We start from the raw sequence: 144,179 nt of genomic DNA on the forward strand, positions 1-144,179 counted from the left end.
GACAATTTATGGGGAGAACATCAGGAAGCTTGAAGAAATGAAGAACCAGTTTTTGATTTATTGCCTCTCAGCTCTAAATTCAACCTTCATTATCTGCTCTGCAGTTATTGAGCTAGACCCTGTTAAGCATTTCTTTGGCAATGACCATGATGTTAGTTTTGTCAGTAAAGTGTGCTAGAGGGACACTGCAGGAGGAAGGGGTTCCTCTCCCTGAGTCCGGTGTTTCTATTTGCTTCTTGCATCTACAGGTGGCTGTTGGCAGCAATTGTGGGCACATCCAGTAAATGCTTTTCCCCAGCTGTTGTAGGCCAAATTCACATACTGAAGTCCTAATCCCCAGTAACTTAGAATGTGATTGTATTTGGATATATGTTCTTTAAAGGGATAATTAAGGTTAAATAAGGTCATTAGGATGGGTCCTAACCCAATATGACAGGTGTCCTTATAAGAAAAAGAAATGACACAGAGGAAGACCTTGAGAACACACCGGGAGGTGGCCATTTATAAACCAAGGTGAAAGGTCTCAGAAATAATCAACCCTGACACCTTTTCCTTGTACTTCTAGCCTCCAGGATTGAGGAAAGACATTTCTGGTTTATAAGCCAACCAATCTACAGCACTTTTGTTACAGGGTGCAGCCAAGAGGGGGACCCCAAATAGGCATTTGAAATGGGGTCCAGAACTTAAGGTGTCCAGGAGATTTTGGGATGTCTCCATCCCCCCCGCCCAGGGTGTGGGTTGGGGGAAGGGACAAATGGAGCAGGGCCATTGAGAGCTGTTTTGCATAGCAACAGCCTTGCAGCTAACCTCTGGGTTGGTCATTTAACATATCTATAGCCTTTGGCTGGTTGCATAGATAGGTTAAGTAGCTGTGATCAGCTCTAAGCCAGGGGAATGGAAGTAACTTCCCCACCCAGAAGTAACTTCCCCACCCAGATGTAACTGGGGGGGGCGGGTCCCCTGAGTTACAGTGCCTGTGTGGGAGCTCAGAGAGGATTGGCTCCAGGACATGGGGCCACGCCTGCCCAGACTCATGATGGCAGCCCAGTAAAGCTGGAAGGATACGAGTCCTGGCATGCGAAGCCGAGTGTGGGAGGAGTCGGAAATGAGGCTGCAGAGGAAGATTGGCCGCGGGGATTTAAAACCCAGATTTGGCGGCCATTGAGGAGAGAACCACGCAGCAGCCCTGAGAATGTGAGCCATGCGCAGCCTGGAGGAGGGAGAACCATGCTGCCTTGAGGAAGAGAACCATGCTGCTTCAGGAGGGAGAAACCACGCGGCCTTGACGGAGTGGAGACTCCTGCAGCCCTGAGAGAGGGAGAACCACGCGGCAGCCTTGGAGGAGAGAACCATGCAGTTTTGGCAGAGTGGGGACTCTCCCTTCCTGCAGCCCTGAGAGAGAGAGGACCACATGCCTGGCAGAGTGGGGACCCCCACAGCTTTAGAAGGGGGAACCACCACCTGGTTTTAGCAGAGATCCTGGTGACTCAGCCGAGGGTGCCAGGAATCCAGGGAGGTGTCCCAGTCGAGATCAAGTACTAACTGGGAAGAACCAGAAGACTACCTAAGCCATGGACTTCTATTTCCTTTCCTGAGATACGGTACTCTGGACTGGGCAAAGGGGGAAGGAAGGAAGGACTGTGTGTTTGTGGGTGTGTTTAAGGGACTTTGGGATTTTGGTGAAGACATTAGGTCACTACTTTAAGCTTGTATAGCATTAAATAAACATTTCCTTTCCTTTTCACAAATCTCTGGCATTGAGAGACGTCTTTCCTCTGGCGGCGGACATAACGGACCCGGGGCCTTCTTTCAATAATAGTATATCATCCCAGACCCCCCTTGTTGTGTTCTGTAACACTTTGTTATGACAGCCCTAATAAACTAATATGCCACCTGTGCACATAAAGGCAAGCTCTCAGTGACCACCTTGATGCAACCCTCCTGACATCAGGCCTCATGGTCCCAGCTGGAAAACAGATTCTTGATTCCCTAAATTCCAGTGTGGGCCCATCACCAGCCTTCGGCCTGCTGTACCCTAGAGTTGTTTGCTAACTTTGCCCACATCCCACTTGCTAGTCTTGACTATGGTTTACTGATGAGGCTCAGTCTTCCTGCCCACAAGAAGAATATTAGCTGTTTGTCTAATAACTATAGACCAGCTCTGGCCAGGGGCCACCCAGCAACTTGGCCATCAACCAGTGGGTTGTAACCACTCGTACTCTAATAAGGATTGATTCCCAGCTTGGGGAGAGAGACCTCTTCCAAATTTGTTTCTTCTTTGGGTACTTTTCTTAGCCCTAGGGTATTCTTTAAAAAAAAAAATTTAATTTAATCTTTGTTGCATTTTTCCTCATTATCCTTGAGTTCCCTTATACCACCTCACCGCCAGCAATCACCACCTTATTGTCCATTTCCACAAGTCCTTTTTCCTTTTTTCTACATCCCTCCACCTCCTAACAGCCCCCCCACCCCCACTAGCTGTCATCTACTCTCCATCTATGAGTTTGTCTCTGTTTTGCTTATTTTCAGTTTGTTCATTAGAGTCCACATATGAATGAAATCATATGGTATTTGTCTTTCTCTGACTGGCTTATTTCACTCAGCATAATGCTCTCCAGGTCCACTCAGCCCTAGGGTATTCTTTAGAGTTCTCTTTGTCCCTATTATGCAGTCATAGTTAATAATTCTTTATATTAAACTTTCCCAGTTCAACTACGCTTGGGCTTTCTCTAGTACAGTCAGACTGATACAGAATTGGTAGTGGGAGCAACCCTAGGAGGTAGACCTGTAAAGATGAAATTTGGGGGTTGGTTTGGTCACACCCTTGGATTTGAGCTCAATTGCTGAGCAACTTGGCAATGGGAAATAGGAAGCTAATCATCACTGGCATGCTAGGATGTGGGCGGGCTCCGCCCACAGGGCACCCCTATGCCACGGATAAGAATAAGTCTACCAAGACATGATCTGCTTGGGGAGGAAAGTTGGCCAATCTCTCACAGGAGAAGGACCAAGAGCCTTTTCCTCAACAGCTTTTATTGGGTTCATTTGCATAAGAATTCAGGTAAAGCTCATTACTCATTGCCCAGAAGTATGGATCAAACAACAGAGAACAAGGAACTCTGAGGGTCTATTTTGAGTCAGGGTCAGATAGCTAAAGAGCTGTAAAACTTTAAGGAACAAACTTGCTTCTTTCTTGGACCCTTATCATTTAATTCAGAGCATTCTAAACAAAGCAGGTTTCACAGGACTTTACATATTCTTTCTTAGGCCTGATCACCCAGGGAACCCGCCCTTTCCAGCACAGGGCTGCACCACCCTCTGTCATTGTTTCAGGCTTAGGTGGAGCAAGGGAAGTAAGGCAGCTAAGAGATTAGGAGATTTTCTCGCAGACAATGAGGACTCAGGCTATGTCAAAGCTGAGGGGCGAGGGTCCATCACCCCCTTTTGCTGTAGCCCCCAAAGTCCTTCCTTGGGGGCCTCCCACGTGGTTGTTCCTGTCTTAGGTCATTCCCCCCTTGGGGAATCTTACCCATCATTGGCTAACCAACCAAGCATTGGGGGCCAGTTATGGATGAAGTAGCAAAAGCTGTGTTCCTGCCAAGGAGATAAGCTTTTGTCTCCTTGCTGGCTTACTGTCCAAGGTCATTCCCTCAGCCTTAGCTTTGGCAGGGGTTACAGCTTCTGATACCAGGCAGGGAAGTTCCCAACACTGGGACATTACACACAATCACCTGTGTTTGAGTATAATAAAGTGCAAACTTAAGCAATTGCCTTAGTTGCCCAGGTAGTTGTAATAGACTATTATGGAATCAATGGTGAATATAAAGAATGAGGTATAACCCTGGCTGGCGTAGCTCAGTGGATTGAGCTCGGGCTGCGAACCAAAGTGTCACAGGTTTGATTCCCAGTCAGGGTACATGCCTGGGTTGCAGGCCTTGACCCCCAGCAGCCGCACATTGATGTTTCTCTCCCTCTCTCTCTCTCTCTCCCCCCCCTTTCTCTCTCTCTCTCCCTTCCCTCTCTAAAAATAAATAAACACAATCTTTAAAAAAAAAGAATGAGGTATAAGATTGATTTTTCTGAGTGTATTTCAAGTACTTCTAGAAAGAAAATGACTACCACAAATCTTTTGACCCTCAGCTCAAGTCACAGTTGGAGAAATGGAAAGCTTCATGATAGCCCTAAAAGAATCTTTTTTTTTTTTTACCCAGAGAGCTGATGATATTGCTGAAAATTAAACATAAATTTTAACTGTATGGGTTACTGAATGAAAACAATGGTTGGATTTAGTTTCTGGTCCTCTCTTTCCTGTGGAAACAGCTTGCAAACTAATTTCAAGAAAACTAGCCTTCCTTTACTTATTATATTTTTTTAATTACTTTTTAGTCCCCTTATACCCTTTTCCCCCTAGCAATCATCACACTGTTGTCCATGTCCACGAGTCCTTTTACCTTTTTGCTCAATCCCTCCTTTACTTAAATACACATGAAAACTATATCTGGGGCAGATGTCTGAAAAGGGGTCTTTCATTCTCCTTAAGACCCAGCCCTATATGACTACACACATAACCAAAGTTAAATCTCAGCATATTCCAACAGGCAGGCACACACTGTGACCCAGGAAGGCATAGTTTACACACCAAAAAAACTGCCACAGTCTTCTAACACATGTCATCAGAAACCTAAGGAACATGTGTGGGAGTTCATTCTAAAGATGTTAGAACAAGAAGAATGGATATAACACTAGGTCAGGCCAAAGTCATCAACATGGATGCTCTTACTGGAGAGCTTTCCTGGCTGGCATCATGTGCAGGAGGAAACCCAAGGCTTAGGGAGGCAGGAACATTGGCCTGGATATCACACATGTAACCTGTGTGCCCACCTCCCAGCTAGATTCCAGGAAAAGATCAGAAAGCAACTCCTGTCATGAAGAGACCCACCTCCTTGGAAAGCTCTGTGTTTGCTCTCTTTTATAGGGTAGGTGAGACTATGAGGCTAGGTAGGGGATGTTACCATTGAGAGTAGCCTGCTGATTCCCATGGGATTACAGAATCCCAGAGCAGCAGAGGCCAAGTGATGGCATTTAACTGCCAAAGACAAGGTGTACGGGCACACCTGCCATAAAGGGCCTCAGGGACATCAATAAGCAGAATGCTTTGGCTCACAAAGCCCTTTGGCCGTAGTGAAATGACAAAAATAGGTAGGTAGTCTCCCATATGGCTTGATCTATATAACGGAAAATTTCAGGTCTGGTAGACAAAAACCTAGCTTGCGTTGTTCAAGTCACTGCCTTTAACTAAGTTTTTCTACCTAAGTAAATTTACAGACTGAGGGGTCCTTGGATGGAAGTGTGTCTTGTGGCCCACCCTAACCAGAGCCTCACAGAGAGAAGAATTCTAGCCCACCACACCTACCAAGGGGCAGAACAGGGATTTGAATTCCAGCCCCTACTCTGAATCATTATTTATCCTTTCTCTCCCTGCAGGGCACAAAGTGAGAAAACCCTGAACCCTGATCTGAAAGACATGAGTCCAACTGAAGCTCACCAGGATGTGGGTGTTGAAGAATGTATATTGCATTCTAGGTGACAAAACAACCTGTGTAACCAGGACTGAGACATTTCCTGGGTATCGGGACTTCCTGTGCTACAACTAGAAAAACCTGGGAAAGCCAGACCCGCTTCACCCAGGAACCCAGCCTCTAGCCCAGCAGCCACATTGCCTAAGGGTGCAAGAAAACAGAAAGCTGCACTGCTCAGATCATATGTGATTTTCTTTCACTTGCAGGACAGAATCAAGTGTGTTAATCTATGTGTCATTTTTTAAATAAAGTACATACTCAACTTTATATGTCTTTTAGCCATTAGTACAGATTCCAGTCTGAGGATGGTAAAATATTTACCATAATCTCAATGAATGGTTAACATAAACAGCCTCACAGCCCAAAGTTACATAAAGTCTGTCATAAAAAAAAAATTTACTTCAAAGTAGTTTCCTTAGAACTTTCAGAATATCTTAACACCAAGCAAAATATACAGCTATTAAGGGGTACAAATTGTATGTAGAGAAATTTAATGCACCAGCAATGTGGAAACTCTTTTAGACTTTCTTTCAACAGCTGCTCTCTAAGCTTTTTTCTTTAAAAATTTTATTTCAGCTCTCTTTTTTACCTCTTAATTCCTCCATATAGAAAGGCTAGTCATCAGTTAAATGTCTAAAAGGCAGGCAACAGATAAAGGACAAAAGAAAGTAATTTCTTTAAATCCCAGAATCACAGGGTTAAACATCTTAAATTTCAAACTAACCCAGCAGCTTTTCTCCCCTTACCTGAAGTTACATAAGGGAAAGGTGGTACATGTGACATGTTAAGGATAATAATTAAAGTATACAGGTATCTGTTACTTGTTTACTTCTTAAATAAAATAAAATGGAGACTTCCAGCCAAGATGGAGGCATAGGTAGATATGCTGTGCCTCCTCACACAACCAAAAGAAGGAAAACAACAAGTTGAAAAAAAAAAAAAAACAAGAACTGCCAGAAAATCAATTTGTAAGGAAGTCTGACAACCAAGGAGTTAAAGAAGAAATATTTATCCAGACCAGAAGGAGGAACAGATATGAACAGCTGGGTGGAGAGGATTCACAGCAAGGTGGTGGCTGGTGGACTGGGTGGTCTCACATTTGCATGCGGATATACCAGGAAGAATAACTGGGGAATGAGATAGACTGTGCAACCCAGGGTTACAATGCAGGGAAACAAAGCCTCAAAACCTCTGACTGAAAAAAAACCTGTGGGGGTTGAGGCAGTGGGAGAAACTCCCAGCCTCACAGGAGAGTTCCTTGGAGAGACCCACAGGGTCCTAGAACGTACACAAACTCACCCACCCTGGAATCAGCACCAGAAGGGCCCAATTTGTTTGTGGGTAGCAGTGGAAGTGACTGAAAGCCAGGAGAGAACTGAGCAAGCAGCATTGTTCCCTCTTGGACCCCTCCCCCACATACAGCACCACAATGCAGCAATGTGGGTTGCCCAGTCCTGGCAAATACCTAAAGCTCCACCCCTTACTACAAAACAGGTATTCCCAGACCAAAAAAAAAAAAAAAAAGAAGGCCCAAATGAAAGAACAGATGGAAGCTCCAGAAAAAATACAACTAAGTGACAAAGAGATAGCCCACCTATCAGAGGCACAGTTCAAAACACTGGTAATCAGGATGCTCACAGAAATGATTGAGTATGGTTGCAAAATAGAAGAAAAAGTAAAGGCTATGAAAAGTGAAATAAAGGAAAATGTGCAGGGAACCAACAGTGACAGGAAGGAAACCAGGACTCAACTCAACAATTTGGACCACAAGGAAGAAATAAACATTCAACCAAAACAGAATGAAGAAACAAGAATTCAAAAAAATGAGAAGAGGCTTAGGAACCTCCAGGACTTTGAACATTACAACATCCAAATCATAGGGGTGCCAGAAGGAGAAGAGGATGAGCAAGGAATTGAAAACTTATTTGAACAAATAAGGAAGGAGAACTCCCCCAATCTGGCAAAGTAAATAGAGTTCCAGGAAGTCCAAGAAGCCCAGAGAGTCCCAAAGAAGTTGGACCCAAGGAAGCATACACCAAGGCACATCATAATTAAAATGTCAAAGATTAGAAATAAAGAGAGAATCTTAAAAGCAGCAAGAGAAAAGGAGACAGTTACCTACAAAGGAGTTCCTATAAGACCATCAGCTGATTTCTCAAAAGAAACCTTGCAGGCAAGAAGAGGCCTGGAAGAAGTATTCCAAGTCATGAAAGGCAAGGACCTACATCCAAGATTACTCTATCCAGCAAAGCTATCATTTAGAATGGAAGGGCAGATAAAGTGCTTCTCATATAAGGTCAAGTTAAAGGAGTTCATCATCACCAAGCCCTTAATATATAAAATGTTAAAGGGACTTATCTAAGAAAAAGATGAAAAACTATAAACACTAAAATGACAACAAACTCACAGCTATCAACAACTGAACCAAAAAAACAAAAACAAAAACAAACTAAGCAAACAACCAGAACAGGTACAGAACCACAGAAATGGAGATCACAGGGAGGGTCATCAGCAGGGAAGGGGAAGAGGTAATGGGGGAAATGGTACAGGGAATAAGTAGCATAGATGGTAGGTAGGAAATAGACAGGGGGTATTAAGAATAGTATAGGAAATGTAGAAGCCAAAGAACTTGTGTGTACAACCCATGGACATGAGCTAAGGTGGGGTGGGGGGATGCAGGTGGGAGGGGTATGCAGGGTGCAGGGGAATTAAGGGGGGGATGGGAAAACTGTAATAGCATAATCGATAAAATATTTTTTAATAAACTAAAATGGAGAAGATTCAAAATCTCATATCTACAGGTCTGTCAAGAGAAAGTAATGATAATAGCTAATAATTAATAATAGCTAATAATTAGCTAATAGCTAATGTTGATAGATTGGTACTGTAGGCCAGGTACTGTTCCAGGCACTTTGAACCCATTTGCTCATTTCACAGATAAGAAATAGAGGAAGAGGGAGGTTGGGTAATGGGTCACGGTTAATCAAGGTAATGCTGAGATCCAGCCCCCAGGGATTGGAATCTAGTCTTTGTTTTAACCATCAGTTACATTGCCCCTTCCAGGCAATAATGCAATTACAGGCAAAGCAATTGAGGACTCAGTGGTTGAAAACTATATTTTGAGCCAGGGCTGAAGCAAAAAAGTTAGAACCACTTTCATTTACCGTAAGGACTCAGAAACAGGAAGTTGGTGTCCCCAAATGATATGGGGAGCAGTGTATGACACCGAAAAGAGGATCCAGGCTACCCTACAAATATTCCCCTGACCACAGAGTTTCCTTAGAGGTCAGGAACTGAAGTCTACATCAGGACTTTTAGAACTGTGTAAAGTGCATAAAGAGTTTAGTCATTCTTAAATCCCTTTGTTTTCTTCATGAAATCCTGAATGATAGAATCTCTCTGGTAATATTTGATGTTCATAACTGGATGGAATAAACCTTACCTGATAATTATCATACCTATTGTGACACCTAGTCTTCTGTATTCTGTGTGTGTGTAAATGTTTTCAGTATGTGTTAACATAAGCAATGTAATATACAGGAGTGGGCAAAAGTAGGTTTAGAGTTGTGAGTACACAAAACAGTTTATTCTTCTATTGTTATTTATTAATTATTGTATTATTTATTTGTGTTACAACTGTAAGCCTACTTTTGCTCACATCTGTATATGTGTTAGTTTTAATCTAAAGATAGTAATTTAGCATTTGAAGTCCTCTAATCAGGAATTTAGTCTCCAGGATATAGTTGAAAATCCTTTATCATATTCAGAAGACCTCCTACAAGTTGTTTAACTACTCTCTATCAACTTACTAATTGTTAATAAATTTAAGAAATGAACTAACTTTCTTAGTTGTTTTCTTGACTCAGGCTCTGGGCTGGACCTGAAGATTCTGTTACCTGATCTGACTAATGAGCTGACTTGCCTGATAATACTTTTTGCAAGGTATTTGGCATTGTGCTAGTGGTGAAAATAATTATTTGTCTACCAAAAAATCCATCCTGCCCATCTTCTTAAGTTCATGGCTATATCACACTTACAGCTTCTCTAACAGAAAGGTGTGGTCACATGGCTGTGTTTTGTCTGAGGCAATGCAAGTAAGCGAATGCGGGCCTAAATTTCTGGCCTAAACCTTAAGACCACGAGTACACCTCCTCCATGTTCTCTTTCCCTTCTTGCCATTTGGGTGCCTAGGGGCTTGGCCATGCAGAAAACAAAGGCCCTGGAGATGGTGGGACATCATATTAGAAGGTATCTGAGTCCCTGAATAAATGCATGGAGCAGTGCTTAGACTCTTGTTTTAAACAACTGTATTACTGTTGAGTCTCTTCGTTATGCCAGCTTTTCCTTTCCTCAAATAATATGGAACCAACTGAGCTGAGCTTCAAGGAACAGGATTCTTGCTGGCTAATGATGATAAGAGTAGAATTCAGTCTGTGGCTTGCTGTTAGAGTAACATGTCAACTCTTAGTGAATTTTGAGTACAACAACATGAAGCCTTCACCTACCTCTAACTATCAAAGGCCTTTAACATCTCCAAACAAAAATCTAACAATTGTCAACACACAATTAGACTTAGATCAGTTTGCAATATGCCCTTCCTGAACTCATGAGAGATAGGGAGATAGTAAGAATTAACTCCGTTATCTGGCTTGGGCAGCTGGGGGACAGGTTAACATTTTCTAGGTGAAAGGGAAAGAAGTTCAGTTTTAGATATGTTGTTAGCTTTAAGGTGATTGAAATATTTCCAGGTGAATCCAGAGTGGGATATTCAGTCCTAGAAATTAGAAGAAAGCCTGGTTTGGAAATAAAAGTTTGGAAATCATACACTTATGGAGATAACCCTAACAAAGAGTAAGTAAGAAGTAAGTAGATCAGCCCTGGCTGGTGTAGCTCGGTGGATTGTGCACTGGTCTGCAAACCAAAGGGTTGCTGGTTCAATTCCCAGTCTGGGAACATGCCTGGGCTTTGGACCAGGTCCCCAGTAGGGGATGTGTGAGAGGCAACCACCCACTGATATTTCTTTCCCTCTCTTTCTCCCTCCCATTCTCTAAAAATAAATAAATAAAATATTTTTAAAAATTAATAATTGAAACAAAAAGTAATTAAAAAGAAATTATCTAGGTAAACAACAACTATCAATTAATTTAATTTAATGTTAACTCAAGATTTTAAGTTGCCTGAGGATGTCGGAAATTGAGTCTAAGCTGACATACTGCAAAACATAAATACTGCTATGAAAACAGTTTTCAGAATCATCACTCAACTGAGTTAAGCAAAATTTACATTTTCCATAATTTTAAATGCTGCCTAGCAGTAATATTAGTTTATTTGATCTGTAAGCCAATATGAAAGGGTTAGAAAATTCATGAGAAAAAAATTCCAAAATTTTCATACCAATAAAATCAAGGGAAAGACATATAGTTATTACTTATTTTTAAACCAAAATTAATGAGCCAGTCCAATTTTTGTAAGGATTTTTATCTTGACTCTGTAAACTTGGATTTTTATATTAAAGTGTTTATGAGAAAAAAGCAAGCAAACAAACAAACAAACAGAAAGCAAGCACTTCATGAATGAGGGAAGAAGAGGAGCCTGCAGAGAAGATGGAAGGTGGTAAAGTAGTAGAAAGTAAGCAGAACAATATTTCCTGGAAGCCAAAGAGGGGACATGTCAAGAATGAGAGCACTTAATAGTTCCAGATGCCAGAATGTGGTCATACAAATTAAGGGCTGGCAGGTGTCCTCTGAGTTTTCATAGTATGGTGGCAACAAGTGCCAGAGTTTGGTAGATTTAAGGTCAGAGTTAAGGAAAGAAATAGAGGCAACTTTTTAAGAATTTTGGCTCTGAATGAGGAAAAGAAATAGGACAAAATTTGACAGTGGAGGTCCAATCTAAAGAAGTTTTTATTTTTTGCTGATCTTGAATGAGAGAGATTTTAATATATGTAAATACTGATGGGAAGAATCCAACAGAAAATTAAGGGGAGAAGATGGTTGGTGGACTGAGGTCCCTGAGACATCAGGGATGGAAGCACAGGTGGAGGAATTAATTTTTTCAACTCAAAATGGAAGCCAACTCTCAGATGGATCCTCATGCTCATTTTGTCCACATGAATGACCTATAATTTCATTTTGCATCAACCAAGGACTCAGAGCTCACTCCTTTTACAGTTTCTAGGAGAAAAAAAAATCTAGTAACTCAGGCATTTTATAATTGTGGAATTTACTTAGAATTTGGAGGATCCATAGAAAGTGGTCCATTGTGCAATGACCTGCACAACACCATCCTCGCATCTCCTTAATTAACCCGGAGAGGAAGAGTAACTGCACTAGGCTCTGTGCTTCAGAGGGCATGCTCTGACTGACCCCTCAGTTGATGACACCCTTCACATGAGGAGACACAGGGAGATAAGGACTCTACATCCCCTGATCTCAGAACAGGAGTAAAAAGGTTATAAAAACAGGAGTGACACTTCTTTCAATTCCTATTTGGTTCCTGTTTATTTTTCTCTTCTAGGAAAGTTCTCTCATGTGAAATTCTAATGCTTTGTATAGATTATTCAGAATTTCATGAACCTCATCCTTGAAATTTCCTAGACCTCATCCTTGAAGATTTGTTTGGCATTTTCAATGGCAAATTCTATGGAAGGCCTATGTGTAGTAAAATCAGAGCTAGGTCTCACAGGGGCCCTCCACTCCACCACACTGGACACTAGCAGCTGTTCTTGCCAAATCCCACATTGGTGATCTTTAAAATCCATTAAGTGAGGTCCCAGATCCTTTGCTACTCAAGCCATAATCCCCAGGGAAGGTTATACCTTGGATTTCTCAACTCTAAGTGTCTTTGCATTCAGGGCAGGGGCAGAATCAGAGGTTTCTTTCTAAATTCTTAGGAAATTCTCATAGCAAAACATTCAATTACTATCGATTTGGCCAAATAGTGCAAACAGAACAAGTCAGCTCTTCTTGAAATCTAGTAGATTTGAGGCAGCCATCTTCCTTGTATGATGTCTATAGATAAAGCTCTGAAACCAACCCTCAACCACAGGCCTTGCTATGTCCACATGGTTGTTGTTGTTGTTTAATAATTTATGTTTAGTGGGGAAATGGTGGAAGTTTGTGGTGCAGAGACTATAGGCTGATGAAGTTTTATGAAGCTGAACACACTGATTTGAAGGTCTATGGGCTTTACACACACTGTCTCAAAAGCCATCCTCCTTCATCTGAGAGCATGCTGGCTTGTCATAGAGGAATTCCACATTTACTCATTAATGATTAACTCAGGATCCTTGGCTCTAAGGGGCAAAGTCTACTCTTTCCTTGCTCTTAGTTCTTTTTATATTATGCTGGGAAACAAAAGGAGGCATGCAGATTGAATGATTCTATGTATGTGAAGTTCTAGAATCTGCAAAACTGATCAATAGTAATAGAAATCAGGTCAGTGGTCCCCTGGGACAGGTTTTCGGAGGACTAACTACAATGAGGTACAAGGGAACTTTTGAGGTTGTTGAAAATGTTCTGTGTCTTGGCAGCTGTATATATTTGTCAAAGTTCATCTGTTTATTTAAACATATGGGTTTAGTGGTATATAAATTTTATCTCAATAAATTTTTAGTCTTTTTAAGTGATGGACATTTTTCACAAGAATCACATCCTTCTAAAGACTGAGCTTCCTGACAATTGCCTTTCAATTCAGGGCCACACTTAAATTTGATCCTATTCCATCTTTTGTGCACGTCCTTTAATAGGTGAAGTTACTAGAGAATTTACTAGGCTGACAAATGTGTCTCTTTAGATAACTTCCTTTTCTTCCTATCCAACATCAGCTGTGGTTACAAGATCCAGAATTTATTTTGAAGCATTTCTCCCAAACACTTCTCATCTTTGGGATCTCTGTCCAGAGAATCCTACCATTAATCAAACATTTTTGATCTGTCTTACCAAAGACTAGGATATCCAACTCTCCCTAACTATCATAAACCCTAGAAACCTGATCATATTTTTCTCATGAGTTCATGTCATTTCCACTTGTCTGACCAGTTCCTTCTTGTGGCAGCACTGGAACTTACTTCTTCTACCATCCGAGAAAATGTCCACTTAAAAAAATTGCTGGCCTCTAGAGCATGGAAATCTTAGACAAAAAAGAATCTTAGAGGTCGGTAATGACCTCTTCACTTGTTATATGAGACATTTAAGGTCTTAAGGGTAAAGGTATTTAGAATCAATATTGAGGCCATGGTGGCCAAAGTGCACAGAAGAGGTCAGATCTTACAGGATCAATATTGATTCCAATTACCTCTGCCCTTAAGGCCTTAAATATATATATTTATATTATATTTTTAACATTTATATAATATAAAATATATGTATATATACAGCCACAGATACATAACATATATATATACATATATATACATACATACATACATATAGGTAGATAATTCCTAAAAGAATTTTTTAAAGATTTTATTTATTTATTTTTGAGAGGGGGGAAGGGAGGGAGAAAGAGAGGGAGAGAAACATCAATGTGTGGTTGCCTCTCACATGCCCCCTACTGGAGACTTGGCCTGTAAACCAGACATGTGCCCTGACTGGGAACTGAGCCAGCAACCCTTTGGTTTGCAGGCCAGCACTCAATACACTGAGCCACACCAGCCAGGGCAAAGAATTTTTATTTTTTATAAATAACAATTTATTGAGAACTTCTAAATATATGCATCTCCATTTTATTGTACATAATTTAAAGCCCTGCTTCTCAAATTAGGGTAACTACAGCCCCAGGGATATGCAGTGGAAGACTATGGTGGGCAAAGTGCACAGGAGAAGTCAGATCTTATAGGAATGATTTAAAGTGGTGGGATGCAATATAAAATCATTTTTTGTATTGAAACAACTACAAACATCTTAGCACAATAAAATAGAAAATAAATCCACACATTTTTAAAATCAAATATGTGGCTTCAAAGAAATTCTGAACTTACATGTATCTTTATCTTCACCAACCTTAAAATAAAATTTACCATTTCTACTGATGATCATTGTAGGCAATAAACCCCAGTAATTTTAACAGAACCCATAACATTTTCACAGGTAGGAATCATAAATATTTCCAAACCCAATTCAGTTTTTAGAAGTGTCTGGAATTATCACTTCATTTACCATTACTTCAGAATTACTGAAAGTCTTCTTGCATATAAATGCTCTAGAGCAACTATGAGCTTAAATGTCTCGTATTCTACATGGTTACTCATGGTTGCTTCTCTGCTACTTCATATCTACAAAATCCTCTCTCTACTTCTTAAAGAGAAGGCTGAGAACATGTGAAAACACTTAGAATTCTTTCAAAACTCATTTTTATCACATTGGCATCCAAGTTGAACATGAATTAGCAATCATTTTCTTTTTTTATATAAGCTGTATTAAAAATGTTGATCTATTGATCTTTGGACAAAATACTTATCTCAAATAAAATTGCATTTAAAAATCTTGGATAATTCTGGTGCTCCTTGCAATAAGAGTCCTGTATTTGTTCTGTAAAATGAAATATGCAAGCTGTCATTTCATTTGCAATAAGATATTTTTGTGAAACAGTATTCTTAACCCTTGTAATAATCAAAACAATCAGGCCTCGCCAGTGTGCCTCCGTTGGCTGGAGCATCATCCTGTAAACCAAAGGGTCAAGGGTTCGATTCCCAGTCAGGGCACATGCCTGGGTTGCAGGTTTGACCCCCCAGTTGGGACGCATACAAGAAGCAACTGATGAATATTTCTCTCTCACACCCATGCTTCTCTCCCTCTTGATCTCCCTCCCTTCCCTTCTCTCTAGAATCAGTAAGCATGTCCTTGGGTGAGGATAAAAAAAAATCAGAATGGACTGTGTGTCTATTATGACATGCATATTGCCTTGTTTGAAAGTGTGGATTTTATTATTATTTAGGTATGGCCAAGACAATGGATGAGGAGACGATTGTCATTGACAAGATATTTAGCTACTATATTCATCTGCTCAGGTTGCTGTAACAAAACACCACAGACTATGTGGTATAAGCAGTAGAAAATTTATTTCTCAGAGTTCTGGAGGCTTGAAGTCCATGTTGGAGGTACCAGTGGGACTGGTGTCTGGTGAGAGCTCTCCCCTTGGGGTGTAGACAGTCACCTCCTCACTGTGTGCTCTCACGGCCTTACCACCTTAGTTCCTTAGAGGCCTGATCTCCAAATATAGGCACACTATGGTTAGGGCTTCAACATATGAATTTGGGGGGTACAAACATTCAGTCCATAACAGTTATGCTCACTGGGTAGGGTGACAAGGGAAGTGTGGGTAGTGGGGTGTGGGTAGGGTGACAAGGGAAGCACTGGAGTCAGTCAGGAGGCAGAGAGGGTGAGGGGAACACTTGGACAAAGCCTTCTGTGATGTCCTAAGGTACAGCAAGTTTAGGATTGGCCAGTTTGAATAAATACAGTGAGCTCTGGGGTAGGGACTGACCCTCTTTGTCTGGGGGCTGGTCCTGTGGTGATTAGAGCTGGTGGACTGTGGCCTTGATCATCCCAGTCCAATAGAGGAAGTGATTGGGTATGAGCTGTGGACAATTGGTTTGCTATGAAAGGTATATAATTTATTATCTCTAGGAATGGGCTAGCCTCTCCAGGGTCAGCACGGCCCCAGATGTCAAAGCATTAAATACAGAAATCAGAAAATAAAAAATGAATATAGAAACCAGTGGTCATTACACTTGTCAAAGTTTGTTTTACTTTTTAATGTTTTTATTCAAGCTAAGGAACAATGGCCTTCACACTAATGTGCCTTAAAATGCACAAGCTAACTTTAACTTGTATGTATTTTCAACATACTTTCTCATTTCAATATATCACATATCTATCCCAAATTATTTATTAACGTATAACAAGTTTCCCCCAAACTAGTGACTGAAAACAACAGATACTTATTATTTTATAGTATCTTTGGTCAGGAATTCAGGCAGCTTAGCCACATGGTTCTGGATCAGGTTCTCTCAGGGAGCCCTAGTTAAGGTATCAGCCAGGGTATCAGTCCCCTCCAGGATGACAGAGAAGAATCAGCTTCCAAGCTCACTTACCTGGTTGTCGGCAGGCCTCAGTTTCTGGCCACATGGGCCTCTCTACAGAGCTGCTACAGCACAAAGCAGCTGGCTTCCTGTGGCATGAGTAATGACAGAGAGAAAGACAGAGAGAGCCCAAGCAGCCAGTATTTTTTAACCTAATCTCTAAAGTGACATTCCATAATTTCTGCCATAATCCATTCATTAGAAGTGAGTGACTAGGTCCAGGCCAAACCCAAGCAGAAGGAATTACACAAGTGTGTGAATACCAGGATCATTGGGGATCTGGAGGTTGTCACATTCAACACTGCCTATCACAACTGATAACTCTGTTTCTTTTTTTTTAAGATTTTATTTATTTATTTTTATAGAGAGGAGAAGGGAGGGAGAAAGAGAGGGAGAGAAACATTGATGCATGAGAGAAACATCAATTAGTTGTCTCTCACAGGCACCCCAATCGGGAAGAGGCCCACAACCCAGGCATATGCCTGACCAGGAATGGAGCCTGCAACTTTTTACTTTGTAGGACAATGCTCAACCAACCAACTGAGCCACACCAGTCAGGGCTGATAACTATATTTCAATACAATTGCTTTCCTTTATATTCTATGTTTCTGTTTTTGTTTTTTCATTTAAACCATTATTCTACAAAGGGGTCTGATGCAGACACCAGTGCACAGTGTCTGAGTCATTATGGATGAAATGAGACGTTCACACAGCCTAGTAAGTCCAGTGGAGGAAAAGGGACAGCATGGCTTTTCTCTCAAGGAGAACAAAAGTCTTGGCCCTTGCCGTTATTGGGTTTCTCGGCACATTACATGATGGGCCTCATTTACTATGCACAGATTCGCTTTAGGTGGTTACCTTTTACAGAAAACAAAGGAGCCAATGCTGCTAATCAAATCACAGAAGAGGGATATTTGCAAATGAAAAGGAAAAAGTGGTTGAACTGGTTACACTCATCCTTGGAAGGTTTAGCATGGATTTTAGGAAGTTACTTTGCAGTAAATGTTTGTTGCTTCAATTCAGGATGAGCAAGAGCAAGAGCTTTTTTAGCAAGAGCAAGACTCAAAGCTGCCTAGGCATATTGCAGGCCTGATTCCCCACAGGAGAACCTATCCGTGGGCATGGGTGCTGTGCATCTCCAAGTGGGAGCTGGGCCCACGCCATGCAGAACAGTATCCTACAGGGTCTGAAGGCTTCTCCAGCTAAAGAGAGCACAGACAGGTTAAGAATCCCAGTTCTAGTGCTAGACAGATCTGAATTCAAACCCTGCCTCACCTAGCAGCCATGCAGGCCTTGGGCAATGACTTCACCTTTGCAAGCATTGGTTAGTATGTCTCACAGAAGTGTTGCAGAGATTAAAGGAGATCATGCATATAAAACATTAACATTCTGAGTAATAGTTTATTGGGCACAAAAATCAGAGCAGTGGTTTTTGCTGGGATAGAAGGGAGATTGACTGGAAAGTGACATGAAAGAATTTTCTGTGGCAATGGAAATGTTCTGCATCTTAACTGGTGTACACTTTGCATACGTTTATATATTTGATAACATGTAAGATTTGTGCATTTGACTATACTTACATAATTATATTTCAATAAAATTTAAACTTGACCTAAAGGGAAAAGAAACATTAACATTCTTCCAGGTTATTTTAAGCACCCAATAAATGGTAGCTAATACCAATATAGAAGAGAATATGCCTGAATTTCACACATATGCATAGTTGCAAAGCCCAGGAATGGTTGGGTGTTATATTCTTTTCCCCTGCTGAATACCTTAAATACCTTAAGGAAAGTACCTACATGGTGATGCCCAATGTGTTTGTACCTGCTCCCTCACCAAAAAGCACCATATAAAGTAGCAAGTATTATTGTACCCAGAAGTACTGACACAAATGAAATCAGCATAAGGACCAAATGCTGGGTTCATATGGGAGAGGACACATAACTCAAAATGTCTCACACTGACAGACCCTCAAGCCTGACAATCAGCAGAACACCTGTCACCAGGACATACGTAAATAGTGAAAGCTTAACTAGAGGAAGAGCAAAACCCCTTTTAATCTTTCTAACTAGGTGTTCCTTTCTGCCAATGCATTTCAAAACGTAAGAGGCAGGGAAGAGACCAAAGTTACCCTATTTTTGTGTGATCTGTTTGTGAAATTTTTAACAGAGGGATGCAGTTTTCAGGAATCCAGTAACAAATCAGAGACAAGGTGGAGTCAGGAATGGTTTGCTGCCTCTATTTGTTTGTTCCTGTGAGTCTGAAGAATAGGAAGATGGGATATGGAAGAGATGGGCCAGCATCTTGCATGCTCTGACCTGGAGCCTGGACACAGATAGAAATGGCCAGTTCAGCTTCATCAGAAAAAGCATCTGTCCCAGCTGGTGTCCCTTGCCTAGTGCAGCCACAACTCCCCAGCACATACACAGCACATGTTACAGAGAGAGGCAACATCTGTCGCCAGCCACAGAGATATAAACACATGAGCACATTAATTTCATTTCCCTGATACCATGACAGAAAACCAAAACCACTTTGTTCCTTTCCACTCCACCCCCCTCCCCTGCAAGTTCATTGTCCATTCCCAGACAAATTTTTCTAAAACCATACCAGAGAATTTGATTTGAAGTATCTTGATTAGCACTGGAGTTAAAATTAAGCCATTGAGGCAAAGGGTTTATGGGATTTCTCTGTATTATTTTGTGCAATGGCACATGAATTTACAATTATCTCAATTTTTTAAAAGTGTACTGTGACAAGAAGAAAGAAAGAAACTTCACTTCTCCACAAAAAAAAAGCCCCAACTGAAAATCAACTTTTTGGTTAGACAAACTTCCTCATTCAATCACTACCTATATATAGATGTCATTTGGCACTTAGTGGATAGTCATGAAACAGAAAATGACAGCTGTTTCTGTCTTCTCCTTATCCTTTACCAAAATCAGCAAGTTCCTTAACAGCACCTGTAAGCATATATATGTTGGCTGTATAAACAGGAACTAGTGAAAATCCTTTGCTCCAGAGAGGAGAGCTGGAAAAGTACCCAGGAGAAAGAGGAAGATGCACCATTTATGACAGATCCTTTTGGACTTTTGGATTTTATACAGTGTGTGTGTATTACTTAGTCCAAAAATATAATTCCCCAAATCTTACACATTCTTTAAAGGTCTGACACAGACATAACCTTCTCTATGAGCTTTTCCCATCCTACCAGTTGGAATTCATCCCTTCCTGTGTGTTCCATTGAGCAGTGGTTCTCTGTTGAAAAACTTGACAGCTGTCTTAAAAAACACCAATGCTCAGCCCCCTTCCTGACCCCAGAACAACTAATTGAGAATCTCAGAGGGAAGGTGGACAATATGAGTGCTTTTAAAAAACTCCTCTGGTAATGATAATGTGTACTCAGGATTCAGAACTTCTGCACTGGCACTTTATCAAGCCACAATTCAAGCCATCACCTTAAAAGTAAACACTGAATAACTACCTTTTCTAAAACACATTCACACCTTTTATATCATTTTGTCTTCAGAACAATTCTGTGAGCTGGGCGTCACTACCCAGAAGAGGAAAGGCAGTTGAAGTTCTAGGACTTACCAAAGGTCCCTTGAGCTTTGCAGTTCTGTTTCTCTTTGTGTTTGGCCATCCCCCACAAGAAGAAAACCAATTTTATATCACCCACCCATATCTTAGCACAGCCCTTTACACATAGGTGGGGTTCAACCACAATTTATCAGCAAAGTGAAAAATGAGTAATCCAGCAGGGCATCAGGAAGTGCTTCCCAGTCATCTAGAGATCCTGGGTGGCTTACCCTCCAAGAGGGTTTCTACATTATGACTAAGAGTTTATTTCCCTTATCTCTAACCACTTGTTTACCCCTATCAAAATCATTTCAGTTGCATATTCAAAATACACATACCCAGGCCCCATGTTTAGAAGACCAGGATCTCTGGAATGACATTCAGGGTAACCTATTTTTGTTTTTTGTATTTTGTCTGTGAGTGGTAATAAAACATACACTACATGAAGTTCACCATCCTAAGCATTTTTAAATGTATAGTTGCACTAAAATGCACTAAATGCACTAAATACATTCACATTGTTCTGCAGTCATCATCACCATCGTCTTCAGAACTTTTCATCTTCTAAAATTGAAAGCCTGTATCAATTAAACAGTAACTCCCCATTACCTTCTTTCCAAGTCCCTGGCAACCTGCATTTTACTTTCTTGTCTCCAGATTTGACCACATTAGACACCTCACATGAGTGGAATCATGCAGTATTTGCTTTTTTCTGATTGGCTTACTTAGCATAATGTCTTCCAGGTTCATCCACACTGTACCATATAACAGGATTTCTTTTTTTAAGACTGAATAATATTTTATTTTATGCATATGCATATGCCACCTTTTGCTTACACATTCACACATTGAAGTCCATCTAGGTTGCTTCCACTTCTTGGCTATTGTGAATAATCTGCAATAAATACGCATATACAAATATCTCTTTGAGATTCTGTTTTCAATTTTTAAAAATATGTATACCCAGATTTGCAACCAATATGGACACATAGGTAGATGCACTTTACCTCTTCACACAACCAAAAGAAGGAAAACAACAAATTTAAAAACAAAAATAACCAGAACTTCCAGAAAATCAAAGTGTGTGGAAGTCTGACAACCAAGGAGTTAAAGAAGAAACATTCGTTCAGAAGGGCAGGAAGAGTGGAGATGGGCAGCCAGAGCAGAGAGGACACACCATAAGGCAGTGGCTGGCAGAGTGGGCAGTCACACATTTGCGTGCAGACAAATTGGGAGGAACAACTGGGGAGTGAGAAAGACAACACACCCAAGGGTTCCAACGCAGGGAAATAAAGCCTCAAAACCTCTGACTGTAAAAATATGTAGAGGAGAGAGGAAGATGGCGGCTTTGCTCTAGGCAGCGTGTTTCTCGGCTTCTGTGAAGAGGAGGGAAACTCGTGGTTCGGTGGAGAAGTGGAGCAAGTGGACTAGGTTACGGAATCACTTTTGAAAGGAGGACATCAAAAATTATTGCGATCATTGAAAAACCAGATGGTAAGGAGACTGCTTCAGGACAAAAGGGATCTAGGGATCAACGCAGGGACTAGGGGTATGCAGTCCCCAGGCCCGGTGCTCCCGGGTCTGCATCTGGGCTCCCGGGAGAGGGGAGTTGCTGCTCCCTCCCCTGGATATGGGGGTTCAGCAACTCCAGGGGAGAGCTTGTTGCTTGAATGCACAGATTGGCCAGTTGGACTGGGAGGGAATCGCCCAGGGACTATGAACACCCACCCAGAGACCTGGGAGAAGTGAGGGCCTCCAGCCGGCATGACCAGGGGCAGCCTGGAAGAGCGCCCGCACCCCTAGCCCAGTGGAAGTGCGGATTGGTGGAGGACCCAGAGCCAGGATGGACTCGGGGGTTCTCAGGTCTCGGGAGCCAGCAGTTCTGATCTGGGGAAGTGCGCGCCCCATCAGAAATCTTGACTGCACGCTGTGATCCCAGAAAGGACGGGCGCTTAGTACCTTCCTATAGCCCAAATCTCAAAGGTTTGGTGGAGGCGTGCGCCCTTTTATGACTACCAGGGAGGGCGCAGTGAATCCCAAAATGTCGCAGGTGCCTCCTGAGATCATAGAACTGGAACCCTGCAGGAACCGCAGAGTCTGGAAGAATGTGGCAGTGAGCTCTGGAGAGCGAGAGCGCTCAGGAGTGCCCAGGGTTCCTGAGAGACTTGCTGAGATCTGGCTGGGAAGAGAGAGAAGCATTTCAAAGGTCCCTCAGTCAGCTGAAGCCAGCAAGATCAGATAAACCAGTCTGGCCAGTTAGAAACCAACAGGAGGGTTTTTTTTTTTTTTTTTATTTTGTTTCATTTGGTTTGGTTTGGTTTGGTTTGGTATTTGTGGCTGTTGTTGGTTGATTGATTTTATCTTGTGTTTTAAGTGACATTTTATTTTTCAATTCTTCCTATTTTTATATCTCGTAATCCCTTATGTGTCTCTTCCATTCACCCTAAGAATATTCTTTCCAATCCAAATTTATCTCTCCTGCACTTCATCTTCTGCTTTTCTTTCCTTTTTTTTTTATCTTGCAAGTTACTGTAAATTTGTATTATCTTTTTCTTACCTTTCTGACATTTTTTGTTTTAATAATATTTTGGTATTCCTTTTCTTTTTGTATAATCTTCTTTGCTTGGCTGGTTATACTGTCATTTGATAGGTACCCCCTGGTATCTCAGTCACAGTGTGTTGATAATTTACTATCCTTCATCTGTGTTCCATTAATACACCTCTCAAGGTTCTATACTCTTTATTCTTGTTATCTAGACCTCATCGATTCTGCCACAAGACTGTCACTTTACTATTACTGTTAATAAGGCCTAGTCCATACAATTGTAAATACTACTCAATACCCCTACCTGATCTCAGCCCACTTTGCAATTTCCTGAACTATACTATTGTGGGGGTTCTCTCTATTCTTTTATACACTACTCCTATATACTAATATTTAATCCAACCCTACCTTAGAATCTGACCTCCCACAGCCTCACAGCTTTCTAGATCCAACTATCAATCCTCTCATCCCCAATAAGAGTCTTACCCTCTTTCCATCCTTTCTAAAATGTGGATAGTGGGGTGGAGGATCACGGTTAACACTATAAGGAGCCAAAGGATAAACCCTCTCTTCTCTACTGGCTGCTAATGTAAATACCATAGTACACTGTCTTGCTGTCTTAAACCATTTCACCTTACTCTTCCAACTGATCACAAAAAGAGAGTAGGGGGAAGCTGTGAACACCAGGATACACGAAGGAGATTGCACCACTGAATCTCACAAGTATTCTACCACAAAAGTTTACACCATAATTGCAGGGAACCAGAACAGATCAATTTAAGAAACAGAGGCGAACAAGAAGACACCCACAAACAATGAGAAAACAAAGAAACAACCCCAATTGAAGGGAAATGAGGAAGCCTCAGGAAAAATGCTAAATGAAATAGACGCAACTCAACTATCAGATAGTGAGTTCAAAACAATGATTATCAGGAACTTCAATGAACTCACAATGAGCTATCAGAAATTGGAGGGAAACTACATCAGTCTCACTGAAAACTATATAAACATGAAAAAGGAAATAGAAACTCACAACAAAGGCCAAGAGGAAATGAAGAATACAATTTCTGAACTGAAGAACAGGGTAGAAGGAATGAAAAGCAGGATCGATGAAGCAGAAGATCGGATTAGCGAGCTACAGGACAAAGTAGAAAACAACATCCAGAAAGAGCAAGAAAAGGAAAAGAGGCTCAGAAAAAATGAAGAGGGATTAAGAGAAATGCAAGACAATATGAAACATAATAATATCCGCATAATAGGGATACCAGAAGGAAAAGAAGAAGAACAAGGGATCAAAACCTAGTAGAAAAAGTACTAAAGGAGAACTTCCCTAATTTGATGAGAGAAAAAGTCACACAAATACAGGAAACACAGAGAGTCCCAATCAAGAGGAACCCAAAGAGGCCCACCTCAAGACACATCATAATTAAAATGGCAAAATTTCAAGACGAAGAGAGAATATTAAAGACAGCAAGGGAAAACAGGAAGTAACATACAAGGGAGCCCCAATAAGGCTAACAGCTGCCTTCTCAATGGAAACACTTCAAGCCAGAAGAGAATGGCAATACTCCAGGTAATGAGAACCAGAGGTCTCCAACCAAGGCTACTTTATCCAGCAAGGCTCTCAATCAAGATAGAGGGCCAAATAAGAAGCTTCCCAGAAAAAAGAAGTCTAAAAGAATACACATCCACCAAACCAGCTCTGCAAGAGATTCTAAAGGGACTGCTTTAAGGAAGGGAAGGAAAAGAGAAAGAGAGAGAGGAACACATGTACATAAAAGACAATGAATAAGTACCTATCAATAATAACCTTAAACGTAAATGGATTAAATGCTCCAATCAAAAGACATAGAATACCTGAATGGATAAGAAAAAATGACCCACATATATGCTGTCCTCAAGAGACCCACCTCAGAATAAAAGACCTACACAGGGTGAAAGTGAAGGGCTGGAAACAAATCTTCCAAACAAATGGACAGGAAAAAAAAGCCAGGGTAGCAATACTCACATCAGACAAAATAGACTTCCAAAAAAGGTTCATAAACAGAGACCCAGAAGGTCACTTCATAATACTCAAGGCAAGAATTCACCAAGAAAACATAAATATTGTTAAATATATATGCACCCAACATAGGAGCACCCAAATACATAAAGAAAATCTTAGAGGACTTCAAGAAAGATATGGACAGCAACACAATTATTGTGGGAGATTTTAACACCCCACTATCAAAACTTGACAGATCTTCCAAACAAAATATCAACAAAGATATTGTGGCATTGAACAATACCCTTGATGAAATGGACTTTACTGATATATCCAGAGCCCTCCATCCCAAAGAAGCTAAATATACATTCTTTTCAAATGTACATGGAACATTTTCAAAGACTGACAACATGATAGGACACAAAACAAGCCTCAACAATTTCAAGAAAATTGAAATCATACCAAGCATCTTCTCGGACTACAAGGGACTGAAGCTAGAAACCAAACCGAAGGGAAAAAAACTCAAAACACTCAAAATCATGGAGATTAAATAGCATGCTATTAAACAATGAATGGGTCAAGAATGATATTAGGGAAAAAATCAAAAGGTTTCTGGAAACAAGTGAAAACGAACTCACAACAACCCAAAACTTATGGGACACAGCCAAGGCAGTCCTGAGAGGGAAGTTCATAGCGATACAGGACCACCTAAAAAAGTTAGAAACATTCCAAACAAACAACCTAACCCTATGTCTACAAGAACTCGAGGAACAACAACAAAGGCAGCCCAGAGCAAGCAGAAGGAAGGAAATAACCAAGATCAGAGCAGAATTAAATGACATAGAGACTAAAAGCACAATTCCAAGAATCAATGAATCCAAGAGCTGGTTCTTTGAAAAGATAAACAAAATCAACAAGCCTTTAAGCAGACTCATCAAGAAAAAAAAGAGACAAGACCCAAATAAACAGAATCAGAAATGAAAGAGGAGAGATCACAACAGATACCACAGAAATACAAAGCATTGTAAGAAATTACTACAAAGAACTGTATGCCAAGAAATGTGAAAGCCTAGGTGAAATGGACAAATTTCTAGAAAAATATAATCTTCCAAGACTCAGTGAAAAAGAAGCAGAAAGCCTGAACAGACCAATAACAACAAAAGAAATTGAAGCAGTAATCAAAAACTCCCAACACACAAAAGCCCGGGACCAGATGGTTTCACAGGAGAATTCTACAAAGCATTTAAGGAAGAGCTAACCCCTATCCTTCACAAACTATTCCAAAAAATCCAAAAAGATGGGAGTCCCCCAAACTCTTTTTATGAGGCCAACATCATCCTAATTCCAAAACCAGATAAAGACACAACAAAGAAAGAAAACTTCAGGCCAATATCACTGATGAACATTGATGCTAAAATCCTCAACAAAATACTGGCAAACTGCTTCCAACAGTACATTAAAAAGATCATACACGATGACCAAGTGGGATTCATTCCAGGGATGCAAGGATGGTTCAATATTCGCAAATCAGTAAATGTACTACATCACATAAACATAAGCAAAGACAAAAACCACATGATCATATCAATTGATAGAAAAAGCATTTGATAAGGTACAGCACCTATTTATGATAAAAACACTCGGCAAAGTGGGAATAGAGGGAGGATTCCTCAACACAATAAAGGCCATATATGAGAGACCTATAGCCAACATCATACTCAATGGGCAAAAATTAAAATCTTTTCCACTAAGATCAGGAACAAGACAAGGCTGTCCACTTTCACCACTTCTATTCAATATAGTACTGGAAGTTTTAGCCACAGTGATCAGACAAGAAAAAGAAATAAAAGGCATCCAAATCAGAAAGGAGGAAACAAAACTGTCACTGTTTGCAGATGACATGATAGTGTACAGAGAAAATCCTATAGACTCCACCAAAAAACTGCTTGACCTAATAAATGAATTTGGCAAAACAGCGGGATACAATGTCAATATCCAGAAATCAAAGGCATTTCTGTACACCAACAATGAAACAGCAGAAGCAGAGATCAAAGAAAAAAATCCCATTTGAAATAGCAAAAAGAAAAATAAAATATCTAGGAATAAACCTAACCAAAGAGGTAAAAGACCTGTATTCAGAAAACTACATAACACTCAGGAAAGAAATCAAGGAAGACACAAACAAATGGAAACATATATTGTGTTCATGGATTGGAAGAATTAATATCATCAAAATGTCCATACTACCCAAAGCCATTTACACATTCAATGCAATACCTATTAAAGTACCAATGGCTTATTTCACAGACATAGAACAAACACTTCAAAAATTTATATGGAATCATAAATGACCCCGAATAGCTGCTGCAATTTTGAGAAAGAAGAGTAAAGTAGGAGGGATCACAATACCTGACACTAAACTATACTACAAGGCCACTGTAATCAAAACAGCCTGGTACTGGCATAAAACAGGCACATAGACCAATGGAACAGAACAGAGAGCCCAGAAATAAACCCAAGTCTCTATGGTCAATTAATATTTGACAAAGGAGGCAACAACATAAAATGGAGTAAAAATAGCCTCTTCAACAAATGGTGTTGGGAGAACTGGACAGCTACGTGCAAAAAAATGAAACTTGAACACCAACTTACACCATATACAAAAGTAAATTCAAGGTGGATAAAAGACTTAAATATAAAACGTGGCATCATTAAAGTCCTAGAAGAGAATGTAGGTAGGAAAATCTCAGATATTTCACGAAGAAATTTTTTACTGACATGTCCCCTAGAGCAAGGGACATAAAGGAAAGAATAAACAAATGGGACCTCATCAAAATTAAGCTGAAGAAAACAGTATCAAAATTAAAAGAGAACCAACTGTATGGGAAAACACATTTGCCAATGATATCTCAGACAAGGGTTTAATCTCCAAAATATATAAAGAACTTACACAACTTCACCCTAAGACAAGGAATCCAATTAAAGAGTGGGCAAAGGACTTGAACAGACACTTCTCCAAGGAGGACATACAGAAGATCCAAAGACATATGAAACGATGTTCAATATTGCTAGCTATCAGAGAGATGCAAATTAAAACCACAATGAGATACCACTTCACACCAGTCAGAATGGCCATCATAAACAAAGCAACAAACAACAAGTGTTGGAGAGGTTGTGGAGAAAAGGGGTCCCTAGTGCACTGCTGGTGGGACTGCAGACTGGTACAACCACTGTGGAAAGCAGTATGGAACTTCCTCAGAAAACTAAAAATCGCAGGGCCTTTTGACCCTGCAATTCCACTGCTGGGACTATATCCTAAGAACACTAAAACACCAGTACACAAGAACCTCTGCATCCCAATGTTCATAGCAGCACAATTTACAATAGCTAGATGCTGGAAGCAACCAAGATGCCCATCAGTAAATGAATGGATCAAAAAACTATGGTACATTTACACAATGGAATTCTATGCAGCAGAAAGAAAGAAGGACTCTTTGCAACAATGTGGGTGGAGCTGGAGAACATTATGCTAAGCGAAACAAGCCAGGCAGTGAAAGACAAATACCATATGATCTCACCTTTAACAGGAACCTAAACAACAAAACAAAGAAACAAGCAAAATATAACCAAAGACACTGAAATAGAGGACAGGGTGACAGTGACCCCAGGGGAGAGTAGAGGGAATTTCAGGGGACATTGGGAAGGGTTCACGGGAACAAACTTAAAGGACACATGGTCAAAAACTAGGGGGAGGGTGGTAATGGGAGAGAAGTGGGGAGGGTTGAGAGGGGGGCTGGACTGGGAGTAAAAAGGAGAAAACTGTATTTCAACAATGATTAAAATAAAATTAAAAAAAAAAAGAAAAAGAAAAAAATATGTGGGGGTTGCAGCAGCAGGAGAAACAAACTCCCAGCCTCACAGGACAGTTTGTTGGAGAAATCTGCAGAGTTCTACAATGTACCAAACCCACCCACTTTGGGATCAGCACCAGAAGGGCCCAACTTGCTTGTTGGCAGTGGGGGAAGTGACTGAAAGCAGAGCAAGCACTGAACAAGCAGCATTATTCCCTCTCAGACCCCTCCCCCAGATACAGTTTGACAAAAAAGCCACATGTGTACCCTGCCCTAATAGAGTACCTAAGGCTCTCTGCCCCTTACAACATAACAGGAGCACCAGACAAAAAATATGAACCAAATGTAAGAACAGATCCAAGCTCTAAATATAGAACAAAGCCGTGAAGAGATAGCCAATCTATCAGAGGCATAGTTCAAAACACTGGTAATCAGGATTCTCACAGAAGTGGTTGAGTATGGTCACAAAATAGAGGAAAAAGTGAAGGCTATGCAAGTGAAATAAAGGAAAATGTACAAGGAATCAACAGTGATGAAAAGGAAACCAGGACTCAAATAAATGATTTGGAATAAAAGGAAGAAATAAACATCCAACTGAAACAGAAAGAAGAAGCAAGAATTCAAAAAAAAAAAAAAATGAAGAGAGTCTTAGGAACCTCCGGGACAACTTTAAATGGTCCAATATCCTAATTATAGGGGTGCCAGAAAGAGAAGAACAAAAGCAAGAAATTGAAAATTTATTTGAACAAATAATAAAGGAACAGGCCCCCAATCTGGCAAAGGAAATAGACTTCTAGGAAGTCCAGCAAGCCCAGAGAGTCCCAAAGAAGTTGGACCCAAGAAAGCACACACAAAGGCACATCATCATTAAGTTACCCAAGATTAAAGATAGAGAATCTTAAAAGCAGCAAGAGAAAAGGAGAGAGTTACCTACAAAAAAGTTCCCGTAAGACTACCAAATGATTTCTCAAAAGAAACCTTGCAGGCAATAAGAGGCTGAGAAGAAGTATTCAAAATCATGAAAGGCAAGAACCTGTATCCAAGATTACTGTTACCTAGCAAAACTATCATTTAGAATGGAGGGGCAGATAAAGTGCTGCCCAGATAAGGTCAAGTTAAAGGAGGTCATCATCTCCAAGCCCTTATTATATTAAATGTTAGAGGGATTTATCAAAGAAAAAGAAAATAAAAAACTATAAACAGTAAAATGACAACAAACTCACAGCTATCAACAACTGAACCTAAAAACACAAAGGCAAAATCAAAACAAACTAAGCAAACAACCAGAACAGGAACAGAATCACAGAAGTGGAGATCCCATGGAGGGTTATGACCAGGGAGGGGGTGGGGAGAGAATAAGGGAAAAGTTGAAAGGAATAAGAAGCATATGTGGTAGGCATAAAAATAGACAGGGAGAGGTTAAGAATAGTATAGGAAATGGAGAAGCCAAAGAACTTATATGTACAACCCATGGACATGAACTAAGGTGGGAGGAATGCTGGTTGGGGGGGGATGCTGTGAGGAGGGCAATAAATAGGAGAGAAAAATGGGACAACTGTAATAGCATAATCAATAAAATATATTTTTAAAAAATATGTATACCCAAAAGTAGGATTGCTGGATGATATGGTAACTCTATTTGTAATTTTTGGAGGAAACTCCATACTGTTTTTCATAGAGACTGAACCATTCCTCTTACATTCTCGTCAACAACATGCAAGTGTTCCAGTTTCTCCACAACCCTGTCAGCACCAGTTATTCCTTCCTTCCTTCCTTCCTTCCTTCCTTCCTTCCTTCCTTCCTTCCTTCCTTCCTTCCTTCCTTCCTTCCTTCTTCCCTCCCTCCCGCCCTCCCTCCTTTCCTTCCTTCCTTCTGTTCTTTTTTTCTTTCTCTTTTTTTGATAGCAGCCACCCTAGTAGATGTAAAATAATATCTCATTTGGCTTATATTTGCATTTCCCTAATGATTAGTGATGTAAAGCACCTTTTCATATGCCTGTTGACTAGTTTTACATCTTTTTTGGAGAAATGTCTATTCAAGTCCTTTGCCCATTTTTTGAATCAGGTTGTTTGGGGTTTTGTTGTTGAGTTGTAGGAGTTCTTTATATACTCTAGATATTAACCCCTTATCAGATTACGATTTCCAAATATTTTCTCCAAATTTCATGTTTTCTTTTTATTCTGTTGTTTTGTCTGCTGCACAGAAGTTTTAAAGTTTTATGTATTCACAATTATCTATTTTTTTCTTTTGTTGCCTATGCTTTTGGCATCATATCAAGAAATCATTACCAAATACAATATCATAATGTTTGACATTGTGTTTTCTTCTAAAAGTTTTATAGCTTCAGGTTTCACTTTTAGGTCTTTAATCCATTTTGAGTTAATTTTTGTATATATTGTAAGTTGAGGGCTTAAACTTCATTCTTTTGCATGTGGATATTCAATTTTTCCAGCAGCATTTATTGAAGAGACTAACCTTTTCCCACTGTGGTGTCTTGGAACCCATATTGCTGATAATTTGACCATACATGTGAGAGTTTATTTTTGGTTTCTGTAATCTGTTACAGTAACCAGTAACATATTGTTTTGATTACTGTAGCTTATTAGTATGTTTTTTAAATCAGAAAGTGTAAGACCTACAGCTTTGTTTTTCTTTGTCAAGATTTTTTTGGCTAGTTGGGGTGCTTTGAGATTCCATATGAATTTTAGGATGGATTTTTGATGTCTGCAAAATTGCCACTGGCTTTTTGATAGGTCCTTCAGATCTAGTTAGTTTGTTGATTTGAGATCTTTCTTCTTTTTTAATATAGATGTTTTCCATTTTAAAACTTCTGTCTGGAATGTTTTGCTGCATCCCATAAACACAAAATCCCATTTTGGTATATTTGTGTTTTATTTTCTTTTGTCTCAGGATATTTTCTAACTTCCCTTGTGATTTACTTTGTGACTCATTGGTTCAAGAGCTAACTTTCTAGTTTTGGTAGGAAAAGTTTTTATCTAAAGAGGCTGAAGGCCAGATGCAAAGTAGGCAGGGCTCTCATGTACAGCATGGACTTGGAAGGCCCAGATTATGAGATGCCCACAGTCTGGAGAAGAATCATCATGGACCACCAGCTGTGGAAACGATGAGGCTTGTTGCGTGTCTTGATTACTCTCTCTACTTGAGGCTGTGGCTGTATTTTTGGTTCTGTCCAGACAGAACTTTGGTTTGTGGTACAGTGACTATCCCCAGAGCATAACACAACTATGTCTTATTCTCATGCTCAGAGAGAACCAGCCACAGGCAGAGAGACAGACTAACTGCCACTGTTGTACAAAAGCAAACACAGACAAAACATGAACTAATGAGTTTGACTGTGTTCCAATAAAACTTAATTTACAAAAACAAGAAGGCAGCTGGATTTTTACCTGGAGACCAGAGTTTACAGACCCCTACAAAATTAAAGGAGGTTACTAAAGCAGGAAATTGATCATATTTTTGTTCTAGAAAGACTACTCTGAGCAATGTAGAGAAAAGAGTCTGTGTCTTCATATCCTTTTCCTTAGAGTAGCTGAAAGAGATTTGCACCATGGTAAGCCAATGGGCCTTGGATTTTGAAGATGAGAATAGTGAGTCTGGGAACTTCCACACAATCTCTCACTCTTTTCCTGCCCCTAATTCTACTCACCTTTCTGATGCTATTTGTCCTTTGTATTCTATCTGCCCCCATTTTGACTATAGAGTTGCCAGATTTGGCAAATAAAAATACGGGACACTCAGTTAAATTTAAATTTCAGAAAAACAATACATTTTAGTTTAAGTATGTCTGATGTAATATTTGGGACATGCTTGTACTAAAAATGTATTTATTGTTTACCTGAAATTCAAATTTAACTATATTTTATCTGGCAATGCTACTAAGGAGCCCCTTTAGTCTGAGTTCCTCGGAATCCTAAGGAAACACAATACAAGAGAGATCCGGGTGGCCTGATGTCTAGATTGGGTTGTAATTGATGGGCATGTAGGAATGGGGAGACAGTAGAGTGAGGCCTAGTAAAGCTGAATAGCAAGGTATATTCTCACAAGGCTAGAGGCAGAAAGAAAGGGGATGTTGGTAAGAGGTTGCTGAGAGGCCTGAGGAACAGGGCTAGGCCAGGAAGTGAAGCAAGGGTAGGTGTGGTGGCTTTTATAATCCCTTGCATTTGAATAGAGCTTTACAACTTAACAAAAGTTGTTTTCATTGACTCACAGGAACCTGGCAGGGAGGGAACAAGAGTATTAGTAGTCACTGATCTCATTTAAAAGTGGAAAGACCAAAGTCTCACTATAGGTCAGTGAGATAACCAAAGTTATCCCTTAGATAACCAAAGTTAGTGGTCCTTAGATAACCAAAGTTAATGGTCCTTCTGAGACTCAAATAAGGCCTTTTGAACAAATTTCACTTCCCCTGTCTTCTGAAAATCTGTTCTATGGCTAAAGAAGTTAATGATAGTAAGAGGAAGCAATGCCAGCATCAGCAGCCAGGTCCTATTCTAAGTGCTTTGTATATTTAACTCACTTTTTTCTCACAGTATTCTGTTGAGGTAAATACTGTTATGACTCCTCTTTAGCCCGCACAGAGAAACTGAGCAACTAGTTCAAGATGAGAATGAGAATCCACATCTAGTCATTCAAGTTCAAGAGCTGAACTGCCTGATAAAGACTTGCTCCTTCACCAAACTTTAGTCAGGCTCTTGAGTCCTCTTCCCAACTAAGCCTTAACCTTGCTTCCTCCTCATCCTTGCTGAGTCCAGTTGTGAGAAGAATCTTGCTGAGTCAATTTAGAGGGAATCACCTACTTTTGATGATGATCGAACTTCTCACCCCCAACCCTTGTTATCTCATCATCCTGGCCTGTCTTAAATAATAATCCTGTTAAGTCACTTTAGCAAAAATTCCCCTACCCTTAACTTTTTCTCTTAGCACATTTCCATTCACTGACCTCTTCAGAGTACTCACTGGTTGTAAATTCCCAACTGTCTTTGCTGTGTTGGGAGTTGAGTCCCATCTCTCATCCTTATTGTTATAGCACTGACACCTTTTGCAACAGTCCTGAATTAAGTTCTCTTTACCATTTTAACAAGCATCAGAAGAAATTTTTCATTAACATGCCCAGCCACTGGGATATGCTGCTTCTTCAGGACAGAGGGTGGAAGGTGTGAGAAATTAGAGGTGTGAGGAAGGAAACCATGAGTGAGCACAAACTGAGATGAAATGAGATAAGCTGAGTGATAGACTATGTCCTTCTTCCCAGACTCCTCTCCCCTTTCATGCCTTTGCACAAGCTGTCACCAAAATGGCCCTACTGCTATTCCCCACACCTTCTCACCTCAAACTCCTATTCACCCTTCATCACCTATTCAGATGTCACTAGGTATAGGTGACCTACACTTTCCTAGATAGTGTTTAGACTCCTTTCCCTGAGTGGCAGGGAAATGTGGCAGACTTCTCTCTTAATGCCTGTGTTAAAGGACTGCATTGCCATCATTTACAAGTCTGTCTTCATTAACAGATTGTGTACTCTCCCTGGCTGATGTGACTCAGTGGATTCAGTGATGGCCTGTAAACCAAAGGGTCTCAGGATCCATTCCCAGTCAAGGCACATGCCTGGGTTGTAGACCAGGGCCCCAGTAGGGGGCACTCAGGAGGCAACCACACATTGCTGTTTCTCTCCCTCTCTTTTCCTCTCTCTAAAAACAAATAAATAAAATTGATTATGCATTCTTCTGCATGAGTGCCATGCCACCTTCAGCCCTAAATTCAAGACTTTTAAATCAACATCTAATTCTCAGTGGCTTATACAATAGAAGCTTATTGTGAACTTCGGAGGACAGTTCCTGACCTGCAGGAGGGTTTCCATGTGGTCATTTAAACACCTTAGCTCCTTTTATCTTATAGTTCCACCTTCCCTTGGACCTTGAAGTTCTCTACATTCAGCGGGAAAAGGGGGATGAAGGGACTACCTGTGGAAGCTTTTGATGAACCAGGTTGGAAGTAGCACTCTTCACTTCTGCTCATGTTCCGTTGGCCACAACTCAGGGAAACTGGGAACTGTTGTCTCATTGTGTGGCCTAGAAAAAAGGAAATGGACCACAAACTGCCTGGTTTGAATTACAGTTCTATCACTTACTAGTTGTATGGCCTTGGACAAGACTCTGGATTTTTAAAAGCCACAGTTTCTCATCTGTATAAATGAGAATAATACCTATCTCATGGGCTTGATATAGGGAATAAATGAGTTAATATATGTAAAATACATCTAGCATCTAATAGAAACCCTTATACACACTGTCCCCACTTATCTCCTGCTTCTCTCACTACTCAAGCCACCAGAACTCTTTGCTCTTTCTGGAAAGTACTCAACGTGCTCAGGACCTTTGATTTGCAGTCTCTCTACCCTGAAGGCTCTTTTCCAGGTTTCTGCAGGAATCCCTTCAAAACTCTTTCAGATGTCATCTGCCCTGACTACGCAATCAAAAATTACAAACAGCCCAACTCCAATAGTTCCTGTTCTTCTTCCTTACTTTATTTTTTCCATATCTTCTATTACCATCCAATTTGCCGTATTTTTAACTTAGTTTTCATCTATCTTCCCCAAGGGGCCTTAAGCTCCACAAGGATGGGAATTTTGCCTATTTCCTTCACTTATGTATTTCCAAAATCTACAATAGTGTGTGACACAAACTAGGTGCTCAATAACTTTAGGCAGCACATCAGCATATTAACAAATGAATGAATGGTGATTCTACAGAGGTGAGACTGTTTGATGATGTGACTGCTGTCCACCCTGCAAGCTGTACCTGAGCCCAAACAGAGACAGCTTACTGTAAACCCTCTTACAGTCTGTCTGATCATGAATCAATTTTCATTCTAACAACAAAAAAATCAGCACTGCTCCCCTGACTCCTGGTAGTAGCTGTATCTGGAAAATGTTTCATTTGTCCTGTTCTGGTCAAGCATGTTAAAGTAATTTTCCATATCTGGTAGCATTCAGATACTACTACCTGTGACTCTTCCCCCTCCCACTTTACCCTGTATAATTCTTTGGCACCTGCTATATAGCATCAGAACCTGTTTCATCTTGCAGCTGCCCAAATTATGTCTTGTATGTAAATATCCCCTCATAAACTCTATTGGTTACCACCAGACTGGAGTGGTCGGACTTTTTCTTTGGTCTTTCCCTGCCCTGTACTTGTGGATGGAGAATTTCAGTCTTAGGGCTTTTTCCCTGGGCCTGCATGTACAAACAATTCTCCAATGACACTCTGATATCTCTGGCCTTACTAAATGCCTTTCAGAATTGTGGTGGCTATTATTTCTGTATTGTCAGACATAAAATTCATCCATTAAGTATGTGCAACGTGCAAACACTCTGTTGGAGACATACAGCACACTACAAAACAAGAGAACCCCTTGTCTCAGCTGTGGTTTGACCAGAATTATATGAAGTTGGAACAGTCTCAGAAAGTCCAGAAAGTGTGAATTTGCAGAAGAGCAACAAATATAAAGTCCCATTGCATCTTGATAACCAGGGACCAATACAATGATCTATTCAGAATGTTAAGTTTGGCATATTCAGAGTCTGGAAACATCCTGAGATGATAGTTAGAGTTCACACTGTGTTAAAATGAACATCAGTTAATTTAACAACAAGGTATTAAAAAAACTGAAAAAACTTGTTGCCTTTTTTCTTTTTTAACAGCAGTGAATTCCTTCCAGTGTCAGTGTGAATTTTTGCAACTGTGTCTTGTTAGCACTTTCCTGTCAACTTTTTCTATGATTGTGTCAGTCTGAGGGAAGAAAGCAATGAGGAAGTCAGTTTTTCATGTGTTGCATCAACTTCAACAGCACTTTTTTCCTCAAAGAGATATGTACTTCTCTTGCTTAAAGTGGCATTAACAGAATAGGTGATGTGTCACATATTACTTCCCCACCCAGGGGCTAATTCTATTTTTTACTCCAAATTGAGTGTATTTTAATAGACACTTTACAGAGTGTGTTTTCACAGGCTGTGAAAATACTGAAGCTGGTTTAGTTGGTCTGGGTGGAGATTGAACTTTCTACCCATTATTTGGTTGAACTCATTTGTGCAATAACTGAACCCTTCCACAAAATAAAACAAGCATTTAAGTGTCTCACTACAGCTCACAGTGATTAAGGACAGGGTCCTGAAGATTTATTTTCAAAAGAAAAATTCTTGTCAGTAACCCTCCACCCACCACTCAACCCCACCCTTCACAGCCTAGGTGGGGTTCCTGTGTTTTATTCTGTGAAAACAATCCTTTACAATGTTCAGCATTTGTGATTGTATCTTTCAGCTCAAGAAGGAACTGGATCTCATTCAGTACAGTATCCCAAATGCCTGTCACAGTTCAGTGATCCATAAATATATGTATTGACAACCAACTAACTGACAACCTTCTACCTGTGATTAACCTATGGGGAAGTGAAAAAGAGCATCGAATTTAATTGATCACTTGAATCTCCTCTTAACTCTACCTTTCCTACTTTTGTGACTCTGGGAAAGTTCATCAGACTTTCTGAGTTTCTACTTCCTCATCTGCAAAATAAGGATGATAATAATATCCTCCTCCTTCAGAGGAGCAAATGTGATTATGGACTTGGAAGTGCTTAGTGAATATTCAAAGCACATTAGCCAGAGTCAGTTAAGTGATGAAACATTGATGGATGCAAGAATAAAAGAATTTTATGGTGTCAGAAAACTAAAAACAAAACTACCTTTTGACCCAGCAATTCCACTACTGGGATTATATCCTAAGAACCCTGAAACACCAATCCTAAAGAACCTATGCACCTCAATGTTCATAGCAGCACAACTTGCACTAGCCAAGTGCTAGAAGCAACCTAAGTGCCCATCAGTAAATGAATGGATCAAAAAACTATGGTACATTTATACAATGGAATACTATGCAGCAGCAAGAAAGAAGGAGCCCCTACCCTTAGCGACAGCATGGGTGGAACTGAAGAGTATTATGCTAGTTGAAATAAACCAGGTGGCAAAAGATAAACACCATATGATCTCACCTATAAGCAGAACCTAATCAACCAAACAAACAAGCAAGCAAAATACAACCAGAGACATTGAAATAGAGAACAATCTGACAGTAATCAGAGAGGAAGAGGGAGAGGGATAATAGGGGATAATGGGGAAAGGCCATCAAGGAACATATATGAAGGACACACAGACAAAGCCAAAGGGCATGGGTTTGAGGGTGGAAGGTAGAGATGGTTGGGGAAACAGGGTGTGGTGGGGTGGAAATGGAGACAATTGTACTTAAACAACAATAAAAAAAAAAGAACTTTATGGTGGAAAATAAGATGAGTAATGTAATCATGGAGGATGTGGTCACAAATATCTTTGTTACCTGTAGTCAGTTTATTTGAGGCAAAAAAGATATATAAGCATGGGGGAACTTGTGGAAGTGGCAGCAAATGAATACATTTACCATCTGCCTTACCTTGTCCATACTATGTGACTGCAAGGTCCCTGAGATCAGGGATCCCGGATTATTCATCATTGAATGCCAAATCCTAGGTCAGGGTTGGGGCAGGGCATATTCAAAACATATTACCTGACCTAACTTATCTACATTTCCTCCAGGTGTTGAACCCACCCCTTCCTTTATGCATAGGCCTGTGACTAATGCCTGGGAATTAAATTGCTTTACCTGTATTCAAATTCTGCCTACCTTTTAGTGTTTATGAATCCACCCCTAAGTTTTGTTTCCTCCTGGCATAGGATCATATCTAATCACTAATTCTGTGGATTAGCCAAATGACACCCTGTTCTGACTTCTCAGGGTTGTGTCAAGGACACCCACCCAGACAGAACTTCTAGAAACTGACCCAACAATAATACTTACCTGGCAGGGAAGATACCATGATCATGAAACTGACCCAATAAAGAAAGTTACCATAGAATGGGGATTGCTAAGGGTGCAGAGAGGGAGAGGAAGGGAGAGGGGAGAGAAATGGTGATTGAAGGACTTGACTTTGGATGGTGAATACACAATACAGTACACAGATGATGTGTTTTGGAATTGTATACCTTAAACCCATATAATTTTATTAACCAGTGTCACCTCAATAAATTCAATAAAAAGGGATAAAATAAGAAATACCGAGCACTTCCGGCCAAGATGGAGGCGTACGCAGGCACATTGTGCCTCCTCACACAACCAAAATAAGGACAACAAAAATTTTGAAACACAAAAACAACCAGAACTGGCAGAAAATTGAACTGTACAGAAGTCCAACAACCAAGGAGTTAAAATAGACACATTCATCCAGACCAGTAGGATGGGCGGAGTCAGGCAGCTGGGTGGAGAGGGGTTGTGTCAAAAAAAAAAAAAGTGGTGGCTTGCAGACTCCGGGCCCGCAAGGCAGCAGCTGATGGACTCTGGGTGCACAAGACAGCAGCAGGCAGACCCTGGGCACACAGGTAGTGGCTGGCAGACCCCAGGCACAGGGTGGCAACAGGCAGACCCAGCAAGGCATGCTAGGCGGGTGGCTGACCAGGTAGCCACACATTCATGTGCAGATAAACCAGGCAAAACGGACCGCTGGGAGTGAAACAGACCGCACAACCCAGGGCTTCAGCTCAGGGAAAATAAAGCCTCAAAACACTGATTGAAAATACCTGTGGGGGTTGAGGTCCCAGCCTCACAGGAGAGTTCATTGGAGAGACCTACAGGGTCCCAGAACATACACAAGCCCACCCACACAGAAATCAGCACCATAAGGGCCCAGTTTGCTTAGGGGAAGGGGCAGAAGGGACTAAAATCTGACAGAGTGGAGCAAGCACCATTGCTCCCTTTCTGACCCCTGTCCCATGTACAGTGTCAAAACCCAGCCACACGGGTTACCCCACCCTGGTGGACACCTAAGGCTCCACCCCTCACTACGTAACAGGCATAACCAGACCAAAAAACAAACAAACAAAAAAAACAAAACACCACCAAAAACCCAGAATAACAGGTCAAAGCTCCAGGACAAATACAACTAAGCAATGAAGAGATCGCCAACCTATCAGATGCACAGTTCAAAGCACTGGTAATCAGGGTGCTCACAGCATTGGTTGAATTTGGTCACAAATTAGATGAAAATGAAGGCTATGCTAAGTGAAATGAAGGAAAATGCACAGGGGACCAATTGTGATGGGAACAAAACTGGGACTCAGATCAATGGAGTAGAGCAGAAGGAAGAAACAAACAACCAAACAGAAAAGAATGAAGAAACAAGAATTCAAAAAAATGAGGAGAGCCTTAGGAACCTCCAGGACATCTTTAAACATTCCAACATCCGAATTATAGGGGTACCAGAAGGGGAAGAGGAAGAGCAACAAGTGGAAATGTTATTTGAACAAATAATAAAGGAGAACTTCCCCAGTCTGACAAAGGAAATAGACTTCCAGGAAGTCTGGGAAGCTCAGAGAGTCCCAAAGAAGTTGAACCCAAGGAGGAACACACCAAGGCACATCATAATTACATTAGCCAAGGTAAAAATGAAGGAGAGAATCCTAGAAGCAGCAAGAGAAAAGGAGGCAGTTACCTACAAAGGAGTTCCCATCAGACTGTCAGCTGATTTCTCAAAAGGGATCTTGCAGGCAAGAAGGGGCTGGAAAGAAGTATCCCAAGTCATGAAAGGCAAGGACCCACATCCAAGACTGCTCTATCCAGCAAAGCTTTCATTTAGAATGGAAGGGCAGATAAAGTGCTTCTCAGATAAGGTCAAGTTAAAGGAGTTCATCATCGCCAAGCCCTTATTATATGAAATGTTAAAGGGACTTATCTAAGAAAAAGAAGATAAAAAACATGTATAGTAAAATGACAGCAAACTTACAATTATTAACACCCACACCTAAAACAAAAACAAAAACAAACTAAGGAAACAACTAGAACAGGAACAGAACCACAGAAATAGAGATCACATGAAAGGTTAGCAAGAGGGGAGTGGGAGGAGGTGAGACGGGAGAAAGGTACAGAGAATAAGTAGAATAAATGGTAGGTAGAAAATAGATGGAGGGAGGGTAAGAATAGTATGGGAAATGTCGAAGCTAAAGAACTTATGACACATGGAGATGAACTAAAGTTGGGGAATGTGAGTGGGAGAGGGTGGGTTTGGGGATTGTGGGGTGGAGGGGACTGAAGGGGGGGAAATGCGACAACTGTAATAGCATAATCAATAAAATATATTTAAAAATACCGATAAAACCCACTGCTGTTCACCAGGAGCTACTGGCTAGACACTCTTGCCCTTGTGTCTCCCTGACAGAGCAGGTGTATGTTGTTGGCCCCAGGCACTCACCACCTGCCATGGTACCTGGCTCAAACCTTACTCCTGGTGCTCAAATCCTCGCCACTTTCAGAAAGGCTGAGACAACAGAGAGGGAGCATGGGAACACTGTGTAACCCAGAGTCATGTAAGCAGTTCTTCCACTCTTTGTCACCCAGCTCAAGTGTGTTAACCTACCACTCTCTGTCCCCTGATTTCTTTCCCCTTGATTGAATAAAATGTTTATGTCATGACCGAAAAAAAAGAAGTTACTATGAGGGTGGTGGCCAGGGTCTGGGGGGAAGAAAACATTGGGAGTTGTTGTTTAATGGGTATAAAGTTTTAGTTTTGCAAGATGAAAAAGTTCTGGAGATTGCACAAAATGTGAATATATTTAACACTACTGTACTGTGCCCTTAAAAATAGGTAAGAAAGCCCAGGCCTGGTGGCTCAGTTCATTGGAACATCATCCCATGGGTGACTCAGGTGGTTAGTGTCATTCCATACACCAAAATGTTATGGGTTCAATTCCAGTCATGTTACATACCTAGGTTTCGGGTCTAATCCCCAGTGGGGGCACCCATGGGAGGCAACCCATCAATGTCTGTCTCTCTCTCTTTCCACCCTCCACTCATCTCTCTCTTTAAAATCAATAAAATCATAATCCTCAGGTGAGGATTTAAAAAAAAATCCGTGCTTTTCCACCTGCTCCTCCCTCCCCCAAATGCCTCTCTGGCTGCATCTGCACCAAGCTCACTCTGAGCTCCAGGCTCCTGCTAACCAGTGCCTCTGTCATCTCCTTCCAGCTGCTGTCAGGATCATCTACCAGGACCTTATCAGCCATGACAATATGATCTCCTATATCTCAAGATACCGATGATTACAGTCAGTCTGTGCCTGGAGGGGAGGGGAAGAGGGTCAGTGGACAGAGAATAACATTAATGACTTGGTCATTGGTGGCAATGTCTCCACTGAAGGTCCTGAGGGCAAAGTTTCCAAAAGCACAGCCATCACTGGTGTCAATATTGTCATGAACCATCATTTTCAGGAAACAAGCTTCACAAGAAAAGCCTATGAGAAGTACATCAAAGATGACATGAATTAGTCAAAGGGAAACTTGAAGAAGAGAGACCCCCAAGAGCAAAGTCTTTTTTGACAGGGGCTACAGAACAAACTGAGCGTATCCTTGCTAATTTCAAAACTCCCAGTTCTTGATTGATGAAAACCTGAATCCAGATGGAATGCTTGCTCTGTGGGAGTACTGTGAGGATGGCAACCTCACATATGATTCTCTTTAAGGATGGTTTAAAGAGGGAAAAGAGTTAAGAATCTGGAATTTGGGTCTGTCACCTGTCATCGTAACTGGCTGCTGCTTTTCAGCCACACACCAGGACTAGGACAAATGGGACTGATGTTATCTTAAGCTCTTCATTTATTTTGACCTTGATTTATTTGGGGTGGAGGCATTGTTTTTAACAAAAAGATGTCATGTATGCTGTCTAAAATTAAAATGCATTTAAACTAAAAAAATGGGTAAGAGTAAATTTTATGTGTGTGCTCTTTATAATAATTTAAACACTGTAACCATCAGACATCTCTACCATAAAACTGAAGAAAGAAAGTAAGAATCCCCATGGGATAAAAACATTGCATTTCATTTTATGACAGATTATATAAAAGCTTGGAGGTGTTCTTAGCAACTCCAGAATTCTTAAGCACTGATCTGTAGGAAATAGGAATGAAGTGTCATCTAAATATTTCATATTGCCTGATTGAAAAATGAACTTAGAGAATGGCTGTCTGCACTATGAAATAGTATGTGAAAGTTATTAAATCCACAAAATACATGGACCCAAATAAATTCTGACACTTTCTACAGAGGAAAATTAAAGTAATTGAAGTGAGATTTGCTCCAGCACTTGAAGGGTTTTTTCCCCAGCTTTACTGAGATATAATAGACATATAACATTGCCTAGGTTTAAGGTGTACAACCTATTGATTTGATACACTTAATGTTGTATTGATAAATTGATTACCACCTCCATCACTGTTTTGTTGTCGCTATTGTTGTTAGAATATTTAGGATCTACTGTATTAGCAACTTCCAAGGATATGCTGCAGTATTATTAACAGTGCTTTGGTTTGAACAAAAGTTTAGTAATTAGAGATTTCTCTAGCAACAACTACAGACCCATGGGGGAGGATATACCCCTTTGATTTTTGGCTCCTAGGTTCTGAAGCTCCAAGTTATTTTGCTGAATTCACATGCCCTTTGTCTTTTTGCTTAACAGGGCAAGGTTGCCTAGAGTTACATGCCTAACAGAAATAGAGAGGTTTTCAATATTCACATTTACCTTCTTTAGAAACCCAGATACTAATTTTTTCCAACAGTTTGTCACTTGTCATATTTAAATCACTGCTTAAATGACAGCAACATTCTAATCACAGCAAAGTACAGTTAATCTGTACTTACTCAATCTGTTCATTTATTCAATGAACATTTCCGGAGACACAGAAATGTGCCTGTTACTGCACTCCCAGCAGGAAGTAAAATGGATGTGGAGCCCATTCCCTTGAAGTGCTCTGAAAGTGGAGACATGGTATGGATCAAATCATCAGAGTAGCACATGTGGACCTGCAGTGACAGTCTGTGACAGGGGCACTGGGCCATGGGGAAATCAGGGAAGGCCAGCTGGGCCTGAGATCTGAAGGCTGAGTAGATGCTTATGGACTAAGTGAAGAGGTGAGGCCAAAACCCCAACGTTCAGTCTCAGACAGCTTCATCTTCTCCAGCATCCTTGATCTGCAGAGTGCTTATTGGTTTACAACCACTTCCTTTATACCTCACATTATGGTGATGCTCTGTAGGGGGAGAAACAGGCATTACTAGCCCTCTGTGTAATTGAGGGACAAGGTTCAGAGTCATTAAATGGCAAACCCACTGGACTGACTTCAGGCCTCCAATTTTAAGTCTTTAAAATATCATTCCCTTTTCCTTAGTGACTCATTTCCTTGCTCATGACCCCAACAGAAAACTCTTAGACTCACCTCTCAGGGCCCACCTTCAATTCATAGTCATGTTTCACATTAGCTGCTGGATACATCCCAATAATGTCACCTTAATAAAATAGCTCTTCTGCAAACACCGTTTTTGCTTTTAAAGTTTCTTGCATTAATTCTAATAATACTGTTCTGCCAAAATCTCAGATTACTGTAGTTTTAGTTTCCAATTATCTGAGAAGGCAAGTCTCCTCTTGTTTGTATTTCTCATAGTTTTCTTAACCTAATATTGGACATTTATTTTCCCCAATGAACTGTATGATTATTTTGTCTAATTGAAAGTGGGGTGGGAATCTTCTTTTCATTCTAATGGAAACTATATGAAATCAGAAGGAGGAGGAAGATGGTGTCAGAGTAGGAAAGAGCAGATTCAGCTTCCCTCTGCTCAGGGGAGAAAATTCTAACCGATCTATGGAGTAGAGAAGCAAGCAACCAACATACTTCAGCATATGTGAAAATAAGGGACCAAGGATTGTGGCGGAACAAAAAAACCAGACCCTAAAAAGAGTGCTGCAACCAGACAAAAAAGAATAGGTGGAGGCGGTGAACACCAGGATACGTACTGGAAGAGGAAACGCAACAAAGGAACCACTAGCAGATAACAACAGAAGAAGGTGAAGGAGGGAGTGGTAACCACACAAACCTCAATCCAGGACCTATCTGGAAATACAACTAAACAGTAGAGACAGTACCCAATACAAACAACTGAACAAGAGCAAGAGAGAATTCTTTAAACCTTATACACACAGAAGAACCAGGTTCAACACAACCTGCCCTCACCAGCAAAACAAAATACAAGAGGTGGTGGACAGAATGACCATCATTTAACCAGCTGGTGGGAAGGAGCCACCAAAGAAAGACCCAACAACAATCAAAACCCAAAGGCAAACACAAAGCCAACTGAAATGACAGCCCAAGACCGGTGAGCTTGGCAGATCAAGAAAACTGCACCACTGAATCTCATTGCTATTCTACTAAGGAAGTTCACACCACAAACCCAGGGAGCCAGAACAGATGAATTTAAGAAGCTGAGGCTAACAAGAAGAGTCTCACAAATAATGGGAAGACAAAGAAACAATCCCCAAATGAAAGGAAAGGAGGAAGCCTTAGAAAGAATGCTAAATGAAATAGAGGCAATTCAACTATCAGATATTGAGTTCAAAGCAATGATCATCAGGAAGCTCAATGAGCTCACAATGAGCTACCAGAAACTACAGGGAAGCTACAATGAACTCACTGAACACTACATCAGCATGAAAAAGGAAACAGAAACTCTCAACAAGGGCAAAGAGGAAACGAAGAATATAATTTCTGAACTGAAGAACAGGGTAGAAGGAATGAAAAGCAGGATCGATGAAGCAGAAGATCGGATTAGCGAGCTACAGGACAAAGTAGAAAACAACATCCAGAAAGAGCAAGAAAAGGAAAAGAGGATCAGAAAGAATGAAGAGGGATTAAGAGAAATGCAAGACAATATGAAACGTAATAATATCCATATAATAGGGATACCAGAAGAAGAAGAAGAAGAGCAAGAGATAGAAAACCTATTTGAAAAAGTAATGATGGAAAACTTCCCTAATTTGATGAGAGAAAAAGTCACACAAATCCAGGAAACACAGAGAGTCCCAATCAAGAGGACCCCAAAGAGGCCCACCACAAGACACATATTAATTAAAATGGCAAAATTGCAAGACAAAGAGAGAATATTAAATACAGCAAGGGAAAAAAGGAAGTGACATACAAGGGAGCCCCAATAAGGCTAACAGCTGACTTCTCAATGGAAACACTCCAAGCTAGAAGAGGATGGCAAGAAATATTCCAAGTAATGAGAACCAGAGGTCTGCAACCAAGGCTACTTTACACAGCAAGGCTCTCAATCCAGGTAGAAGGCCAAATAAGAAGCTTCTAAAAAAAAAAAAGAAGAAGAAGAAGAAGAAGCTTCTCAGACAAAAGAAGTCTAAAAGAATACTCCTCCACCAAACCAGCTCTGCAACAGATGCTAAAGGGATGGCTTTAAGAAAAGAAAGGAAAAGAGAGAGAGAGAGAGAAACACATGTACATAAAAGACAATGAATAAGTACCTATCAATAATAACCTTAAACGTAAATGGATTAAATGCTCCAATCAAAAGACATAGAATAGCTGATTGGATAAGAAAACATGACCCACATATATGCTGCCTGCAAGAGACCCACCTCAGGATAAAAGACCTGCACAGGCTGACAGTGAAGGGCTGGAAACAAATTTTCCAAGCAAATGGACAGGAAAAAAAAGCTGAGGTAGCAATACTCATATCAGACAAAATAGACTTCCAAAGAAGGTCCATAAAGAGAGACCCAGAAGGTCCTTTCATAATACTCAAGGGAAGAATCCTCCAAGAAGACATAAACATTGTAAATATATATGCACTCAACATAGGAGCACCCAAATACATAAAGAAAATCTTAGAAGACTTCAAGAAAGATATGGACAGCAACACAATTATTGTGGGGGATTTTAACACCCCACTATCAAAACTGGACAGATCTTCTAAACAAAATATCAACAAAGCTATTGTGGCATTGAACAATATCCTAGATGAAATGGGCTTTACTGATATATAGAGAGCACTCCATCCCAAAGAAACTAAATACACATTCTTTTCAAATGTACACGGAACATTTTCAAAGACTGACCACATGATAGGACACAAAACAAGCCTCAACAATTTCAAGAAAATTGAAATCATACCAAGCATTTTTCTCGGATCACAAGAGACTGAAGCTAGAAACCAAACCAAAGGGAAAAAAAACCCAAAACACTCAAAATCATGGAGATTAAATAGCATGCTATTAAACAATGAATGGGTCTAGAATGATATTGGGGAAGAAATCAAAAGGTTTCTGGAAACAAATGAAAATGAACTCACAACAACCCAAAACTTATGGGACACAGCCAAGGCAGTCCTGAGAGGGAAGTTCATAGCGATACAGGACCACCTAAAAAAGTTAGAAACATTCCAAACAAACAACCTAACCCTATGTCTACAAGAACTCGAGGAACAACAACAAAGGCAGCCCAGAGCAAGCAGAAGGAAGGAAATAACCAAGATCAGAGCAGAATTAAATGACATAGAGACTAAAAGCACAATTCCAAGAATCAATGAATCCAAGAGCTGGTTCTTTGAAAAGATAAACAAAATCGACAAGCCTTTAAGCAGACTCATCAGGAAAAAAGAGAGAAGACCCAAATAAACACAATCAGAAATGAAAGAGGAGAGATCACAACAGATACCACAGAAATACAAAGCATTGTAAGAAATTACTACAAAGAACTGTATGCCAAGAAATGTGAAAGCCTAGGTGAAATGGACAAATTTCTAGAAAAATATAATCTTCCAAAACTCAGTGAAAAAGAAGCAGAAAGCCTGAACAAATCAATAACAGCAAAAGAAACTGAAGCAGTAATCAAAAAACTCCCAACACACAAAAGCCCGGGACCAGATGGTTTCACAGGAGAATTCTACAAAGCATTTAAGGAAGACCTAAACCCTATCCTTCACAAACTATTCCAAAAAATCCAAAAAGATGGAAGACTCCCAAACTCTTTTTATGAGGCTAACATCATCCTAATTCCAAAACCAGATAAAGACACAACAAAGAAAGAAAACTTCAGGCCAATATCACTGATGAACATTGACGCTAAAATCCTCAACAAAATACTGGCAAACTGCTTCCAACAGTACATTAAAAAGATCATACACGATGACCAAGTGGGATTCATTCCAGGGATGCAAGGATGGTACAATGTTCGCAAATTAGTAAATGTACTACATCACATAAACAAAAGCAAAGACAAAAACCACATGATCATATCAATTGATGCAGAAAAAGCATTTGATAAGGTACAGCACCCATTTATGATAAAAACACTCGGCAAAGTGGGAACAGAGGGAGCATTCCTCAACACAATAAAGGCCATATATGAGAGACCTATAGCCAACATCATACTCAATGGGCAAAAATTAAAATCTTTTCCACTAAGAACAGGAACAAGACAAGGCTGTCCACTTTCACCACTTCTATTCAATATAGTACTGGAAGTTTTAGCCACAGCGATCAGACAAGAAAAAGAAATAAAAGGCATCCAAATCAGAAAGGAGGAAACAAAACTGTCACTGTTTGCAGATGACATGATAGTGTACAGAGAAAATCCTATAGACTCCACCAAAAAACTGCTTGACCTAATAAATGAATTTGGCAAAACAGCGGGATACAATGTCAATATCCAGAAATCAAAGGCATTTCTGTACACCAACAATGAAACAACAGAAGTAGAAATCAAGAAAAAAACTCCCATTTGAAATAGCAAAAAGAAAAATAAAATACCTAGGAATAAACCTAACCAAAGAGGTAAAAGACCTGTATTCAGAAAACTACATAACACTCAGGAAAGAAATCAAGGAAGACACAAACAAATGGAAACATATACCGTGTTCATGGATTGGAAGAATTAATATCATCAAAATGTCCATAATACCCAAAGCCATTTACACATTCAATGCAATACCTATTAAAGTACCAATGGCTTATTTCACAGACATAGAACAAACACTTCAAAAATTTATATGGAACCATGAAAGACCCCGAATAGCTGCTGCAATTTTGAGAAAGAAGAGTAAAATAGGAGGGATCACAATACCTGACACTAAACTATACTACAAGGCCACTGTAATCAAAACTGCCTGGTACTGGCATAAAAACAGGCACATAGACCAATGGAACAGAACAGAGAGCCCAGGAATAAACCCAAGTCTCTATGGTCAATTAATATTTGACAAAGGAGGCAGCAACATAAAATGGAGTAAAAATAGCCTCTTCAACAAATGGTGTTGGGAGAACCGGACAGCCACGTGCAAAAAAATGAAACTTGAACACCAACTTACACCATATACAAAAGTAAATTCAAGGTGGATAAAAGACTTAAATATAAAACGTGGCATCATTAAAGTCCTAGAAGAGAATGTAGGTAGGAAAATCTCAGATATTCCAAGCAGAAACTTTTTTACTGACATGTCTCCTAGAGCAAGGGACATAAAGGAAAGAATAAACAAATGGGACCTCATCAAAATTAAAAGCTTTTGCACAGCTAAAGAAAACAGTATCAAAATTAAAAGAGAACCAACTGTATGGGAAAGCATATTTGCCAGTGATACCTCAGACAAGGGTTTAATCTCCAAAATATATAAAAAACTTACACAACTCCACTCTAAGAAGACAAGGAATCCAATTAAAAAGTGGGCAAAGGACTTGAACAGACACTTCTCCAAGGAGGACATACAGAAAATCCAAAGACATATGAAACAATGTTCAATATCGCTAACTATCAGAGAGATGCAAATTAATACCACAATGAGATACCACTTCACACCAGTCAGAATGGCCATCATAAACAAAGCAACAAACAACAAGTGTTGGAGAGGTTATGGAGAAAAGGGAACCCTAGTGCACTGTTGGTGGGACTGCAGACTGGTACAACCAGTATGGAAAGCAGTATGGAACTTTCTTAGAAAACTAAAAATGGATCTACCTTTTGACCCTGCAATTCCACTGCTGGGACTATATCCTAAGAACACTAAAACACCAATACAAAAGAACCTCTGCACCCCGATGTTCATAGCAGCACAATTTACAATAGCTAGATGCTGGAAGCAACCAAGATGCCCATCAGTAAATGAACGGATCAAAAAACTATGGTTCATTTACACAATGGAATTCTATGCAGCAGAAAGAAAGAAGGAGCTCCTACCCTTTGCAACAGCATGGATGAAACTGGAGAATATTATGCTAAGTGAAATAAGCCAGTCAGTGAAAGGCAAATACCATATGATCTGACCTATAAGAAGAACCTAACGAACAAAATAAACTAGCAAACAAAATAGAACCAGAGGCATGGAAACAAAAAACAGACTGACAAAGACCAGAAGGGGAGAGTGGGGAGGGGGATATGGTGAAAAGAAGGGGAAGGGACTAGGCAAGGAACACGTCTGAATGACCCATGGAGATGGGCCACAGTATGGGGAATGACTAGGAGTGGGAAGGGGGCTGGAGAGAGGAGGGCAAAGGGAGAAAAATTGAGACAACTGTAAAAAAATAACAGTAAAATATTTAATAAAAAATTAAGTTTTAAAAAAGATTATTTATTTTTAGATAGAGGGGAATGGAGGGAGAAAGAAAAGGAGAGGAACATCAATGTGCAAGAGATACATCAATCAGTTGCCTCTTGCACGCCCTCAACTGGGGACCTGGCTTGCAACCCAGATACATGCTCTGACCAAGAATCGAACAAGCAACCTTTCAGTTTGCACGCCAGCACTCAATGCACTGCATCTCACCAGCAAGGACACAAAATAAAAGCTATTGATTTCTGTATATTTATATAGAATCATTCCACCTTATTGAAATCAAGCAAAATAGGTTCAGCTGCCTGTGGTGGCCAAAGCCAAAATCATGAGACAGGTGCTGATGCACAAGGAAAGAGGCTTTTTTATTCAAGTGCTGGGACCTGTGAGAATGGTGGGCCCCAGTCCCAAAGACCATCTTGCCTTCCTGCTCAAGCCGTGGTCCTTACAGGGATAGGTAGGGGAGGACTTTCTTTTTCTACCCAATCATCCTACTAACTTTTGGTGTGCTTGGGGCCAATCCATTTACCTTTCTAACCTTCGGCATGCTCAATGTAAGAACCTCCCCCTGCACCACTATGTCCAGTGGGGGACATTCCCTGACCATCTACAATATCAATTCCATCCCCCTTGTAAACTCTGGACCCTTGTAATCTTACAAGGGTGAAAGGATGCAGGACACATCTTCTGTTCATCCTTCTTGCTGTCGAAGGAAGTAGTCTTACCTATCTATCCCAGGGTCCAGAGACTCCTGCTATCTATATGAAGGGAATCAAGAACAGAGGGAATCCTTTATGCTACGGAGAAGGATTCTGTCTTCAAAAGACAGCATATGTGGTGTCTCAAGTATGGCACTGCTGAACAAGTGAAGGTAGTAGACAGCTTCATGTTTCAAGAGATGGTGTTGCAGGTGGACTTCCAAAGTGAGACCTTTGGGAGGCACTGTCCCTTTCCTAAAGAAGAATTTTAAAGACTGACCAGTGTGGTTCAGCTGATTGGGCATCAGCCCACAAAGTGAAAATTCACCACTTCAATGCCCAGTTAGGACACATGCCTGGGTTGTGGGTTCTTTCCCCAGTCAGGGCACATACAAGAAGCAACGGATTTATGTTTCTCTCTCACATCGATGTTACTCTCCTTTTCTTTCTACCTCCTTTCCTGTCTCTAAAAATAAATAAATTAAATATTTTTCTTTTAAGAGGAATTTAAATTTCTTTCAGGACCGCAGGTTTGGCTTTCCCTTGCAAGATCTGCATCCTGCTCAGGTGGTGCTCACTTTATCCATGTGTGGTGGATCCAAGACTCAATTTCTGTGAGCTTCAGGGAAGAGTGTACCATCAACAGGGCATCATAGGTACTGGTCCACTGCTCAGCTAACTGGTGTTCAGGACCTTGATTCTTCTAGGTCCTTATTAAGACTGGAATGAGTATAAGGGCTGGAACAGGTATAAAGGCTCATCAGATGGGGAGACAGACCTACAATGAGCAAAGTTGTTAGCATTTACCCTAAAAGTTGTACATATTGTTTGATTTTTGATTCATGTTCTAAATCTACCTAAAATGGAAACTTGGAGGGGTCACCCACAAACTATTTTAAAAGGGCTTAATGTAAGCCCACTTCAGGGGCATTACCAGAGTAGAAGAAGAGAGAGTACCTAGTCCCACTTCAAATGTGTTCCCTGGCATATTTTTTTGCCAGGATCCTCTTTATTTTGTGGTTCACTTTCTCAGTCTTCCCCATAGGCTAAGGTCTCCAAGATGCATGTAGTTTCCATTGAATCTGTAATGCCTGTTCTATATTCTAGAAAATTTCAGAAGTGAAATTCTGGCAAGTCCAGGTGGGGAATTAAAGCCCAGAGAAGTGGCAGCCCACAGGTGGCCCATCCCATCACATCCTCAGCAGTTCAGTCATCGTGGGAACTGCTTCTCCAATGTACAGGTAAGCGTACCATAGCAATCCAGTTCAGTAGATTCACTGCACCCAGCAACCCCAAAATTTCCTTTGCATGCTCAACACCCTCACTCCCTAAGGCCAACAGCCCTTCCTCCCTGCCATACTCCATGGGTATGGACTCCATGGGTATGAAAGCACACCTGAAGTCAGTGTAGATGCCAACACTCTCTCCTTGGGGCAATTCTAAGTCTCCAATGAGGACCAGCAATCCAGCCCCTTGTGCCAAGGATCCCACTGCAAGGGCCATCACCCCATCCATGGTGACTGCTGTGTACTGGCCCTCCACTGACCACCCCCCATGAAGCTGCCCACATCTGCATACAATTCCCAGCCAGGCTCTGCCAAACACTGACACAACAGATCTGGTCCACTGGAACAAACCCCATCACTGATTTCCAAGTAATCATGCCAAAGGTCCAAGCCTCAACCTGAGTCCAGGAGTAGAGTGGCTGTGTTCAAGGCAATGATGGCCTGCAAGGCAACACTTAGGCTATGCAAAAAGGTGGCCTTACATTTTCCCATGTGCCTTGCCACCAGCCAACACCCTCCTCCCTGTTTCAACAAGACCAGGATCTGGAGTGGTACAAACACTACAGAATGAACCTCCGCACTCCCAGCAAGATGTCCCAGGCAGCTGCCACTGCCCAGAGACATGGCAGCCATTCTTCTGTCATGCAATCCAGTTTAATTTTTATGGGTTGGATGTCAACCACCCACCTGGGGTTCTGTCAGCCCAAATGGCCTGATCAACCGGCTCACAGATCTTCGGTGGGAAGAGTCCACCCAGGTCCCTTCAGGCAATCCAGGAGCATCTGGAGCTGAAGAGCATGATCCAGCAGAACCTCCAAATGTGATTCATGCTTCTCAGGTGAAAAGGTTATCCATACAAAGTAAATTAACACAGTAAATCTCAGAGCAATGGTGGGGCAATCCCCACTGGGAGAAAAAAAAACATATATAAGGCCTTGATCCCCAAGCTAGCATTCCAAAGATCCAAGGAAGGCCTGTTCCTTCAACTGTCAAGACACTCCAGTAACTGATGCTGCAGTTTATCCCCTGGCTAGCTATGTATTGCTACCCAGTTTGGACGGTAAATCATCCCACTTTGGATAGGGATGCTCCCTGGCCAAACTGGGTACCCTCTTGGGTCTTTGGTGGGGAATAGCATTCCTTCATCACACAGGAGTGTGGCTGTTGCCTTTGTGTGACCTATTTCAGGGGTATCTAGAAGCAGGGGTGTTGAGGGATGGGAAACTTCCAGCTGCTAATCCTGGGATTCCCAGGTTCAAGGCATTAAAGAGACTCATCTCCTCATTTTCCTTTGCTTCCTGTGTCTTACTATCAGGGAGGGGTTTTGAAGCCAATTCCCTTCTCTGCACCATTAACTTATTCCCTTTCTTTGCCAAATCCTTATTATATAAAGACATAAATGCCTGTACATAAGGGATTTTGTCCCATATCCCTGACCATTGGCAAAACACTTCCAGTGATGGTGTAGTAACTTAGAGAACCATTTAGGGACGATGTTCCCCCCACAGTCTGAAGTGTACATAGGCCAAGCAGTGTCACAATAGAAAATCAATTCCTTTTTAGTCATTGGATTATGGCTGTATACGGACCACTCTGCTAAAATTTGACCCAATGGGCTCCCTTTAGGAGTCAAAACAGGAGCCAACCCATGATGGCATGAAACTACAAACCCAAAACCATAACCATAGCAAGACCCCAAAGTGGGAACATATAAACAAAACTTGGATCCATAATTTCATTATTCCCAACAAGTGCTCACAAGCAAGTCTTAACATCTTATCTCTTGCCAGCCAATATTGCAAGCAGTCCTGACTAGACCCTGATGACATGAAGGCCAAGTGACACAAAGCCCAAATGTCAGGAAGAGATGGCCAGCTAATCAAGATTTTGCCAGCAACTGTCCATGATCTTTTAGCTGCAGCAATTTTCACTAGTTTATTTTATTTTTTAATTCCATATTTATTCTATTTTTTCTATTACCATTTAGACCCCTTATACCCCTCCCCACAGCAATCACCACACTGTTGTTTATGTCCATGAGTACTTTTTCCTTTTTGCTCAATCCTTCTACTCCCTCACCGACCCTCTTAGTTCAGTTTGTTCATTAGATGCCACATATGAGTGAAACCATATGGTATTTGTCTTTCTCTTATTGGCTTATTTCATTAGCATAATGTTCTCCAGGTCTATCCATACTGTCACAAGGGGTAAAATTTTCTTCTTTTTTATAGCTGAGTAGTATTCCCTTGTGTAAATATCCCATGTTTGTTTGATCCACTCATTTACTGATGGACACTTGGGCTGCAGCAGTTTTCAAAAGTAAGCAGTGTCCTTCCCGTTAATTCCACATTGCTGGCTAATCAAAACTTTTCTGGCAGCTTTCAGTGACAAGAGCCCAAGAAGCAAGGATAGAGAACCCCCGGTCTCCACACTGGTTCAAGTCACCTAGTCTTGGGGTCCATCTGCTCCCCAGAAACCTGTTTTGCTTCACCAGCTTGCTCCCAGGGGTGGCATCTGGGACCTGAGCCCAGGTCCTCCAGGACTTACCAAGATCCATGCCCTCCTGGCTGGCTGGCCAAAACCTGAAACCAAAGTGGATTCAGCTGCCTATGGCAGCAAAAGCCAAAATTGTGAGACAGGTGCTGGTGCAAAAGGAAAAAAACTTTTATTCAGATGTCAGGACCTGGGAGAATGGTGGACTCCCATCCCAAAGACCATGTTGCCTCCCTGCTTAAGCATTTGGTTCTTATAGAGATAGAGAGGCATGGGTTTTCATTTTCTATCTGATCATCCTGCTACCTTTTAGAGCTCTCAGGCCTTACCCATTTCTAAGCTTTAGAGTGCTTGGTGTAGGAAGCTTCCCCTGTGCCATCTTGGCCAATGAGGGAGATTTCCTGGCCCTCCCTGACTGTCTACAGTGTCATTATTACATTCCCTTAAAATTATACTTACTAAAAGCTCAGCAAGATGGCAGAGGAGTAAATGAAAGCCACACTGACCTCTTCCCAGGACCAATCTGGAATAACAACTAAATTGTGGAGAAATTACCCAGAACCAACTACTGAACAATTGTGAGAGAGAGAAGCCTTATAACCTTAAACAGACAGAAGAATCAGCTTCAACACAATCTGTCTGGTAAGGAGTGCAGTGGAGACTCGAGAGTGCTGGCTGGGCATCCACAGGTGGCAGCACCGGAGGTGAGTGGCAGGTTGGATCCCCCTGAGAAGAATGGGATCTAAACCCTAAACTGGGATCCCCAGCCTAGAGCACAAGAGCCCAAAAAGTACACAGATAACAACCAACAATGAAAAGCAGCAGGGTTACAGAGACAGATGGTTGGAGACACAAAGAGCCATTTAAAGGGCCAACACACAAATTTTCAGTTGCTGTCACTTACCTGGGGTTCTTTAGTAAAGGCAGGAGCAGAGTGAGCTAGAAATGCCTGAAGAGAGACTAGGGTTGAAAGCTCTGGGAAAAAGAGCTGAGAGAGTAGCCATTGGGAACCCGGTGCTGATTAATCCCCCATATAGCAGCGGCCGTCATGCTCAGGCAGACTACTCCCCTCTGAGGGGCAGCAGCCTGAGGGGAAACAACAGCCCCTCCACCAAGAGAAACTCTGTCCTGGTTCTGTGGTGCTTATACCTGACTGCTGAGTGCAGAGTGACCAGATTAACAACTAAAAAAGACTACCATAGATAGTAGATCCCTGGAATCTCAGCGAAGACTGCCTAAGGTCAAATGGGGTTAACATCTGACATCACCAGAGGCAGATCCAGAAAGAAAAAACAGTGGTAAATACTAGAGGCTACCAAGATGAAATCTACTGTGGTCTTCTCCATAACTGACAATATTTTCTTTCCTGTATAGCTTCTTAACATTCATTTCTTATCGATCAAGTTTGTGCATATTAAGTCACTAGAATTTATACTATAATTTATTTCTCTCCTTTCTTATAATAGTCTTAGTCTCTTTATACCCTTATTAATACTGGTTCATTTGATGCTGATAATGAGATTGTAGGGCAGGGGGGAGATATTTTTGTGGATGTGGGTTTGTTCCCTGGGCTTTGTGGTTTTCTTCTGGCAGTACCTGCACAATAGCCTACAAGATGTGGTGGATGGAGTCACCCTCAGTCAACCAGCTGGAGGGAAGGACCCACCAAAGAAAGACCCAACAACAATCAAAACCCAAAGGCAAACACAGAGCTAACATAAACAGCATCCCAAGAGCAGCAAGTTCAGGAGATCAAGGAGGCTGCACCACTGAATTTCTACCATAGAAGTTCACACCGCAAATTCAGGGAGTCAGAACAGATCAATTTAAGAGACTAACAAGAAGAGTCTCACAAACAATGAAAATACAAAGAAACAAATCTCAAACAAAAGGAAAGGAGGAATCCTCAGAAAGAATGCTAAATGAAACAGAGGCAAGTCAACTATCAGATATTGAATTAAAAACAATAGTTATAAGGAAGCTCAGTGAGATCACAGAGAATTACCAAAAACTACAGGGAATCTATGAGAAACTTGCTGCAAACTATATCAACATGAAAGGAAATAGAAACTATCAATAAGAACCAAGAGGAAATGAAGAATACAATCTCTGAATTGAAGAACACAGCAGAAAGAATCAAAAGCAGGCTCAGTAAAGCAGAGGATTGAATCAGCGAGCAGGAGGACAAGGTAGAAAAAACTCCCAGACAGAGCAAGAAAAGGAAAAAATACTAAAAAAAAGAACAAAGAGGGGCTAAAGGAACTGCAGGACAACATGAAATGTAATAATATCCATATAATAGGGAAGAAGAAGAGGAATGGATAGAAAAGCTGTTTGAAAAAGTAATGATGGAAAACTTCCATAATTTGAAGACAGAAAAAAGTCATACAAATATAGGAAGCACAGAGGGTCCCAATCAAGAGGAACCCAAAGAGGCCCAACCCAAGATGCATCATAATTAAAATGGCAAAATTCCAAGACAAAGAGAGAATTTTAAAGACAGCAAAGGAGAAACAGGAAGTAACATACAAGGGAGCCCCAATAAAACTAGCAGCTGACTTCTCAATGGGAACTCTATAAGCCAGAAGGGAATGACAAGGAATAGTCCAAGTAATGAAAACCAGAGGCTTGCAACCAAGACTACTCCATCCAGCAAGGTTCTCAGTTACAATGGAAGGTGAAATAATGAGTTTCCCAGATAAAACATGTCTAAAAGAATACACCTCCACCAAACCAGCACAGCTAAAGGGACTGCTTTAAGAAAAGAAAGAAAAAGAGTGAGAGAGAGAGGAACACAGGTATGAAGGATGTAAAATGGCAATGAATAAGTAGCTATCAATAATAACTTTAAATGTAAACGGATTAAATGCTCTAATCAAAAGACATAGGGTAGCTGAATGGATGAGAAATCATGACCCACACATATGCTGCCTACAAGAGACCCACCTCAGAACAAAAGACCTACACAGACTGAAAGTGAAGGGCTGGAAACAAATATTCCAAGAAAATGGACAGGACAGAAGACCCAGGATAGCAATACTCATATCAGACAAAATAGACTTCAAAACTAAGGCCGTAAAAAGAGACCCAGAAGGTCACTTCACAATACTCAAGAGAAGAATCCATCAAGAAGACATAAACGTTGTAAATATATATGTGCCCAACATAGGAGCACCCAAATATATAAGGAAAACCTTGGAGGACTTCAAGAAAGATATTGACAGCAACACAATTAAAGTAGGGGATTTTAACACTCCACTGTCAAAAATGGATAGATCTTCCAAACAAAATATCAACAAAGATATTGGGGCATTGAACAATGACCTAGATCAAATAGATTTAACTGATATATAGAGAGACTTTCATTCCAAAGAAGCAAAATACACATTCTTTTCAAATGCACATGGAATATTTTCACATGATAGGACACAAAACAAGACTCAACAAATTAAAGAAACTTGAGATCATATCAAGAATTTTCTCCAACCACAAGTGCCTAACACTAGAAACCAATCTCAAGGGGAAAAAAAACACACTCAAACTCATGGAGATTGAATAACGTGATATTAAACAATGAATGGGTTAATAATTAGATCAAAGAAGAAGTCAAAAAGTTTCTGGAAACAAATGAAAATGAACCCACAACAGTCCAAAACCTATGGGCACAGCAAAAGCAGTTCTGACAGGAAAATCGTAGCGATACAGGCCTACCTAAAAAAAAAAAAAAATAGGAGCATTTCAAATAAACAACCTAACCCTATATCTACAATAACTGGAGGAGGAACAACAAGCAAAGCCCAGAGTGAGTAGAAGGAAGGAAATAACCAAGATCAGAGCATAATTAAACAATATGGAGACTAAAAGAACAATTCCAAGGATCAATATATCCAGGAGCTGGTTCTTGGAAAAGACAAACAAAATTGACAAGCCTTTAAACAAACTTGTCAAGAAAAAAAAGAGAGAGGACCCAAGTAAACAAAATCAGAAATGAAAGAGGAGAGATTACAACTGATACCACAGAGATACACAGCATTATAAGAAATTACTATGAAGAACTATATGCCAAGAAATTTGAAAACCTGGGCAAAATGGACAAGTTTCTTGAAAATATATAGTCTTCCAAAACTGAATGAAGAAGAAGCAGAAAGCCTGAACAGACTGATAACAGCAGACAAAATTGAAGCAGTAATCAAAAAACTCCTGGCACACAAAAGCCCAGGAAGTGTTTCAGAGGGGAGTTTTCAGAGGGGAATTTTACAAAAAATTTAAGGAAGACCTAACCCCTATCCTTCATAAAATATTCCAAAAAATCCAAGAAGAGGGAAGACTCCCAAACTCTTTTTATGGAGCCAGCATCATCCTAATCCCAAAACCAGATATAGACACAATGAAGAAGGAAAAGTACAGACCAATATCACTGATGAACATAGATGCAAAAATCCTCAACAAAATATTGGCAAACTGCACCCAGCAATACATTAAAAAGATCATATACCATGGTCAAGTGGAATCCATCCCAGGGATGCAAGGATGGTACAATATTAGCAAATCAATAAATGTAATATACCACATAAACAAAATGAAACACAAAAATCACATTATCATATCAATAGATGAAGAAAGAGCCTTTGATAAGGTACAGCACCCATTTATGATAAAAACACTCGGCAAAGTGGGAATAGAGGGAGCATTCCTCAACATAATAAAGGTCATATATGAGAGACCTACAACCAACATCATACTCAAAAATTAAAATCTTTTCCACTAAGATCAGGAACAAGACAAGGCTGTTCACTTTCACCACTTCTATCCAGTATAGTATTAGAAGTCCTAGCCACAGTGATCAAACAAGAAAAAGAAATAAAAGGCATTCAAATTGGAAAGGAAGAAGCAAAATTGTCACTGTTTTCAGATAACATGATAGTGTACATAGAAAATCCTGTAGACTCCACCAAAAAACTATTCAAGTTATAAGTGAACTTGGCAAAACAGCAAGATACAAAACAACAGGATCCATAAGTCAAAGGCATTTTTGTGCACCAACAATGAAATATCAGAAACAGAAATCAGGGGGGAAATCTCATTTGATATAGCAACAAGAAAAATAAAGTACCTAGGAATAAACCTAACCAAGGGGTAAAAAAAATGAAAAATTACAAAATTTAAAAAAACCCTGTACTCAGAAAACTACACAACACTGAGGGAAGAAATTAAAAAAGACACAAACAAGTGGAAGCATGTACCATGTTCATGCATTGGAAGAATTAACATCATCAAAATGGTCATACTACCCAAAGCAATTTATACATCCAACACAGTCCTTGTTAAAATACCAATGACATATTTTACAGATATAGAACAAACATTTGAAAAATTTACAAAGAACCATAAATGACCCTGAGTAGCTTCAGCAATTTTAAGAAAGAAGAACAAAGTAGGAGGGATCACCTTACCTGACATCAAACTATATTACAAGCCCATGGTAATCAAAACAGCCTAGTACTGGCATAAGAACAGACACATACATCAATGGAACAGAACAGAGAGCCCAGAAATAAATTCAAGTCTTTCTGGTCAATTAATGTTCACCAAAGAGGGCAGAAGCATGAAATGGAGCAAAAATAGCTTCTTCAACAAGTGGTGTTGGGAGATCTAGATAGCTACATAAAAAAAAAAAGTGAAACTTGATCACCAGCTTACACCATATACAAAAATACACTCGAGATGGATAAAAGACTTAAATATAAGTCACAACACCATTAAAGTCCTAGAGGAGAACATAGAGAGGCAAATCTCAGATATTCCACACAGCAATATTTTCACAGATATATCCCCTAGAGCAAGTGACATAAAGGAAAAAATAAACAAATGGGACTTCATCAAAGTAAAAACCTTCTGCATGGCTAAAGAAAATATCAGCAAAATGAAAAGGGAACCAACCATATGGGAAAATGTATTTGCCAATGATACCTCAGACAAGGGTGTGATCTCCAAAATATATAAAGAACTCACACTACTCCACTCCAGGAAGACAAACAATCCAATTTAAAAATGGGCAAATGATCTCAACAGACACTTCTCCAAAGAGGATATACAAAGGACCCAGAGATATATAAAAGGACGATCAGCATCACTAGCCATCAGAGAGATGCATATTAAAACCACAATGAGATACTACCTCGCACTGGTCAGAATGGCCATCATAATAAAATCAACAAACAACAATTGCTAGCGAGCTTGTGGAGAAAAGGGAGCTCTAGTACACTGTTGGTGGGATTGCAGACTGGTACAGCCACTGTGGCAAACAGTATGGTATTTCCTTGGAAAACTAAAAATGGAACTGCCTTTTGATCCAGCAATCCTGGTACTGGGATTACACCCTAGGAATCCTGAAACACCCATTTTAGAACCTATGTACCCCAATGTTCACAGCAGCACAATTTACAATAGCCAAGTGCTGGAAGGAACATAAGTGCCCTTCAGTAAATGAGTGGATCAAAAAGCTATGGTACATTTACATGATGGACTACTACACAACAGAAAGAAAGGAGTTTCTACCCTTTGCAACAGTTTGGATGGATCTGGAGAGCATTATGCTAGGTGAAATAAGCCAAGCAGTGAAAGACAAATATTATATGATCTCACCTATAAGTGGAGCCTAATCAACAAAACAAACAAGCAAGCAAAATATAACCAGGACATTGAAATTAAGAACAATCTGACTAACCAGAGGAGAGATGGGAGAGAATAATGAAGGGAAAAGGAGGAAGGGTTTTCAGAAACATGTATGAAATACACATGGACCAAGCCAAAGTAGGGTATGATCAAAGGTGGGAACTGGGGATAGCTGGGGTTGGGTGGGGGAAAATGGAGACAACTGTACTTGAACAACAATAAAAAAATGTGGACAAAAAAGATTAGATGGAATTTTTGGACTACTTTATATTTTTTACTAAAAGTGATTTTTTTCTAAAGTAAATAAACAGAATTACAGCATAGCTTTTATTGCACTAATTATTAACATAAATAAAACAGAAAAAAATTAAATACTGTGCCAAGAGAATAGATAACCCTCATTATTGAACATTTGATATCGATAGAAAAACCCAAACCCTTAGGTTTGAATTTTGTGTTTTCTATTCAGTGACTTCCAATTTAAGATAATTCCATTGAATACCATGTTTAAATGTGTTGAAATGTAAATGTGTTATTTTACTCCATTAGATTAAAGTTCAACTTAGTAAAAAAAAAACAGCTTTGAATATGGTATATCTTAATCAATGTCTAATTATATCACTCACAAATTATGTAACTTTTAAATTCCTCTGTTTTTCCAACTATCAAGTCATGATTGTAATAGTGTCTACTTTTGGAGGTTTTCTTGAGTATTAAATAAAACACTTTAAATAGTACCTAACATATTAGTAGCACTCAGCCTTTGTTCACTGCTATTTTTATTTTATCATTATTATATAGTATCCAAGTATCAGAGGGCAATGTATCGTTAAGATATTGTATCACTAATAAATTTTTACTATACTGTATCATAAAAAATATATTTTCTATTGGTTTTTGGCCTTTTAAATAGTCTTTTGCCATTTAAATAATTTGTTCTTATGTCTATACTTAGAATTATTTTAGAAATAGTAGCTGCTGAATTTTAGTGTTGTTTGAACAGCTACTGATGTTTTCCTTATTTTATTAATGTAAAGGATTATGTTAATGAATATCGAACCACTCTTACAGTTTTTGAATAAATCTTGTTTATTGTTTTTCATTGTTTTTATATAATAAAGGTTTCTATAAGCTGATATTTTATTTATAATTTTCTCTGTAAATCAGAAGTGAGATTAATCTATAATTATAATTGTAATTAAAAATTACAAGTCATCTGAACATTTTTTCTTAAATTTTTGCATTAAAGTTATATTGGCTTGAAAACATAAATTTAGAAGATTTTTCTATGGCTTGGAGTAGCTAAACCTGTGTTTCTAACCAGATCCCAGGTGATGCTGATACTACCAGTCTGTGGACACATTTTGGATAGCAAGGGTTTAAATAACTTAACATTGGAAATATCAGACCTTTAGAGGTAAACTAAAATTCAGCTTTGGGGTCATTTGGCTTTAGAGTCTTCTCATTTTTAACATTCAATCAGCTTATCATTGATCTATTCATATTTTCCCTCTCTTTTTGGGTCTTTTTTATTTTTTAAAAATTTTATTTATTTATTTTTAGAGAGAAGAATGGAGGAAAAGATGGACTGAAACATCAGTGTATGGTCGCTTCTTGTGTGCCCCAGCCCAAGGATCTGACCACAACCCAGGCATGTGCCTGGACTGGAAATTGAACCAGCAACCCTTTGGTTCAAAGGCTGGCATTCGATCCACTGAGCCACACCTACCAGGGCTTCTTGGGTCTTTTTTAATAGTTTGTATTTTGCAGAAAATTATACATTTCCGGTAGGTTTTCATAGTCATTGCTGTAGAGTTGTCTACAGTGAGTCTCATGAATCTTTTCTCACATGCATCGGATTAGGATTCTTTTCTCATTCCTAAGCTCTTTTATTTTTTATTTTTTCCCTCTTCAACATTGTAAATCATCTATCTATTTTACATAAATATGTATAGTTTATTAGTCTATTCAATAAGCTTCTGGAGTTATTTTCACTAGATTTTTTACTTATTTATCTTTTTTACTATTTTATTATTTTTTAATTATTTTATTGTTGTTCAATTACAGTTGTCTGAATTTACCCCCCAACACTGCACCCCCACCCCAGCCAAACCCACCACCTTCCCTTGCTTCCACCCCTACTCCTTGGTTTTGTCCATGTGTCCTTTATAGATGTTCCTGGAAACACTTCCCCCCATTACCCCCTCTCACCTTCCCTCTGGTTACTGTCAGATTGTTCTTAATTTCAATGCCTCTGGTTATATTTTGTTTGCTTTTTTCTTTTCTTGATTAGGTTCCACTTGTAGGTGAGATCATATGGTATTTGTCCCTCACCGCCTGGCTTATTTACTATTTTTATGCTTTCTGCTACTTTTCTGTATCATTAGTTTAAACTTTTCCCTCTCTTGGTTTCAATTACCTGATTTTTAAAAAATGTTTTAAGATGAATATTTAGTTTCTTTAATTTTTGGTTTCTCTTAGGGCTCTAAATATTACTCTTAGTTCCACTTTTGGGGCCCTGTATGTTTCAATAAGAAGTGGTTTCCTTTTCATTGGTTTCATGAGAATTATGAGTTCCTTTTTATTGCCTCTTTGATCCAAGACTTACCTAGGAGTTTGTTTCTTAATTTCTAACTTTATGGGTTTTAGATCACCTTTTATCATGTATTTATAATTTTACATTTTTATGGAAAAATATTTTCTTTGTTTGTAGGTCATACAGTTCCTTATCTGTACTGTATAAAGTTATTTCATTATGTTGTTCAGTTCAACTGAATAATGTTTTGACATGTATAACTTTTGTATTATTTTTTTGGTCTGCAAGATTTCCTCTTAGTTCTATTGAGATATAATTGTCCTAAATCAATGTATCAGTTTAAAGCATACAGCATAATAAATGTTTTTTGACTGCTAATTCTGGCTAATTATGAGAAAGATATTTTGAAATCTCTAATTATAATTGTATATTTATAAATTTTCCCTGCCTATGTGTATTTGGCTGCTAAAGTAGACATTTTAAAAAAATATTTTTTAATTTATTTTTAGGCAGAGGGGAAAGGAAGGAGAAAGAGAGGGCGTGAAACATCAATGTGTGGTTGCCTCTCACATAGCCCCTACTAAGGAGCTGGCCTGCAACCCCGACATGTGCCCTGACTGGGAATCAAACCAGTAGCCCTATGGTTTGCAGGCCAGCACTCAATCCACTGAGTCACATCAGCCAGGCTAAAACAGACATTTTTTGATGCCCACTTTATAACTGTTATATCTTCTTAATGTTTATCTGTGCCTTTTATATAAGGATGGTCCTTAAACTCAAAGTGCCTTTAGCCTGCATTTCCACCTTGTCTGATAGTAATGTTACCATTCCTACTTTCACTTGTTTTTCATTTGCTTGACATTTCTTTACCAATACTTTATTTTTACCCTTTTGTTGTCATCTTGTTTTAAGTATGAATCAATAGGTCCAACAAGCCACATCTTCACATTCATGTTTTTCTAACATTTTAAACTTTAGCTTTCTAACATTGAGTTTATCATTTTATCCCTAAAACTTTTCTTCTTCTTTATTTTCCATCTTAATTGTGATGGGAAACTTGTTTTGCTATTTGTTCTGAATAGAGCAGCTAGATATCCTTCTGCTAGGTCATCCCCTCTTTTCCATTATTCCCCCAAGCTCAGCCCAGGAGCTCTGGGTGGCATTTTCCCCTGTCTTCTTCAGGAAGGCATGGGACTGAAGCCTGGTCAATTAGACATTGCATTCTGGCCTTATGGACTCAAACAGAATGAATGCAATGCAACTGGACTCAAAAAGATGGTAGTTCTTTCAGAAGAGGCACATCCAAGCACAGACGGCAAAACCAGACTGCCTGGGCAAAAATGCTGGCTCTGTCTCTTATTGGTTACTTTGGGCTAGTTACTTAATATGCCTCAGTTTTCCTACCTACCTCATCCTTGTGAGAATTACAAGTGTAAAAATTTAAAACAGTAGTAAGCAAATATGGGTGTTAATTATTGTTAGTTTTTTCTCTTGCCCCAGAATCTGAGAGGAGAAGCCTGGAGCTGTTGGCAACCACTACAGTACACGTGAAGTCAGAGCAGGACCAACTCAGCATGAAGGATAGTGGAGCCAAGAGAAGGAGAGACCTGGACCCTGATCACAGGGCTGAGTCCTGGAACAAATTGGTCCACAAGCTGCTTGTACCCAGGATTTTTCAGACATGAGGCCATAAAACCCATTTTTGCTTAACATTGACTTGAGTCAGAAAGAATTGTGATATGCAACCGTCAAGCAATGTCCTGGGCTAGAAACTTGGAAACCGTTTCATTCTTTCCTCTCCCTCGCTGTCCACATCCTATGTGACAAGCTGCACATTCTACTTCTTTAATTTCTTTCCACTTTCGTAACTCAGGAGAGAAAAATGAGCATTGATATTTGCTGAGTACTTGTTATATATTTATAGACTGTGCTAGGACAGTTCACTTTTCAACCTCAACAACACTCTTATGAGGAACCTGAAACACACAGGCAGCAACTAATTAGTCCAAGGTCACTTAGTAAGCCAGTGGTAATTCCAACTGAAGAGGCCACAAAAACACCACTATGCCATACTGTGCTGAAAAACATTTGCTTAGTGTGATGACAGAGGGTTACTAGACTCACTGTACTTAGTAAGGTACATAAATGTCTAATTACTGTGTTGTACACCTGACACTAATGTCATATTGTATGTCAACTGCAATGGAAAAATAAATAAATAAATGAAGGTACGCTTGATGAGGGAGAAAAAACCAAAACCAAAATTAAAAAAACATTTGCTGAATGGCTAACCCCAGGTTACTGGGGTAACTTAACAGAACTTGCTCCAGGAAGTACTCCACTTGGCAAAAGCTGGTGGCTCCTTAGTCCTTTTTGAAAAGGGCAATGTGTCTATGGCCATACCACCCTGAAGGTGCCTGATCACGTCTGAAAAGGGCAATGACCCTAAAGTATTCTGGTCAATGTCAAGAGTCACACATACTTGCCCTGACCACTTTTCTCTTGGAATTGGTCCTCAACACAATCTCCCATCTTCATAAACAAGTCCTTCTGTACACATGTCTAATCAGGGAGAACATACAACAGTTTTAGTGATGTGTGTCATTCAATTTTTTTTTTTACAAAGCACTTGTGAACATTAAATGAACTCCCCTCTGTGTGCCTTCAAGCTACCAGGACACAGGCCCCGCCAACACCCTTCATCTTGTCCTCAGCTCTTCTGCTGAAGAATTGCGCCTACATTAATACACGCTGCTGTGGGAGCTTCCCCTTCCCCAGAACTTTGTAGTAGCCTGATTGCACCACATCAGTGGTAGGAGCAGCTCCAGTCTTGCTTTTGGCAGCGTTTACCCACCTGCTCACGGACCAAGGGTCACAGTTGATCAAGGTTGAGAGTGGGGCAGAAGCTGTGGTTCCTCTTTAAGTGGTAATGCCTCATACCAACTTTCCCAGAGTAACCTGGGTAATATTTGTTGAAGTTGATCCTGTGATGATGCAAGCCACCAGCATTACCTCGGCCTCCCTGTGTTTGCCAATGTGGTTGTGTCCATGGCTCATGTGGCCCTGAATTTTCCAGATCTTCCTCAATCTGGATGTCATGTTGGTGGCTGAGATACAAAAGGGCTAGTCATTCAAATTTTATGTTCAAACACATGAAAGAAAATACAAATTGTTAGAGTCACACTGAGAGAAAGAATGACATTTTAACCTCAACTAAACTAACAAATTTTTTTGTCAGCAACCAGAAACAATTAAGGTTTTTATATACACTATTGTGTGTCTGTGTGCCTAATGATTCATTAAGTGATTCATTCCCTCTCTTATCCCTCTGCCTGGTTCCTAAGACCTGCCATTTGCTATTATGATTTTCTGTTAAACCCATCCTCTTGCTTTCCACCCCTGCTCAGGCCCTTTCCATCCTTCACTCTCTATGAAATTACTCCTGGAGGGAGCCACTGATGTCAGTCTTGCCTTCTAGAATCCAGGTTCCACACTGACACCAGACAAGTGGCTCCAAAATGCCCTTGACCATGTCCCTGCTCTGTCCCTAACCTTTCAATATCTTTCCTTGTTCATGCCACACAGCTCTTTTGAACAGAAATCCCAATAACCTGGCTAGAGGAAGTTTCCATATCTCTGTAGCACTTTGAAAAATAAGACTAGTTTCCTGGTTCTTACTTTAAAACCTGTCTCAAGAACCTTAAAGGCCTTAGCAACTAAATGAACTATAGAAATCCTAACTAAATGTAGAAGCCTTGAACCTTCATAAAATGTAGGATCCTGAATAAATTTATCCCAATCCTGAATAAATCTTGCTGTCTTTGGGAGCAATATTGTCAGCCAAATGTCACATAAAATAAGTGCAATGAGATAAAATGCAGCATCCACATTCTTAAATACAAAAACATTGCCCCCCTAGGCAGAAAATTTCTTTCCTCCAGTCCCACCTCCTAACTTTCCCCACCCCTAACCCCACCCTTGGTGATTACAACCCTAGGCTGAAGCAACAAAGCAGCTAATTCAGTGTTCCTGAGCCTTCCAAAGGTTGACCTGGTTACTGCCTTCTGCAGTTAACCTCTGTGTGGTAAGTATTTTTGCAATACAGAATGCCTTTTCCATTTTGCAAATCTTTTGTCTTTCTCTCCTATCCTCTTTCAAAAGAAATTTATTTTAAAAATAATCAATTATAGAGCCAATAAAATCTTACCATGTAACTAGCATAAGCCAAGGCAGAATTCAATGGTAGGTGTTGATCTAGGGTAATCTTTTAAAAACCCACATGTCTGCAACATGTAATTGTCTTTTAAATTTAATTTGGCAGTAGTGAGTATTAAATCTGTGAATATCATGACTTTTTCTTTAAAATGCACCACTAGAAGATACATTTTTTAAAAGGAAAAAATGTCCTTAATCATTAAAGAAGAAATCATTGTGTCACCGTTATGACTGGCATGTTTAAACAGAATATTCTAAATTCTTTCTAAGAGGTTTCTCTCTTATTTTGTAATGAGTTTCAAGATTTGCTGTTGGAATTGGTTTTACTGGTGGGGAGGAAGCACCATTTCTGTTTCAATCATTTTGAGGTTTATTATTGTTTTATTATCAAAAGTTAATTCTAAATGTCTCTGTTTTTCTATAACAAAAACAATTTTTTGAAATTATCACAATCTGGCCACTTGTTATATTTCCTGATTTATAGCTGGGTTGCTATTGGCAGTATTACCAAGGCAGCTCTCAGTATTTTCACTGTTGAGGGAATGATTAACTTTTCTCACTTTTATGGTCTAAAGAAAAGGGGGAAAAGAAGCTTCTTTTCCTCCCTTTAACTTCTAGGTCCCTAAGGCAAACACTTTTGTTTAAAATAGTATCTAAAAAGGAAGTGGGGTTGAGAGGTGGCATTTCTAATGTATGCATATCTGGTTTCAAGACTCCAAAATTGTGTGTATGGGACTTACAGTTTCTTTGATGTACATTTGTTCATTCATTTATTGTTTTTTAACACCTATTGAGCATCTACTCTGTTCCAGGCACTGTGCTATGTTAAAAAGGTGAATGGCCAGCACCCATAGAGCTCAGACTCAGGTAGAAACAAGGGACCTGAAAACAGCTCACCTTAAAAACCCAATCCCTGATTGGGGCACAAGCAAGAAGCAACCGATCAGTGTTCCTCTCATACATCAGTGTTGCTCTCCCTCTCTCTTCTTCATTTCCCCTCTCTCTAAAATTTGTAAATATAAGTAAATATGTATATAACAGCACCAAATAGACATCTTCAGAGGACTTAATTACATGTGGTTGCTACATGTGGGTGCTACTGGTCCACATCCTTCAATAAATAAATAAGTACAAAGAAGTCCAATATCACTATGATTATTTCCATCAAGGATTACATTTATTTGAGGAGGGAGATTAATATTTTTCCAAAATATTTACTACCAGTTTTATCAGTGCCCTAAGCCTGTGCTTAGTTTACCTCCTGAGAGTTAACCAACTCTACGAGCACTTGAGTGTGTTAGCAAAATGCAGAGGAAACCTGGAGGCCTGAGCAGGCATGATGGTTGGCCATAAATTTACTGGAAAATTAGTACTTAAGACTACATTGGAACTCACTTGAGTTTTACTTGGGGGAGAGAAAATGAAGACAAATGTGTGTGAATTTACAGGCTGCCCCTCTTACCACATAGACCCTGCTCTGAAAGAGTTCCTCTGGACACTTTTGGGAAAAAGAAATATTTTATAAGCAAGTGTTTGTATAGGCTGCTGCCTTTTTCCTGAATTAAATTTATCATCACTTTAAGTGTTTTGTAGCCACCAGATAATTGTATTTTCATTGATGTTTTGAGATCTGTTTATATCAACTAGAGCACTCAGAAACGGTTTTGCTATCTCTTATAAAATATTGAACGGGAATTACTCAAGTTACAGACACCACCCAAATTCAACATTCTAGACATTATGATAATTGATTTTATGGTTAGGGGCTGGCACTGTCTTAACCCTCTTTACTTCCATCATCAGTATAGTTTGGGGACAGGGCTAGAGGAGACTCTTTCCCCACACACAATAAAACAAACTTTAAAATCATTTAACACACTTGACTGCTTACAAAAATATTAAAATAAAATAAAGCCCTTTTGAGATGTTTTGTACCAAAGTGGGTGCAGCCATTAGCTATATTAAATCACCAGGTAAGTGTTTTTTAACCCATATGACTCTGAGGACTGGTAATTCCCAAATTTAAGTTAAGCAAAATTTAAAATACAATGCTATACTTCATTGGTTTTCTGGTTCTTTTAGCCAAGATAGTACATCTGAGACATCTATGGGCCTGCTATACTGTTACTATGACCATATACCAGATATGCTAAGCATGGGTAGAGTTGGTGAAGTCCTTGGGGGTTCCTCTGTGCCAAGCTCCTACTGGAGACAAAGAGTTCCATGAAAGATGTGAAGGGAGAAACAGAATAAAGGCAAGACTTAAGTCTGAGGAAATAAATATTTGCCTAAGTAAGGAATCTGGTTTTCGTTGAGGGTTTTCAGAACAGCTGCATATAACTTGGAACTTGTAAGGTAACCCAAAAGACTCATTCATTCAACCAATAATATTTCAACCTTTAATTCTGCAAACAAATATAAATTGTAGGATGAGCAAAAAGAACTCAAATTAAATTTTCTTAGAAAGACTCTTTCTGCCCCTTCACACCAACTCAGAGTCATGATAGGGGTCTCAACAAATCAGATGATAATTGTGAGCTGAAGCACAAAGATTGGATACCACTTCTCTTTAAAAGAGATATTGTATAAATACTTGCTCCCCAATTATAACAAACAGCAAGAAAAGCATTCTTCCCTGCACTGTAGGAGAAATGGTTTTATTGCCACATTTGAGAGTATCCTCATGAAAACATGGCCTTGCACACAAAGTATTTATTTTATTAGACTAAATGGAAGGACATATACCACTAGTGTTGATGGTGGTTTGGTTTGTATGGTTGATTTACAAGAGATTTTTTTCTTCTGATATTTTTATGATTTTTTTAGATTGTCCTCATTGATCATGTTATTTCAGTTAGAGTTTTCAAATTATACATGTTTGGGGTGAAAATTTAAGTGGTGGGGGAAAGTATATTTATGTAAAAGACTTAAACTCCACTACTTTAATACCCAAATCATCATTTTAGATAGATTTCCTTTAATACAGTGATTCTCAGTCCTTACTGCACCTTGGAATCTGGGGAAGCATTAAAAATATTAACTCCAAGTCCATGAATCCCTTCCAACCAGACCAATGGATCCAAATCCAAATGGAGAAAGGTGAACTCATTACATAACCTAAGGCTCCATATTGCAATTCTTTTATATCTGTTGACCAGGAAGTTACACTACTTAAAATTAGACTCCACAGTGTTGCACTGAACGCTTGTTGTCACAGTAGGCAGGTTTTGTTAACAGCTGATAAAAAAGTTGTTCGGGTTCAGTGGTATGGAACTAAGGGACTTTAATCAGCCACACATAATTCCTAAGTGCCTGCACAAAATGTACGGCTTAACAAAACATTATCAGCTTGTTTTAAATGGGTCATTTAAATATCTACGGTTGCCTGTGTTGGTTAATTTTTTTTCTAAATTTCCTCACTGGTCACCTGCTAAAAGAGTTTTAGAACTGGTTTCTGAGGAAAAGAAAGGCTTCCTGGAGGTATGCCTTTAGATCACCTCCACATTGAATTAGGCTAGCTTTTCCCCTCTGAGCTACTAGACTGGCCTTCTGTTCAGCTGTGTTGTCCTGGTTGCAACTTTGAATTTTTATAACAATGCATTTGCCTTATGTGTCTTTTCTTCTGCAAACCTGTTTCTGTGTGTAAGAAGCAGCCCTAGTTGGGAATCTGAACTCAGGTTCTTGCCAAAGAAGTCCAGTATAGCCTCACTGCTGCCCAATTCTTATCAAACCTCAGGCAGTGAAAATATTATTCATGGAGGATTGTCAAAGAATATGCATCCATGTGCTTCTCTGAATAATCTAAATAATCTGATTTTTAATCTTGAATCCTCCCAGATTATCAGAGAGGTAAGTACTTAGTTAGGATCATTTTAGCTTCTCATAGATCACTTTTGGTGATTGTACTCCAGCCTGGGGCTTCAACTCTACAATTAGGAAACGGGTTCAGGAAAATCACTGCTCTCTTTATTGTAGAGAAATTGTTAAAGGTCTTGACCATTCCATGTTGCACATTGTTTTGAGGGCCTTGATGAGAAATTTCTCTGGGTCTCAATCTGTTTTTACTTTATGGACATAGTCAGTCTCCTAAGTATTTGTGTTCCCTCTTCACTTTACCTGGTAGGAAGTTCAGAGTCTAATTTGCAGCTCAGATGTCTAACACTGTGGGAACCTTAAGGCATGCACTAAATTTGCTCCAGGCTTTATTTTCCTTGTGTTTAATTTCTTCATTTTTCATTTCATATTCTGTTACTATATACATAAATTTGTAAACTGTTCAAATCCTCTTAACAATATGACAGCATGAATCACAGTTTCTCAGTCTTAACACTTTTGGGCCAAATAATTCCTTATTGGCAGGAATTGGCAGGTAGGAGTTAGGGGGAGGAGGCATTCTCGGTGTTTACCTACTATAGGCCAGTGGCAGTTCCTCTCACTTGCTACTTCAAGTTGTGACAATCAAAATGTCACCAGATACTACCAGATGTCTTCTGGGAGAAGATCACCCTGATTAAAAATCACTAGTATAAATGATTAAATAAGCTGGTATTATCATCTAGAAAAAGAAGTTTTCTTCAACCCTCTTACGGTCCCTAGCAGGATCTAAAAATTAAACTGACAAAGACAGATGAACAGGAGAAAAGGCTAAAAATTTTACAGAATTTTTACATATACATGGGAGCCTTCATAAGAGAATGAAAGACCTGAAGTGACTGGGGCCAGAAGCTTTTCTACCTTTTAGACAAAGAAACAAGAAATCTGTGAAGAATTGACAAGACAAGGCATTTGTCCTAAGGGTACTAAATGGCAAAGAAATAACATGATTTACTTATTCACAGCCCTGAATTTCCTGTCTCTGGTGATAAGGATGCCTTCCTTCTTTCTAATTCAGGGACAATTCCTTTCACAAGAGAGGTTTATCTCTTGCTTTCAGGGAAGAAGGGTAAGGAGAGGGAGGTCAGAGTGACTTTCCTGCCTCTGCGTTTTTCTCAGACTCCTTCAGTTTAAGATATTAAACATGCCAAGATGCCACATTTTAAGGTAGCATGTCCTAAAACCCCTCAAAGGCTTAGTATTTTCTAGGCTATATGCAGGTCACTTCTTTGGGGACACAAAGATAATGAAGCCCAGTCATTCCCCCCAGAAAAAAACAGCCAACAAGCTAAAAAGAAAGAAAATATAAGTTTTAGAACACACATATCTAAATCTCATATCTGAAGTTAGTATAGTCACATGCCACATAACATTTCAGTCAACAATGGACTGCATATATGACAGCAGTCCCAAAAGATTATAACAGAGCTGAAAATGTTCTGTCACTTAGTGTGTTGCTTAGAATTATAGCACAACACATTACTCACATGTTCGTGGTGATGCTGGTATAAACAAACCTGGGCTGCCTGTTGTATAGAACTACAGTACATACAATGATGTACAGGACATAGTACTTGACTGATAATAAAGATAAATTACTGTGTTATTGGTTTATACAGGGTCCAGCACCAATAACACACCATTTTTATTACAAAAAAAATTTTAAGCATATAGCTCTGTAACATAATAATATCACATTCAAGCATACCATATGACATTTTAGGTGAAATGTTCAAATTAAAACTATCAATTATTACACCCATATTATTATCTTAGCAACCACACTCAAGCAGGCATTACTTCTGTTGGACCCTGTATATTATTTACTATGCTACACTTTATATCATTATTTTAGAGTGTACTCTGTCTATTTATAACAGAAAAGTTTGCTGTAACACAGTATGCTGTGTTATGCCAGGAGCCTCATACATCTCCTGTTCACCACATCTCTTAATTGCATCATTTTATCTTGTGTTTGATTTAACCTCAAGTTGTTTTGTACAGTTATGTGCTGTACAGGCTTATAGCCTAGGAGCAATAAGCTATACTATAGAGCCTAGGTGTGTAGTAGGCTATCCCCCCCAAGGTTTATGTAGATGCACTTGATGATGTTCAATGACATCACCTAATGATGCATTTCTCAGAACATACCCTCATTGTTAAGCAGCACAGGACTGTATAGCTTCTTGTAGCTTTCTCAATAACCCTGAGAAGAAGGAAGGTAAGATACCATCATCATCATTTAGAGCAAAGGCACAGAAGTAGCCAAGTATCAATGCTATATTTAGAGCCCAGTGTCCTAACCTCAAGCTCAGTAGTTTTCCCACAACATCATAAAAGTGATGAGCAAGTTTAAAGAAATGAGAGAGGCAAATCCAATTTGGAAGATTAGAAATGGCTTCCTGGAGAAGGTAGCATTTGAGATGAGATGTTAACAGGTAAAGAGAGAAACAAGGGACAGGAACTCAAAGCAGGAACAGTGTAGAGGGAATGCCTTCAGAGTAGTGAAGAATCTTGTCTGACCAATGAGGGGGGGAAATGATAATCAAAGGACTAGAAAAATAGAGTGGGTCATGTAAGCAGCTTCCTAGTTCAGGCCTAGAGGGCTTGGGTGTGAGAAGGTAGTCTTTCCCTCAAACTATATATGCCTGACACATGTTTCACACATTATAAAAGTAGAGAAGCCTAGTGACATAGGTCACCAGAGAGATTAGTAATAGTAGAATGACAGAGAGATGGAAGGACCCAATTTATCATGTGCTGTTTATCCCCACATGACTCCAAATTAAACATTTTAGTGAACCAAGATCCCTTTACTTTCTTGATGAAAGGAGCGTTATTGGACTTCCCTGGAGTCAGATTCTGAGTCTTGCACTATCAAAAACACAAATATTACCAAGAGAGCTCATTTAAGCATTATCAGGCATGAACATAGTTTTTAACATGATGTAAAATGTGTTTGGATTGACACTTTTTAATAGAAATAATTTCACTTAAATTAGGAAGTGCCATAATTTCAACTATGCATAATCATATTTAATTTCCTCATAACTGAAAGATTTCATTGTTTTGGCAAAATTTCAGAAATGACACTGTAGGGAGAGAAAAAAATAACTTTCTCTCTACCCTTCTAAGATCTTGGCTGGGGCCCCTGTAACCAAAGACAGATTAATGGGAGAAAAAATAAACAGAAGTTTCACGACATGTATGTTTCATATAGACACCCAGGGAAATGACTGACTCTCAGTGGTGGCTTAGAACATAGGCCTCAATACTCTCTTCAGGCTAAAGAGAGAAGTGGGGGCAATTAAAGGGAGGTGACCAAGGACACAAGAGTTTGTTATGCAGTTTTTAGTCTGGTACCTTCTCCATTCCTAAGAGTTTCTTGAGATTTAGAGTCATCCTTCTCTTCCTGAATGAGGAAGGAAAGTTTCTTTTATGTGTGAATTTCTCGTAAAAGGTAACCTCTTCTCTGTGGTCAGAGTTCCTCCTATGTCTGCTGTTTCTCAAAATAACCAAATCACAGTGACCCTTATGCCAAAGAGATATATTCTGGGACAGCATTTTCTGGTCTACATTGTAACTGGTACACTAGGCAGGAGGAACTGAGTATGATGCAGAGACTGCAGATTTCTGTAATGACACCTCCCCAGAAGTGCTGGGGAGGAGGGGTAGGGGAAAGCTGCCTCCAGATGCATACTCAGACCCAGGACAGGCCCGTGGTGGGATTTTGGGTGCTGGAGAAAAAACTGCAAATTTTTTTTTTCATTTTAATCATTGTTCATATACAGTTTTCTCCTTTTTACTGCCAATCCAGTCCCCCCTCCCACCCTCCCCACTTCCCTCCTATTACCACCCTCCCCTTAGCTTATGACCATGTGTCCTTTAAGTTTGTTCCTGTGAATCCTTCCCACTGTCCCCTTAAATTCCCTCTTCTCTCCGCAAATGGTTTTTTTTTAAAGCAGGGTCTACTGTCTGACAGTGCAGCAAAGGTGTAATGCCACTGTAATGAGAAGGTATCATAAGACCGAAAAACAGAGCAGGCAACTCCATAGAATACAATAGAACTTACCATAGGATAATTCACTCACAGGAATTTGGGGTCAGAGCAGAAACTACAATGCAGAAGTCTGCCCAGATTTTTCTCCTCTAGAGGCTTATGTTGCATTACTTTTTTAATAGTATAACTCAGGTACTAATGATTGACAAGACAAAGGGACAGGGGGCAAACCTCCTGGTATTGTAATAGATGATTATTTATAATCAATACTATTCCCAGTATGGTATTTATCTCAGTTGTCATGCCATCCCAGCCATTATTACTAACAAAAAATTTGCAGCTACAGTGTAAGGAACTCAGATAATCAACTAGGAAGCTCTGCTATGCCTGCTATGGACAGTGAAGTGGGTCAAAGGACACCATGTGAAACTTAAAAACTGAAACAAAATCTGGGACACAGAGATGAAGTTAATTTTGCTCACATCAGCATATTATACAGCTTATTCAATGACTTTATTTATTTTCTTGTTCCAGAAACAGATTGCATATAACCCATGGGATTATTTGGTAGGCAGCTGAAAGCCAGGGAAGGTGGACAGAGGAGAAAAGAAGTGATGGAACCACAGGGGATTAAGAGCCTTGGGAAGGCCAAGGTGAACGATAGGGGTTTTACCTGATTTCATCAGAACAGCTCCGACTGGTTGAGAGAAGGAGAGCCATACAGGACCTGGGCTAGTCTGTAAAACTTTTTGCAAAATGACAGCAGATTTGGTAGAATGAAAGAGTGTGCACCTTGGCTTTCACTCACTTGGCTTTGACCCTGGACAAGAGCTGCTTAACTTCCTCAGGCATGGGATTTCACCACAGCAGAAAAGATTGAGAATAGAATTTGTTAGCATGGAAATTGGCAGTAGAAACTGCTCAAGAAATTTCAGTTTTCCTTCCTTTTTCCAGGAAAAAACAATTTTGTGTTCCCAGAGGAAATACAATAATTTAGATAGAAATCAATTTTTGCTGACATTTGGGTTCTTTGGCCTCTGATCGCTATCTAGTGGAGTGAGATAGAGTTTCCTGTACAAGCTAAGGAAGCTGCATTGTTTTGGCCTCTCCCCACCACTTCCCATTTCTATAAATGTGAGAGCAGTTACTCACTGCTCCCACATCAGTATCTAATACTAAAGTCATTCCCACTGCCCTTCAGGTAAAATACAGAACCTCCAATGAAATTTGAATTTCAAATAAAGAATGAAGAATTTTCAAGTATAGGTATGTCTAAAATTTTGCATGAGGCAGTTATTCAAATTTAACTAAATATCCTGTATTTCTTTTTCCTAAACATGGCAACTCTATTTAGTCATTTAAACATAATTTCTGTTCTTCTCAGTCTTAAACCTCAGTTTCTGTTTCCTAGGTTCTTTAGCAACCTATGGGTAGAAAAAAGACATTAGCATTACCAAGTACTGGAGAGGGTGTGGAGCAACTGGAACTCTCATACATTACTGATGGCAGTGTAAATTGGTACTACCACTTCAGTATACTGTTTAACACTATCTATTAACCCTAGGACCCAGCAATTTCACCACAGTTATAGACATAACAAATACATACATAGTCCACCAGAAGATATGTACAGGAATATTCATAGCACCACTGTACTATTCATTATAGTCCAAAGTGGAAGTAACACAATGGTAAAATGGATGAATAAATTGTGGTATATCTATAGGATATTATATGGCAATAAGAATGAAAGAATTATTGCCACGTCCAATGTGGTTGAATCTCACAATCATAATTTTGAGCAAAAGAAGCCAGGCACAGGAAAATAAATAATGTATATCATTATATACACACACACACACACACACACACATGCAAAATGAATCTCTGGTGTTACAAGACAGGGTAGAGGTTGCCTTTGGGCAGAGTGCTGGGCTCCCTAGGAGGCTGAGGAGGACTCCTGGGATGCTGGCAACGTCCTGGTTCTTCAATCAGGTTGTGTTTACACAAAATGTCCACTTTTCGAAAGTTCATCAATCACACTTACAGTTTCTGCTTTATGTTGTACAATATATATGGGGTGGGCAAAAGTAGGTTCATAGTTGTAATACAAATAAATAATATAATAATGAATAATAATACAAGAATAAACTCTGTGTTTTGTGTATTCACAAGGGTAAACCTGTTTTTGCCACACCCAGCACATTGCACTTTAATTAAAAGTTTACTTAAAGAGGGAGAATAGTAGTAGAACTAGACAGATTAAACTGTCAACCAGGGAATAGTAAGCCAAAGGAAAAGAGGCAGGTTAAAAGTTGGGTGGACCTAGCAGGACTTGGTACACAGAAGAGGCATTTCAGAACAGGATGTGAATGAATACATGGGGATACTGGAATCATGCAATGATTCCTGAGTGCCAGCGCTTGCATTTTGAACATTTCTGAACTCAGAAGCAATATGTTAGTTTTCATTCCTCATAGGAACTGCTTTTCAGGCCTACTGTAGACATGACTTAATGCATCTGCTGGGAAACTGAAATAGACAACCTTTAGGATCCCTCCCAATGCTCACCTTTCATGGTGCTCATGTTTGATGTTCTCTAAACCATGCTTTCTCAACTCAGCACTGTTGACACTTGGGGCTAGAAAATTCTTTGTTGTAGGGGCTGTTTTGTGTTTTCCAGGATAGTTAGCAACACCCTTGGCTAGATCCCACTAGATCACAATAGCACCTCATCCCCAGTTATGACCAAAAATGTCTCCAGACACTGGCAAATGTTTCCTGGCAATTAAAATTATCTCTGTTTCAGAACCAGTCCTCTAAACCTGTATTGTGGAATTCTAGGGTAAGTTTTTGAGTGACTGGTTTCAGGATATTAAAAATAATACACACATAAACAAATACATAAAAAGAAAGCAAAGTCACAAACCATCCACCTTCCAATAGTCCCAAAATTTACTTGAGAAGGGACACTCCAGGTAAGTGCTTACCTCTTATTCCTGAACAGGGCTTGCTCATTTCAGCTGGCCAAGAACTGTGACTCATGACTGGTGTTCAGTGGAAAGAAAAATAAAGGCTTTGGAGTCCCATAAAACTGAATTCAAGTCCCAACGCTGCCACTCTGTCACTTTTGACATGTGACTTTTCTGTTTCTTTCCCTTTCTTCTGTAGCCTTGTAGAAGAACTACCCACATCTCACAATATCTAAGAGTGTAAAGGAAGTAAGTGTGGGCAGAGGGATAGTATTGTGTTTCCCTCTGGGGCCAAGTATTCTCTTTTATTTAACTAATATTCATAAAGCACTTACCTTATACCAAACACCACTCTAAGGGATTTTCAAATATTGACTCATTTAATCCTTCTGACAACTTTATAAGCTATGTACTGTTAATACCCCATTTCACAGATAAGGAAACTGAGGCACAGGGAAGAGACTAGGAGAGGAGGAGGGACCACACTCAATGTTTGAGACAAGCTTCATTTTCTCATCTATAAATTAAAGAGGTTGAACTAGCAATAATGATTTTTCCTTGCCCTTGGCACTTAACCTCTTGTCTGCAGTAACATTGTCCTGGGCGCAACATATCATGCTCAGGTTTTTTTCATCAGCTTTCACTGGCACTTAGACTTTCTCTGGTGTATATAAGGCGATTTACAATTTTCAAAGTGTCTTCACATACATGGTCTTATTTGAACCTCCCAAAGACTAGCAATAACTAAAATCCAAGTCTTCTGATTCCTACCCCATTGGTCATCTTATCACCACTGTCATTTGCTTTCTGGGTGCTGTGTTCCCAGGCACTTTTCCATACCATTAAATCAGGCATAGGCCCTGCTACTTAGAAATATTCAGTTTAAAATACACACAACACTGCACATGCCAGATCACTGACATGTTACAGGAAACATAGTGCCTACTATACATAGTCTATTGACATAATCTCATCACATTAACACAACTCAAGAGAAAAGGCACACTATATTTATTTTAAAGATGCCAAAACTGAAGCTCAGAGAAGTTAGTTTACTTATCCTAGGACACACGGAGGGTGGAAAATAGATTTGAAGCCAGGTTGTTTTTTTTTAATTATTGTTAAAGTACAGTTGTCTTCATTTTTCCCCACCAATCCCCACACCCCAGCCATCCCCATCTCCCACCCTCGATCCTACCCGCCTTTGTCCATGTGTCCTTTCCTGAAAACCCTTCCCCATATTTCCCCCCATTATCCCCTCCCACCTCCCCTCTGGTCACTGTCAGTTTGTTCTTAATTTCAATGCCTCTGGTTATATTTTGCTTGCTTACTTGTTTTGTTGATTAGGTTCCACTTATAGGTGAGATCATATGGTATTTGTCTTTCACCACCTGAAGCCAGGTTTGTTTTGGTTTGGTTTGGTTTGGTTTTTTAAAACAGTATTTTTTTGCAATATTTTATTTTTATTTATTTATTTTATTTATTTATTTTTTATAATCATCAAATACTTTTTTATTGTTCTTCAAGTACAGTTTTCTGCATTTTCCCCCACCCCAGCCCTCCCTGCCTCCCTCCCCCATTTCCACCCTCTCTTGTTATTGTCCATATGCCCTTTATAATTGTTCCTATAAACCCTTCACCCTTTTCCCCCATTATCCCCTCCCCTCTCCCCTCTGGTTGCTGTCAGCCTGTTCTCAATTTCAATGTCTTTGGCTATACTTCGCTTGCTTGTTTGTTTTGTTGATTAGGTTCCTGTTAATGGTGAGATCATGTGCTATTTGTCTTTCACTGCCTGGCTTATTTCACTTAATGTAGTGCTCTCCAGTTCCATCCATGCTGTCAAAAAGGGTAGGAGCTCTCTCTTTCTTTCTGCTATGTGGAATTCCGTTGTGTAAATGTACTACAGTTTTTGTTTATAAATTCATTTACTCATGGACACTTGGGTTGCTTCTAGCACTTGGCTACTGTAAACTATGTGCTATGAACATTGGGGTGCATAGGTTCTTTTGGATTGGTGTTTCAGGGTTCTTAGCCAGGTTTTTTTATATCCATGGCTCCTAATTACAGTCTAGGCTCTGGCTAGACATTGTGAACCAGACACCTGCAGCGTCAGCACTACCTGGGAGTTTGTAGGGTTTTTTAAAATATATTTTATTGATTATGCTATTACAGTTGTCGCATTTTCCCCCTTCACTCCACTCCACCCTGCACACTCCCTAACCCCTCCCACCCACATTCCCCTCCTTTAGTTCATCTCCATGTGTCATAAGTTCTTTGGCTTCTACATTTCCCATACTATTCTTACCCTCCCCCTGTCTATTTTTTACCTACCATCTATGCTACTTATTCTCTGTACCTTTTCCCACTCTCTCCCCCTCCCACTCCCCTGTTGATAACCCTCCATGTGATCTCCATTTCTGGGGTTCTGTTCCTGTTCTACTTGTTTGCTTAGTTTGTTTTTGTTTTTGTTTTAGGTATGGTTGTTAATAATTGTGAGTTTGCTGTCATTTTACTATACATATTTTTTATCTCCTTTTTCTTAGATAAGTCCCTTTAACATTTCATATAATAAGGGTGTGGTGATGATGAACTCCTTTAACTTGACCTTATCTGAGAAGCACTTTATCTGCCCTTCCATTCTAAATGAAAGCTTTGCTGGACAGAGCAATCTTGGATGTAGGTCCTTGCCTTTCATGACTTGGGATACCTCTTTCCAGCTCCTTCTTCCCTGCAAGGTCTCTTTTGAGAAATTAGCTGACAGTCTGATGGGAATTCCTTTATAGGCAACTGCCTCCTTTTCTCTTGCTGCTTCTAGGATTCTCTTCTTCATTTTAATCTTGGTAACTTAATGATGATGTGCATTGGTGTGCTCCTCTTTGGGTCTAACTTCTTTGGGACTTTCTGAGCTTCCCAGACTTCCTGGAAGTCTATTCCCTTTGTCAGATTGGGGAAGTTCTTCTTTATTATTTGTTCAAATAAATTTTTCACTTGTTGCTCTTCCTCTTCCCCTTCTGGTACCCCTATAATTTGGATGTTGGAATGTTTAAAGATGTCCTAGAGGTTCCTAAGCCTCTCCTCATTTTTTTGAATTCTTGTTTCTTCATTCTTTTCTGATTGGATGTTTCTTTCTTCCTTCTGGTCCACACCATTGATTTGAGTCCCAGTTTCCCTTCCCATCAGTATTGATTCCCTGTGCATTTTCTTTTATTTCACTTAGCGTAGCCTTCATTTTTTTCATCTAATTTGTGACCAAATCCAACCAACTCTGTGAGCATCCTGATGACTAGTGTTTTGAACTGTGCATCTGATAGGTTGGCTACATCTTCATTGCTTAGTTGTATTTTTTTTTTGGAGCTTTGATCTGTTCTTTCATTTGGGTCATTTTGTTTTTGTCCTGATGCACCTGTTACATAGTGAGGGGTGGAGACTTAGGTGTTCACCAGAGCAGGGCATCCCATGTGGCTGGGTTGTGATGCTGTATGCGGGGAAGGGGTCCGAGAGGGAACAACAGTGTTTGCTCCACTCTCTGCCAGATTTCAGTCACTTCCCCTGCTCCCACAAGCAAACTGGGCCCTTCTGATACTGATTCTGTTGTGGGTGGGTTTGTGTTATTCTAGGACCCTGTGGGTCTCTCCAATGAACTCTCCAGTGAGGCAGGGAGTTTCTCCCGCTGCCTCAACCCCACAGGTGTTTTCAATCAGTGGTTTGAGGCTTTATTTCCCTGCACTGGGACCCTGGATTGTGCAGTCTGTCCTGCTCCCCTTTTTTTGCCTGGTTTGTCTGCAAGTGAATGTGGGACCACACGGTCCACCAGCTGCTACCTTGCCAGTCAGCTCCAGCCTTGTGCACCCCATTCCACAATCTACTACCTTACTGGGTCTGCCAGCCACCACCTTGCCATGAGCCCTCTCCATCCCAGCTCCCCAACTCCACCCCTCCTACTTGTCTGGAAGAATGTGTCTTCTTTAACTCCTTGGTTGTCAGACTTCCATGAAGTTCGATTTTCTGTCAGTACTGGTTGTTTTTGTTTTTAAATTTTTGTGGTCCTTCTTTTGGTTCTGTGAGGAGGCACAATGTGTCTATCTATGCCTCCATCTTGGCCAGAAGTCCCCTGGGAGCTTGTTAAAAAAGCAAATCTCAGGTCTCTCTTAGGACACAGTGAATCAGGGTCTGTCTACACTCTAAAAGGTAGGCCCTGGATATATTATAATTTAAGAACTACTGATCACAGTTGCATCTCATATAGATCTATCCATGATATATAGAAGTACAAAATCTATTAAAAAACACATATGTGCATCCATACACACATATATTGTAGTGTTTTTTTATAATATACTTCTAAACATTTTACTTTAAATAAGGAAATTAAGGGATTTATAAGCATGTGGCATGAGTCTTTGTGTTAGATTAGGAATTGAATTAACTGAACTAACAGATATGCAGTATATACTAGGATAGTTGTGATTTACATATGTAGCAGTTGCAGCATATACCCATTGTTGGATTTATATCAGAACCCCTTATTCTCAAAAATTACTCACTAGGATTTTTTTACATCAAACAGCAAATTTTACCTTTACTCCAAACTACTCAATGCACAAGTATATGTGGCCAGTGCTGTACAAAGAGTTATGAAAGGTACTAAGGACTGGAAGAATATTTAAAATACAATCTGTGCCCTGAAGTAATTTTTAGTCTGGGGTCTCTTGAAAAGAATTTTAGCATGGTTTTCCATTTTACCACATTGGCTGAACTGATTGCGATTGGTCCTATGAATTTTTTTCCAAAAGCATCATTTTCTTAAAGAAGTAATTTCCTTTTAGCCATACTGGTACATTTTTCTTTCTTTAATGGTACACACACCCATGCTGCTGCAGCAACTCTGTATATTTTGACTATACTGATTTTCCCAGTATATTTTTTCAAGGTAATGAATAATTAAACCTTGAGGTTGGAGGTATATCCATAACATCAGGCTTAAATATATTGCATGTACAATTTATTCTTATCAATAACTACTTCTCAGATAGTAGATTGAGTTCACATCATTTGCCAGCTCTGATCAAATGGTATGAGCTTTCTATATACTGTCAGAAAATGTCATATGCCCAAAGTGACAGAGTGGGAAGACTGCAACTTGAATTCAATTCTATGGGACTCCAAAGTCTTTTTTCTTCTTTCCACTGAAGTCCACCAATTGGTAATTACAATTGTCTAGGATTCTAAGATATGTCCAGTGGAAATAGATTCTGTATACAACCTGGGATCAACTAGCAACGTCTGCTTTGAGCGTAGGAATGAGCTGCTGATGTGCACCTGGCTACACAGTGCCATCCCTACCCTTAAACCATACCTCTTGCTCCAAAAAACTTATGTCTCTATTGTTCATGCATTCCCAGGCTTTCTTCCCCCTAGGCATTTCCTAACACTATTTCCATACCTGCTTTCTGTGCCAAAACAAGAATCCCATGACCTTCAATTAGATGTCCAACTTCTCCAGAACTAGATAACAATTTTATTGATAGTTCTGCTAGTTTGGAAAACAAAAAAAACAACAGCAACAAAAGCAAAAATTAAAATTAAATTTAAAAAAAAAAACCTTGTTCACAGAGCATATGCTCGAATTTCTCCAGCTCAGGACCTTAGACCAGAAGCTTCCCTCACACTTCCCTGGTGGCCATGGAGATTCTCAGTACAGACTTGTTTTGATTGAAATCAAATACTACTACTTCCCCTTTGGGTTATACCTGTCCTTCTGGGGTTCTGCAGTGTCTCTGCAGTTTTAGTTCTTTTATTATGCTACTGGAAATTCCCACCTAATGGGCTCTCAGTTTCTTCTCTTCATTCATATTTCTGTTACACCCCCTCTTGCTTTGTAACTATGCCCAATACCAAAATGAAGCCAGGCTCATTGACTGTACATATTTTGAATACAGTTATGCTTTTCTTTTTTTTCTCCTCTTTTGATTTAGTTCTCAGAGGAATCAGTATCTGGGACAGGAGTTGAAAAAAACACATTTTAGATTTAAAAGCAGTCAGATTAGGCAATACAGCTGTTATGGTCTCCTTCACCACTCTCACTTTTTGTAACAACCCCTCTCCCTTAAGAAGCACTTGGGTGCTTATTGCCCTGGCTGGTGTAGCTCAGTGGATTGAGTGTGTACCTGCGAACCAAAGGGTCACTGGTTTGATTCCCAGTCAGGGCACATGCCTTGGTTGTGGACCAGGTCCCTGGTTGGGGGTGCATGAGAGGCAACCACACATTGATTTTTCTCTTCCTCTCTTTCTCCCTCCTGTCCCCTCTCTATAAAAATAAATAAATAAAAATCTTTAAAAAAAAGAAGAAGAATCATTTGGGTGCTTATTAAACATGCAGATTTCTCAATCCCTTTCTGGGCCTATTAAATCCAAAGTTCTAGGAATGTTAAACTCTTTTTTTTTTTAAGATTTTATTTATTTATTTATTTTTTAGAGAGGGAAGGGAGGGAGAGAGAGAGAGAGAGAGAGAAACATCAATGTGCGGTTGCTGGGGGTTATGGCCTGCAACCCAGGAATGTACCCTGGCTGGGAATCGAACCTGGGACACTTTGGTTCCCAGCCCGCGCTCAAGGAATGTTAAACTCTTAACAACATTCTCAGGTGATTCTAACCCACACTAAAGTTTGAAAAATAAAAGGAACATTTGTAATTATAATCAAGTTTTCTATTGTACTTATATAAGTCATACAATACATGTTAGCAATATGACAGTGGTTTTTCTGAGACAAAATGTCTATGGACAGAAACCAGTAGAAAATACCTGTTATGTAGAATTTTTAAATAAGACCCCATTACAACCAGAATTCCAAAATACTCCTATACAAAAAGTTCAAAGTTTGTGCCTTATTCTGCATAAGTTTAAATTCACTTGATTAGGCAAGGCAGTACTATCCATTTTCACAACTTGTAACCAGCACCTCCCTGCTAATTCATTCTCTCCACAATATTCTATTGCATGTACATTCCATGCCAAGAACTGTCGTAGGATTCCCTGGTCAGCCCTTTACTACTTTTTCCTGTTGGTTAATCATCTCTGCTCCTCCACATAGCCATATGTCTTCCTGCATTATCAGGGAAAACATTGTTACCCTTCCAATTAAGCAGAGAGGAGAAAGACCAAAGTCTAGTTAAATATTTACCAATGCCTTGCAGTTTCAAACAAGATTCCTGGTGTGATCTGAACATAATTATATAGCTTTCTCAAGCTGGCTGGGTTCCCCTTGGTGTCATAAAGCAAATTCTTGATAACAATTCTTGATAACCTATCCAGGGCAGTTCAAAGTGCTTTGACTTTTATTATTCAAGAACTTCCACCCCTCTTTGTGCCAACTCAGCTGTTGGTTGAAATATACTGATAACAGCCACAAATCTCAGAGAAGACATCAATCCAGAAGAGGACCAGGGCAAGGGAAAAACTAAGAAGATGAATTAGGAAGGACTGAGAAACTGAAATGACACATAAACATAGCCACAAGAGCTGATTATATTAGAATTGCCTCTTAAAAATTTTATACAGCCAGGGTCCACCCCAGGCTACTCAATCAGAAGCAAGAATCTGTCTTTTTTACCAAGCACTAAAGATGAACCTAGTGCATAGCCAGAATAGGGAAGAAGTGTGTTGATAAAATCTCTGACTGGGGCCGTCCTTGGCAAGATGGTGGAGGAAGACTGAAGGTAGCAAAGCTCAGTGATTATGTGGGGTGAGGGAGTTGACTTGCAACTGAACTGGTCAAGGGAAGTGTTGAAAGTGAGCAGAGACCAAGGACCAAGACTACAGAGCACAGCCATTATAGTCAAACTGAAAATAGTAAAGAAGAAAGTTTTAACATTGGCAATTGGAAAACCAAGCATATTTTCTCTCTTGAGAATACTGACTGAGTAGAAGCTCATGAGACTTCACCTGATTACTGGATAAAATATAAAAATTCTAGGTGTCACTTGGTTTGAGAGACACTGTTTCCTGGTGGTTTTGCAACCAGTGGGTTTTTCCGCGGGACCCGGAAGGCTCTTTTTTTGTATTCTGACCTGACACCTTCACAAAAGGAAATTGAATGTTATATTTTTTTAAGTAATCGAGGTCTTCTGTAAACTTTAGCTATCAAGACATCACTAACAATTACACAATGAATGCTGACATTAGTTAGAAGCATCTGTTTAACAACAATTTTATGGAAAAGTAAAGAACTCTATTGCAGAGTTCTCTTAAGGAACAAGTGAGATAATGCCTGTGGAATAACTTTGTAAAAATTGATTATAATTGCTATTAAATAGAAATGCTTCAAATGCAAAATAGACATTTTTTAGGATGGTTGCTTTGAAAATAGAAAATATATATATATCATCTTGTTAATGAGCAAAAGGGGGAAGAACAACAGAAAACCTAAGAAAAGAACTTTCATTCTCTTTCCTTTTTGGTTTTAATTTCCAGATTTCCACAACAGCCTGAAAAGGTAAAGCTAAGTTAGTTGGATGTGAGCACCCTTAATCAGGAGAGGTGTGGTGAAATGCCTTCTCAACTGGTATCTACATTGTATTCAACCAATACGGTTAGGTGTTTAATGCTTTTTTGGTTTTGTTTTTACAGGCAGTGTGCCCTTTTGAAGTTATCCTTAAAAATGAATCCAGTTGTTTCACAGCCAAGATATGGTGGAGGGGGTACGATGGCTAGTGACTGGCAAACCGGCGAATGTGACTGCTGTAATGACTTAGGGATTTGTAAGTGCACATAGTAATTCCTTTCTCCTTGACTATGGGTAATAACACAGATTACTAACATAATAAAAATTGTTTATCCTGTAACTGAGTTCCATGTTTTACTCTAACTCAAAAGTTACAAGCTGGAAGCCCATGGTGGACTGAGTCACTGGATGATGTGTTTTGTTTGCCCTATACATAATGAGCCTTCTTGATGTACTGATTTTAATATAGTAGAAAACATTAAAAAATCAGATTTTACACAAAAATCTAGCTTTCCAATCTAGATTTCCAGCTTCTCTTGAAAAAATTTGGAAAATCAGGGAAGATGAGTCATTCTCACATGGCAGAGGTGAGCTGCTACTGAGTGTTAGCCAACCCCATTAAAAAGGATATTCACGATGTAGTTTGCCAAGCTTATGTCCACCAGCCATCATTTGGGGCTTTTTCCAACCTATTTCATTCATTTATTTTCCCTGCTTGGCCTTGAGTTTGTGATCCTTGTTTATACCAATCAATCACCTCTTTTTAAATTTTTCACCTCTTTAGTATCACCACGTTCTTGACATGTTCTCCAGTTAACTGTTTATGTCTTTCTTTTCCTACAGTGCTGACTCTGTATTTTCTGGTTTCAGCGATACTCTTGTGGCTGTTCCATTTCAGGAAGCACTATGGGTTTTTTATTTTACTGACTTCTAATTCTTTTACACTACCAAACACACTTTTGTGTGAGAAAAATTTCCTTATTTCAGAGTCTATTGCCATATGAGTTGCAGATACTCTGTGTGGCACATCTTTCCAGTATCTTTGAGAAACAGCCTCTTGTTTTTGTTTTTCTTACTTTTATATATGTGATGGAAGTCCCAAGATCACTGGAGATAGCCTTTTGCTTAAAACAATAAATTTTTTTAAAAAAACAGAGACTTTCTTATCTAGGGTACAGCAGTACCAATACTCCACCCCAGAGCTTTCCAAAATAGACTTTTAATCAGAGAATGTTAGAGAAGTTTCCTGTTTGTCGCTATTTTCTTAGGCTCCCCTTTTTTTGCCTCACAAAGATTCTTTAAAGTGAAATTCCAGTTAGATTTTTATGCTTTTGGTGCCAATATCCCTTTACTTCTGTTTGCCTCTACCCTCACAGTGCCAATAGGGCTCTACACTTTGCCTGTACAACCATATAGAATCTATTCCCTATTGATTTTCTCATTTGGGCACTAATAATCTCTCCACTCACCCATTTCTGACATTCAACACCTTCCCATGGTTTTCAGAGGGCTTTTCAGATGTCTGATGCCACAAACTTCCAATGCAAGCATGACCCAAATATAAACAAGGGCAGGAAAGAAAGGTAATTCTTACATGCTCAGATTGGCAGGGCAGAAACTTTTATAATTAACTCTGACCTGATATGATGACATGCAAATTTTTCCCAGACACTCAGGTCCAGAAGCAAGACATAAAGACCCAGATGACCACATTGTTATCTCAGAGGGTTTATTAAGGCCATTTCCTGAGCTATCATCTACTTGAGGTTTAGTGGAAACTGTGATGACTTTCACTAATTCCCCTGTGTGGTCTCACCCTCACTCAGGCCTCTGTGGGACTTTCTTCCCTCTGTGCCTGTCGTGTCAGATTGCCTCTGACATGGATGAATGCTGCCTGTGTGGGGCAAGTGTCGCCATGAGGACCAAGTATCGAACCAAATACGGCATCCCGGTGAGTCACCCAAGGGTCCACTTCGAGGTGGTAGCCCAGATACCCAAGGGCTTCCCTTCAGTCTGACGGATTTCCATGATTGCTCCTCCTCACCTTCATACCTTAACCCAGTCTTTTCTGCACTACCATCCTAAATTTTGAAGTGATTTACAGAAGCAGTGCAGTTATGTATACCTTGGAATATGTTAGTAATAAAATCTTTTATTGACCCAATAGATGTGTCTCTGAAAAAGTTGCTAGGGGAGAGTAGGTGAGGGACAGAGGCCAACACAAGACCCTTAGTCTCTCCTGGCTTTACTCAGACAGGACCCTGCATGTCTGCAGGGTGGGTGACAGTTTTTCATAAAGCCTTGAGTAAAAATGAGTGTGTGGTGGATGCTCTCAGAGCTGGCACATTTGCCTCATTGGTAAGTCATTAGCTAGTGTTCATTTATTTAAAAGCAACATTAAGCACATAGAACCTTGTTAAATCATAAGCTGGTGTTCATTTATTCAACAGGAATTTATCGAGTACATATAATATGCCAATTACTATTGCAGATGCTAGAGACACATCAGTGAATAAAGGAAATCAAAATCCCTGTCTTTATGGACTGCACATTTTTTGTTTTTAAGGTTTTTTAACATAATTTCAGATTTAATGAAAAGCTGCAAAAATGGTACAAAGACTTCCTGAATACCCTTTGCCTGGGTTTCCCAAATATTAAAAATTGGCCACACTTGTTTTATTTTTCTATTTTTTTCTGAATTATTTGAGGGTGGATTACAAACTTGATGCATTGTTACCTCTATTTCACAGTATTTCTTTATTTATTGATTTTTAGAGAGAAATGAAGAGAGAGAGAGAGAGAGTGAGACAGAAACATTGATTTGTTGTTCCCCTTATTTACTGCATTCATTGGTTCTTTCTTGTATGTTCCCTGACCAGGTATTGAACCTGCAACCTTGGTGTATCAGGACAATACTCTAATCAACTGAGCAACCCAGTCACAGCTATTTTAGTGTATTTCTTAAAAACAAGGACATTGTCACCCTGGCTGGTATGGTTCAGTGGATTGAGCATGACCCTGTGAACCAAAGAGTTGCTGGTTCGATTCCCAGTCAGGGTATATGCCTGGGCTTCAAGCCAGGTTCCCTGGTGCGGGGTGTGTGAAAGGCAAACACGCATTGATGTTTCTCTACCTCTTTCTCCCTCCTTTCTCCTCTCTCTAAAAATAAATTTTTTATATACATGGATATTTTCTTATATAACCATGAAACAATTATCAAAAGCAGGAATTTAACATGGATATAATATTATAAGCTAACCTACAGATCTTATTTAAACTTTACCAATTATTCCAAGATCATTCTTTAGATGAAAAGAAAATCAATCTGGGATTACACATTGTGTTCAGTTGCCACACCTTGGTCATCTCCTACAATGAGAAACAGTTTCTCAGTCTTTCTTTTCTTTTAAAGGAACATGGATCAGTTACTTTTTAGACTATCCCCCAGCTTGGTTTGTTAAATGTTTCCTCATGATTAGACTTAGGTTGTACATTGTTAGAAGAAACTCCACAGAAGCTATGCTGTGTTTGCCATACATCATATCAGAAAACACATGGCATCAATTCATCACATTAGGGGTGATGTTAACTTTGATTACTTGGTTGAGGTAGTGTCTGCCAGGACTGTCCAGTATAAAGTTGCTATTTTCCCCTTTATAATGGGTAAAGATCTTGTAGGGAGATGTCAGTATCCTGTTCACCCTCTAGTTCTATCATCCATTGAAGATTCTTGCCTGAATCAGTTATTTCAATAGCATGGTTGCCAATGGTAGAGCTTATGCTCTAATGGGAGAAGATAGTTACAATGTACCTGAGAAAAAGTACAATACATAGAATGGTGATAAGTGCTAGAGAGAAAAAATAAAGCAAGGGAATAGAATGTTGAAGTTTCTAATTTTAAATAGGGTTATCAGGAAAGACCTCAGTCAGAAAGTAAAGGCCTAAAAGGATGACAGGATGACTCATCTGGGAAAGGCCCAGGCAGAAGAAAGAGTTTGACCCAAGGCCTCAAAGTAGAACTTACCTAGAATGTTCTAGAAACAATGGGGATGAGGGGGGGCAGAAAGAGAGTGTGTGGGGGTGTGGAATAGAAGAAGATGATGTCAGAGTATTAGCAAGGGACTTGCAGACTATAAGAACTTCAACTTTTACTCTGAACTGGGAAGTCATTGAAATGTTTTAAACAAACACGTGACATGATGGGCTCTTGTTCCTGAAAACTTACCTTATTTTGCTATAGATAATGCTCAGTTTTCTGCCTAAATTTCTGAGGGAAAAATAAGTGTGCGGATTATACATGGGTGTGATGATTACTCACCATTGGTATAATAATCTCATGTATAATGTGCATAAAAACGTGGGTGCGTCATTTAGCCCTAGCTTACTCATTCATTTTGTTGCAACATACCAACCTCCTGCTCCTGCTTGCATTAGGGTCTCTGCACTTTCTGGCCCCTACTCATCTTTCCTAAGGACAGCACCTTCATGTCTTCAGATCTTGGTTCCAAACTATTCTTTCTGAAGGGGGCATCTCATCGTCACTATATAAAGAACCACTCTCCCTCTACTCACACAACTCTCTATGTTATCATCTGATTTTCTTCACAGTATACTTATCACTACCAGAAATCATTTTATTTATCTGTTTATTGTCTATTCTCTTTCATTAAAATGTAAGTTCCTTAACAGCATCGATCCTATACCTAGAATAGTGCTCAACATATAGTAAGCACCCAATAAATAAATGTTTTTTAATAAACAAGAAAAAAAGAAATAAGCCAGTCAGTGAAAGACAAATACCTTGTGATATTACTTATACGTAGAATCTAATAAAAATAAAATAATCAGCAAAATAGAACCAGAAGCATGGAAACATGGAACAGACTGACAGCTGTAAGAGAGGGAAGAGGTAGGGACTAGCTGAAAGAAGGTGAAAGGATTAGTCAAAGAACATCTATAAATGACCCATGGACATGGACAACAGTGTGGGGATTGACTGTGGGAATGGGGAGCAGGCTGGGTGGAGGGGGTCAAAGGGGGAAAATTGGGACAACTGTAATAGCATAAACAATAAAATATTTAAACAAAAAATTAAGAAGATAATGCATGGAAAAGGCTTAGCAGAGAGCCTGTCAAGTAATAAGTACTCAATAAATAACTGCTACTATTTTTGTTATAATCTCAGAGAATGAGTCAGCTGTTTTCTCAGGACAGGGATGTGTTCAAGACCCTGGCTTCATTTGTCCCATGTGCTTGCTCAGCACCTGGCTTTCTCAGCACTTCCTGCAGCTCTTGAGTGTGCTGCTTATAAGGCAGCATAACACACAGGAGTTCTTCACTTTGTGGCTGAACCATGAACTTCCTGAAACTATAGGCAAACTGTCATGTATATGTAGTTAGGTATTGGGATTAGAGGTGAGTTCCCAAAGTGGTCCCTGATGCCAAAATGGTATAGGAGAAGGGGCACTTAGCTGTGTGCTGGAGTTAAAGGTTCTGAAAACAGCTCAGTAAATAACTAATTTTTTGACTAACTAGTAAATTATTTGGCAGCATTGGTTTTCTCATCTGTCATGAGGAAGTTGCGGAAGATGATTCTAAGGTCACTTTCTAAGTCTAGAATTCTATGATATAGTACATTCCCTTGGCAAACATTAAATAAGTATATTTATAGACAGTGTGTCTCTGTTCTTCCTCTTTTAACAGAGCTTGAAAATGGCAAGTAATTCCCAGGACTAATTTGTGTAATGCAAGGTTTCCACTTTGTTTCCCTTTTACATCTATGCAAACTTTCACGGGGCTGCTACATTGCAGGCTCTGACTGATCTGCCCCTCCCTGCATTGGCACAGCCAAGGCAGCATCTGCTAGGCAGGCAGCAGCACAGCCTCTGCAGGAGAGGAGAAAGAAAAGAAACAACTGCTGATTACTGTGTGCTAGGATAGGATTTTGACATATATTTGCTCATTTACTACTTACAAACTCTTTGTGGTGCAAGAATTGTCATCTCTACTTTATAGATATAGAAACCAGACATGAGACAGACTTATGGTCACAGAGCACAGAAATGTTGGAAGTTGGGTTCAGTTTACTCTAACTCCAAACATCTGCTTTTTCCCACTTTATCATCCTGCTATCCTGAGTAGAGGTGTGGTCAGTCATGTGCCACATGACTTTCATTTTCAGCTCAGTCAATGATTCTGAAAATAGTACTCATAACAAGACTTCTTTTTTAACCAGTGAAGTACTAGTCCAGTGTAACCAAACAGAGTGGTGAGTGCAGAATCTTTATTTCTTGCCCCCATTTCCCTGGAATGGCATTTGTACTCTGGTCAAGGTATTTGTATCCCTTATTAACTTCAGCATGATATAAACGTACAGTTCATTTGCTTTCTCTTTGAAAAAAAACTTTTTTTCTTCTCCCTAGTTTCTTTTTATAAAATATATTTTATTGAATATGCTATTACAGTTATCCCATTCTCCCCCCTCCATTCCCCTCCACCCTGCACACCCTCTCCCACCCACATTCCCCTCCTTTAGTTCATCTCCATGTGTCATAAGTTCTTTGGCTTCTACATTTCCCATACTATTCTTACCCTCCCCCTGTTTATTTTCTACCTACCATCTATGCTACTTATTCTCTGTACCTTTTCCCACTCTTTCCTCCTCCCACTCCCCTATTGCTAACCCTCCATATGATCTCCATTTCTGGGGTTCTGTTCCTGTTCTAGTTGTTTGCTTAGTTTGCTTTTGTTTTTGTTTTAGGTGTGGTTGTTAATAATTGTGAGTTTGCTGTCATTTTACTATACGTGTCTTTTATCTTCTTTTTCTTAGATAAATCCCTTTAACATTTCATATAATAAGGGTGTGGTGATGATGAACTCCTTTAACTTGACCTTATCTGAGAAGCACTTTATTTGTCCTTCTATTCTAAATGAAAGCTTTTCTGGACAGAGCAATCTTGGATGTAGGTCCTTGCCTTTCATGACTTGGAATACTTCTTTCCAGCTCCTTCTTCCCTGCAAGGTCTCTTTTGAGAAATTAGCTGACAGTCTGATGGGAATTCCTTTATAGGCAACTGCCTCCTTTTCTCTTGCTGATTCGAAGATTCTCTCCTTCGTTTTAATCTTGACTAATGTAATTAGATGTGCCTTGGTGTGTTCCTCCTTGGGTCCAACTTCTTTGGGACTCTCTGAGCTTCCTGAACTTCCTGGAAGTCTATTTCCTTTGCTAGATTGGGGAAGTTCTCCTTTATTATTTGTTCAAATAACTTTTTCACTTGTTGCTCTTCCTCTTCCCCTTCTGGTACCCCTATAATTTGGATGTTGGAATGTTTAAAGATGTCCTGGAGGTTCCCAATCCTCTCCTCATTTTTCTGAATTCTTGTTTTTTCATTCTTTTCTGATTGGATGTTTCTTTCTTCCTTCTGGTCCACACCATTGATTTGAGTCTCAGTTTTCTTCCCATCACTATTGGTTCCCTGTGCATTTTCCTTTATTTCACTTAGTGTAGCCTTCATTTTTCCATCTAATTTGTGATGAAATTCAACCAATTCTGTGAGCATCCTGATTACCAGTGCTTTGAACTGTGCATCTCATAGGTTGGCTATCCCTTGGTTGCTTATCTGTATTTGCTCTGGAGCTTTGATTGTTCTTCCATTTGGGCCATTTTGTTTTTGTCTTGTTGCACCTATTACATAGTGAGGGGCGGAGCCTTAGGTGTTCACCAGGGCAGGGCAACCCAGTTGTTGGGTTGTGACGCTGTATGTGGGGACAGGGTCTGAGAGGGAACAATGGCATTTGCTTGGCTCAGGGCTGGCTTTCAGTCATTTCCCCCACTGCCCATAAGGAAATTGGGCCCTTCTGGTACTGATTCCCATTTGGGTTGGCTAGGGTACGTTCTAGGACCCTGTAGGTCTCTCCAATGAACTCTCCTGTGAAGCTGGGAGCCTCTCCTGGCACCTCAACTCCCACAGGTGTTTTCAATCAGTGTTTTGAGACTTTATTTCCCCATGCTGGGACCCTGGGTTGCACAATCTGTCTCACTCCCCAGTTTTGCCTAGTTTATCTGTGCGCGCGAACATGGGACCACGGGATCAGCCAGCCAGCCAACCACCTTGCATGTCATGTGCTGCTTCACAATTGCCACTTTGCTGGGTCTGCCCATTGCCACCCCAAGCCCGGGGTCTGCTAGCCGCTGCCTGCGCACCCAGAGCCCACCTGCTGCTGACTTGCGCACCCGAGGTTTGTCAGCTACTGCCTTGGGCACCTGGTGCCACTGCTTTTTTTGCTACCACCCCTCTCTGCCCTGCTGCCCAATTCCACCCCCTACCAGCCTGGATGAATGTGTCTATTTCAACTCTTTGGTTGTCAGACTTCCATACAGTTCAATTTTCTGTCAGTTCTGGTTGTTATTTTGTTTCTAAATTGTTATTGTCCTTATTTTGCTTGTGCAAGGAGGCACAGTGTGTCTACCTACGTCTCCATCTTGGCCAGAAGTCCCCTAGTTTTTATATCTATATTATGAAACAGACTTAGAATCATGGTGTGTATTTCACAGATTTCTCTAGGTTTCTCACCAAATAATAGCAAGATGTTTCCCCCCTAAAAACTACCTGAGGTAAAAGATAGGCATGGACATACTAGACTAGAAAAGTAATTAGACCCTATTAAAAGGGAATATTTTCTTCTTTGTGGCATATAATATGTAGTCAATAAGGATGGTTTAATGAAAGTTTAAAAGATAAAAAGAATAAAAATAAATAATTAATTAAAGACTGAAAAACACAAGTCCTTTGAGGAAGGGTTAAAGGAATTCGGATTACCTACTAGGCAAAAAGAGAAGGCTGAAAGATTCAATTGTCTACAGGCTGAATATCTATTCTTCCATCCAATGAGGGTCACAACATTAGAAGAATTTTAACTTACTATTCATTTGTCCACTTTTTGTCCTACATGCTTACTCTGTTAGATGAGAATCAAAAATCACTTAGAAATTAAAAAATTTTCATAAAAAATAGAATACTCATAATCTCAACATTTAGGAGCTCTTAACCCTTATAAACTGAATCTGGTATATATGTATAAATATATATCTAGTATATATATTTATACATATATACCATATATATATCTAGTATATATATCTAGTATATATGTATATATGTGTGTGTGTATATATATATACACATATATATGTATATATATACTAGATATATATATATTTATACACACACACATATGTATATACACACACACTGAACCTACTCTTTCTCTTTCTCTGCTCACACTATAAATTAGAAATTGTATTTATTCAACACTTTTAAAAAACAGTGCTATCAAAAAATGCAGCTCAAAATTATTTCAATCCATCAAGACACACCATCATAGAACCTGGTTGTCAGACTAGAGCCCCTTGGGTCACCCAATGCCTCCTGCACAAAGCAGGACTCCTTCAGGGGCATCTCTTCCAGAGGGTCATTGAGAGCCAGATTAGACATTTCTAGAGAGAAAGCCCTCAAACTTTTCAAGGTAGCCCATTCTATGGCTTTTCCAAACATTATTCATTCTCTTCATTCTTCTTTTACCCATAATTATATATCCCTCTCTCACTCTGGATTTCCTTCATTACATGACATGAGAGATGCCAATGAAAATGGCCAGAGGATGGGGAGGGCTGGGTGGGTGGGCCGGGATGGGAGTAAAAGATAGAAAATTGTATTTGAACAATAATTAAAAGAAAAGAAAAGAAAAAAGAAAGAAAAAAAAAAACAAAAGAAAATGGCCAGAGGAGTATATGATGTGGCTCAGTCCAGCACTGCTCACAAACTAGAAAACTTAGTGCATTACACAACTGGCTTTAAAGGGAACCATTCCAGCCCTAACCTGTATGGCTCAGTTGTTAGGGCATCATCCCACAAAGGAAAGTGTTGCTGGTTCGATTCCTGGTGTACAAGGTGCAACCAGTCGCTGTTTTTCTTGCTCTGTTTTTCCCTTCCTTCCCCTCTCTCTAAAAATAAATAAAATTTTTGAGGAAAAAAATAAAATAACGGGAACCATTCCAAAACAGATGAGAGAAGACTGGGGTGATAGCTGTAACCTGCAATGATTTGAAATGGTGTAAGATTAAAAGAGCCCCCTGGCTTGAGAAGAGAAAGACTGAGCTCTGTCAATGTGCTGTGTGATCTTAGTAAGCCTTTAACTTCTCTGGGTCAACAGAAAAGTGGCGATAATATCACAGAATTCTCATTATAAACAAGTGACGAAATGTATGTTTTAAGGAGGTTAGAAAAGCTATACAAATGCAGGGAATTGTGTAATTATATTTACAAGCTAAATGCTGACCTATCTGTCTGTTTTTAACAGGGATCCATTTGCAGTGATTTCCTGTGGCTGATGTGTTTCCCTCAGTGTGCCCTTTGTCAACTCAAGCGAGATATTGAAAAAAGAAAAGCAATGAATGCTTTCTAAAAGATGCTTGGTACGTTGTGGAAATTCTTTGATTTGTGAATATCAAAACAAATTTTCAAAGACATCTTTTATCTCCTTGGTACTCTCACAGATACATGAGATATCCCTTAACAAATGGAGGGAAAATGATTTCTTAATTGCCAGCCTACCCCAATCAGTTGGTAGTCAGCTTTCTGGAGCCTGAATTGAGAGGACTAGCCTGGTTGAATAGGAAAGAATTCTGCACCTTTGTAAAGATGTCTGCCACAACAGAAGTGGCCATGTGCTATTCCACATGGACATGCCACGTATCAACCATGCCCACCTTAGGTCCACCATAATTTAAGGTAGTAGAGACATGTGTATGACCAGATGTTCACCTTAGGCCAAGATCTCAGGTCAACTACTACCAACAGTAACCAACTGGGATGTCATTCTACATGTGCCTGTGTAAGGCACCTAGCCAGTCATACGTTCTTATCAACATCACTATATTAAAATAATTTTCTCCACAGCGATGGGAAGCTATTTTAGTCCATAAATTAAATGTGGACAATTCACCCAGTTATGTAAAATTCCCAAAGCCCCCACTATAAAGATTAATTACTGACTTTTTGATGACTGTCTTCTCAGAGTTGGGCAGCTACCTAAGCTCTCCAGGTCACATTTCCTCCCGTTTCTCTTAGGCAAGAGCACAAGGGCTTAGTCCTACCTTTCAATCTTTTCTGTAAATCCCCATAAAATTTATAATTAAAGTTTAGTTTTCACATGGAAATGGCTATTCTCTGAAAAAGTCCCATCTCCCAAGAGGTTTTTGAGAATGTTTGATCAGGATGGTGCATTTATGTGTATGACTGGTTGACTTTGGTACAATCTGTCCCTCTGTAAGCTATTTTTGCCATGCGCAGCAGAAAATAATGTCTTCTTCATGAGCCATGCTTTAGTATGTTGCATTTTTAGTACCATTTTAGTGTCCTAGTATTTGCCTTCTTATCGTTTCAAGTGGCTTTCTTCAATGACTCAAATACTTAACTCACTTTCAAGCAAAGTCAAGATGGGGAGTTTTCTTATCAGTCTCTTTTCCTCCTTATACTCTCCCTCCTAAGAATCAACTATTACCTCTTTTGCCAAGCAATATTGCTTTTCTAAAGGCATATGTTAGCAACTTGACTCAGAATTTGATGTCAAAATAGCCCTTAGGGAATTATAATGTGGCAGTTGACTGGTTTTGTCATCCAGTCAATGAAAAAGATTGTTTTAGGTTCTGTCCCTTTTAGATACTGTTACCTTCACATGTTTGATGATTCATTGTCATTCGGTAACAGAAGTTAGCTCTGACAAACTTACAGAGTATTCCATTGGTTCACTCAACCACTTAGCAATAGGGCCAACACATAGTAGGCACTTAATAAGCATTGGGGATGAATAAATGAATGCAATGTCTAAGCAAGGAAGCAAATTGAGACCCTAACCTAGGAAACTCATCTAAATCTCAGCTGGTAGTTGTGACTCTTCCTAATAGATTGTTCTGAACCAGGGGTTATTGTTTGATGTAGATTTTTAAATATGTAGCAATTTGGCAGTAGGTTAGGGATGAAATAGTAGTGTTAATATTTGGAACAAGATGGTATAAAGAGAGATGGAAACAACAAATCCTAATCCTTTCACTCATTTTTTTTCTGATTCCTACAGATAAAACTTACATTGTGGTGAAAGAAAATGCTGGAATAAAATACTACACCTATTAAGTGCTGTCTCACCTCAAATATTAGAAACTAATTCAACTAATCATATGATTTCAAATAGCTTCAAAACATTTTAATTTCCAGTTTATTTTGAAAGAAATATGTTTCTAGTGCTGTTCTCTAAGACAATTGGCATTAAACAATAATTCCCTCAACAACCCTTGTGTCTTGAAAATTTTTTTATGGAAAATTACAATATGCTTCTGTTAAAAATGAACCAAAGTCTGTCAAATGTCAAAGCTGAATGATGGGCAGATGGAGATTCTTCATTCTACTTTTCTTCCTTTACAATGTGTGAAAATGTTCACCATAGAAAGTTTTTTTAAATGTTGTCAAGTAAAATGCTTTTATCGGTTTGGATTTTCCCTCCACTGGGAAGCCAGGTGTTACCCTGTGATGTCCCTCACTCCAGAGAGGTGTGGCTTCCTCCCTTTGAGAGCCTGAGTGGGTGAATCCACTCTAGGAAGTGTTTGTTGAGCAACACAGAGTTTACTATAGATTATATAAACAGCAGAGAGGATTTCTCTCATAAGTCACACAGCAAGCCACCTAATTAAAATTCCCACTAGGCATTTCTACCCTCCCCAAAGTCATCTCCTACAGTAAGTCAGTCACAGGGGCTCCATACACCTTTTTCTCCCCTTCCCCAGGTTAATATGGTATTTTATTATTTTTTTATTGAGATAAACTTAATATAACATTATATTAGTTTTAGGTGTACCACATAATTATTTGATATATGTATATATTGAAAAATGATTACCATAATAAACTTAGTTAACATCCATCACCACACACAGTTACAATTTTTTTCTTGTGATGAAAACTTATAAGATTTACTCTCTCAGCAACTTTTAAATATGCAATACAATATGGAGAACTATAGTCTGCATAATGTACATTATATCCCCAGGAACTTTTTATTTTATAGCTGGAAGTTTGTATTTTCTGACCACCTTCACCCGGGTCATCCATCCCTCCTTCCTCTGGCCACTGCCAATCATTTCTCTATGAGCTTGTGTGTGTGTGTGTGTGTGTGTGTGTGATTTTGTTTTTGTTTTAGTTTGTTTTTTAGATTCCACATATAAATGAGAGTATATGGTATTTGTCTTTCTATAGCAGACTCATTTCACTTATCATAATGCTCTCCAGGTCCATCCATGTTTGCCACAAATGGCAGGATTTCCTTCTTTTTTATGCCTGAATAATATTCCATTGTATATATAACACATTTTCCTTATTCATTCATCTGTTGACAGACACTTAGTTTTTTTTACATGTCTTGACTATTGTAAATAATGCAGCAATGAACATGGGGGTTCAGTCCACATACCTTTATAATGCAGAGCAATGTGGTTTCATCTCAGCTTTCCAGACCAAGGAGCAACAGCCCCAAGAGCACAAGATGGCAACAGAATTCTGTTATTAAGCAACATATGTTTTCCATGGAGCTTATTAGAAAATTACAACATACTTTATACATGTTTGTACATAAAAGTTATGATAAATAAGGAGGTTTTTAAAAACATCTTTGTTTAGGCTGAGAATAGTTTTTATTTAGTTTCATTCTCCCACTGTTGATATCATACTTTATCTTGTGTATTCCAAATGCCTAGGGCTCTCTCATACCAGTCAACTTCCGCCAATTAAACAAAAACCCTCCTTAAATGCTCCCACACACTAGAAGGAAGTTGCTAGAGCCAAGAAGCAGCAACTCCTCTGAGGAGGCTGGCTGCAGGGGAAGGGAGACATATGGAAGATTTATGAACTGACAAAGTAAAGAATAGCAGAAGAGAATTCATCTCTCCCCTCCAGGGTATGGAACAATTATCCATACCTCCCACCTCCCAGGGATGCCATATCAGATGTAGCTGTTGCTGCCTAGGGGCTTAAACAACAATAATTTCTTCTGCTCAGGAGTCTACAGTTTGGGCAGGACAACCTGTCTCCACTCATGCAATGTAAACTGGGGTGGCTCAACCCCAGCTGGAGAATATCCTTTCAAGATGAGTCACTCACATGGCTAGTTGGTGCTGCTTGTTGGTTGGGGGTGTAGGCAGGGCTTGAGCTGAGGGACCTGGGTTCTTCTCCACATTAGCCATGGCCCAGTCTACTTGGACTGTCTTACAGTGTGATTGCTGATTGTCCAAAGCAAGCATCTCAAGAGAACCATATGGAAGTGCATGACATATTCATGATTTAGCTTCAGAAGTCATATAGCATCACCTCTGCTGAACTCACTTGGTTGAGGCAGTTGCAAAGGTCTAACCAGGTTCAAGGGGGAGAGGACACCGATTAACTCTTAATGGGGTGTGACAAGGTGCTTGAAGAGTATAAGAGACAGGAGATATTGTCACAGTCATCTTTGGAAAATACAATCAGCCACAGATGCCTGATTGTTGAGGTGCTCTGTGTTGTGTCTCTTGGGATCAGAGCTATAATCCATCTACTCTCAACAAAGCACCTCTTGGAGGACTGCAGCAGAGTGATGGTCCACTGCCCAGCTGGGTTGCCAGTTATGGTGGCATAAATTATATAGTACTAACTAAGTCTTCCTGGTAACTTTGAAAATGTTTTCAGAGCATTAGTGTGGTTAAAGCTTAAAACAATAGCCTCCTCATCCAGAGATTCTGATTTATGATAGGATACAGTAACCTGAATTTTACCAAGGGCCATACTATTTCTAATGCAGGTTGTTCTCCGGCTATGAGACCACCACTTTGCCCTGGGGGTGGTAATGGAAGGAGCTCTAATGCAATAACTCAGGTGATAACTCAGCAGTGAGGATTGATGTTCTGAGCTGCAGTACCCTGTGTTACCTGCCCTTTCCCTTCCTCTTCTCCTCCATTTTCTTTTTCTTTTACATTTCTGCTCTGATTCCTGCATTGAGGCATTCTGTTTCTCTCTATAGAGACATAGCCTCTATTCTTTTTTAGGAACAGGGCACATCACAATATAACAAGTAATTCTTTGCATTTCTCCTAATCTCTGTCTCCTGTTAATCAGTCTACAGAATGTTGAGGTTTTCATAGACATTTATTCTACAGTAGTGGTTTTCTGGTTCTTCTCCTGGAAAAAGTGTTATTGCAGGATGCTCCTTGTGGAGTACAACCCTCAAAATCTGTAAACTGGAATAACAGCTGAGGTCATCTTACTTCCTGGTGCAGTTCTTCCCAAGCCTTGACTTTACTGTGTTTCTTCTGTCTCTGGCTTTTGTGTAACAGCTACTTCAGAGGTAGTGGATAAATTCCATTCTGCCACAAATTAACATGGAGCAACAGGTTCTAAATATGCTACTAGTATTTTTTTTCAATCTTTTTATTGTGGTAAAATACACATAGCAAAATTTACATTTTTAAGTGTATAGTTCAGGGTATTAAGTACATTCACATTGTTGTGCAACCATCATCGGCATCCATCTCCAGAACTCTTTTCATCTTGTAAAATGGAAACTCTGTACCTATTAAACAATTTCTCCCCATTCCCTTGTCCCCCATGAGGCCCTGGCAACCATCATTCTACTTTCTGTCTCTATGGCTTTGACTACAATAAGTACCCCATACATGTGGACTCATACAGGATTTTGTGTGTGTGTGTGTGTGTGTGTGTGTGTGTGTGACTGGCTTATTTCCCTTAGCATAATGTCCTGAAGATTCATTTATGTTGTACATATGTCAGAATTTTCCCTCCTTTTTAAGGAGGAATAACATTTCCTCGTATGTATACACCACATTTTGCTTATCCATTTGATGGACTCAGGGATGCTTCTACATTTTAGCTATTGTGAATAATGTTGCTATGAGTATGGCTGTCCAAATATCTATTAGAGATTCTGTTTTTCAATCTTTTTGGCTATCTACCCAAAAGAGGAATTGCTGGATCACATGATAACTCTATTTTTAATTCTTTGAGCAAGTGCCATATTATTTTCCACAGTACAAAAGCTGCACTCTTTCATATACCCACCAACAGCGCACAAGGGTTCCAATTTCTTTGCATACTCACCAACACTTTCCTGTTTTTTTTTTTATAATAGCCATTCTAGTGGTTGTGAGGTGGTGTTTATTGTAAAATATATACATATTATAATTATAATAATACAATATATTATTTGTATATATACAAACATGTATTACCTGTATACATACAAATAATATAATATATATTATAGTGTAGTTTCAATTTGCATTTCTCTGATAATCAGAAATGATGATGATCTTTTCATGGTATTATTGGCCATCTGTATATCTTCTTTAGAGAACTATGTATTCAAGTCCTTTGCCCATTTTTGAATTAGAATGTTTATTTTTTATTGTTGAGTTTTAGGAGTTTTCTAAATATTGCAGATATTAATCTCTTATATGATATATGACTTGGAAATCTTTTTTTTATTCTATGAGTTGCCTTCGTTTTTTGCCAGTGTAATTCCTTTTTTCAATATATTTTATTGATTGTACTATTACAGTTGTCCCATTTTTTTCTCCCCTTTATCCCTCTCCACCCTGTATGCCCCTTTCCCTTCAGCATTCTCCCCTCACCTCAGTTCATGTCCATGGGCCATATATGTAAGTGCTTTGCTTCTCCATTTCCTACACTATTTTTAACCTCCCCCTACCTATTTTCTGCCTACCATTTATACTTCTTATTCTCTGTACCTTTTCCCCCATTCTACCCACTCCACCTCCCACTGATAGCCCTCCATGTGATCTCCATTTCTGTGATTCTGTTCCTCTTCTAGTTGCTTGCTTAGTTTGTTTTTGTTTTTGTTTAGGTTCAGTTGTTGATAGTTGTGAATTTGTTGTCATTTTACTATTCATAGTTTTTATTTTCTTCTTTTCCTTAGATAAATCCCTTTAACGTTTCATATAATAATGGCTTGGTGATGATGAACTTCTTTAATTTGACTTTATCTGGGCAGCACTTTATCTGCCCTTCCATTCTAAATGATAGCTTTACTGGATAGAGTAATCTTGGATGTAAGTCCTTGCCTTTCATGACTTTGAATATTTCTTTCCAGCCCCCTCTTGCCTGTATGGTTTCTTTTGAGAAATCAGCTGATGGTCTTATGGGAACTCCTTTGTAGGTAACTGTCTCCTTTTCTCTTGCTGCTTTTAAGATCCTCTCCTTATCTTCAATCTTGGGTAATATAATTATGATGTGCCTTGGTGTGTGCTTCCTTGGGTCCAACTTCTTTGGAACTCTCTGAACTTCCTGGACTTCCTGGAAGTCTATTTCCTTTGCCAAATTAAGAAAGTACTCCTTCATTATGTTTTTGAATAAATTTTCAATGTCTTGCTCTTGTTCTTCTCTTTCTGGGACCCTTATGATTTAGATGTTGGAACATTTAAAGTTCTCCCAGAGGTTCCTAAGCCTCTCCTTTTTTTTTTTTTTTTTTTTTTTTGAATTCTTGTTTCTTCATTCTGTTCTGGTAGAATGTTTATTTCTTCCTTCTGGTCCAAATCATTGATGTGAGTCCTGGTTTCCTTCCCATCACTGTTCATTCCCTGTGCATTTTCCTTTATTTCACTTAGCATAGCCTTCACTTCTTCCTCTACTTTGCAACCATACTCAAACATTTCTGTGAGCAGCCTGATTACCAGTGATTTGAACTCTTCATTTGATAGGTTGGCTCTCTTTATCACTTAGTTGTATTTTTTCTGGAGTTTTGCTTTGCTGTTTTCATTTGGGCCAATTTTTCATATCAGCTCACTTCTTACGTAGTAAGGGGTGAAGCCTTAGGTGTTCACCAGGGCAGAGAAAGCCAGGGCAAGCCAGGGCATAGCTATGTTGTGGTGCTGTTTGTGGGGTAGGAGTCCAAGAGGAAACAATGCCACTTTCTCAGCTTTAGTAGGCTTTCATTCACTTCTGCCACTACCCACAAGCAAACTGGGCCTTTCTGATGCTGATTGCTAGGTACGTGGGTTTGTGTACATTCTAGGATCCTGTTGGTCTCTCCAACCAACTCTCCTGTGAAGCTGGAAGTTTCTCCTACCACCTCAACCCCCACAGTTTTTTTCAGTCAGATGTTTTGAGGCTTTATTTCCCTGTGCTGGAACCGTGGGTTGCTCAGTCTGTCTCATTCCCCAGTTGTTCCTCCCAGTTTATCCATATGCAAATATGGAACCACCTGCTCTGCCAGCCACCACCCACCCTGGTCCTACAGCTGCCACCTTGCTGCAAGTCCTCCCTGATCTGGCTGCCCATCTCCACCCCTCCAACCAGTGTGGATGAAAGTTTCTTTATTAATTCCTTAGTTGTTGGACTTCCGTAGAGTTCAATTTTCTGGAGTTCTGGTTGTTTTTTGTTTTAAATTTGTTGTTGTCCTTCTTTTGGTTGTAAGAGGAGGCACAGTGTATGTACCTATGCCTCCATCTTGGCCAGAAGTCTATGCCAGTGTAATTCTCATCTGGTGCTTCCTACTCTGTCATCTTCTCAGCATCTTCCCTATTCCTAGTGTTTTATCTCTATTTCATTTTGATATTCCATGCAGGACCAAGATTTTTTTCATGTTTTCTTTTTAACTCAACCTGTTTCTTAAACTAGTTCAGTTTCCCTTTACCATGTGTAAAACTATTGGCTGAATCACAACATTTTCCTTTGTTTTCTGTCATTTATATATAGTTCATGTTTTACTACAAGGTCACAACTTGTTATCAGAAACCTGAGCCCATTTTCATATTATTTTCTGTGTTCTTCCTTTTAAAACTTAAGTAATATTTCTGAATTATGAAGAATAAATCGCATTTAAATTAGGTAGCTCATGTCTATGGTTAGCTTAAGAAGCTTAATGAGAACAAAATTAGTAAAGGAAAGATAAGAATTTTGTACACAACTGTGGGGGGAAATTCCAAGTATCAACAAAGAATACACGATTCTTTTTCGTATATTATTCCTTAAATTTTCAAAAAATGAAGAGATTCTCAATATAACAGAGCCTACGCATTTTTGTTTGGTTGGTTGTTTTGTTTTGTCTCATGGAACAGGTCACAGAATATTCTTACATCAACCACCTCACCTCTGAGTCTTTGATGGGACTTAGTTTTGAAACTAAAACTATTTTGAAACTAAAACTATCTTTTTACCTTTTCACTAGTTTTCCATCACCAAAAAACCTGATTCTAGAACTAGAGTATTCTTTTTTATTTCCTTTTTTGGAGCCTTAGGACAGAGACCCATTGCATTTTACCTTCACTTCAACTCACAAGATGATATCATCCCTGAAGAGAGAAGGGCCGTCATGTGTCTTTCTTTTTCTCTGTTTATTATCAAACTCTACTAACCACTATAGGGGCCTCCACACTTTGGGTACCCAGAATCCACAACCACTAAACATTTGTAAGAAGAGAATATCAGTAAACACAGAACTGCCAACTAATGCTCAACATGACTCTCACATCCACCCCTCCTGACAATATTCTTGCTTTTTTTCTCTGGACTCAAATCCCTTGATTGATACCCATGGCTCATATTCCACGGCCATGGTCCTGTCTGGTCTCACTAGCTCTCTCAGGGTTTTGAGTCCTGCCCTTCACCCTCCCCTGCCCAGAGCCCTAGCTTCCAGAGTCTCTGAGTCTCTGTTTCCTGAGGCTGATGACAGGATTAAAAAATCCTGTTTGGTGCTCGCTTCGGCAGCACATATACTAAAATTGGAACGATACAGAGAAGATTAGCATGGCCCCTGCGCAAGGATGACACACAAATTTGTGAAGAGTTCCATATTTTTAAGAAACTAGCAAAATATAACCAAAGACACTGAAATAGGGGATAGTCTGACAGTGACCAGAGGGGAGAGAAGAGGGAATTTCAGGGGGGAATGGGTAGGGTTTACAGGAACAAATTTGGAGGACACATGGACAAAAACTAGGGGTGGGGGGCAGTGGGGGGAAGGGGAGAGGGTTGGGTGGGTGGGCTGGAATGGGAGTAGGGGGTAGAAAACTGTACTTGAACAATGATTAAAATTTAAAAAAAAGAAAGAAAATCCTGTTTGGATTTTTAATTCAAATGAAGTTATACCCTAAAAAGCAAATGTCAGAAAATAAAAAGTAAATGTCAAAAGAAAACAATAAAAAGAGCCCTAACTGCTGTGGCTCAGTGGATGGAATATTGGTCTGTGTATGGAAAAGTCAGTGGTTCAATTCCAAGTCAGGGCACATGCTTGGGTCATAGGCCAGGTCCCCAGGTGGGAAAATGTGAGAGGCTACTGATAGATGTCTGTATTTCTCTTCCTCTCTTTCTTCCTGCCATCCCCTCTCTCTAAAAATAAATAAACAAAATCTTTTTTTAATTTAAAAAACAACAAGAAGAATGAAAATAGGTTTTTTTTGTTAGACAGAAATGAAAAATCAGACAAAACAAAATTCTTGCTGAAAAGAGAACAATTCCTTCTAATAGTCTTCAAAGTATAGAACGTTCTGTAAAGACAGACAGACATTCTGGAATGCTGCATATAAATGTAATTATTTTCCTATAGTTTACACTGATAAATATTTTGTATTCAAATGCCAAAGTGAGTAATTTCATGGTCAATTTACTTTTATTAAGGATATCAGAGCTGCAATCCATTATGGTCTTGGTAGTTTGATTACTTTGTCTTTAACTCAGATGAACATTTCTCCTTTCTATCATTCTTAAAGGAAAACTATATATTTTCTCATGTATTAAAGTTCTAAAATGGAAACTAAGAAATTAGGCAGAAAAACCTGAATTCACAGAACGAAAAAAAGGGGCAGGGTGAGGGAGGATGAATAAGTCTGTGAGTAGAGAGGAGAAGAGAGAGGAAGGGAGATAACACAGAAAGAGAAGGAGGCTTGAGTGGAATAGGTTACACAGGGTTTGATTAGGGAGATGGTGAGTTTGAGATACCATGACTCTCAAGTAGAGATATTTAGTTGGCATTTGAATGGATGAGCTAAAAAACAAGAGTGGTCTAAGATGAAGATACAGATTGAGAAATTATCAGCCTGCAGCTGATATTTAAAACAGAGGATGAGGTTGTCTAGGGGAGTGTGGAGAGCAAGGTCAGAGCCCATGATGGCCTCAATATTTACAGACTGGCAAAGGAAGAGAGCAGCCCAGAAAGAAATCTAAATCCAACAATATGCTTGCCAACTGTGTGAGTTTAAGCAGACCACTTGGCCCTCCTGAGCCTCAGATTCCTCACCTCTGTAATGGCAATAGGCTTTCCTACTACTTATCAGCTTTTAAGGTTTTAAAGAAACAATATGCTGACATAGAAACAGGGTTTGTCAACTACAAAGTGTGATACATATAAGCATCAATAATTCTGCAGGTCCAAAAGCTCACCTGAAGTTGGTCATGTACTATGTGAATGGGAAAAAGAAATATATTCCATAATATCAGTTCATATAACACAGCATTACAAAAGCTTCAGTGAGCATTGATTTTATACATTTGCCAAGAAGAGAAAGAATAACAGCCACATATGTAGCCAGAAATCTGTTTTACATGTTGAATAAAAGTGATTAACAAGTGATGTCTTCAGGAAGCAGTGAAGCCTGGCAGCATGGTGAATTTTGCCTACAAAGTAATGTTAGGTTGTGTCCTTTGTTGGCTGCAAGAATTTCTGGTCAGTGGAAGGAAAAGAAAATTAAGTTGTGAAAGATGTCAGGCTGAGGGCTGAATGGCTGCATCTGGGTATGAATCTAGATCACTTCTCCCCTGGGAAAGTTACAAGCCTTAGAGGAGCTTGGCAGCAGAATCACATGCCCAGGAACTGGGGGCATATGGGCAGATAGGTGACCATGGATTTCGGCAGATACCAGGTAGTGTTCTCAATGCCATGCAGCACATATTATAACCTTAAGGATGAGCAAGGACACTTGTAAGTCACTCGGTGTCCTTGATTTCAGATAGAAGCCTCCATATGGGCTGTCTGATGCAGAAAAATAAAAGCAGGCACTCAGTAATGCTATGCTTTCTTTAGAGTCTTTTCTCCCATCTTCTGTCCTCCCCAAGGCACAGAGATCTTCCAAATCTATTCTCCTCTCTCCCTCCTCTTCATGGCATCTGGTGAAAAACAGCTCCCTGGTGCCCTCCCTACCCTGCCTTCCAAATCTCCCAAACCACCACCAGCAAACAAACTCTAGATTATTAAGCAGTATATTTAATATCCTAGTCTGTTGTATTTGCCTTTGGACAACTTCATCTAAGCCCAGATGCTCCCAAAGACAGCAGGGTAAGTGATAAAAAAAGGGGGACTTTGTCAGAGGGACTGGTCTTACATTTATATGACCCACAATGCTCATCTCATTGTTCAGCTTTTTATTATTCTTAATTAAAATAAATAGAGATGTGTTCATCTGAAACACTGAGGCTGATAGATCTCTAGTGTTAAATTTGAAGAATGGAAACCAATTTACTTTCCCCTAAATACTTATCCCTTTATGTTTCTTCATCCCTGTTTCAGCAGTTCCAAGTCTGCCCACTTAACAGCGCACATCAATTCTTTTCCATCTGGCCTAAGCAACCCAAGAATGGCTGGTGGAGGGGGGCACTTCCTGTTTTGCGTGTTCAGACTGAGATATGACTATTTAGTTACTTACATTTAAAACCAAACTAGTTATTTGTTTCTGAGCACTCTAGACCTTCATGTTGAAGATATGCTTTAAAAACGCTGGATGAGCTCCTGGCTGGTGTGGCCCAGTTGGTTGGTATGTCATCTCAAAGCTGAAGGGTTGCAGGTTCAATCCTCAATCTAGGCATGTACCTTCTTCTCTCCCTTCTTCTCTCTAAAAGCAATGAAAAAATGTCCTCAGATGAGGATTAAAAAATAAAAGTAAAAATAAAAATATCTGATGATTAGTTCAAACCAAGAAACTACTTTTTTTTCTAAAAGTGAAAATAAAATTATTTCTCCCACAACAAAAGAAGAATCTTCCCCACAAATCTGCAGTTTTCACTGGCAGCAAAAGATCCAGATTTCTGGCAGTTAAAAGATAGCCTTTTTAAAAATAAAATGTTTCCAGCCTTCAAGAATATATAGGTCCAAAATCTGAGACACACTATGAATTACAGCTATATGCTAATTAATTAGATTTGGGTATATGAAGAAAAGAAAGAAATTCAGGATGAATTTTCGTTTTCCAGCATGAGCAACCAGGTGGAAGGTGGCACAGCTAACTAGAATCAAGAAAACTGGAATGGGAGTAAAAATGGGTTTTGAGAAAATCTAAAGCTCTTTTTGGACTTGTCAAGTTTGAGGTTCAATAAGACATCCAGGAGAAACAGTCAAGAAAGCAGATGTCAAAATTTTGTCAGTCAAAGGACTCAGGGTAGAAATACAAATTTTAGGATGCCAATAATGGCATTAAAATGGTACTTGAGTCCATGGCAATGAATGAGACCAGCATGGAGTTTAGAGAAAGACAAGAAGAGGGTCTAGGACAGCCCTGAGGAGTCCCAAGATGTGGATGTTACTTGGAAAAGGAAACATTAGTGAAGGCTTGTGTAAGAGGAGGGAAAGGAAGGTAGAAGAGGAGAGTGCTTCAAAAGTGAGATACCAGAGTTCCTGCTAAGACAGAGATGTAGGTAGAAACCCTTCACTTCTTCACACAACCAAAAGGAGGATAACAACCAATCTAAAAACAATAAGCAACCAGAAGTGCAAGAAAATAAAACTGCATGGAACTCTGACAATGAAGGAATTAAGGAAACATTCAACCAGACTGGTAGGAAGGAGATGGGCAGCCCAGAAGGTAGAGGATACCTGCGGCAAGAAGGTGGACCACGTGATCAAGGCAGGGCTGGCTGACTAGGAAACTAAGAATCAAAGCTAGTCGTAAACTACCACAGGGGTTGCCCTGGCAGGAGAAAATCCCAGTCTCGCAGGAGAGGTCGTTGAAGGCGGGGCTAGAGCCAAGCAAGTGAGCTGTATTGTTCCCTATCTGACTCCTCTGCCACAGACAGCACCACAAGGCAGCAAGGAGGGTTGCCCTGCCCTGGTGAATACCTAAGGCCCTGCCCCCTTACAACTTATCAGTTACACCAAGACAAAGAAATATGGCCCAACCCAAACAAAGCATAACCTCAGAAAGAGAACTAGACCATGAGGACATAACCAACCTATCTGATGGAGAATTTAAAGCCGTGGTAATCAAAATGCTCACAGATTTGATCAAGCTTGGTTGAAAAAATGAAAGATACCCAAAACAAAATAAAGCAAAATATTCAGGGAACCAACAGTGACAGGAAGGAAACCAGGACTCAAAGAAATGATTTCAAACAAAAGGAAAAATAAACATCCAACATGAACAGAATGGAGAAACAAAAATTCAAAAAGGTGAAAAGAGTCTTACAAACCCCTGGGACAACCTGAAATGCTCCAATATCCAAATTATAGATGTGCCAGAAGGAGAAGAACAACAACAAGAAATTGAAAACTTGCTTGAACAAATAATGAAGGAAAATTTCCCCAATCTGGCGAAGGAAATAGACTTCTAGGAAGTCCAGGAAGCTCAGAGAGTCCCAAAGAAGTTGGACCCAAAGAGGAACACACCAAGGCACATCATCATTAAGTTACTCAAGATGAAAATAGAGAATCCTAAAAGAAGGAAGAGGAAAGGAGACAGTTACCTACAAAGGAGTTCCCATAAAACTGTCAGCTGATTTCTCAAAAGAAACCTTGCAGGCAAGAAGGGGCTGGAAGGAAGCATTCAAAGTCATGAAAGGCAAAGACCTACATCCAAGATTACTCTATCCAACAAAGCTTTCAATTAGAATGGAAGGGCAGATAAAGTGCTTCTCAGATAAGGTCTAGTTAAAGGAGTTCATCCTTACCAAGCCCTTATTATATGAAATGTTAAAGGGACTTATCTAAGAAAAAGAAGATAAAAATATGAACAGTAAAATGACAACAAATACAACTATCAACAAATGAACCTAAAAGAAAAGAAAAACAATGAAAACAAAAACTAAGCCAACAACCAGAACAGGGACAGAATCAGAGAAATGGACATCACATGGAGGGATTTCAGTGGGGAATGGGAAGGGAGGAATAGCAGGGAAAAGGTACAGCGAAGAAGAAGCATAATTGGTAGGCATAAAGTAGATGGGGAGAGATAAAAATGGTATAGGAAACAGACGACTCAAGGAACTTATATATACAACCCATGGACATGAACTAAGGGGGAGGGGGAATGCTGGAGGGTTGGGGGAGCAGGATGGAAAGGGAGAAAAAAATTGGGAAAACTGTAATAGCATAATCCATAAAAATATTTAAAAAAAGAAAAAGAATGAAAACAAAAACTAAGCCAGCAACTAGAAAAGGAACAGAATCAAAGAAATGGACATCACATGGAGGGTGTTCAGTGGGGAAGGGGAGGGGAAGAATGCGGGGTAGGGGGGAGGTACAGGGAATAAAAAGTATAATTGGTAGGCATAAAAAAGATGGGGAGAGGTCAGAAATGGCATAGGAAACAGGGAAATCAAAGAACTTATATGTATACCCCATGGACATGAACAAGGCAGGTGGGGAATGCAGGAGAGTTGGGGGTGCAGGGCAGAGGGGGAACAAATAGGGCATAATCAATAAAACACTTTTAAAAAACAGTGAGAGACCAATCTTACCCTTTGTAACAGCATGGATCGACCTAGAAGATACTATACTAAGTGAAATAAGTCAGTCAGAAAATGACAAATACCATGTGATTTCACTTCTAAAGAACAGAATAAACAAACAAAACAAACAGAAACAGACTCATAGATACAGAGAACAGACTGATGGTTGCCAAAGGGGAGCAGGCTTAGGGGGCTGAGTAAAAAAGGTAAAGAGATTAAGAAGTACAAATGGATCATTACAAAATAATCACAGGGGAGTAAAGTACAGCATAGGGAATATAGTTAAGGATATTATTATAGTAACTGTGTATGGTGTTGGGTGGGTACTTGAAATAACAGGGGGAGTACTTTGTAAAGTATATGATTGTCTAACCACTATACTGTGCACCTGAAACTAATACAAAGTAATATTGACTGTAAACTATCATTGAAAATTTTTGTAATTTATTTTTTTAAAGTGAGACACCAATTAATATACAGACAAAGAGGTGCCCTTGAATTTATCCACTCAACTGGAATTAGAGAACTTTAGAGAGCTTCTCTCATTTGGGGTAGTGGGAGGAATGATTTCTGCTGGGGACGGCTACAAAAGGGTAACTGTTTGGGGGAAATGAAACTATTGGATCACCCCTTTCTACCTTTGAACGGTGATAATGTCCAGATAAATAAGTGGATGGGGTACAGGGCTAGATACAAGAAAACTTTCCTCATTTGTGTCCTTCTGAGCACAAAAGTGAACTCGGTTTTAATGGTCTGGATCACTAACAATCAAGTTCCAAGGGTTGACTCTGTACCAAAAAACATTTACAGGAAACTGACCTCTTACGAGTTATCTGAATTCCTTAGAAAATAAACTGTCTTCTGGCATTCTAAAGGAAATAGCTGTCATCTCATCCTAGAGTCATTTTATTAAGGACATGTTGACTTGCACTGCCTTCTCAGGGGGTCAGCCAAGAATATCAATCAATTCATGGCAGGATGAGAGGTGGGGGTGGAGGAAGACAGGCTCTGTCTACTATTCATGGCATTGTGATCTGGAAACTCACAGAACAGGTTAGCACAGGAGACTGTTAACTCCGTGAGACAGGATAATGCTTTCTCCATTTGTTTACCCTCTTCAGAACTTGGCAGATAGTTTTACACATAGGAAGCATTCCACAAATAGTTCATTTAATAACTATTTATTGAATGCTTACTATGGGCCTCTCTGTGCCTTGGTCTATGAACTTGTAAAATGGGGGTGTAACTGTACCTACTTCATAGGGTTTTACAAAGATAAAATTAAGATACTACATAAAGTATTTAGAAAATTGCCTGCCACAAAGTAAGTGCCCAAGAAAAGTAAGTTTGCTCTGTGACCATGGTTGTCATTTGCCGGGCATTATTTGAAGCTCTGGGAGATGTCATAGTTAAAAAAATAAAAACAAAGGCGTAAATTCAAAAGCTGTTGTTGAAGGACTGATTAATATTTACTAACCAACACTTTCTGTGAAATATGTCCCTTTATACTTCTCATTAAATCTCACTTCTCTACTCATGCCCTGCAAATCCCACATCTCAAGTCATTAAAGAAAATTAAAGAAGCACTAAAGTCTTATAAGACTCATAGATGAGTTATTTCCCTAAAATGTAAGCATTTTCTTGGGTAGCTTGGGCTAGGGGTCAGCCACTTTTTGAAGTTGGAGGGAGTGACCCAGCTCTTGGCAGCGATGGCCTCTGCTCAAGCCAGCATCTCCTGAGTGTGCTCTCTGTGCTGTGTAGCCTGGGGAATACCAGGATGGATATCATGTGACTTCTGCCTTCAAGAGCTCAGAGGGGAGCCCAAAATGATGATCCCAGCCTTAGCCTAAGCAGTCTCCACTGCCAGAATTCAAGCAAACTTTCAAGTACATGATGACCTGGAACTGCCTTCAGATGACTTGCATGAGGATTGAAGAAATATTGTTTCCCGAACCTCACCCTGACTGAAAATACTCAGGAGGAGGGAGAGGGTGAGAATCTGCATTTCTAACACAATTACCTGGTGACAGAACCACAGCAAAGTTTGAATATCAATGCTTATTAGGATAGCAGAACCTTATATCTGACTCGTGGTGACTCTTATATTATCTATAGGCTTTAACATTGTGATATTATCTATAGGCTTTAACATTGTGGTTTTACTCCAATTTCTGAGTTATCAAGCCTTATATGAATTACATTGGTATCAGTTATGATTATAAAAACTACTCTGCTTTTGACTTCCAGCCAAGATGGAGGCATAGGTAGATACACACAACCAAAAGGACAACAACAAATTTAAAAACAAAAGATAACCAGAACTGCCAAAAAACTGAACTGTATGGAAGTCTGACAACCAAGGGATTAAAGAAGAAACCACCCAGACCAGTAGTAGGAGCAGAGATGGGCAGCCAGGGTGGTGCGGATTCACAGGAAGGCAGTGACTGGAGGACTGAGCAGTCCCACATTCATGGGACATTCAGTCCCAACTCAGTTGTTCACCTGGAGGAACAACTGAGGAATGAGAGACCACACAACCCAGGGTTCCAGCATGGGGGAATACAGCCTCAAAACCTCTGAGTGTAAAAACCTGTGGAGGTTGCAGCAGTAGAGGAAACTCCCAGCCTCACAGGAGAGTTTGTTGGAGAGACCCACAGGGTCCTAGCATGTACATAAAACAACCCACCTGGGAATCAGCACCAAAAGGGCCCAATTTGCTTGCGGGTAGCAGAGAAAAGTGACTGAAAGCCCGGCCGAGAGCTGAGCAAGTGGCATTTTTCCCTCTCAGACCCCTCCCCCACATACAGTGCCACAATGTAGCCATGTGGTTTGTCCTGCCCTGGCAAATACCTAACACTTCATCTCTTAAATGTTACAATGTAACAGGTATGCCAAGACAAAAAAATATGGCCCAAATGAAAGAACAGATCAAACCAGATCAAAGCCCCAAAATAGAACTAAGCAATGAAAAGATAGCCAACCTATCAGATGCAGAGTTCAAAAACTGGTAATCAGTATGCTCAAAGAAATGGTTGAGTATGGTCACAAAATAAAGGAAGAAGTGAAGGCTATGCTAAGTAAAATAAAGGAAAATGTACAGGGAACCCAGTTACAAGAAGGAAACCCAGATTTAAATCAATGATTTGGACCAGAAGGAACAAATAAACATTCTACCAGAACAGAATGAAGAAACAAGAATTCAAAAAAAAAATGAGAGTTTGAGGAACCTCTAGGAAACTTTAAACATTTGAATATCTGAATCATAGGAGTACCAGAAGGAAAAGAAGAAGAAGAAGGCATTGAAAACTTATTTAAAAAAATAACGGAGAATTTTGCTAATCTGGCAAAGAAAATAGACTTCCAGAAAGTCCAGGAAGTTCAGAGATTCTCAAAGAAGTTGGTTCTAAAGAAGCACACACCAAGACACATCATAATTATATTACCCAAGATGAAAGAGAAGGAGAGAATCTTAAAAGCAGCAAGAGAAAAGGAGACAGTTAACTACAAAGGAGTTCCCATAAGACCATCAGCTGATTTCTGAAAAGAAACCATACAGGCAAGAAGGGGCTGGAAAGAAGTATTCAAAGTTATGAAAGGCAAGGACCTACATCCAAGATTACTCTATCCAGCAAAGCTATCATTTAGAATGGGAGGGCAGATAAAGTGCTGCCCAGATAAAGTCAAATTAAAGGAGTTCATCACCACCAAGCCCCTATTATATAAAATATTAAAGGGACGTATCTATGAAAGAGAAGAAAATGAAAACTATGAACAGTAAAATGACAACAAATTCACAACTATCAACAACTGAACCTAAAAAGAAAACTAAGCAAGCAACTAGAACAGGAACAGAATCACAGAAATGGAGAGCACATGGAGGTTTGTCAGTGGGGAGGGGCCGGGGGACTAGAATGGGGAATAAGAAGCATAAATGGTAAGTATAAAACAGACAGGGGGAGGTTAAGAATAATATGGGAAATGGAGAAGCCAAATAACATATGTACAATCCATGGACATGAACTATGGTGGGGGAATGCTGGAGGGTGGGGGCTACCAGGAAGAGAGGAATAAAGGGCAGAAAAAATGGGACAATTGATTATAACAGCATAATCAATAAAATACATTTTTAAAAATAAAATAAAAGCTACTCTGCTTTTGGCTTTTCAAGCATTACTAGAGGATAATTTTAAAGTCTCATGTTATCCACTAACATCCAAATCAGAAGTATTATGCTTTAATTTTTTGCAAGTTATGAACATTAATATGCTTTCCATCATTCCAGTTTCTTATATATTTTTACAAAACTAAAAAATCCTCAAAAATAGCTTTATATACCATATTATATATTCATGCATAATAAATTTTCTCATATTTAGTAACTTAAAACAACAATGATCATACTTTGTATCTCCTGGATTTTGTGAATCAGGAATTGTAGCAGAACCAATTGCTTGTCTCTGTTCTTCAGTCGAAAGATTCAAATGCTGCAGACTGGACCATCTGAAGCTCATTAATTCACATACCTAGTGGTCGATGCTAGCTTGTTGGCTGATAGTTTTGCTGGTACTATTGGCCAGAGTATCCACATGTAGCTTTTCCGTGTAGCTTGAGCTTCATCAGAACATGGTGTTGGGTTCCAAGGACAAGCATGGCAGTGTGACAGGGGTGGAGGGATCCTTTGATGACTGATCTTGGAAGTCATATAGCATCACTTCACTTGCTGCTCCATTGGTGAGACAGTCACAAGCTTCCAGCCAAATTCAGAGAGAGAACATAGACTGCTCTCTCATGTCAGTATCAGTTGCACTGCAGGAAGAGTATATGGGTTAGGACAAACAATGGGTGGCCATCTTTGGAAAAAACAAACTGCTACATACATGTAATGGGTAATAGGAAGTTGTAATAAGATATTCCCAGCACATGTTGATAAAATTATCCTTGAGCATTGACATATAGTTAATAAGGTTAGCGATCTAGAAATATATGACTGAGACAATTAGAAGCTAGTTCAGACTCCATCTAGGGTAAGACCCTTCCAGTGTATTATAAGAATATCCTGTCTGCACTTAACACATGGAATTGAAATTGCTCTGCTGTTTGTCTTCCCTGAAAGAGCAACCAAAGTCGGGATTGCGTCTTGTTCACCTTTAGATTCTCAATGCTCTGTGATGCCCAGCTACATGCCTCATACTCACCATCCAGCACAGTGCTGGATGACCCAAGAAGCTGACTCACACAGGCTCAGGGCCTCCAGCAAAGGCAGGGACACAATGAGAGACTTAAGAGAGAGCAAGATGCTTCTAATTATTTATCTAAACTTTGGTAAACTAATAAATTAAAAATCTATTTGAATTTCCACACATATGTAAATGATACATCATTTCAAAAATAAGCATTTATTTTGAACTGCATATGATAAGGAAACCATGATCTTCTCAAGGCTTAAGAATCTCCAAGATTCTATATGGTCCTGCCTGCAACTCTTTTTCCACTATTAAACTCTTTAACCTGTGCAGCTATATCCACGCCTGTTCTTCTCCACAGATGGAATGAATGTGGAGCATACAGCCTTCCTTGACACTGCTTTGTGCCTTTATTCCCTTCTACCACTGTAGCTATAGCATTATAGGTGTGTCATGCTTGCCCAAAACATTGGCCCACTGCTACAAGGAGTTACAATGAGTAAAGAAAAAAAAAAGAAGAAATTACTAAAGCAAAGTATATAAAATACTTGAAAGAAACAATAATGGGTGTGCATATTTGGGCTTACTGTACATGTCAATTTTTGTTGGAAACAAATAGAATATTGTGTCTTTAAAAAGAATTTAGTAGCTTTAAATACTCAGAAAGAGAAAGTCATTCCAGATGTATTGATAAACTTTTTAAAGGTGCAGAATAGCATGCAGTAAACATGTGTAAAAAAAAGCAATACCAAGAAAAACATACTCACAGTGTGCATCTACTATCTCTGAAGGATGCAAAAGAAGCTGCCATCAGTGAACATCTTCTCAAAGGGGACAGAGTAGCTGTGGGACCGCAGAAGAATGGAGATTTACTTTTCACTGTATGCTCTTTTGTAGACTTTGATTTTTGTATTCAATTTTGTAATACAAATAATGTATTATTTTTTCCAATTCAATAAAACAATATTTAGAAAGAAAAAATGAAAGTGGTCAATAAATAATCAAAGAGAAATAGAATTCACACAATCAGCAGAATCAAACGAACAAGGCTTTGTCAGCAAGAAAACAGTGCCTGGGCCAGCAAGATACCTAGCTCCAGCACGAGTCACAGAGGATATTTGAAATTCTTCAACTGAGAGGGGCAGCCTATCCAGGAATTTGGGAGGAATCTATGCAAAGCTCACATAATAAAACCATGTGAGGGAGGTGTTCTAGTAGGGGATGTTAACAGAAAGGAATACACAGTATGGAGAGCTGATGGTAGCAGGATTGACGTGGTCAAGACCAGGGAAATCTTCCTGAGGAAGGTGAAGATTGAGCTGAAATCTAGAGGATGGTTAGGAAATCCTCAAGAGGGACCGGCTGGCAGGCAGGCGGCGAGGGAAAGAGCATGCGCAAAGGTGCTGTAGCGGAAGAGTGCAACTCAGCGCACCCCCGTGTGCACAGGCACGGCTCGCCACCGCCACCAATTTATCCGGATTCAGCAGTGATCAGAATGTTCAATTCTCACTTTATCCAAGCTAAACCTTCCTCCACAGGGTTAAACCATGGGGTAGGGGGGTACCAATTTGTTTATCAGGAGTAAGACGTTTGAGGCAAAGTGCATGAAGCCAGGACTTCTCTATTGTTATTACTACAAAGAAGAGAATCAGCTTTGTCCAGAATTACACAGTCAGTGAGTGAGTAAGGAGTATTTCTGGTGCTCATTTAATTGCAGGTACGTTTTCATTCAGGCTCTGGCTCCAGTTCCCTTGGCTCCATTCAGTCCTCCCCCATTAGTCTTCTGCCTGCATCTCAGCAAAACTGATGGAGAAGCTGTGAACTCAGGCCAGCAGATGGACAGCTTGGATTTTAGCATTTAAAAAATATTTCTGGAGCTTCTAGGTAAGACCAAGGGACTGGGAGGACAGTCATCAGAAGACAGGAGAGAGTTCAACAACTTTCTAGGAGATGGAAAGAGGATGGAGGAACGGTAATTGAAGAAAAATATAGCAGAAACTCTACTTGTAGAGGAAGCCAAAAAAAAAAAAATGGAGAGATCCTCTTTCCTGTAAAATCCTGGAGATTCTTGTTTCAGCAATGCTGAAAACAATGGAAGATGGAATTAAGACATGCACTGTCATCAGAAGCAATAACTGAAAGAAACAATATGAGATTTCTTTGTGCTGAAGGACATGTATTGTTTGAGTGAAAGGGCCCCTAAAGGACCCAGCATGATGAAAGAGGGAAATTCTACAACTAGATACCTCACCATGAAATTTCAAAAACACAAGGATAAAGAAGAAAATACTAATGCTTAAAAACGTATCTCTTCCAAGGGAATGAAAATTAGATAGACTTCTCATCAGTCACACCAGCTGATAGAAGAGCAATGGAGCAATACTTTCAAATTTCTCAAGGCAATTTACTGACAAGAGTACACATAAGAGGCCCTGACCAGTGTGGCTCAGTTGTTTGCGAATCATCCCACAAAGCTACAGGTCACTGGTTCAATTCCCAGCCATGGCACATTGCCTGGGCTGTGGGTTGTAGGTACAAGAGGCAACAAACTGATGTTTCTTTTGCATCGATGTTCTTCTCCCTCTCTTTTTCCATCCCTTCCCCCCTCTCTAAAAGTAAATAAATAAAAAAAATTTTAAATAGTACACATAACATAAAACAAGGCTTAAAAATAATTATAAAATGAATATCCATGAACTCACCGCTCTGCTAAAGATATTTTATATCACCAATATGTGTGATACACCTGAGGACTCTCCTCTGATTTTGCCCCCTCTTTCTCTGCCAAAAGTAATCTAAATTGGGCTCTAATAATTTCCTTGATTTCCTTGACAATTTCACCACATATGCATGTATTGTTGACCAATATAATTTTGGCTTTGAAATATATGTTTTCATAAAACCTGTATTCTGTATATAAAGTTTCTATAAATATCTTTATACCACGTGTACTCTTCTGACTTGCTTTTTCTACTCATTGTATCTTTGGGCTCACCCATGTTAATACAAACAGATGAGGTTCATCCACTTTCACTTCACTGTAATATTATATGTCTGATTTTAATATAACAATATTAGCTTATTGTTGGCTGATTAACTGGTAGAATTTTATCTATCTCTTTACTTTTAAAGTTTCTGTGTATTATGGTCTGCCAAATCTTGATAAGAAACACAGCTAGATTTTTGTGTTTATTTTTAAAATCTGATCTGATAATTTTTGTTTTAACTGATATATTTAATGTGATTATTAATACATTTTGGGGAAATCTACCATCTTATTTTCTGCTTTCTACTTTTCTTTTTCTATGTCTTCCCCTTTCCTTTTTTAACCTTCTTTTGCATTGAGACCCTCTCCTATCTCATCCTCCCCCCCCACCCCACAGAGGAAAATGTATTTTAAACATAGAATTCTAAATCTAATTAAAATATAAAAGTGTGAGGAATCAAAATATTTTCAGACATGGAAAAACTCCAAAAATGCACTTCCCAACACCCCCTGTCTTAGGAAGTCCCATTCAATATGATGTAGCCAAATGAGACAGTAAACTAACAAAGATGACTTGGAATCCAAAAACCTTGGAGAAAAATAAAGGAAAGTTTCAGATGGCTAGAAGCACAGCAGGTCTAGAGAATGTATGGTTTCACTTATATGTAGAATCTAATGAACAAAATATAGAAAGACTCACAGATGCAGAGAACAGACTGGCAGCCGTCAAAGGGAAAGAAGGCAAGGGACTGGGTGAAAGATGAGAAGGGAGGAAGCAAAAAAAAACCTCATGTACACAGACAACAGTATGGTGGTTACCAGGGTGAAGGGGGGACAGGTGGAAGAGGGTAAAGAGAAGATAAATGGTGCCAAAGGAGACTAGACTTTGGATGGTGAGCATTCAGTGAAATGTGCAGATAATGTATTGCAGAACCGTACAGTTGAAACTATATAATTTTATTGGCCAATGTAACCCCAATAAATTCAATCAATAAAGAGAACAATCCATCCAAATTGGAGCAAGAAGGTCAAGATTTCAGATAAGAGCTATCAGGGAAAACAGAATTCCAAAATCTGTAACCTTTGGCAAGTCACTTAACTTCTCTGCCTGGCAGTTATATCACTCATAAAATAAGGTTAATAATAGAGCTTCCTCATAGGGCTAAGTTGGTTAATAATTGTAAAGCTAGGAAAGTATACAGCAATTAGTGAGGGCATATTAAATTGATAAAGAAAAATGGAGCTTTGTTATGCCTTTAACAATAGTTACGATCATGTTAATACTGCTTCTTGAACTATTTAGATTCAACCATTAGGAAAGTAAAAATTATTTAATTATGGTTACAGAACAGAATGTAAGCTTTATCAACTTTCAAAATACAAAAGTAAAAATAGAGATTGCAGAAGTTGGGAGGTAGAACTGGGGAGGAGAAAAGAAGGAAATCTTAAGGACACTGCACTTCTCATCTTTCAAAACAGGAAATCAGGGGATGCTGTCTAAATTAGAACAAAAATAAAGGTCTACCGATAGCATTTAAAGTTATATAGGAATTAAAGTGGGAACCAAAAATCATGCTGGGACTATACTGAGAGGACAGAGGAAGGGGAAAGTTATAAATGCATAATACTCCTGCATCATGCAAAAAGTTATAGACAATGACTAAAACTACTAATTAAGAAATAAAAGTATAGCCCTGGCTGGTGTGGCTCAGTGGATTGAGTGCTGGCCTGCAAACCAAAGGGTCACCAGTTTGATTCCCAGTCAGGGCACATGCCAGGGCCAGGTCAGGTCCCTGGTGGGGGGCACATGACAGGCAATCACACACTGATGTTTCTCTCCCTCTCTTTCTCTCTCCCTTCCTCTCTGTCTAAAATAAATAAATAAAATCTTAAAAAAGGAAAGAAAGAAAGAAAGAAAGAAAGAAAGAAAGAAAGAAAGAAAGAAAGAAAGAAAGAAAGAAAGAAAGAAAGAAAGAAAGGAAGAAAAGTAAAGCCCTGGCTGCTGTAGCTCTGTGGATTGAGCACAGGGTGAACCAAAGGGTTGCTGGTTCGATTCCTAGTTGGGGCACATGCCTGGGTTGCAGGCCATGTCTTGGGTAGGGGGCGTGAAAGAGGCAACCACACATTGATACTTCTCTCCCTCTCTTTCTCCCTCCCTTCCCCTCTACTAAAAATAAATAAATAAATAAAATCTTTTTTAAAACTTTTAAAAAAGAAATAAAAGTATAATATATTAGACAGATTCATAGAGATAAGTCCCAAGAAAACTAAAAACAGAAACAGAAATAATTGAGTGAAAATTATTCCCCTCTGTGGAGCAGGACTGAGACAATAGAAGGGTAGGAGAGGGAGCATCTGCTTTTCTTTATAAACCCTCCTGTATTATTTGAAAAATTTTAATCATTTACATGTGCTACTTTGAAGCAAAATGAAAACTTTTAAAAATATATTTATAATTTTTCTTGAGAAAATTTTGCAATTGTCAAGTTTTTAAGTGGTCACTATAATTCACCATCATTGACATCCTAAATTGTTTTCAAATTCCTAAACAAAGATTAAATTTCTCCATGATGTGGGGAAAAGGTTGGAATGTGGAACAAATATTCTTCAGTTTGAAGGGGTACAAATTACTAGCTTTTCTAGGGAAATTCTCAAGTTTTGGTTTCTCACTGTTTTAATTATATATTATTTTTATTTTTTCCTTTCTCAAGAATTGGCAGATTTGCATAATAATTAAAGTTTTCTAAGCCTCCAAAAGCTTCTGTGACTGCTACAATTCCTTATATACACTTTGTTCTCTTTCTTACTTGAGATGAGGAGAAAGCGAAAAGGAATCAATGGGCTTTCTTGATTTAGAGGAGGGATCTAAAGATCTCTTGAGGGTCCACTAGCCCAGTGACTGAGCCAAGTTCAACAGTCTTAGAACATCTGAGAATGCCATCATGCCAGTGAAGCCAGGAACACACAGCCAAGATTCCAGGTTCCTACTGAGCCATTCCACAGGGACCATGGGACACACTAGGGCATCTGTGCCTTCTTCAGCATACTTCTCCCAAGTGCCAGGAAAGCTTATGCTATCGTAAGTTGAATCTCTGTGGTTTCTGCCACAGCCTGTAGAGAGGTATACTGCCACTTGACACAGTCTGGTCTACCCGGAACCATATGCTCACTCCCTACTTGAGAGAATGCCAGTCTGCAATCAAAGAGAACAAAGATAAGAAACAGAAAGAGATCTCAACCCTGTTCAAGTCCTGGATTCTTGTTATTTTGGAGGGCTATTCATATCCAGGCCCTCAGGCTCTTGTTTATTAATTCTTGTTTTGTCTGGGAAAGAAGGGCAAGTAAGTGGGTTCAGTTACCTGCGACCTACACATGGTCTCCCCCTAATGAGGGTTATCAGATTTCGTGAAGAAACCTGGGTCTGCCTGCAAGCTATTGGGCATGGAGACAGTGTTTCCCCAAGAAATGGAGAATCTTCCATTTTGCTTCGCTCAGACAGAAATTTAATCTAAAATTAGGAGCTCCACAATAAAGATAACATTTGCCCAGGGAATTTCACAGTCTTTTCCATAGCACCTACTCATTACCATAAAAACATATTCTCCATTTCAACCTTCTAGAAATGTACCTTAAGTTGCAGGCATGAACTAACTGAAAGTGGATAAGGATCTAACCACAGACATAGATTTCCAAAGAAACTAGTTTTATAATATTTATCTTCTCCTTTACCAAGTGAGTTGTAAATCATTTGGTCTTTATCTATCTCATTTTCCCTCTCCCTGAGAGAATGTTTAGGGGGTACCTATGACAGCTTTTCTGTTCTGTGCTTTGGTCAGTGCAGGTTCTGCCACATTTGGAAGACACAGACTCTTTGGTCTTCTATTCCCATTAAGCATAATGATTCATATTTAATTTGTTTGCTTTAACTAAAAACAAAAGATACTAAGTAAAAATGAAGTTTGGCATCACATTCCTTTTAGGATATTACTTCATCTGGAGAAATGCCACGATTTTCTAACATTGTTTACAGCAAGGGGTCCAGAGTAAAAGCAGAGGAAATTAAGATTTATTTACACAGGATGTGATACTAGCTAGTTTAAAAATATAAATATTTTGTCCTCATTCACATCTGGAAATGTTATTAATTTTTCTATGAAAATGTTTACACAATGGTCAATTTTTGGTTAGAAGAATGTTAGTTGATTATAATTTCACAAGAAACTGGTCTTTCGTTTGATAGGAACAACAAACAATTCTAGAACTCTCCACATACCAGATTCTGGTTAGAAAAATGCATGGAATATAGAGTTTAGCTCCAGCTTTTGATTTTCTTTTTAAGAATGAAAAGAAAAGGATTTCTAACTCAAGCTTTTCAAAAAATTGAGGATAATTTGTATACCATAAAATTCACCGCTCTAAAGTACACTTTTGTGATTTGGAGCATCATTTGGGGTGACAAAGCTATGCAATCATCACCACTATCTGATCCAGAATATTTTCTTTTTTAGAAACTCCTCCCCTGAACCTCTTCCAACCACTTTCTGCCTCACTTCACAGTCTTGTTGGAATTTTTCATGATCCATATAAACCACAAAATTAAGCATTAAATGCTTATATATGTTCAGAGTGGACAGTAAATAAAAAAACCAAAGAATTAAATAAGTTGCTGATAAATATACATATATATTTGATACACATAGTAAATGTCACAATGTTTATTTGTTCATTCATCATTTAACAATTGATTATTTAAAACCTTTTATCATTGTAAGCATAAGCTAGATGTAGGGACACATACAAAGACACACATAGGAGGAAGTAAGACAACAAATTAAAGTACAACAGAAAACAGTACAATAGAAAAGACCATGTGATATATAGCAGCCACATGCTCTGGTGTCAAGCCCAGAATAGAAAAAGGTGAACTTTATTTTTCTGATAATGTAAAAGTGTTTTATGTAAATATATGTCACATTATAAATGATAGAGAATATATTATTGTTTCTTTTGAAATAAATGGGTAATGGAACAATGAAGGGAAGGAAACTGGGACTCAAATCAATGATTTGGAGCAGAAGGAAGAAATAAATATTCAACCAGAACAGAACGAAGAAACAGGAATTCAAAAAAATGAGGAGAGGCTTAGGAACCTCCAGGACAACTTTGAACATTCAAACATCTGAATCATATGGGTGCCAGAAGGAGAAAACGACGAGCAAGAAATTGAAAACTTATTTGAAAAAATAATGAAGAACTTCCCTAATCTGGCAAAGGAAATAGACTTCCAGGAAGTCCAGGAAGCTCAGAGAATCTCAAAGAAGTTGGACTCAAGGAAGCACACACCAAGGCACGTCATAATTACATTACCCAAGATTAAAGAGAAGGAGACAATCTTAAAAGCAGCAAGAGAAAAGGAGAGAGTTACCTACAAAAAAGTTCCCATAAGGCCATCAGCTAATTTCTCCGGAGAAACCTTGCAGGCAAGAGGGGGCTGGAAAGAAGTATTCAAAGTTATGAAAGGCAAGGACCTACATCCTAGATTACTCTACCCAGCAAAGCTATCATTTAGAATGGAAGGGCAGATAAAGTGCTTCCCAGATAAGGTCAAATTGAAGGAGTTCATCATCACCAAGCCCTTATTATATAAAATGTTAAAGAGACTTATCTAAGAAAAAGAAGAAGACCAAAAATACAAACAGTAAAATGACAACAAAGTCACAACTATTAACAACTGAACAAAAACAAAAACAAGAATAAAAATAAACTATGCAAACAAATAGGACAGGAAAAAATTCACAGAAATAGAGATCATATGGGGGGTTATCAGCAGGAAGTTGGAGGGAGTAGAATGGGGAAGGGCACAGGGAATAAGAAGCATCAATTGTAGGTACAAAATAGACAGAGGGAGGTTAAGAATAGTATGGGAAATGGAGAAGTCAAAGAATTTATACCTATGATCCATGGACATGAAATAAGATGGAGGGATGATGGTGAGTGAGGGAGTACAGGGCAGAGGGGAGTAAAGGGGAGAAAAAATGGGAGAACTGTAATAGCATAATCAATAAAATATATTTTTTTAAAAAACTTGTGCACAAATAGTAATAGGAACATAATTCACAGTAACCCAAAAAGTAGAAACAACCTTACTGTCCATCAGCCAATGAATGGATAAACGCAAAATGGTATATCCACACATTATTCAGCAGTGACTATGTACTGATTCAAGCTACAACATGGATAAATCTTATTATTTTAACTGAAAGAAGTCAGTCAACAGGAACCAATTTGGAGGACACATGGACAAAAACTAGGGGTGGGGGTAATGGGGGGAAGGGGGGAAGGTTGGGTGGATGGGCTGGAACGGGAGTAGGGGGGAAAAAACTGTACTTGAACAATGATTGAAATTAAAAAAAAAAAAAGAAGTCAGTCACAAAAGACTACATATTCTATGAATCCATTTACATGAAAGGTCTAGAATGAGCAAACCAACAGAAACAAAAAACAGGTTAGGGCTTGTTTGGAACTGGGGAAGGTGAGTTGAAATTAGAAATGCTGACTACTAACAAATACGGGGCTTTTTTAGGGAGTATGTGCTAAAATATTCTAAAATTAGATTATGGTCATGTGCAACTATGAATATCCTAAAATCATTGGACTGTACATTTTAAATGAGTGAATTTTACAATTTGCAAAATATATCTCAATAGAGCTATAAAATAAATAGCACACAGAATCCCCATATACCCTTCCCCCAGGTTCCCAATTCTTACTTAATATTTTACATAACATAGTATAAATATGAAAACCAGGAAATTAACGTTGATAAACTACTATTAGGTAATTAATCTACAGATCTTTTTCAAATTTCACCAATTGTTCCACTAATACACTGAGGAAGAAAAAAAGCAGCCCTCACCATCCGGGAGCTGGCCAGGCGCTGTCATCAAGGCTTTGGTGCTGCTGCGAGCTGGCCTGGCAAATGGACCCGGTCTGTCGTTTTTATTAATTGAGGTATGATGGATACATAATATTATGTTAGTTTCAGATCAACAACATAATGATTTGATATTTGTATATGTGGCAAGATGATCACCACAATAAGTCTAGTTAACATCCATCACTGCCCAGTTACAAATTTTTTTCTTGTGTAAGAACTTTTAAGATTTATTCTTTTAGCAACTCTCAAATATTACAATACAGTATTATTAACTGCAGTCACCATGGTGTATATTACATCATCAGGACTTATTAATTAATTTTACAATTGGAAGTTTGAACCTTTTGAATCTCTTCATCCTTTGCACCCATCCCCAACCCCCACCTCTGACAATCACCAATCTGTTCTCTGTATCTATAAATTTGGCTTGTTTGTTTTAGATTCCACGTATAAGTGAGATCATATTGTACTCGTCTTTTCCATCCGACTTACTTCATTTAGCACAATGCCCTCAAGGTCCATCCATGTTGTTAGTCACACCAGATTTTCTTTTGTCTTGTACATAAAGTCTCACAGAGGATCAACATCAGATAAGGCTACTCTGGGACCATAATGGATCGATATAAAAACACTAGCATTCCATAATTATATTTGAATGCAGATGAACTTCAAACATTCTCCAAGTCACAAAAGGCCAGTGTTTTTCTTTCCTGGCTAATGTGAGTGACTGCTGGTGCTTTGGCTATTGCAGGGTTAGCCTTACTCTATAGAGTCTATAGATAAGATTTATTAATATACCCAATCATAGAGTTGTCTCCACTTTCTGGAACACTTCTGTCTCCTTGATCCTCCTCTGAATCACCCAACCAAAATACAAAAATTCTTTCCTGAAATTTTCTTATTGAAACACCCCAGAGTTCCTATGGTGTGCCTTCTCCTAGGCTAACAAGCCCAACCTGTCCAGCTCCAGATGTGCTCATGTTGGGCTCTGGCTAAAGAGCTTTGACAGTCCTTTTTGTGTTCCAGGATTCAATTCAGGATCCCAAATAGCATTTAGTCACCACATCTCCTGGGTCTCCGTCCACCTGGAATTTTTCTTTAGGCTTTATTTGTCACTTATGATACTGACACTTTTAAAAGAATACTGGCCAGTTATATTGTAGCATATCCCTTCCTTTGCATATTTATCTGATACTTTCTCATTATTAGATTCCAGTTATATAGTTTGGACAGGAATAACACAGAAGTGATATTGTGTCCTTCGTTGCATGATAATAAAGAGACACATAATGTCAATAGGTTCCATTACTGATATTAGGTTTGATCACTTGACTAAGATAGAGTCTGCCGTATTTACAGGCTATAAAGTTGCTACTTTTACCTTTGTAATGAATGAGTAGCCTGCGGGAAGATAATTTGAGATCACATAAATATCCTGTTTATGGATATTTTATTTCCATACTCATTTTAGCCTCCATCCATGAGTCTTGACTGCCACAGCTAATACTGTGGCGTCTGCCAAACGGATCTTGTATTTCATCACTCCTACATTCACTAATGGGAATTCTACCCTAAGAAAGCACTATCCCAACTTCCGGCAAGATGGAGGAATAGGTGGACGCACCGTTCCTCCTCGTACAACCAAGATTAGAAAAACAATAATTTACAACAATAATTTACTATCAGAATAACACCCAGATCTGGCAGAGGATTTATCTGAATGGAAGTCGGGCAGCCAAGAAGCTGAAGTAGATGCGTTTGTCTGGACTGGTAGGAGAAGACGAGCCAGGCGGACGCAGGGCTGGCTCGGGTTGGCGGCGCGCAGAGGTCGGGGGAAAGTTTGGCACGAACTCGGCGCAAAAGCCATCCGGGGGCGCAAGAAGGCAGCGGTGATCCCCGAGTACGCAAGCTGTGGCTGGCAGACCCAGAGGGGTAGCAATTGTGGACCAGGGCAGAACTCGCAGCCCGGGAGCCCAGACAAGGGTCTGAGTCCAGGAGAACGGAACTATCGCCATTGTTTTCTCCCGTCCCCACTCCCGCTCCCACCCCGCCCCCACATATAACGTCACAATCTAGCGACTGGTGAGCACCTAAGGCTCCGCGCCCCACTGTAACGAGAGCAACCAGACCGAAAAAAAAAAAAAAAAAGGGAGAGACAGGAGAAAAAAATATGTTTTCAACAGAGCAGATCAGTCCCCCAGGACTCATCCTTTTGAGCGATCAAGAATTAGCCAATCTATCAGATGCGCAGTTCAAAACACTGGTGATCAGAAAGCTCACGGAACTGGTAGATTTTGGACGAAATCTAGATGAAAGGATGCAGGTTACCATAAAAGAGATGCAGGAAAATACGAGGAGGAGAGCCAATAGTGAAAGGAAGGAATATGAGTCTCAAAACAATACAGTGGACCAGAAGGAAGATAGAATCAACCAAGCAGGAAAGCAAGACGAAATAAGAATTCAAAAAATTGAGGAAAAGATTAAGAGCATCCAAGACACCTCTACACGTTCCAATATCCGAATTATAGGGGTACCAGAATCGGAAGGGGAAAAGCAACAGATTGAGCACCTATTTGAACAAATAATAAAGGAGAACTTCCCCAATCTGGCAAAGGGAACAGTCTTCCAAGAAATCCAAGAAGCTCAGAGAGCCCCAAAGAAGTTGGACCCAAGAAGAAACACTCCAAGGCACATCATAATTACATTAGCCAAGGTAAAAACGAAGGAGAGAATCCTAGAAGCAGCAAGAGATAGGGGGACAGTCACCTACAAAGGAGTTCCCATCAGACTGTCAGCTGATTTCTCAAAAGAGACCTTACAGGCAAGAAGGGGCTGGAAAGAAATATTCCAAGTCATGAAAGACAAGGACCTACATCCCAGATTGCTCTATCCAGCAAAGTTCTCATTTAGAATGGAAGGGCAGATAAAGTGCTTCTCAGATAAGGTCAAGTTAAAGGAGTTCATCATCACCAAGCCCTTATTTTATGAAATGCTAAAGGGACTTATCTAAGAAAAGAAGATAAAGAAAAGACATGTATAGTAAAAGGACAGCAAACTCACAAATATTAACAACCACACCTAAAGCAAAACCAATAGAAACTAAGTAAACAATTAGAACAGGAACAGAACCACAGAAATGGAGGGCACATGGAGGGTTAGCAGCAGGGGGGTGGGAGGAGGAGAGAGGGGGGAAAAGGTATAGAGAATAAGTAGCACAGAATGTAGGTTGAAAATAGATAGGGGGAGGGCAAGAATAGTACGGGAAATGTAAAAACTAAAGAACTCACAAGTATGACACATGGACATGAACTAAAGGGGGGAAAAGTGGGCGGGAGAGGGGTACAGGGGGGAAGGGAGAGAAGGGGGGAAATGGGACAACTGTAATAGCATAATCAATAAAATATATTAAAAAAAAAAAGAAAGCACTATCCCTTTCCCCTCATTTTTAAATTTTTAAAAGTTATATCAGCATGGATTCATGAATAATTATTTCAGTCTACAAGTTATAACCTAATATTAACATTATTTTGTTTCTCAACTTGTCTCACATTTTGCCACTGGGAGAGTTACCAGGGGGGCTCTAGGATCCTGTCTCTAATCATCTTTGAACCTTTCTTACTTGTTTGTCCCCACAACGTGTTCCAGGCTTAGCATGTACTTTCCCTGCCCCAGCTCTGGAGCCAGCCATTTCTCCAATGAACTCTGGTTCTTTTGTATTGGAAAATAGTATTTACACATCAAGATTTGGGCATGAGGAATGTTCATTGATGCTGAGGTTGTTGCTTCTATGTCCTGTCAATGGAAAAGACTAGGAAATACATTTATGTATATATACATGTACACCCATTTCCATTGGGCTGGCCAAAAAGTTTGTTTAGTTTTGTCCGTACAATGGCTTTAGTTTTGTCCGTACTTTTGTTTGTCGTACAAACAAAAGTTTGTTTAGTTTTGTCCGTTAGTTGTCTTTAACTTTATTCAAAACAATTTTGTTAGATCATATGGTGACAGCTGACATGTCAGCATGAATTTAAAAAAACTTTTAAAAACTTACCAAAATTGGTGAATTTTTGTGCAGCCATTTTAATATTGAAGAAGGAAGAAGATATGCAACATTTTTGGTATATGATGCTTTATTATTTCAAGAAAGGTAAAAACACAACTGAAATGCAAAAAGGCTTTGTGCAGTATATGGTGAAGGTACTATGACTGATGGAACATGTCAAAAGGAACTTTCAAAGTTTCTTGGTACTATTGACATTGTAGCCAAACAATTCTTTGCTGTGAGGCTGTCTTATGCATTGGAAGACATTTAGCAGCACCTCTGGCTTCTACCCACCAGAAGTCAATAGCAGGGAGATAGCCAACATACTGAAAATATCCAAATCAATAAAGTTATTGATGAAAATGAAAAATGTGTCATTTATTTACAGAAAAGCTAATGGACTTTTTGGCCAACCCAATGTGTGTGTGTGTGTGTGTGTGTGTGTGTGTGTGTGTAAATAGCCATTGGTTCATATCTCTGACTCCAATCCACCAGCACAGGTGCATACTAACCTTCTTCCTTTTCTTATTCATAATTTCTTTCTCTGACAGTGAAAATTCTCAATTTCATTATTCACAATACATTCACTTGTTCAAGCCATATAAAGAATTTTCAGAATTGCTAATCCATATGCCTGTGAAAAACAATTTATTAACTAGAGTACAGTATTTGTTGATTCTTATTGTCCTTAGCTTTATATTATATAGTCAAAATACTGTTTTCCAAAGTTACTTAGGTTAATTTTTCTTTCCTACTCCCTTCAGTGTGGTTATAAAGTTAATTTTAATATAGTTAGGTCCATTTGTTACTGTTTATATTTTTTATCCCTTCACATTCTGGTTGATTTCATTTATTTACATGTTGACTTTATATGTGAAATAGTAGTGTGGTTAAAAGAGTCAGAGCCATGCAAAAAGGTGCCCTTAGAGAAGTGTCAACCCCATCCCCACCACTTCATCCCCACTCTTTCCACCCATTTGCTCTGAACGTAAAAAATTGCATTTCTTTCTGGTTTATCCTTCCTATAATTCTCATTGCCCAATTAAACACACACTACATGTGTGTTTTCTTATATCCCTGCATTTCTTACATGAAAGATATCATATGATATTCTTTCATACTTTTATTTTTTCACTTCACTTACATCATGGAAGTCATTCCATATCAGTTTATAGAGATTTTTCTCATTCTTTTTCTGATAGCTTCATAACACTTTGTTGTGTGGATGTACCATAGTTTTATTCAACCACTCTCCCATATATAAGCATTTGGATTCTTTACACTATTTTGCAAAGGCAAACAATGCTGCTCTGAATAACTTCATGTATATATATTTTTGCATTGTTTGAGGTATATTTTTAGGGTACATTTGTAGAAGTCACATTACTGGGTCAAATGATAACTGCATATATAGTTTTGTTTGGTATTCCAAAACTTCCCTCTGAATGGTTGTACCAGTTTGCATTCCCACCAGCAATATGTTAGAGTGCCTGCTTCTCCACCACCTTCCCAAAAGATTGTGTTGCATATTTTTTTTATTTTTGCCACTCTGACTACTGTTTAATTTGCACTTTTTTAATACTTAGTGGGTTTGAACATTTTTAATATATTTATGGGTCATTTTCTTTTTTAAGTATATTTTATTGATTATGCTATTACAGTTATACCAATTTTTCTCTTTTATCCCCCTCTTCCCTGAACCCCAATCCTACCTCCATTGCCCCCCTTAGTTCATGTCCATGGGTCACACATATAAGCTCTGTGGCTTTTTTATTTCCTATACTATTCTTACCCTCCCTCTGTCTATTTTGTACCTACAAATTATGCTTCTTATTCCCTGTAACTTTTTCCCCATTCTCCCCCTGCCCCCTCCCAACTGATAACCCTCCATGTGATCTCCATTTCTGCGATTCTGTTTGTGTTCCAGTTGTTTGCTTAGTTGGTTTCTGTTTTTCTTTTTAGGTTCAGTTGTTGATAGTTGTGAGTTTGTTGTCACTTTACTGTTCATAGTTTTGATGATTTTCTTGTTATTAGATAAGTCCCTTTAACATTTCATATATAATAAAGGCTTGGTGATGATGAACTCCTTCAACTTGACCTTTTCTGGGAGGCACTTTACCTTCCCTTCCATTCTAAATGGTGGCTTTGCTGGAGAAAGTAACGTAGGATGTAGGTCCTTGCCTTTCATGACTTTGAATACTTCTTTCCAGCCCCTTCTTACCTGCAAGGTTTTTTTGGAGAAATCAGCTGATAGTCTAATGAGAACACCTTTGTAGATACCTGTTGAGAACCACCCTGCCTGGTTTCAGAAGCTGTAATCCCCCCAAGGCTAAGGCTGAGGGATCGACCTTCATGAACCATAAGCAATTAAGGAGACAAAGCATATCTCCCTGGAAGGAGACCGCTTCTGCTCCTTTTACTTCATCCATAACTGGCCCCCAATGCTTGGTCAGTTAGTCAATGATGGGTAAGATTCCCCAAGGGGGGAATGACCTCAGACAGGCACAACCACGTGGGAAGCCCCCAAGGAAGGACTTGGGGGTCTACAGTAAAGGGGGTGATGGACCCTCACCCCTCGGCTTTGACGAAGCCTAAGCCTTTATCCTGAGAGAAGTCTCCTAATCTCTTGGCTGCCTTACTTCCCCTGCCTGACAATGACAGAAGGTGGTGCAGCCCTGTGCTGGAAAGGGTGGGCTCCCCCTGGGTGATCAGGCCTAAGAAAGAATATGTAAAATCCTGTGAAAACTGCTTTGTTTAGAATGCTCTCAATTAAATGATAAGGGTCCAAGAAAGAAGTGAGTTTGTTCCTCAAAGTTTTATAGCTCTTTAGCTATCTGACCCTGATTCAAAATAGGCCCTCAGAGTTCTTTGTTATCTATTGTTTGATCCTTACTGCCTGACAATGATTATGAGCTTTACCTGTATTCCTGTGCAAAACGAATCTAATAAAAGCCCATTGAGGAAAAGGCTCTTGGCCCTTCTCCTTTGAGAGACTGGCCACCTTTCCTCCCCAGAAAGATCATGTCTTGGTAGACTTATTCTCATCCGTGGTGACCAGAGGCCCCCCAACCCCCCACACAGATACTTCTCTCCTGTTCTCTTGGTGCTTTTAAAATTATCTCCTTATCTTTAATCTTAGATAATGTAATTATGGCTTGTCTTGGTGTGTTCCTCCTTCGGGTCCAACTTCTTTGGACCTCTCTAAGCTTCCTGGACTTCCTAGAAGTCTATTTCCTTTGCCAGATTGGGGAAGTTCTCCTTCATTATTTTGTTCAAATGAGTTTTCAATTTCTTGTTCTTCCTCTTCTCCTTCTGGAACCTCCATGATTTGGATGTTGGAATATTCAAAGTTGTCCTGGGGGTTCCTAAGCCTCTCGTTTTTTTTGAATTCTTGTTTCTTCATTCTGTTGTGGTTGAATGTTTATTTTTTCCATCTATTCCAAATTATTGATATGAGTCCTGGTTTCCTTCCCTTCACTCTTGGTTCCCTGTATATTTCTTTATTTCACTTTGCATATCTTCACTTCTTCCTCTATTTTGCAACTGTACTCAACCAATTCTGTGAGCATCCTAATTACCAGTGCTTTGAACTCCACATCTGATAGGTTGGCTATCTCCATGTCACTTAGTTCTTTTTCTGGAGTTTCCATATGTGTTTTCATTTGGGGCATATTTCTTTATCTCAGTGCATCTGTTACATTGCAAGGCATAGAATCTTAGGTGTTTGGGGCAACCCTTCACTGTCACTGTTGCACTGTATGAGGGGTGAGAGGTCAGACAGGGAACAATGCCACTTGCTTGGCTCTCACCCAGCTTTCAGTCACTTCCTCTGCTACCCACAAGCAAATTGGGCCCTTCTGTTGCTGATTCCTGGGTGGGTGGGTTTGTGTACATTCTAGGACCCTGTGGATCTCTCCAATGAACCCTCCTGTGAGGCTAGGAGTTTCTCCCTCCACTGCAATCCCCGCATATTTTTACAGTAAGAGGTTTTGAGGCTTTCTTTTCCTATGCTGGGATCCTGGGTTGTGCAATCTGTCTCATTCCCCAGTTGTTCCCCACGGTTTATCTGCATGTGAATGTGGGACTGCCCACTCCACCAACTGCCACCTTTCTGGCATGGTCTGTTGTCTTGCAGTGTATCCTCTCCACCCCAGCTGCCCATCTTCACCCCTCCTACTAGTCTGGATGAATGTTTCTTCTTTAACTCCTTGGTTGTCAGATTTCTGCATGGTTCAATTATCTGGAAGTTCTGGTTGTTTTTTGTTTTTAAATTTGTTGTTCTCCTTCTTTTGGTTGTGTGGGAAAGCAAAGCATATGTATCTATGCTTCCATCTTGGCTAGAAGCTTATTTATGGGTAATTTCCATGTCTTTTTCATAAATTTTCTGTTTCTGCCTTTTTATCATTTTCTCAACTTTGGTGCTTTTAAATGCATCTCATTTTAGAGGGTTTAAAAAAAAACTTAATATCACATTTTGTGCTCATTTTGTGTACTTATGATCATTTTACCAAAACTGAATAAAAAAAAAATGTGGTGTTTACATGCTACACACACTGATGGAAGGGGAACTACCTAGAACTATTTTCTGATGATAATGATTTCAACAGCTACAAACATTTAAAAGAATATTTCAAGTCCTTTTCCTTCTTTCAAAAAAAATATTAAACTGATTTTATCCACATCCAAAATAAATGAGCATCCTTTTCATGAAGTTGTTTGCTGGGACGTAGAGGCAGGTTTAGGCATGTCTGAACCATTCCTGCAGGATGCACTTTCAGTTGCATGAAGAAATATCCAAGATGATACCGTGCTTTTAAAACTGCCCCTGGTTTTACACACTGCTCTCTTGTTGAAGGAAACTGCCAGTCTATCCAGGTTTCACTAAACAATGAGATCTAGAAAGAAATAAGCGAGTTCCGGCCAAGGTAAAGACATAGGTAGACACACTGTGCTTCCACACACAACCAAGATAGGGACAACAACAATTCAGAAACAGAATAACAACCAGAACTGACAGAAGATTGAACCGTATGGAAGTCCCAAAACCAAGGAGTTAAAATAGACACGTTCATCCAAAACAGTAGGAGGGGCGGAGTCAGGCAGCCAGGTGGAGAGGGGTCTCGGCACAAAGAGTGGTGGGACCGGGCGCAGGAGGCATACAGGGCATGCAGAACTGCAGTGGGTGGACCCTGGGTGCAAACGCGGTGGCTGGCAGACCCTGGTCACAGGATGGCAACCAGCAGACCCAGCAAGGCAGCGATTATGCAGAGAGGCACTGTGAGCAACCCAGGGTCCCAGCGCCAAGAAATAGAGCCTTGGGGCACTGATTGAAAACACCTGTGGGGGTTGAGGTGCCAGAAGAGACTCACAGCCTCACAGGAGAGTTTGTTGGAGAGACCCACAGGGTCCTAGAATGTGCACAAGCCCGAAAGGCCCAGTTTTCTTGGAGGAAGAGGCATAAGGGACTGAAATCCAACAGAGATCGGAACAAACGCCTTTGTTCCCTCAGACCCCGCCCCCATGTATAGCGTCACAGCCCTGCAACTGGGTTGTCCTGCCCTAGCCAACACCTAAGGTTCCGCCCCTCATACGTAACAGGTGAGACAAGACAAAAAAAAAAAAATATTGCCCAAACAGAAGAACAGATCAAAGCGCCAGAGCAAATACAACTAAGGAACCAACAGATAGCCAACCTATCAGATGCACAGTTCAAAGCATTGGTGATCAGGATGCTCACAGAACTGGTTTAATTTGGTCACAAATTAGATGAAAACATGAAGGCTACACTAAGTGAACTGAAGGAAAATGCACAGGGAACCAATAGTGATGGGAAGAAAACTGGGACTCAAATCAATGGAGTGGACCAGAAGGAAGAAGGAAACAACCAAACAGAAAAGGATGAAGAAATAAGAATTCAGAAAAATGAGGAGAGGCTTAGGAACCTCCAGGACATCTTTAAATGTTCCAGCATCTGAATTATAGGGGTACCAGAAGGGGAAGAGGAAGAGCAAGAAGTGGAAACATTATTTGAACAAATAATAAAGGAGAACTTCCCCAATCTAGCAAAGGAAATAGACTTCCAGGAAGTTCAGGAAGCTCAGAGAGTCCCAAAGAAGTTGGACCCAAGGAGGAACACACCAAGGCACATCTAATTACATTAGCCAAGATTAAAATGAAGGAGAGAATCCTAGAAGCAGCAAGAGGAAAGGAGGCAGTTATCTACAAAGGAGTTCCCATCAGACTGTCAGCTGATTTCTCAAAAGAGACCTTGCAGGCTAGAAGGGGCTGGAAAGAAGTATTCCAAGTCATGAAAGGCAAGGACCTACATCCAAGATTACTCTATACAGCAAAGCTCTCATTTAGAATGGAAGGGCAGATAAAGTGCTTCCCAGATAAGTTCAAGTTAAAGTAGTTCATCATCACCAAGCCCTTATTACCTGAAATGTTATAGGAACTTATCTAAGAAAAAGAAGATAAAAGACATGTATAGTAAAATGACAGCAAACTCACAATTATTAACAACCACACCTAAAACAAAAACAAAAACAAACTAAGCAAACAACTAGAACAGGAACAGAGACACAGAATTGCAGATCACATGGAGGGTTAGCAACAGAGGAGTGGGGGGCGGGGAAGGTACAGAGAATAGGTAGCATAGATGTAGGTAGAAAATAGACAGGCGGAGGGCAAGAATAGTATGGGAAATGTAGACACTAAAAAACTTACGTCACATGGAGATGAACTAAAGGGGGAAATATGGGTGGGAGTGGGTATACAGGATGGAGGGGAATGAAGGGGGGTCAGTGAGACAACTGTAATAGCATAATCAGTAAAATATATTTTTAAAAAATCAATAAAATTGCTTTTGACCTAAAAAGAAAGAAATAAGCCTATCCAAGAAATAAAAAAGTGTAAAATAATAGGGAACAATAGGGGTAACTTGCTTGCTTTTGACACTGCTCTCTCTATGAAGGAAAGAATACCAAAAAAGTTAATAATATAATCACTTAGCCTGCGTATCTGGAGATACTGTTTTTTATTTTAGTGTTTTTCTTTATTTTGTGCTTTTTAAAACATACCCTGAACCCTGAAGTGGAAGTATTTTACATCTCAATGACTAGCACACTGTAAGGGAATCAAGCATGTTATGAGTATTTAATTCAGCGGGACAATGAAAATTATGTTTTGCGAGCCTAACTTTGTGCTTGGCACTCAAGGAATAAATACGAAAAGAGGGTTCCAGTCATCAAGAGTACAACAAACCAATGACAATGTGACACTGTAATAAGTGCCAGGATGGAGTAGAGCTCTACAGCTGAGGGGCACAGGGAGGAATAGGGACTATGAAGTGAGCCAGAGAAGGATTTGCAATTCACAGTCTACTTAAGTTCATGAGCCTCCATTTCCCTATTAAATCTTAAAGATAATCTCTACTTTGCAGGGGTGTTGCAAGATAAAGTGGACAATGTGAGTTTAGTACAGTGCCTGATATCAGGTAGAATCTCAATGAATATTAGTTGATATTATTGCCAAGAAATGTATGTATACATCATCAAAAGAAATATCCTTGCTACATGATGTCCATGCTCCCTTATATTTATCTGATTCTTTTTTAAAAAAATAAAGATTTTATTTATTTATTTGTAGAGAGAGGGAAAGAGAGAGAAAAAGAGAGAGAAATATCAATGTATGGTTGCCTCTCCCACACCCCATACTGGGGACTTGGCCCACAACCCACACATGTGCCCTGACTGGGAATTGAACTGGCAACCCTTTGGTTCACAGGCTGGCACCCAATCCACTGAGACACACCAGCCAGGGCTATTTAGCTGATTCTTTATCATTCATTAAACTCATTCCCAGACTTTATCTTATTTAATTCTCTCAATAAACAGCAGGTGACAAAGTCAGAAACCATTTATATTTTACAGATTAGTAAGTGGAAATTTAAATGACTGGTTAGACTTGGCCAGTATGGCTCAGTTGGTTGAAGCATCATCCCCTAATGGAAAGATTGCGGGTTCCATTCCCAGATAGAGTACATACCTGTATTGCCAGTTTTATCACTGGTCGGATGCGCTGGAAAGGCAACCGAGGCTTCTCTCTCACATCAATGCTTCTCTCTCTCCCTTCAATGAAAAGAAAATGTCCTCAAGTGGAGATAAAAAAAAAGAAAGAAATGACTGGCTAAATGACCAGACTATTAAATGACTACTCTAAAGATCACACAATTCAAGAAACCAGGATTTGAACAAAGATATTCTTATTCCAAATATAATCCATATTCCATGGCCCCACACTGCTTCTCATGATGGAGAGAAATTAAGACTAACTCAATAAAATGTACTTCATAATAAACTTTGCAGGAACATACTGTTAGTGCTTGCCCCTAATACCTGTCAAAGGTCTGTCAAGCTAGCACTGACATTGGGGTACAGGCTCCAGGTAAGTTGAAGTGAAGGACCAGTGTGGATGCATGAAGATTGTAGAGGACTGCTGTGACACTGTGATCTGCAATAAGAAACTGCAATCTGTATATTTGGTCTTCACCCCTGTTCATGGCACAAAGCTGTTAAATTCTGTTATTTCTTAAGTGATAAGAGTAATAAAGGACTTAACAAGCCTCTCTCAACCACAGAGGAGTTTATCTTAATGAAGTGATGTTTGGAAAGTGCTTGAGGATGGAGGCTAGTTGCCAGGGAAACAACCTTGTGCTGAGAGGACTGGAACTTTCAGCTCCACCTCCCAGACCTCCAGGAAAGGGAGATGGGGCTAGAGACTGAGTTCACTCTCCAATGGCCAATGATTTCATCAATCATGCCTATATAATGAAGCCTCTATGAAAACGTAAAGGACGAGGTTCAGAGAGCTTTGGGGTTGAGGTGGCAGGAGGGTGGCACATTTCAAACTCTACAGGTTCTTAATATTTCCCTAGGTATCCCTTGATCTGGTTGCTCATTTGCATCCTTTAATATCCTTTGCCATATCTCACTTCCTTTCTTAAATGAATAACTGTATAAGTTAAAAATAACCTTTGGTTGAGCGCGGGCTGGGAACCAAAGTGTCCCAGGTTCGATTCCCAGCCAGGGTACATTCTTGGGTTGCAAGCCATAACCCCCAGCAACCGCACATTGGTGTTTCTCTCTCTCTCCCCCCCCTTCTCTAAAAATAAATAAATAAAATCTTAAAAAAAAAAAAAGAAACAATTAAAAAAAAATAGTGCCTTTGTTAAAAAAAAATAACCTTTGGAAGATATGTAAGAATTTTTCATTTATATAGCAAATAATGTATCAAACAGCTAGTACTATGCAGGACACATTTAGGTACTATGAGGGACAAAAATAAGCTGGTCCTCATGTCCTTAGAAGCTTCATACACAAAAAGAAGGGATTTGACAAGCAAGCACTTAAAATGCAAAGTTTGACTAATTTCTTTATCCAAAGTACTATTCTATGTTCAGGGGGAGAAAAGATAATATTCTGTGAGATGGACAAGTGCAAGTTTCTTGAAAAAAGTGATTCTTGATTCCAATGAGGAAGTGACTAACAGGGTCACAATAGGAAATACATGGCACGCAAATTGTGATGACACAAGAATTTAATGAAGACCACTTATAAAGGTATGGGTGAGAGGTGTAGGGAATGACAAGGAATGGTAAGTAATCTGAGCCAGCAACAGCTACTGAACTGTTACTACCCCTAGGCCTCCAAGAGGAGAGAAGGGAGAAGTTCCCTGAATCCCAAAGGAGAGAGCTCTGTGAAAAAGGCTGCTCTGAGAGGAACAGTAACCTCTCAAAAGAGGGTCATGAGCAGCCTGAAGCAACCCCCTCAGGACTGAGTCAAGGGAATAAATTACCCAGACCTCACTCTCTGATGTCCTTCTGGGCTTCCCATTGAGTGAACCCACCAGGAGGGCAGAGGTACAAAAGTATTGCTGTAGTCAACAGGTCAGCAGCCCAGGGCACAGAGCAGGGCCCACAACAGTGGAAATGAATCCAATGGAGCAAACGGAAGATCTCTGACACAAAATGTGATTTTATTTACTAGAAATAGATGTTGCTTCTAATAGCAACACATTAGTGAAACTATAGAGGCAAAAAAGATATCTTTATGAACTTAGGTCCAACTTGGTAGGAACAAAATATACCAATAGGAAAATAATGAGAAATGAAAGATTTTTAGAAATGAGTTGGGGCTTTGGCAGGCAATGTCATGAATATTAGGCCAATAATTTGCTGTTTTATTTGCGAAGAAATGGGGAGTTATTTTAGGCTTTAATTAAGGGAGTTACATAACACAGACTAGACAGGATGAGATCAGAAGTAAAGATGTGAAATCAGACCATTTTCAACACTGTGTGTTCAAATAAATACAGGAGGTAATTTAAATAAAGTATCTACCCACACGGACAGGGTGGAGCAAAAGTAGGTTTACAATTGTTCACATGGAAAATAATATAATAATAAATAATAATGCAATAATATACCGTGTTTCATGTGCTCATAACTGTAAATCTACTTTTGCCCTACCCTATACACAGTAATGAATCCTAACACCTGAACTTTTATGTTTTTACTTAGAGAAATAATGTCACCAAATCTCTGAATTGATGTGAAGTCAAATATCTTGGTGGTCCTAATTTCTGCTCATCAACTTGAACCCTACAGTGTTTACAGACAATAAAACTTTAGATATACAAATATCTGATATGGGAAACTCAAGAGACAAAAAACAAAGAATAATATGATTTACATTAAAAACAGATTGAGACAAAGAGATATGGGAACCAATCAAAAAAGCTACCAATAGGCAAATTAACATTGAGGCACATTCTACAAAATACCAGTCCTCCTCAAAACTGTGAAGTCATCAAAACAAGGAAAGTCCCAGAAACAAAGTTTAGAGGAGCAAGAAAATATAATGCCTAAATATAATGTGCTATCCTGGATGGGATCCTGGAACAGAAAAATTACATTAGGTCAAATCAGAGAAATCTAAACGAAGTATGGATCAGTTAATAATAGCATGGATTCATTATTTGTCACAAACTGACCATAGTAAAATGTCAACCTATAGAGAAACTGGTACAGGGTATGTGGGAAATTTCTGCTATCTGTGCAACTCTTCTATGAATCTGAAGTGATTCTAAAGTTAAAAGTTTATTAAAAATAAAAAAGTATATTGAGAAAATTTAAATCTATTTTTTTGTGTGTGTCTCTTATAAGTGAAGAGCTCTTATCAAAACAACTAAAATCTGCAGATGCTTCTTCAGCTTGGGTCCAGCTCCACTTTATGCAACTGAAATATGATTAATTTCAACCAATATGTTTAATTACAACCAATGGAGTAAAAAATGGAATTTTGATTTATTTTAAATGAATTTTGTCCCTTAGTTTTGCTAAATGGTCCAGCTTAGTTTCTTCTTGCTTTCAGATTATTAAATTTTCTAGTTTATAAATTTTATATTACATCTTAAATATAAACCAAAAAGATTTTACTAATGCAATTCTTTATGCCTCTTTGCTCTCAATAAAATGTGTCTGTCATTAATTTCAACAGTCAATATCATCATTTTGTTCTCATAGTTTGGTTTATTAATTGGAGATTTTGATCCACAACAACCCAGCTATCTTTCATCTAAGAACTTTAAAACAGAGAAAAGACTGCAAATAACTATTTTAAGATACTTATGGTACATTTAGCCAACTTTTTTTTTCCTTTTTCGTATTACCTGTAAGATTATTAATGCTGACAAAGCAACAATGTACTATGCTCTGCTTCTCAATGCATATCTGATGGGTTCCTTGTTATGTTGTGCATTTTCTTTCTCTTTTTAATATGAAGTATCAGAGCAAGTACTACAA

The 144,179-nt window shown here is 39.4% G+C and overlaps 1 protein-coding gene, 1 non-coding gene and 2 pseudogenes across 3 annotated transcripts; 3 read left to right on the forward strand and 1 right to left on the reverse strand.

Annotated features, from left to right (window-relative positions):
• Positions 1 to 41,816: 41,816 nt before the first annotated feature.
• On the forward strand, positions 41,817 to 42,459 carry LOC114492004 (annotated as a pseudogene).
• A 24,016-nt stretch (positions 42,460 to 66,475) lies between these two features.
• On the reverse strand, positions 66,476 to 66,943 carry LOC114493234 (annotated as a pseudogene).
• An 879-nt stretch (positions 66,944 to 67,822) lies between these two features.
• On the forward strand, positions 67,823 to 99,751 carry PLAC8 (placenta associated 8). 2 transcript variants are annotated; one of them, XM_028507662.2, is made up of 5 exons: positions 67,823 to 67,930; positions 87,535 to 87,661; positions 89,232 to 89,356; positions 97,765 to 97,879; positions 99,541 to 99,751. In XM_028507662.2, the coding sequence occupies exons 2-4, from the start codon at positions 87,562 to 87,564 to the stop codon at positions 97,867 to 97,869; spliced, it is 330 nt and encodes a 109-aa protein (XP_028363463.1). In that variant the 5' UTR covers positions 67,823 to 67,930; positions 87,535 to 87,561; the 3' UTR covers positions 97,870 to 97,879; positions 99,541 to 99,751. The 2 variants fall into 2 exon arrangements, with proteins under 2 accessions (XP_028363463.1, XP_035883071.1); XM_036027178.1 differs by having other exon boundaries at positions 67,838 to 67,928; positions 87,531 to 87,661.
• Positions 99,752 to 107,209: 7,458 nt separating this feature from the next.
• LOC114493532 lies at positions 107,210 to 107,316 on the forward strand. Its single transcript, XR_003684170.1, has one exon. It is a non-coding gene; the product is annotated as a U6 spliceosomal RNA (small nuclear RNA).
• Positions 107,317 to 144,179: the final 36,863 nt, after the last annotated feature.

Source organism: Phyllostomus discolor, chromosome 1 (assembly GCF_004126475.2).
Source record: "Phyllostomus discolor isolate MPI-MPIP mPhyDis1 chromosome 1, mPhyDis1.pri.v3, whole genome shotgun sequence".
Taxonomy (NCBI): Eukaryota; Metazoa; Chordata; class Mammalia; order Chiroptera; family Phyllostomidae; genus Phyllostomus; species Phyllostomus discolor.

What these genes read in the sequence shown, in the direction of transcription:
- PLAC8 (XM_028507662.2), top strand. Translation starts at nt 87,562, where the DNA reads ATGAATCCAGTTGTTTCACAGCCAAGATATGGTGGAGGGGGTACGATG. An exon ending in CTGTAATGACTTAGGGATTT is followed by an intron (nt 87,662 to 89,231) that starts GTAAGTGCACAT and finishes ACCCTCACTCAG; the next exon opens with GCCTCTGTGGGACTTTCTTC. An exon ending in GAACCAAATACGGCATCCCG is followed by an intron (nt 89,357 to 97,764) that starts GTGAGTCACCCA and finishes TGTTTTTAACAG; the next exon opens with GGATCCATTTGCAGTGATTT.